The sequence below is a fragment of the Rhea pennata genome, chromosome 11, assembly GCF_028389875.1.
Source record: "Rhea pennata isolate bPtePen1 chromosome 11, bPtePen1.pri, whole genome shotgun sequence".
In the NCBI taxonomy this organism is placed as follows: domain Eukaryota; kingdom Metazoa; phylum Chordata; class Aves; order Rheiformes; family Rheidae; genus Rhea; species Rhea pennata.
In genome coordinates, this window is record NC_084673.1 from 20,139,439 (window position 1) to 20,261,334 (window position 121,896).

At 45.7% G+C, this 121,896-nt stretch overlaps 3 protein-coding genes across 3 annotated transcripts in view; 2 read left to right on the plus strand and 1 right to left on the minus strand.

The window, feature by feature from the left end:
• SERTM2 (serine rich and transmembrane domain containing 2) overlaps nt 1-1,065 on the plus strand; it is a 9,663-nt gene extending 8,598 nt beyond the window's left edge. The window contains exon 2 of the mRNA XM_062584989.1: nt 1-1,065. This exon is cut by the window's left edge and continues 2,973 nt beyond it. The gene's annotated coding sequence lies outside the window, so the exon portion shown is untranslated.
• Nucleotides 1,066-18,672: 17,607 nt separating this feature from the next.
• On the plus strand, nt 18,673-51,704 carry ALG13 (ALG13 UDP-N-acetylglucosaminyltransferase subunit). Its single transcript, XM_062585048.1, has 28 exons — nt 18,673-18,831; nt 20,143-20,305; nt 20,564-20,702; nt 21,668-21,776; nt 25,144-25,284; nt 25,366-25,449; nt 26,104-26,154; nt 26,833-26,879; nt 27,820-27,892; nt 29,696-29,777; nt 30,142-30,322; nt 31,315-31,390; nt 32,157-32,265; nt 33,503-33,567; nt 34,361-34,461; nt 35,381-35,508; nt 36,204-36,441; nt 36,606-36,719; nt 36,943-37,099; nt 39,036-39,171; nt 40,441-40,476; nt 40,594-40,649; nt 41,349-41,411; nt 41,754-41,922; nt 43,246-43,371; nt 48,579-48,619; nt 49,393-49,576; nt 50,741-51,704. Exons 1-28 carry the CDS (start codon nt 18,751-18,753, stop codon nt 51,013-51,015), a joined length of 3,225 nt encoding a protein of 1,074 aa, XP_062441032.1. The 5' UTR covers nt 18,673-18,750; the 3' UTR covers nt 51,016-51,704.
• Nucleotides 51,705-63,717: 12,013 nt separating this feature from the next.
• TRPC5 (transient receptor potential cation channel subfamily C member 5) lies at nt 63,718-117,441 on the minus strand. The gene is made up of 10 exons (XM_062584512.1): nt 117,064-117,441; nt 103,098-103,619; nt 87,067-87,403; nt 84,718-84,857; nt 80,387-80,709; nt 78,570-78,765; nt 67,292-67,498; nt 67,098-67,139; nt 65,151-65,240; nt 63,718-64,452 (listed from the first exon to the last, which is right to left on the minus strand). The coding sequence occupies exons 1-10, from the start codon at nt 117,439-117,441 to the stop codon at nt 63,718-63,720; spliced, it is 2,970 nt and encodes a 989-aa protein (XP_062440496.1).
• Nucleotides 117,442-121,896: the final 4,455 nt, after the last annotated feature.

The window sequence follows — 121,896 nt, forward strand, 5'->3', positions numbered from 1 at the left end:
ATTCATTCAGCTAATACAGACTGTTACTGAGTCAGTCGATGCCATTCATATTAAAAAAAAAAAAAAATGCAGATAAAGTTGGCTTCATTCTTTCAGCCACCAGAGATGCAGGCTAGCCCAGGCTCAGCTACTGATTTGCGTTGTACAACCTCTCTATTTTCTCTGTGGGCCATTTGAAAGTTACCACTTACTTAAATCATAAATATTCTAGCACACTAAATCTGCAAGTAAGACACATTAGTCTTCCACTAGAACTATCTATGGAAAAGCTTTATTTCCAGGAAGCTGCATGATGGATTTGAATATTGTTATAAATGATCAGACCCACCTATAGAAAATTACAGTGTCAGAATCTGAGCTGGGACCCAAATTCTGATTTCCCTGATCTCAGCTGCAAAGCCCTCAGAAGTAGGCACCAGGACTGAGCTTCTTTCCCTCACACTAAAGAATGTTAATGTCTCACAACCTTTTAGAACTCATTCAATAAATGCATTATAAACAAAAAAGCAACCATTTTAATGTAAATTATAGTTGCATTGTATTTTGGCAGATTGTGTATTTCTATATAATACTGCTGGTGAAGGCAGCCATCTCTCTAACATAAAATTGACAAGTTTTCCTTTCTAAAGTTTCATGTCTCCATTTCAAACAGAAAGTATCTTTCCTGATACATCCACAGGCCCAAAAGCACTCTGAGCACATCACTTGTCTGCACAATGTTGGAAAATTTTAAAGCCTGCATATCCCCTTCAAAAAATTAAGTATTTTTATTTTTGAAATGCTTTTCCTCCCTTCTCATTCTTATTTGTAACATCCAAGATCTGATGCCTCTGCAAAAAGATTGCCGGGAGGTGCTGATCTGGGTTTGCTGAGCAGGCTTTTAGTGGGCTTTGGCATCGTTTTGGCTACAGAGAATGGTAACTGAAACTGAGTTTGTTGGATCTTGGAGAACTGTGGGTGTCACATCCACACCCTTCCCTCCAACCAGTTTGTCTTCTTCCCACTTGTCCATCTGTTATAGAAGGTTGGGTTTTTTACAAAAATAAAGAAACCTGTTACAATCAATGGTGAGTCACTGACTGCTCTGTACTTTCCCAGAATACATTCAAGGTGTGGCTTTGAGAGACTGGCTCACATGCAGAAACACACTCAAGTGGTACTGCTGTTTTCAAGTTTACTGTGGGCCTTGGGGGGCATTTATGTAAGACCCTCATATTAAGTATTACTGGAGCCAGGGCAGTTTGCTCCCATCTTACGCATAAGAAGCAAATTAATTAGATCATCAATCCCTCCATTCCCTACCTGTGAGGGATGACAGTTTTGAAGGAGCAGAAAAGCGACTATGCTTTACTGTTCCTTGTAGGTGGAACTGTGAGGTCAGACTATATCATCAGAAAGCCAGCACTGCTCCCAAATCTCCCAGGATATTCAGTCTAAGAGATCTCAGGACTTCTCCCACACTTTCTGAGCACAGCGTGACTCCCCAAACCACATATATTCTACGGGATTTTTGCACGACTAATCTCATCCACATGACTTCCATCCATGTTGATGACTCCTGCATTAACAAGCCCCTGAGTACTCAGCAAAGAGGGTTGATATGAAAAATATGTTGACTCTCTCTGTCGGAATATATAAACATGAATGTATGTTTTCATATCCTCACAGGTCCTCAAAGGGGAAAATAACTTTGCAGACAGCAAAACTCAGCACAGCTTGAGCCCACTGAAGGAATTTTCTTGATTTTACTTGAAAAGGGGATAAAAAATGTTTGAACCTCCAAAATTATGTGAAGTCACACATCCATGTAACTGTCAACATCGATGAAGACTTACTTGTATACTTTATCCTCACTAGGAAAATAAATATATCCTTATCCTATAATCACTGATGTGTGATGACCACTGTGAAGTAAAACCCTCGTGCAGATAGGATAGCTGTAGTTTTAAAGCAGGTTAGCAGGTCAGGAAAGATGCAGACTCCTCTGTACTATTTACTGTCTACTGACAGTAAATGCTACAAGCCAGCTTATCTGCTCTAGCACATCATCGCATATTAGGTAGCAAAAACGAGCAAGATTGCTGTACGATCACAGTGTCTTCCAAAGAAGGTAGATGTCTGTGGTGTGTCTACACTTCAGCTTAATTCTGGTATGGACAAAAAGTTTGTTCATGATTGGTTTACTTGGTTTACATGTGAAGTCTTAAAATGACTTGCATGACTAAAAATTCAGATACAAACATAGCTGAATGAGAGAAAAATCTCAAATAGTACTTTCTCTGTACATGATCCATCAACTTAGTGGTTGCCATTTTGATAGAAAAATATACCCAGAAACAGTGATGTCTGCTTTGCAAATGCAGTAGGCTTAAAAAGGACTACAGAGAGTGTTAAGTAAAGAACATGCAAATACATGATTTACATACAAACGCTAAAGCTGTAAGAGAAGATTTAAGGCTCCTTCCTTGAGGATTGGGGAAGATATTATTTTCATTTACTCTTCTTAACACAGACTTCACAGTTGTTCACAGAATGGAACCGCATGTGTTACACACTCCAGTACCCCCATCCTCAGCTTTTTATAGCTCCAGCAAGCATAAGAGAAGTCTTCAGTTCCTGAAGTTCCTCATGTAGCTTAGCAGAATGAATGTGGGCCCAGATATCAAAACAGTGTGAAGAAACACAGTGATAACTCGGTTCCTAGCTCACTTGCTCTCTTGCTCTATAGGCAAATTTCCCCTCAGCCCTTTCATGAGAGAGGACAGTTAAAGTATCACCTAGGACACTTGGTACTATGCGTGAAAAATAATCCTACATTGAATTTGGTTTTGATGAATTAGATTTTTCAGAGGTACTCTGGCATTTCTTCAGCTCAAGGCAGAAAGAAGCTGTCCAGTTGTAAGCAACACTTAAGCTGTGGAAGTGAATCTGGTTCCAACAGGGAGAGCTCTGTCCAATTCATATGTAATTAAAAAATAACCCACTGCCTGTAGTCCCACCTGAATTTCATTTTTATGTAAACTTGTCACCTGGGAAACAAATAACGAATAATTCAGAACATTTTTTCCTTCCTTCCTTCTCCTCTACATTTATTAACCCATTTTCAAAGTGTAATAGACATTCACAAATCCATGGGCCCGGATGGGACGCACCCACGGGTACTGAGGGAGCTGGCGGATGTTGTTGCCAGGCCGCTCTCCATCATCTTTGAAAGGTCCTGGAGAACTGGAGAGGTGCCTGAGGACTGGAAGAAAGCCAATGTCACTCTAGTCTTCAAAAGGGCAAGAAAGAGGACCCAGGCAACTATAGGCCAGTCAGCCTCACCTCCATCCTTAGAAAGATGATGGAACAGCTCATTCTGGATGTCATCTCCAGACCTATGGAGGAAAAGAAGATGACGGATTCACCAAGGGGAAATCCTGCTTGACCAACCTGATAGCCTTCTATGATGGAATGACTGGCTGGGTAGATGAGGGCAGAGCAGTGGATGTTGTGTACCTTGGCTTCAGCAAGGCTTCTGACACTGTCTCCCATAACATCCTCCTAGACAAGCTCAGGAAGTGTAGGTTAGACGAGTGGACAGTGAGGTAAATTGAGAACTGGCTGAAAGGCAGAGCTCCGAGGGTCGTCATCAGTGGTGTGGAGTCTAGTTGGAGGCCTGTGGCTAGTGGCGTCCACCAGGGCTCAGTACTGGGTCCCATCCTGTTCAACTTCTTCATCAGTGACCTGGATGAGGGGACAGAGTGCCTCCTCAGCAAGTTTGTGGATGATACCAAGCTGGGAGGAGTGACTGACACACCTGAGGGCTGTGCTGCCATTCAGAGAGACCTGAACAGGCTGGAGAGCTGGGCAGAGAGGAACCTCATGAGGTTCAACAAGGGCAAGTGAGAGTCCTGCACCTAGGGAGAAATAACCCCAGGCACCAGTACAAGCTCGGGGCTGACCTTCTGGAGAGCAGCTCTGCAGAGAGGGACCTGGGAGTGCTGGTGGATGACAAGTTGACCAGGAGCCAGCAATGTGCCCTTGTGGCCAAGAAAGCCAATGGTCTCCTGGGCTGCATTAGGAAGAGTGTTGCCAGCAGCGTGAGGGAGGTGATCCTGCCCCTCTACTCAGCCCTGGGGAGGCCTCATCTCGAGTACTGTGCCCAGTTCTGGGCTCCCCAGGACAAGTCAGACATGGAGGTACTGGAGAGAGTCCAGCGTAGGGCTACGAGGATGATCAGAGGACTGGAGCATCTGCCCTCCGAGGAACGGCTGCGAGAGCTGGGCCTGTTTAGCCTGGGGAAGAGAAAACTGAGGGGGGATCTCATCAATGTCTATAAGTATCTGAAGGGAGGGTGTCAAGGGGATGGAGACAAACTCTTTTCAGTTGTTCCATGTGACAGGACAAGAAGCAACAGGCAGAAATTGAACCACAGGAAGTTCCGCCTGAACATGAGGGGGGAATTTCTTCACTGAGAGAGTGACAGAGCACTGGCATAGGTTGCCCAGAGAGGTTGTGGAGTCTCCTTCTCTGGAGATCTTCAAGGCCCGCCCGGATGCAACCCTGTCTAACATGCTGTAGGTGACCCTGCTTGAGCAGGGAGATTGGGCTAGATGATCTCCAGAGGTCCTTCCAACCTTACTGATTCTACAATTCTGTGACACACAAACAAAGAAATCCAGGACCAAGAGGAGGACCAAATCAGAACTCTGTTAGTGCATGCTTGGTTCTGAATTTCAAAACAGGTGCATACTTTCCCACAATAATTTACAGTCAGCTTGATGTTAACAAATGTCAAGCTAAAATTACAATAGCTTATTTATATGATGGCAAAATGACATTAATATATGATGTTACAGTTTCTAAGGGACTTGGAAGTTGAAAGATGTTGCGTACATACTGAACTATCTTGGGCAATGACAATATTAGTAAACCATCTGATTACAAGAACTGCACATTATACTAGCATCATTCTACAGAACCACTGCCTTCCCAAAGAAATAAGATGCCACTGGTAACTGGCAGTCTCAGAGCCAAAATGAACAGACATGGCAGAATCAATTGCTCTCTCACTGTCGGGGCTGGTCTTTCTGGTCTAGTGCCTGTGGCAGTTTGAATTTTAGCTACTTGGGCCACACTTGACATTTGAGTTACCACAACTAACTGCAAAAACTTTCATATGTCTCTTCTAAAGCAACAAAGCAGAGTTAGCCCAGCTGGGAATGGGATGTGTGGCTGCAGTCTGGTCATTTCTTGCTTGCCGCTTTTAGAGAACGTGACCTCTCTCACAGCAGGCAATACACTCGGGGCAACAGCCAAAGCAAATTGAGATTACTTTTTTCCAAATACAACCTATTTTGAAAAAATCTCTTTCCGCAAGCAGTTTTTTTGCAGTGAGGTCAGCTACAGCAAATGTAGCTGCATCCAGTTTGTCTCTGTGCATATGCTTCTCCTTCCACTTATGTATGCGTATCATGTCAATGACTTAAGGAAGGACATGGGAAATTAACACAAAGAAGTTATGTAAATAAAATAACATTTCCTTTAAATGTAACTTAAAGGTAAAATGAGGGGAAGCCAATCAGCTTTCACTTGTTTATTGTCATATGATCTGACTGGGGAGTTACTGAAGAACAAGGAGGACCTGTTGTGAATTACTTGGTTTTGTCTGTGTTCTGGAGACTGTCTTTATGTGAGTATAAATTCTCTCATCTGTCCCCCTCAAGGAAAGACAAACACAGCAAACAAACACCTCCTTGGCCAGGGAGCAATGAGAGCTGTTGTCTCTCAGGTGATTACACCCAGCTATACTGGGTTTTCACTTCCCCAGGTAATCATCTTTTTTTTTCTAATAGACAAATCTGTAAATAAATGCAACATGCAGTCCTCCTCTTGGGAAGGCTGTTTATTCTCCCCCATAAGTGAGTCTGAAAGATCTTTCATTCAGTGTTATAAGTACAAGAGAACCTTCTAGGGAATGAAAATAAGTTTTTGGACCCCATTTCGCGAGAAAGCTGGGGAAGACAAATTTTTGGCAATTTCAGTGTTAAACACTGCCTCTTTACTAAATATTGCAGGCTTAAAAACTCAGAATAGAACATCAGACAAAGTAAATTGATACCTAGTGACATGCATATGTGTGGTTTCTTTATCTCTGAGTGACTGTAGCCTATTCTTTATCTTTCTCATCTATAGCCATCCTCTGCAGTGCTAAAGAAGCCTTGCAGCTCTTCTCTCTGCTGCCTTCTTTGCTGTTCAACAGTCTTCTGAACAACCCTCAGCAAAGCTTTGCAACTTAATGGACTATCTCAGATTTTCAGAAATTCAGTCAAAGCTGTGCTGGAAGTTGGTCTGAAGAAGTTGGGAGAGAGGAAATCTGATTTTTTCCCCTTTTCTATCACAGGCAAACCATTCCATGACATGGCATGTTTAGTGAGAGTAACTATTATACACAAAGTTAATTGCATGCCTGAGTGATCTGTGTACCCACACTAGTTTTCAGTACCTTAGGATTTCTTAGGAGTGTAGTGGAACTCGTTTTCAGCCATTTCCTTCCCAGCCCTCTCTATCCAACTTTTTTTTTTTTTTTTTTTTTTTAGTATGTCAATAAATTTATCAACTTTCAACTTACAGTAAAACTTCTAGGTATAGAACAGGCATTATATGTAGTAAAAGCCTAGATCAACGATGGGAGAAGTTCATATAAACTCCTTCATATTCCCTCTTTGTCCCCTGGGATAGTCTTTTATCTTTTTCTGTGTCTTTTCTGTGGTAAGTGGCTGGCACATACTCTCTCTGGCTCTCTTTATCTATTGAGAAATGTATTATAATTAGACTTAAGATTTTTAGCATTTCTAGAGGGAATTATTTCTTTACAGAAGATAGGTTTTCTCCATTGTGGGATTCATACCACAATTAGACAAAATGATGGGCTAAGTCCCAGTGGAAAAAATGCACTGTAATTGGTGTTCATTTATGCTACATAAACCCATGGAGACGATGCTGATTCCTCCTATTGCGGTCACTTCTAAAGCACAGCCTTCAGTTCAAAACTGACGTATCATTATTACATAAGTACCCACAAGTATCCTCAAGACTTGATCCATCTAAAACGTCTGATTGAAACCTTTTTCCTCTGAGAAATATGAAATGCCCCGAAGAAAATTTAGTATTAGGCTGCATTTGCATTGCCTACTCTGAGAAGCAACAGACTGTGGCCAGCCAAGCCAGAGTTTGCCCCTTATTCAGGCATTCTTGAGCTGAAATCAGCAAAAAAATACTTGACATGGCACAAATCATATCTGTATGTCAAAGCAAGACACACAAAAGAATTTGTTCCCACCCTACATTGTACAGAGGCAAGACACAAAAACAGTTTGTTACAGTCAAAGAGGAGAAGTACCAACCATCAAAGACAGATGTAATTTAGTACAAGCAATATATGGCCAGAGTTTGTGGAAAATATGTAATAATAATGGAATAGTTTTATTGCATATAACGAATCATTAACAGGGACTAGTGTTACAAAGATTTAACCAAATATTTGCAACTAATTTTTAAAAGAAAAGTACCAGTTTCATAAATTTTTGGTATTACCTTGCTGTTCTCAGAAATCCAGGATGCTCACAATTAAGCTACACAGTTAAATTCACCTCAATCACAAATGTATTTGTATGGAGAAACAAAACGATACTCTGTGCATATGCAATTTTTCTAGTTAATTAGCACCTTGGGATAGGTTGTTCATAAACAGAAAACAGTAAGGGATCTTACTGCACTATATCCCAGAAGTACTTTGCACAATACCAATCTCTGAATCAACGAAGATTTCACTTGAATCCTCACCAAGTCACTGCCTCCAAAAAAGAAATTAAATTCCAGGTTCAGAGAATCCAAAGGGGATGACTCTGCCTAAAGTGACGGAAATATATGGCCCTGGAGGGAAATGGGACACTGTCTCCTTCAGAGGAGCTTTCTGTTTGATCTTAGACATGAGTGATTTCTTCAGCATCAAAGCTCATTACATTCAGAAAAATTTATTTTACTTGTTAAACTTATTTTACTATTTATGCCAGTAGTGACACCATGACAACTGTGGGCACTGCCAGGCAATTATATCCCCTCTTTTGTCATGTTCAGCACTTGCATGGATGCAAAACTTTGATAAGGGACAGAAAAGGAGCACTATCTGCTTCATAGCAAAGGTATTGGATCAAGTCCAGCAATGTCTGTTAGCGACCTGATCCTGCTGCATATCAAAGTTGCTCAGCAGCCTGTAAGCATCCTCACTCCAATTCCTGGTGGCCAACGGCCCAGGCAAAGCTCAGTGCCACTACTGAAAGGATGAGAAATGAACAGTGCTGTGAAGAATGAAGAATTTTCTCAGCCTTTGTAGGCTACCAAGCACCACAGAGAAAAGCTGACTTGTTAACTACTTTTGCTAAGATGTTGCATCTCACTTATGGATCGACTAAAGATCTCAGCCTACCCTCAGCTGTCAGTCCAATCTACGACACAGTTAAAAATGAGACAGACTGAAACCAAGTCCCTTCATTTGGACTGATTTCTTTAACTACAAGTCACTGTTTTAACATGGCAAAACAATAAGAGCAATGCTCTGCAGTGTGGCACTAACAGAAAGCATTGCTACACAAAGCCTTAAGTAAATGAACAGTCACATTTAGAATCTGAGCATTTCTGTTTTATCAGGGAAAGGGAGAAGTGATGTTACTGTAGATAGAAGTACAGGTAGCCATGCATAAGTATGCTACAAGCTGAAGCAAACAGGACTATCGCATTCAGTAATGTTTTCTCTGGGGACAACATAATGCTAAACAGTCTTGTTTTGCCATTAGTGTATCTAGCAGCAATGACTCTCCCACAGGTAGCACTGAGTTCTGTTTTAGATCTAAGTCAGTTAAATTACACCCGAGATGAATCTGGTCCAATATTTCTGAGCAACTTCTAGCAAGATTATTTATTTTGAACAGCTGAATGTTATCCTGGAATTATGATGCAAGAAATCCTGAGGGAAAATTCACCCTCACATGCTCATACCTAAGTAAGAGTTCTTATTTGTAAAGAGTACAAGCATATAAACACATAACACTTATCCAATGAATTGTAAATATGAATTGGTATTTCTGTAATGCCTCTCCCTGCACACATGCTTAAGATATTAAAAAATAAAAGTCACAGTTTTTTATCTCTATGAAATTCACTGCATAATATTAAGATTCTGGTTCACCTCCGCATAAAATATTTTTGCTATTGCTGCTGGTGAAAAAAAAGAGGCTATAAACAGGAAATGAGTAGAAACAGAGATGTTTCTGATACTGATTCTTCTCAGTCTGATTCACTGCTATACAAACAAGCACACTAAAAACTGGCAAACCAAATAGACTTTTTAAGAATCCTGACAAGTATCTACTGGCCACTTTAATCCCTAATGTCTGTAGATAATAAGCTGATAGTGATAGTACAAACAAAAGGAAGACATAAAAGAATCACGACTTTGTCACTGCCATTAGCACTTCTGATGCAGTTGCAAAGGCTTGCGAATGATGCAGTGGATCCAGTTCTTTTGAATAAGATTGGCTGGAAACAGGCAGAATCAGCACACGAAACAGTCCAATCTTCAAGAGAAGACTGAGGGGGGATCTTATCAATGTCTATAAGTATCTGAAGGGAGGGTGTCAAGGAGATGGAGACAAACTCTTTTCAGTTGTCCCATGTGACAGGACAAGAGGCAACGGGCAGAAATTGAACCACAGGAAGTTCCGCCTGAACGTGAGGGGGAATTTCTTCACTGAGAGAGTGACAGAGCCCTGGCACAGGTTGCCCAGAGAGGTTGTGGCGTCTCCTTCTCTGGAGATCTTCAAAGCCCGCCTGGATGCAACCCTGTCTAACATGCTGTAGGTGACCCTGCTTGAGCAGGGAGATTGGACTAGATGATCTCCAGAGGTCCCTTCCAGCCTTACTGATTCTACGATTCTATGATGATTCAAGGCCTTATGCAGACCTTGTTGGCTATCTCTGTTCATTTGCTGTGAAACTAATCTCATATGCTTTCAGGATTTCACTTTTGTTTTGATGGGCAGCTTGAGAATTAAAAATAGGCATTGCAAAAGTAAAGATGCTAATAAGATATGCTGAAAAGACCAAGCAAGGAGGTGCCTGCACACTTTATCCCAATTAAAATCCCTTTTTGATCCCAATCAATGCAGTGTATGTGGGCAGCCCTCTAGTGGCATGAACACTACAGATCATGCTCACTCCTCACTCACACTTTTCTGTTTTCTTTTGAAGCAGAATTACAGTTTTTTTTCCATTAATTGTAAGGTATATTCAGCTAGTCCACATTCTTCCAAAATCCATTTATTTGATCAGTGGAGTGACCTGGGTGTCACTGAGGACTTCTGAAGTGCAATTCAAAATGCCTACATAAGGTACTGCTGCCAAAAGCCAGCCATTGGAAAACAGTAGGCACACAGAGAGAGGTGAAATTAGGACTGGGCTGTAGGCAACTCCTTATTTATTTTTATGCTACATGGCTACAGGAGATATTTATACATACCTATATAGTTGGAACTGGCTGAGAAAAAAGAAAAGCTCGCTCAGAGCTCACTCCTAAAGGAATAAAGATGATGGTTTATTTGAGCATAATATTCTAATTTCCTTCAAAAATGCACACCAAAAAGAATATTTGCAACATGAAGTATATCTTAGTGCTTATAAAAATGCGTGCAGGGCCACCTCAGGATTTGATTACATGTACACTAGTGCAAGCAGCCTTCAGAGAACAAAGCTCACTGATTTCAGGGAGTCTGATCTGCCCGGATGAAAACAAATTTTTAATAAGTTTGTTTGTCAGATTATGCAGGAATATGAAATAGCAGGGCATTCACACAATGGATTGCTGTAGAGGTGTTTGCTGGCAGCTAGCAGGCAGGAATAGTGGTGTGTTTTTTTCCCAGACTGCATGGAGAGATGCCAGGCTGTTACAGGCTGGGGTTCCCTAGAGAGCAGAAGGAACTGGTTGCCAGGAGACATCAGCCATATCAAGCCTTCACGGCCATGATATCTCCCCTTGTGATAGACCTCAGATTCCCTCCTAGTCCTGCACAGATGCCTGTAGTTCAACTGTTCTTCAAATTATTTCCTTTACAATATGCCAAATGCCTTTAATACTAACTGGAAATCACTGGCTTTGGAAAATTATGTTTTATATGACGCCCATTTTCTTTCTTTAATGCAAGTATTTTATCCTTGACAGAAACCTAGCAGAAGCATCAAGTGTCAGTCAAGATCCAGTTCACCGGTCGCCATAAATCGGCTGAGCCACACTACTTACAATAAGGATTGAAACATAGTAAGTTCTATATCCTAGCATAAAGGTGACTGCCTGCTTCACGGGCAGGGCAAAGACGAGCACAACTTTATTTCCAGGAAATACTAAACCCTGAGCTTTCAAAAGTCAGGTCTCAGCGAATCATAACATTGTTTAAATATAAAACAAAACAGGAGTAATAAAAATATATATAGTTGTAGCTATGTAATAAGTATTCTTTTTGTGCTAATCTTCAGAACCCTGAGATTTCACTGAGTTGCACTCTCAATTTCCTCTCCACAAGCATAAGGGATTAAAAATCATGATCATATAATTCCAGAATCTGGAGCTTTAAGACACATCATCAAATACTGCAAAATTCAAAATGGATTCATCAGAGTTGTCAGATCATGGACTGATACAATACTCATTCTAGCTAAGCTACTGCCTCCCCTTCCATCTCAACTGTGGAAGATTGAGTCAGTGGACACCATTCTGCTTCTTCAGCATGTGCTTTCTGCTAGCCAGCCCTAAGGAAAAGGTGGTCTAACAGCCCTTCACTGCCTCCAGTTAGTCTGAGCTCCTGTCTCCAGTTAGTCTGAGCTTTTGTGTTTGTGTAGGTTATCTGACAATCCTCACTGCCAAATGACAAGTCTCCGAAGTGACAATTCAATCGATGCAGAAAAGCTATCATGAATTATTTCAAAATATACTATCTAGATTTGCCTAACAAATGTTCCTCAGTTATTTTTGCAGCCCAAGAAGCTAATATGAAGGAAAAGTAATCTATCACAGAGACAACATCACATTTAACTGAGAGAAGAAGAGGAAGTGAACTTTTTTTTAGTTCATTTTTTAAGTAGCCAGCTAAAAAGAGAAGACTATCTTTACTGATTTTGCAAATCCATAAACATGTAAAATGTACTAAAACATACTGTGCTATCAACCGAAAATGTTAATGTGGAGAGGCCTAATTGCTCTCTCATGCCTCAGGTGATCCATTACAGCACTATACTACAGGTCAATAGGAGAATCAATCTGTGCACAAAATATAAGGTAAAGGGAAGACAGAGTCATATTTTTAACTAGCCAGTCACTGGCATTTTTTTCCTTCAAAGGATATCAGACTTTCCAGGCTCACAGGTTTACTTATCTCTCCATTTGTACATATTTTTAAATGATTGCTTCATTCTTTGATACAGTTTCTGCAGCCGAGGCATTTGAGGAGTTGGCAAAGTTTTACTGTGACATTTGCAAGTTAGTCTTTAGACTTGAAGGGTAAGCTGAGGGCAGACTGTAGTTTTCAGAAACCAAGATGTGAACTGACTAGCTTATTTTCAAGCATTTTCTTACTCCTGAATAATATAATTATGGAGCTTTCAGGGCAATCTTTGGCAAGCTGAGCAGAATACGAAGAGACAGAGCTCAAAAACTGAACCATCAAAAGAAAGCCAGAAACATTCAAATAAAAAGGCTAAGGAAAAGGGAGGAAGCATACATCATTTCTCACTTAACAAAAAACAACTTGCACTCATGCCAGCTTCAGTTTCTTGCCCAGATGTTGTCATAGGAAGAAAATATCAGAATATAAATTATGTTATACACAGCACAGATGGGAACAAGCTCTTACAGAAACTTACCTTCCATTTTAGCCCTTTCCTAACCTCTGCTTCTTGGGTCTTTGACTACTTTATATTAGTCTGAGTCCCCATTTCTTGACTGTCCCTGATACCCTCCCAGTACACATAAATGCAATTCTATGCCCTGGAGTGAAACAACTGGTGCAGCAAAGAGAAAATCTCAAGCCCAAGTGAGGACTGAGCAAAGAGAGAATCTCAAGCCCATGTGAGGACTGGTTCACACAAGCTCTGCCTCACAGACTAGACCACACAGCTGCCAAGCCATGTATGTGGCTCAGCAAATGCGATCCCAGCTACCACAGCAGGAACAGGTAAGGGATAGGTGCAGTTCCTCAGCATTTAAATCAATCTAAGTCCATGGTGTTACAATCCTGCCTCCTTCTTTGGGCTAGTACTTGTGCTTGTGCAACTTAGGGAACAGATCCAGCTCCAAACAAACCACTTATTTGTCAGATCAGCTCTCTGAACTAAACCACTGTGTAGTTGTATGAGTACCTGTAGAAGTACGAGGGACATGAACAAGGCATGACATGAAGTTGTGATTACATGATCTTTAACTGCCTTGGAACTGTAGGCATCAGTTCCAAGTATCTCATCCTGCAGACATCAAAAGTCTAAATGACTGGTAGTTCTCACAGATCTGAGCATAAGCATTCATGGGCAAAATTCCATTTATGCCCTACAAAACTTCTAGATAAAATAGCAGGTACAAATTAGGATGAGACTGACTCCTATAATGGATGGCTTCCCCCTTCCTCTTCAGTTTAAAATCACCCTAGCAAACCTAATTCAATTTGCAAGTGGAATGTATCCTCCATTGTTCAGTGAAAACTCCAATGCACATTACAGTCACTACAAAAATGTGGGTATTCTGTTCTTCTGTTCTCTAGACAGCATGATGCTGGGAGTGCAAACTGCAAAGAACATTAAGTTTCAATGACACATTAAAAATACCAAACTAGAATCACACAGACCTGCTCCATACCATGTTCTTTTAATCTCAGGCCTTCCAGAGGTCCTCATGTTCCAATAACCATTTCAGTGATTTCTGAATTCTCCTCATTCTAAAAAGCAAAAGAGTACAACAGGATCCTACAGAAGTGAAATTCAGCACTCATGCAATTAAAAATCAAAAGAATCAAATGCAAAACTGCTCTTCCACAATGTGGGACATAAAGTATTTTGAGAGAGTTGTGGCTTCTATTGGCACGGGATCTTTCCTGTATTTATAATTCTTTTCTTTTTTGAGCATGTTTACAACAATCACATAGCTGTATTAACCTTTACTTCAAATGGTACTGTACTATCGTTAACATCTTCCACAAGGAGTATTAAAAGTGCTGAAATGTAAGGAGGGTCCCTGTCAATAGGCTATCACTCTTGGACTTTTTTGATCAAGTAAACTGGAGGACGGATTGCATTTTACAGGCTGGTGAGATTAGGTCTGGTTTTGCAAACTGCTGAGCACGCTAAATTCTCCTTGAAGTTGGAAGTACTGTGCTGTTTTTCAATTAGGCCTACTACACTTCGGAAGGAGAAGAGCAGCATGCTTTCCTCACTTTGAACAGTGCTTTCATAACACAGAAATTGGAACGCATCAACATAAAATTAGTCTGAAACATTTCTTAGGAGTAAGAAGTCAGCAAATTTGCTTTTATTTTTCTTGAGCAGTATGGGTTTATTGTTACCTAACATGCAGTACTCCCAACAAGCTCCATGCTTTGTTTAAATTGTGACTTCCCTAAAGCGTGAACAAGAATCAGTGAGCAGTTTTTAGAATATACCACAAACTGGACATCCTTTGGTTGGAGAAGTTAGTTTTTCTGTAAACAAACATTAATAATCAGAGCAAACCTAAATATAACAATTTAACACAGTATTATGTGGCCTGTACTACGTTTTTTTTCTTTCACCTGAGGATTAGAAAGATTAAGACTACTCAGCTTCATTTTTCTAAATACACATTTTACTCTGTTGAAGTTTGAGGGAGCAAATAATGACAGTACAATTTGTTGCTGATGCATGAAATGCTTTCTTTAAAGTGCCTTTACTTTATAGGAGCTCTAAGGTATGAGTGGATAGCTGAAAGCAAGGTCATAGCAGAGATAGTGACAAACACTGTAAACCTGTGCTAACCGCAGAATGAACGTGTAGACTTAACTCACCGTAACAGTGAGTTTATTTTGCAATTTGGGCAGAGTAATAGTGTGCATATAGTAAGTTATTGTGCCTCAGCTACAAATGAGAAGTAATCTGCTAAATTACTATAATGTAACTTAATATAAATTAATGATACAAACAGGAACATGTTCCAATACACTTAAATTCTATCCTCATTAAAAAAAATGTTTCTTTAATAACTGTCCTTATCTCTTCTCAGAAAGGTTTTTTGACATGTTGATCCTTCTGTCATACTTGAAAAACCAAGCATTCTTCCTTTCATTCCAAGATCTTTCTATATCCATCAGATGACAAGGTCCTCAGGGCACTAACTGGCCTTAATTGCCCTGACCAGCCTCACTTGGGGCCTCCACACACCCCACCCCACCCCACCCCGCAGGGCTGCATTTAAGGCCAGGCTGGGTCATTACTCTCTGCTGGGCTGTATCAGAAGTGTGCTTTTTCCTGGTCTGTTGCTTTGCATGATGACTACAAGGCTGCTGGCAGGACTTGTTTGCTGCCACTGCCCTGCTCTCCTTACCTGCCTCTGGGATTGTGCCCTGTTGGTGATGTTGTTTTCTGGACTGTGTTGTGGCTGTGCTCTGCCTGCAACTTGCCTGCCTTTAGGAAGCAGCAAGACCAGGGTGAGGTTGGTGATGGCTGCTGAGGCCTATTGGATTGCTTAGGGGCCCTGACATGGGGTTTTGCTCTATGATGTTATCTTCCCAGCATCAAATACAGCCCCTCCCCATGTCTGCTATCAGCACTACTTTAATCAAACAACAAATAAATTTAAGTGTGGTTTATTATGCTAAATGAAAGCAATAGGGGACTAATGAGCATTGTGAATGAGCCATTAGCATAGCAATCAGAGGCATCCTCAGAGTAGCTAAATTTCTTCTGCATCTTTCTTTAGACAATCAGCAGTATAAATAGATGTAACCTTGTCTATTAAATCTAATTCAGAGAATAAATATCTTTAGATTTCTTTAGACATCTTTTTAGATGTCTAAAAAGATATCTTTTTGTCAGAAAGTATGTTGCTTTATGCTTAATTAAGAATGCTTCTCATTCAGTTTGTGCAACTGGTAAAGGATTATTTTGTCCTTCAGTGGTCGATTGTATGTGTTATCAGATGTAATGTTTCATTTTGCAACTACAACACTGCAGGGCTTTCATCACAAGGGGAAACATACCTGAGATAAGAAATTTGCTGGTGACTTCATCTTTGCTGCTAATTTAATGTGGCTTAACACTGTATACCACTTTGTTCAGAAGAGACCTTCACTTCCCACTTTGGCTCCTCTCTGATTCCCTGTTCCTTAGGTCTTGGAATCACATTGTGTTGGGAGTTGATATGCTTTTGCTCAGGGGAGTGTTTTTCCTCAGTCTTTGTAAAAGGTGGTAAGACCAACCTGAAACAGTACAAGAAAGACATCCTTAAAGAGAAAGGGTGGTATGGAGTAGTGGGAATCTCACTGTATGCAGTAATGCTCAGCATGTATCTTTCAAAAGGCAAAGAGTAGGAGAAAACTATTTAAATTATGTTAAAACTAAGAATTTGCTTTTTAAAAAGTATTTTAAAATGACTCAATTCTCTGCATGCTGTTAATATATAATTATATCCCCAGAAAGCTTTGGAATAGATAAACTGCTAAATGCTACCTTACAGGTAAATAAACAGAAAAAGTAAGAACCTCACCAAGGTGATACTGCTGGTCAGTGAAAAAGTAAGGGGGAATCAGGACATTGCTCCTACCCTTGATTTCAATCTCATTTTCAAGATTTTCCCTGAGTTGCAATCAGGACAGGATGTGCATTTTCAACTCCTTTTGCAGGTTTCTTTTTTTTTAGGCACAATAATCTAATTTTTTATGCCCAAATTTCCTGGAATCAAATAACACTCAAGAGTTTCCTTCAGAGTTCATATCATTTCTGGGATTTCTCCTGAGTGAACACAGTTCACATAGCCAGAACTGTTTATACTTACAGGTCTGTAAACAAAATATAAAATGCAGAGTCAGGAAATCTGTCTCCTATCTAATCCAAACCCTGTGGTGTCAGTATAAGTGATCTCCATGCAGCAAAGCCACTTGGGCTCACTTACAGAATGGGGCATATGCAATCCGTTCCCACCTCACAGTTGCTTGGAGCTAGGCCTCTACCTCATGTACTTGCTTTACAATGCCATGACCTCTCTCCTGCTGGTGTCCCCAGGGGATCTGCTGACCAGCCACGGTGGCAATGCAGCTGGGTTGCTGGAGGAGGGTGTATCCCTCAGCGAGGCCCAGTGCTCAAAGGGATGCAGAAGCCCATCACTGGTGGGCACTACTACAGCTGCCATGCAGCACTGCTTCAGGCATCAGAGGTATGAATTGTCCATTCCTCCACCAAAACATGACTGACTACTCATATTGCCACCCTTTTGGGATATTTTGATGAGTCATGAGGCTAGTATTACAATAAACAGAATAAAATAGAATAAAGCCCCAACTGTTAGTATCAAGAGATTACCTGAGAATCTCAGCTTTTTTTTTTTTTTTTTCTTGTCCTCAGAACTACAGTGGAAATGAACAGGCCCAGACAGCAGAAAGCCAAGAGGAAGAACTCTGCAAATGCTTCCTAAGGACTCCTGACACCCTGATTTGCTGTGGCTTGGCTTGTGACTTTTATGTGTGCCAAGGCTGCAAGGAGAGAAACAGAATGGAAATGAATGGATTAAGATGGCCAGCTGAGCAAGTGTACTGCAGAAAATAAAGCAGGTTAAGTGTCAGTGGATGCCGGTGGCAGGAACTTTGGTTGTTCTGGTTTGTCCTCACTCAGCTTCCTCACCCTATGTTTTTGTCCTGTTCTAGACTGTCTGCCCTAGGTACCTTCCTCAGCTTACAGTGCATCTCAAACTGTCCCACTGGGAGCCTGCTGCTGTGTTAGTTTTCCTGGGATTTTGCAGCTCCTGTCCCAGTCCCAAACGCTCCGGGAGGTCCCAGCTCTCCAGCCGGCCAAGCAGCCTGCCATCACGGCCGTGGTTGCTGTCAGGGCTTATGCCAGCACATAGCAGTATTTGTGTTAATGCATTTCCATCTCAGAAATGTTTCCTTAGCAGGCAAAATAAACCTATCAAACTTTTCCTTGAGAGCGAGCGTCGTGGATTTGCAGCGGGAGCTCAGCATGCATGAGCTGGCAGTGTTCGGGACGGTTCAGATCCCAGAAGCCACACAGCTGCATTTGAGTTCTCCTGAGAAAGGGCATTAAAAAAAAAAAAAAAAAAAAGAGCCTGTTTCTTTTTTTGATAACGGGAGGGAGTGTAAAGAGCCGCGGTAACTTCTCCTGCCTAAAAGGCTGTCACCTCCTCAGCACGGAGGAAACCCAGGGAAGGAAACCAACCGCGACAAAGTATCCAAGGAGAAGGGACAGTAGCGAGCCGCCAGGCCGCCGCGCCCAGCACCCCCCGCCGCCGCCCGCAGGGGGCGGGGAAATGGCGGCGGGGCCGGGCGCTCCCTCAGGGCGGCGGACATTTTGTCAGCGGCGGGGCGGGGCGAGGCCGCCGCCGCGCGCCCCCCGGCGGCCGCGCCGCTCCCCCTCCCGGGCCGCACGGTGAAGGTGCCGCTCGGCCGGCGACGCGCGGCCCCGCCGCCGGCCATGAAGTCCGTGTTCGTCACGGTGGGCACCACCAGCTTCGAGGAGCTGATCGCCGCCGCCTCTGCGCCGGCCGCCGTGCGGGTGAGGCAGCGCCGCGCCCTGGCTACCCGCGCGCTGCCGGCCCGGGCCTCCACGCGCGGTGCGGCGCGCACGCGCACTGCGGGGCCGCGCCCCCGCCCGCCCCCGAGGCCGACGACCCCGGCGGGGGGGGGGGGGGGAGCGCTGTGAGGCGCGAAGCGGGATTGGGGGAGGCGGTGAGGTGCGAGGCAGGAGGGCTTGGGGGGCTGTGAGGTGAGGCAGGAAGGTTTGGGGGGCTGTGAGGTGAGGCAGGAAGGCTTGGGGGGCTGTGAGGTGCGAGGCAGGAGGGTTTGGGGGGCTGTGAGGCACAAAGCGGGATTGGGGGGCCATGATGTGCGAGGCAGAAGGATTTGGGGGGCTGTGAGGTGTGAGGCAAGAGGGTTTGGGGGGGATGTGAGGTGCGAGGCAGGAGGATTTGGAGGGCTGTGAGGTGTGAGGCAAGAGGGTTTGGGGGGGGCTGAGGTGCAAGGCAGGAGGGCCTGAGGGGCTGTGAAGTGTGAGGCAAGAAGGTTTGGGGGGGATGTGAGGTGCGAGGCAGGAGGGTTTGGGGGCTGTGAAGTGTGAGGCAGGAGGGCTTGGGGGGCTGTGAGATGTGAGGCAGGGGAGTTTGGGGGGGCTGTGAGGTGTGAGGCAGGAGGGTTGGGGGGGCTGTGAGGTGCGAGGCAGGAGGGTTTGTGGGGTCATGAGGTGTGAGGCAGGAGGGTTTGGGGGGGCTGAGAGGTGAGGCAGGAGGGTTTGGGGGGGTGGTGAGGTGCGAGGCAGGAGGGCTTGGGGGGCTGTGAGGTGCGAGGCAGGAGGGTTTGGGGGGCTGTGAGGCACAAAGCGGGATTGGGGGGCCGTGAGGTGCGAGGCAGAAGGATTTGGGGGGCTGTGAGGTGTGAGGCAAGAGGGTTTGGGGGGGGATGTGAGGTGCGAGGCAGGAGGATTTGGAGGGGATGTGAGGTGCGAGGCAGGAGGGTTTGGCGGGGGCTGTGAGGTGCAAGGCAGGAGGGCCTGGGGGGCTGTGAAGTGTGAGGCAAGAAGGTTTGGGGGGGTCTGTGAGGTGCGAGGCAGGAGGGCTTGGGGGGGCTCTGAGGTGCAAGGCAGGAGAGTTTGGGGGGCTGTGAGATGTGAGGCAGGGTGTAGGGGGTGCTCTGAGGCCGGGGTGGTATCCGTCTCCTGGCCCTGGTGGTGCTGGCAGCCTGATGCCGAGGGGTCACCTGGAGCAGAGCCAGGCTTGGGCCAGCCGAGGGCCTCGCCAAGGGCAGCCCCTCGCCAGTGCTCCCCTCTGCAGCTGCCTGCCAAGTGCTGTTGCTGCTCTCTGTCCTGCCACAGGTGTTGCAGAGCCAAGGGTACCACAAGCTGGTGCTCCAGATCGGCCATGGGGCAGAAGAGCCAGCCCCGCTGAGCACCCCAGCCTTTGAGTTGGAGACCTTCCGCTTCAAGAACTCGCTGGCTGAGGACTTGCAGAGAGCAGACCTGGTCATAAGCCATGCAGGTAGAGCACACTGAGTGCCACACAAGGCCTTTGCCAAGCCTGTTCTCATGTGCGTAGACATGAAAGAACGACGTGAGTGGGTAACATCTGTTTCTGTAAGGCTCTGTTTGGACTGTGCTAGCATTACATGTTCAGGTCCACAACTAGCATTAAATGGATTAAATGTTCAGGTTCTGGAGCATGTGTTGCAAGAGCCATTAGGATGAAATTTGACCTATCCATGCAAACACTGGTTGTGTTTTTTTGTTTCTCCTGTAGGTGCAGGTAGCTGTTTGGAGGCACTGGAAGAAGGAAAACCACTAATAGTGGTAATAAACGAAAAGCTGATGAACAACCATCAGCTTGAATTGGCAAAGCAACTCCACAGGGATGGACATGTCCTCTATTGTAATTGCAGGTATGGAGCAGTTGTGGTCATCCTGAACAAGCGGTGTTCAGTAATGACCGAGTTATGGTACTGTATTGAGAATGTAACAAGTAAATTCACATCCTTCTCTGTAAAAAAAAATCATATTCAGCGAATACTACAATTTCCTCACCTAAAGTAGTAAGGGCAGGGCAGAGATCTTAGGAGAGCTGGTTTTCAGTTTGCTTGCAAGGCAAATTTTTCCATAGTAGATAAATAATAGTTAGTGCTGTGTCTAGCAAATCTATCAAGGCTTTTGTCTGAGATTAATTTTAATGTAACTTTTTGAGGGCACATGTATTCAAATTAAAAGAAAAGCAATCTAAACCAAACAGACGTGGTTGAATTTGAATGATAGTTAACTGTTAGGTGACATCCTAGAGGCACCTAAAAACTTCTCTCTTATTCTGCCCCTCTTTCTTACCTCTTGTTCAGTTCTTTCTCAAAGCTAGAAGTAATCAACCTACACTTACCAATTCCTAAAAATGAATGCTAAGAAATAAATTGATCCCTGCAAACTTAGAAAATCAAAAAAACAGATTCCTACGTGGATTTTCCTTGTAAAGGGCACTAAAGATGACTGTATCTGTACAATAATTTTTATTATGTCAGTGCATCTCAAGTATTTAGAACAAAACGTGAGAATGGCCTTACTGATTCAAATCAGGTGGCCATATAGTTCAATAATCTGTGTGCAGTGGTCATATACAGGTATCTAGCAAAAAGTAAGAACAGTAACTTGAAGCGCATTCCGTCCTCAGCATTGCTGCCTATGAGCCAGTGATGGCTGGGCCCACTGTTTTTTGGGTCTGTTCTCCCTTTCAGTATATGTCCTTATTTTCATATCAGGGCCAAAGGATTATGTATGCATATGAATAGAAAGAAAATTGTGTGAAGAAAAAGTTCCCTCTTGGGATGAATTTCTTTTTATATTTGGTTTTGGTTTGTTTCTACAGCACTCTTGTGGAGACGCTGCAGTCAATGGACTTGTCAACTTTGAAACCCTTTCCTCATGGACAGCCAGAAAAGTTTGCTTTGTTCTTGGATAAAACTGTTGGGTTCAAATAAATAATCCAGAATAAAAATATCAGAATAAAACTTTTTTTTCTCTTGTGAGACTTTCTGTAATAAAAAATCCCAGTAACTGAAAAATCCTGTTCATATCAATTCAAAGGAAATGTCTGCCAATATCAACTGGCATTAAATTGTTTTCATTTAATTCCAGTTTAAAATCATCTGGCTTTATGCTTAAAAGGCCTCAGTGTGAAGGGGCAGGGTATGAACCCCAAGTTGGTTTTATTTTCAGCCTTACTGAACTGGGTTAGGAGTGACATGACCTATGTGAAATGAGGTAGAGAGGAAACAAATGTGGACTACTAGTTTGATTTGTTCATTTGCTAATGAAATGCATCCATTCCAGAGGAGCTGCTGATCAGACCAGCAAGATACATTGCAGCAGCATGAGGATAGAAATTTCTGACCTAAAGAGATTTCATCAATGAAATACGTGAAGTAATGTTACATTCAGCTGGAGCCCTCTGAAGGTAAATGTTACCAACTCACATGCTGACAGCATACCTAGCATCCAGCCCTATTTATATTTATAATTGTGATTGACTGATTTTTATGTAAGCTAAATCTAGATCAAATCTTCACTTTAAAGAAGGGAATCATCCTTTGCAACAAAATTGCAAAAGGAAGACTTGTCATTTTTGTTGTTCAGGTTTCAAATGATAATGCACAATATAAAAGCTCCACTTTAAGAGGTGGGGTTTTTGTAAAGTTTTCATGTTAGTGTCTGGTAGCACTGCAGCTGTGGTAAGAATGCTTTTTGCTTACTTCAGTATTGGCTTTAATCCTCGACAAGAGGCAGTGTGTGCACATACAAACAGCGCCGCTCTTAAGAATTTGTAAGTTGTCATACTGATTTTTTTTCTCCACTTAGTGAGTTACTGTGACTATGCAAAAACTGTGTGAAAGCAAACAATGCAAAAGTTAATCTTGCAGGATCAAAGGGCTGCAAAGACAATTGTTCAAAATCATGATATTTTTAATGAATGCATAATATCTGCAACAGAATTTACATTTCTAAGACATGCTTCCTGTGATTATTTTTTTTTGTTCACAAACCATTTTCTTTTACCCAAATACATTGAAAAAGGCAGATGATAATGTATTTCTCTGAAGAAACTCACTGAAAGGACATAAAAATAATAAAATTTATTCCTGGGTTTATATATATGGTTTAATCATATTTTAGAAAATAATACATGTCAGAAGCTCTTAAAATATTGCTAGCTATGTACATAGTTAGTGTATGAGAAAACCTCTGCTTCCAAATGTTAGATAGCTGCAGACACTAATCTGCTCCCAGTGATTGCTTGCAGTTAGTGACTTTGACCACTTTTGCTATTCTAGTCCTGACCCATATGTTTCTTAGAATACAGATCTCAATTTACTAATTCAGTTGCATTTGAATTTGGATCTGATGCAGGTGGAAGTGGAGACCTGCAGGTAATTCTACTAGACTGTGAAGAGAAAGGATATTGCTATAAAATTAATAAAATAGTTTTTTTTGAGAGACTTACAAGACCATGCATGAGTGCACTTCCAACAGTGAAATGTAACTTCAGCAGCCTAGCACACTCAGGGAAGTTAGAGAAACTAGGAACCCCTGTTGTTCAGGAGTCCAGCAGCTTACTTAATGAAAGCACTCGGTATTTCTAAGTTTCACTTAGATAAACAATTGTCCAACTGACTGCTCACTCTTAAATCCAACCAGTGGGATACTCATCCCACCAACTTTTCAGAAGTTAGTGAAGGATGGACTAACAGACACTCATACATTGCAATCATATGAACTGAGTGTAATTAAGAAAACAGACTTCTCTAACCTATCTAGCATTTGGTGTTCTTGTCAGCATAAGCAATTAAAGGCATTTCCTAAGATTGGAAGAATGTAGGCTGTCATCCTGCAAACCACTCCAGGTTCCTTTGTACTGATCACACTAAGCTGACTACTCTTTCCTTTCTAACACTCTTCAAAGAAAAATCTTGCCTCTGCCACAGGCAGGCAAACATATAGTAACCTGTCATTAATGATGTTTGAGGTAGGCTTTCTCTTCTGAATGCATGGACAATCTAATTTCTTGGACAGACAGATGCTTACATCAGAAAATCCTTACTGAGTTGATAATCCTAGCAAGGAGGCCAAGGAGGGAATGGCTTCTTACCAGATAGGACATACATACAGTGGTCTCCTGACCACGTTTTCCTAGTACTAGTGCAAATAAGTTGTCACTGGTCCCTGCAGCGTTGTGCAGATAAGCAGGTGCCTTCAGCCTCACCATCCACATGGCACATGGCTACCTGAGCACTGGAAATAAAATTAGAAACATGAGACAATTAAGCCCCTTTAAAGGAAAAGGTGAATGTGGTGAATTTGGGTGGGAAAAGTTGGGGTTTGCTAAAAACCTGTTGCAAAACAGTCTACCAACTGACTTGCATGATTTTGAGTAATTTATATTCCTCCAGCTCTCAAAGTAAAACAGGAGGCCTGTGGGAGAGGAGTGAGATTGACAATATAATCCATTTACATGGCATTATCCCATCATTAATTTGTTTGGACTTCCCTGAAGCGCAATACCTTGCCTAGTGATCGGAGCTCCCATGGGAAGCAGATTGTTAATTGCTGCTACCATCACTGCATTTTGAAAAACAAAGAGAACTTAACAACCTTTAGGCAGGTGATTTTGCGTGTAAAGAACGGTACGAGTGCTTAGTTGGTGCTAACTGTCCTCCCGGTAAATGCATTATTTGGTATTCTGTTGGTGCGGTTGCTTACCAGAAGCAAAGCGGCCCGCGCGCCGCGGCGCCGGGCAGCCCTCGGAGCGGCCGCCGGGTGCACGCGCAGCCTCGCTAGTCCAGCGCTGCTTCCCGGCACGTATCGTGCTGCACCGCAGTGATTTTTGCTGATCCCCAAAGTTTTCCTCAAACACTGTATTAACAGCGACTGCGCCTCTCACATCCCTGACAAAGTTTGCTAGAGCAGAATGCGTTCGAAGTTTGCCACTAGACGCTCGTCTCCTGCGGAGAGCAGGAGCCCGGGGATGTCGCAGGAAATTCTGTGTAACGCTTGGAGCGAGTTTTCCGCGGGGAGTTTTGCAGGCGGGGGCAGGCGCGTCAGGCCCCGCGGCCGGGAGCAGCGAGCTGAGCAGGGGCTGCGGGGGGGGCGGGCGGCGCTGCCCGGGTTGCAGTGCGCGCCGCGCCGCGCCGGACGGGCCGGGCCGGGCCGGGCCGGGCGGGCCGGGCGGCGCAGGTGGGAGCGGCGGGCGCGGCCCCTCATTAGCAGCAGTCGCCGGCGCCGCTGCCACGCGCCGCGCAGCGCAGCGCGCGAAGCCCCGCGCCCAGCCCCGGCCGCCGCCCGCGCAAGATGCAGAAGGGCTGGAAGAAGTACTTCGGGCAGAAGTCCCTCAGCGAGGTCACCATGGACGAGTACCTGGGCAGCCTGGGGCTGTACCGCAAGCTGACGGCCAAGGATGCCTCCTGCCTCTTCCGGGCCATCTCGGAGCAGGTGGGCGGCCGCATCCCGAGCCCTGCGGGGCGAGGCGCTGCCCCGCCGGCGCCTTCACTCCCGAAAACGCCTCTCTTCCAGCTGTTCGCGTGTCAAATCCATCACATGGAAGTCAGGAAAGCTTGTGTCTCCTTCATGAGGCAACACCAGCGTAACTTTGAATCTGTAAGTGCTGCGGGCGGGCGGCGCTCCGCGCCCCGCCGGCGCCGCGCAGGAGCGGCGGCCGAGGCTGCCCCGCCTCACCCGGGCTCCGCAGCGCCCGGAGCGGGCGCGTTGCTGGCGCCCGGGCCGGCGCGCCGTGCCGTGCCGCGCCGTGCCGTGCCGCTGCGGCGCGTACCTCGCCCTGGGAGGCCGGCGGGGCCGCGGTCGCGGTGCGGGAGGGCGGTAGGACTTTGAGGTAAAAAAGATCATCGCGAGACCGCAAAGTGCTCCAGCACGTGTTTAATCGTGTTTGTGTTGCTTTGGGCCCCCCGGGTGATCAGGGCGTAGTCACATCTATCTATTTTTTTGAGAATCGAGTGTGGAGATGCTGCGTCTGTTATTGCTGCTGTTTATTTTCAGCACTCCCTGAAACGCACCCTTTGCGCACCTGCCGCTGTCCCGGTGGGGTCCGAAGGTGTTGCCTGCGCGGGGGGCTCCCGTTCCCCCCTCCGGCCCCTGTGAAGGAGTGGTTGGGGTTAACGGAGGACAGCTGAGACGCCTGTTGTTAGCCTGTTTAACAGCCAGTGGTGTTACCTGGCGGGGGGTTTAGGTTTAGCTGTGATTGTCAGCTGGTTAAGCTTCCAAATTTTTTCTCCTCCTCCCCCCTTCTCTTTTAAGTATGTGGAAGGTTCATTTGAGAAGTACCTGGAACGCCTGGGAGATCCAAAGGTAAGGCTGGTCTAGTGCTAGTGCTCTTCTCTGAGGAGAAGAGATAAGGAAAGTAATTGGGTGACGGTTCTAATTGTTTTGTTGTCCTGGGGTCCTGTCTGCACAGAAAATACACAAATGCTCAGTATAAATAAATAGTTAAAAAAAATCAGTGGGAGTTCACGTGCAAAGGAGCCATCTATATAGGCCAAACAGTAAAGCTGAGGTCTCTCTCATGGCCCTTACTTACGATTGTAGCTTCTCTCTAAGAAGGTAAAAGAAAAATGTGTGGACTGTACCTTACAGCAAATATTATCAGGGTTTGCAATTCTTTTCTTCCTTCACTCTAAGTTATTTGAATGCTATTTCTTTAAACTTTAACTAGTAAATACAGTGAATGCAACAATATTGGAAACAAATGAAGTGTGTTTATTTAAAAAATGTACGTTTGAGAGACTCCTTTAGGAATGGCTGCTAGAAGTAGCTCCATCTTTAGCCATCAGCTTGGTAATCATGGCCATCCTCTGTTGCAGATACTTATGGAAATTCTTATGGCTCAATTCTTGATATATTCGTTTGTTTTCCTTTTAACAAAATGGTGGCTTTGGTTAGCTATCTTAATACTGCAGAGAGCTAGCATAGAGTTCCTGAGACTGAAGACAGCTCTGCGATTTCATGTAATTTCCTAATCTTGCATAGGAAAGTGCTGGCCAGCTGGAAATAAGTGCTCTATCAGTAATCTACAAGTAAGTGTCAGTTTCCCTCTTAAATTTCATTTTGTTTTGGACTGGAAAGCGTTTATGTTCTGGCCTTCTTCCCCAGATCTTTTTGTTTGTTGCAGAGGTATGCATATTCTGAAGCATGGTATAAATGCCACTCAACCAAGTTACTTTAACACCTAAGTGGGCGCCGTCACGAGCCCCTGTTCTGATACCAGTTGTGTGAATTATGGGGAGGGTCAGCTTCCAGTGATGTTTAGACTCCAGAGCTTAAGTCAGTGAAAAGATACCGAATAATGTTTCCTTCCAGTGGTTGATGGATGGAGAACGTGTAGAACAACCAGAAGCTGTGTGTTGTGGAAACACTGTGGTAGTTACAAGCATGGTTTAAATTTGCATATGAGTTTTTGAAAGCTCTAGTAGTGAGGAATACTTGGTGTGTAAACGCTGAAATTTGAGATGCAACATAAGCTTGCTGCATGTGCTGGCCGTCTTGCTAAAAGTGCTGCTTATTGCTGAACAAACAGTCTGACTCCCCAGTGGTAGAAAGAACCCTCCTTTTGCAAACTGGGTCTGTTATGGTACCAAATGAACATGTCGGACTTTTGCAAGAGTTGCTGGTTTCCTGTCCTGAGGAAATCCTCTCACAGGATGACCAAATCTCTTAAACTTACCTGTCCCACTGGCTGAGCACCCTGTCATAACTATCTGAACTAATGTAATGCATGCTTTTGTTATCTGTGACTAGACGTAACTGACTTTCTTGGATACCCCTTTCTCTAAGATGGGCGTAGTTTGCTCACCTAGCTATTGCTTTATGATAGCATTAATTTAGCAGAGAAAGTACTCTGTTTACTTTCTATAAACCAACAGTGGATTCTCCAAACAGCTCCTTTCAAACTTCTTCATAATATGGTTCTACTGAAAGTGCAGTCTTTCAAGTCTTGTTTTTCCTCTGCTTACCTAGTCGAGACTTTATTCTGTACCGGTACCCTGGAAAGCCACCCACTTATGCTACAGACAATGGCTTTGAAGACAAGGTGAGGAGAAGTGAGGCAACTTCCTACCCCTCCCCCTGACTCCTCGATTCTGCGGCCCTGCTCAGCTGTACAAGCTTGTTGCATGAGCTGTGCTCTGGTAACTCCTCCAAAGAGCCTGTATTTCTTGCGTACCTGAACGAAACTCCAAAGCTGGTTTCAGCTGTAATTTGTAATCAAATTACAGTAGCTTCCCTTTCCATGTGTGCTGTTTCCTTGCCAATTTTGTTCATTACTGGAAACAAGCTTAGTTTGGGAAGGAAGAGGAAGCTTTTAGTTGCAGAATCTTCCTACTTGGTCAGCTGTCGTGTTCCTGAAATTTTGCTGACCAAAAAAAAGTCTTTGCACCAGCAATTTAACTGATCTGACTAGTTAGAATTAAACATCTGGACTGAGTCACTGAAGAGCAAAGCAACAGATTTATCATACTGGTGAGGAGAAGGTGTTCTCCATTACCCCTAAGGCTTCTCCTTGGGAAGTCAGATGGGGTATGTAGCTTTTCTTCCTGAAGAGGAGAAATTAATGGAAATGCATTAATCTAAGAAATACTGCATTTCTGAGACGTACAAATTAATTCCAGTTAAGAATCTGAGCTATTGGAATGGTTTATTTTTACAAGAAAATTGCTGCTGGGGGGGGGGTAGGGGGAATCAAGCTTAAAGGAGAAATGCTCTGTATAACCTCCTGTTTGACCCCTCTTGTGTTTTTTCTTTCTTTTTTTCTTTTTTCTGTAAAGGTGTAGATGTGGCCGCACAGTTATGCGGATAGCTCAGGCATTGTGCCAGTGTGGTCACTGCGTTATGGATTTCAGTATGGGCTATTACACTTGCTGAAGTGGCTAGTCTGCTCTGAACACTGTGCTGCAGCAGCTGCTTTCCTATAGGCTAGTACCGCTATGTTGACTTGCTTGCCTGCCTGTGCTTATGTTGCACCTAGAATGCCCCTTTCTTTCCCAACGTAGTTTAACCTTTTTTTGAAAGGAGTATACTTTTAAAAACTATGCAGTATGGCCTAAACGTGCTTTTGTCCTAGAAGGCTTTACCACCAGAGCTCTTGTTAAGTGTTGGCAGCTGTGTATGATTAGATTGCGTGCACAGGCAGCAGCTCTTTCTGATGTTGTGTACCCTTGATGCCTTGGCATCCCACCTCCTGTGGGGTCCCTGTGAGACATCCTCACTGGCATTGCACCGACAGCTCTAGGCTGCTGAAGGGCTTCTGCCACTCAGAGCTGGCAGCAGTCATGTGCCAGTCCAGGTTTTGATGGTACATATTTAATTGGTGGGTTTACTGTACCTACCGCAAAAGGCGCATGTCACTTCAAAAAGCAGCTTTTGTGGACTGAATTGCATCACATGAGCAAGGCTTTATTGAAGGCTAGAATGGAGTCCACATATAAATGCTACTCTTCTAGTCTTGCGAGTATGGAAGTGCAAGATGTGCTTTTGATGCTTGGACAGTGTACTTCAGGGATTCTACATGTAACGCTTGTATATATTTTACCTCTTGAACAAACATTGGTTTCAGAGTTAAACTGGGAACAAACTATTGTTTCATCTTTAATACAGCATGACATATAAGTCAACATTATTCATTTGTATAAAAGACAATTATTTCTGAACGTTAACTAGGATTCAATTTTAAGCTAGTCTTACAGTTTCTTTATATTTATATAGATAATATTATCTTCTTGAACTTGGTGTTGGCTGTAGAATGGAAGAGAAACGTAGTCTTGAGTTAGGATATCAAATAGAAAATGTTAGATTTTTTACGTCATTCCATCCTAAAGCCTTTTTTTTATTTTCCCAGATTTTACTGTGTTGTTCCGGCAACGGCCATTATGACTCTGTGTATACAAAACAATTCCAGGCAAATGCTGCTATTTGCCAGGGTAATCTTGAAACTCATTTTTCTGTGAAAGAGAACTATGTCTTTTCATATGTTTCTAGGCAGTGTTCTGTTTTTTGGCGGGAGGGGAGTGGGAGGGAAAGACATAGAAGCTCATTTATGATACGCTTCTATATACATATAATCATTTAACTGTCTGTGAAGTGGGGTGTAGGACCAAATGACCTTCAGAGGTTTCTTTCAACTTAAGTTATTCTATGATTCTCTCCATAATTGAATTTAATATAACTAGTGCCTTGTAACAGTATGTACTGTCTGAAGATATGCTTACACTTCAAATTGCAGCTGTTCTTGTGCGTCTGGTATTATGTTAATTTGTTTTGAGCCTTGTGTTGATTTTTGTCCAGCTGTGTTGTATGAGATCCTGTACAAAGATGTGTTTGCCATGGATGAGGAAGAATTAAGGTCTGCAGTTGAGATGTTTCGAAGTGGGTCTAAGAAGAACAGAAACAGTGGCTCTGTAGGAAGTGAGGATGCAAACTTCGATTGTCTTCCTGAAAAAGTATCAAAAAATTCAACAGAAAAGAGGTAGTATTTGGGGAAGTAATGTGATAAAGGGGAAGCAAAAGAATTAAAACTCTTGCAAAGGACAGCAATTCAGCAGGCTGGTTTCTCAGTGTTTCTTTGAGTGCCTATGGGGTGCTAGTGACTTAACAACAAAAAGATCTCATGACATAAATGCAAAGCTGAAGTGTATTGAGGAGGAGACAGCGTGCTTTCCCTGGAGCTGGAAGGTGTCATGTAACAGAGCATCCTCTGCTGCTGGCTATGCTGCAGTTGCTTGTGGCTCTGTGGAATGACAACTTATTTGTAAATAAACCTGTTCCGTATGTGATCACAATTCCCCTTTAGCCAGGAACTGATAACTCTTCTAAGCCTCTCTAGCCCTGTAGAGGCAATAGTGCTCTCTGAAAATGAGCTCTGTTTCTTTTCTTTGTTCATTTCTAACAGAATTGTATTCCAAATAGACAATTAAATGGTGGCATTATTCATAAAGCTACTGTGTAACCAGTGTCTGTTGGATCACTGGGGGTCGTGCAAGTGAGTGGGCAGAACATACCTATGAAAACCCTTGTATCCTGTGTTGAACAAGTCACCAAAGGGCTCGAGGGGTGGCTTTGACCATTACTGAACACCTGTAGATGATGATGGTTTGATAGGGAACTCCTGGGCTCAGAGCATGGTGCTTTGTGGCTGTCTTCTAGGGCAAGAGTTCAGGCACTGTTGGTGGGATTTTGTTGATTGATTCTAATGGAACACAGTGGCTGTTGTTAAGAGGGGTGGGTGTTGGAAGAGGGTTTTGTGGGTTTTCTATGTGTTTGTTTTTTTTCTTTTCCTCTTGAAACTAGAACAAGAGTTGCCAGCCTGCACTGTATTACAATAATGGCTAGTGTGAAAGGCAAAATCTGCCACTTGATGGCACCGTGGTGCTTTTATTTGATTGTGTGAACATTTGGTTGATCTTGATCCTGGTTGGAAATTATGCATTATCTTTTGTAATCTTATTTTGAATTGCTTAGAGTGGAAGACTGGGAAGGCAATGATATTGACAACCCATCTGAGGATAAATTCAAGCAAGGCACTGAGGAAGCAAAGGTTCGGCAGTTAAGGGGAAAAATTCCACATGCTGCCATCCCCCCCCCCCCCCAAACCTTCTCCCTGATCGTATGATGTTATGCTAGTTGAGGGTTAAATCCCCATTTCCACTATAAAAGTTACTACCTGGGGAGGGGGTGGCTTATATGTTTTTCTTCTGTCGTCTGCTTTTTTTTCTGTTTTTGTTTTTTGGTTTTGCCCTTGTATTTGTCCTAAACTGGATAATCCTATGTCCTTTCCAAAGTTCTCTTGTGGTGGTGTGTTTTTTTTCTTTTTTTTTCCCCTCCTAGCTTTTCTCCAAAGGTGGAACTTAGCAAGCATTTCCTGATGTGTTCTTCATAGTTTAACTGATTCACTTTCATTTTGAACACAGTATAAATTAATTTACTGGAATTGTTTTCAAAAACTCTTCAGAAAACTCTTTGAAGGCATACTAAGTAGCTGAAATTTCCTCTGACTGCAAGACCACAGCTTCATTGGTCTTAGCTGGCTTTCTTTTGATGCTCCTTGAGTAAAGAGCATGCCAAGTGTTACTCTTCAGCTCATTTATAACCTTTTTGCTGCCTATTTCTTCAGTTTCTGAGCTGAAGAATCTGTATGTGCATTCATATTCTTGGGCTTTATTCTTAAAGCAAATATAGAGTAAGTGGAAAAAGTTGAGAACATAGTGTGTGCACATCTTAAGATCTGCAGGTGCTGGTAGAATAGACTTCCGAACACCTTACGTGCACTTGTTAACTTTAGTCCCTTTTAACTCCACTTTTAGCCTCCAGAAAATCCATCAAAGATGCCTTTTCCATATAAAGTGCTAAAAGCTCTGGACCCTGAGATCTATCGAAATGTAGAGTTTGATGTTTGGCTGGACAGCAGAAAAGGTATATTTTAATTTAAAAACCAAACTTTCTATATTGCACTCATTGTTAGCCTTATGGATCTATGAGGTCTTTGGCACATTTCAGCTTAATTGAAATGCGAAGGGTAGTGGTTAACCAAACGGATAGTTGTACATCATCTTGCCAGGAGCTGGTTGTGTGGGTGGGTTTTTTTTGGTGGTGGTGGTGGTGTTTTTTTTTTCGGGGGGGGTTGATTTCAAAGTACCAAATACACTGCTTCTGATTCTGAATGATAGCTTAAAACACTGACCTCTGACACTCAATAAATGTGGTATAGAAGATAACAGGATTTGAAGCAGGATACAGAACAGAATTTTGCTTTACATTGCTTTCATATTGGGAATCATTCAAGTCTGAGGGGGGTTTTACAGTTTTTGGTAGCAGCATCTGTGCAAGGACTCCCGCTTTCTATGTTGATTTTGACTTCAGAGTTGTATTATAAGGAAGGCATCAAGTTAAGCATTGAGATGTGCCAAATAAGTTGTCTCTCTCTTCCAGCTCCTTTGGGCTTGAACGTTATGGAGAAGATTTTTATAGTCTTCATAGCTTGGGTTAGGTAGCTACATTTCTGCATATCTTGTGTGGCTGATCTTCAGAGGAAGATACTACCAAGAAATACGAGTTTTGGGGTCAGACATCTCTCAAACACCCCAAATCCTCCGAGTACTGAGGTTGAGTGCTTTATAACTGCATAAGTAATAATAAGAGCCTTTGACATTCTTGGAACAGAGTATAGTAACTAATTATCTGTGTGGAATACTGATGTGCAGAAGTTCTGGGCAAGGAATGAAAAAAAGCGTGTTGAAAGCTAGCAGCAAGGGGGATGTTAGGGGATGTCAGGTTTTTTTGGGCAGCATCTCATTTCTACCAAGAGCCATCAGGGCTTTGGCACAAAAGATGACCAGCATTCTTAATGCCTTTCAGGATTGACTCTGCTATCTTGAAGGACACTGTAGGATTAAAATAATACTTGATGCAATATCTAGATATTACTAATCGCCTGTAGCTTAGTCTGGTTATGATTTATGTTAGAAGTACAGCTTTAGTTACTCTATCACTGTGGGGAATGTTCAGTTATGCACAGGGAAATAATTAGCTAATTTGACCTATGGCTAGTAGTTGGGTATGGTCATGAAATCATGAAGTGCTTGTAGGTATACATGAAGAAAGAACAGTAGTTTAAAGACTTTTTTCTTTTTTACTTTTTTTTTTCTTTTAGAGCTTCAAAAAACTGAATACATGGTGTTTGCTGGGCGACAGTACTACTTAGGAGACAAGTGTCAGGTTAGTACTTGAAGCAAATTTGTTTATGATAACTTATTAAAATGGCTTTGAATAGAGTATAGTAAGTCACAAAATCATCTAACTTCATAGAATTTATTTTTTCTCATTCCCTTCCTTGTACCTATTAATCTGAATTTTTAGTTAAATTTTGTTCCAAAATCTAGGCTTAAGCATTGGGTATTATGATGAAAAAGCTGCTTTCAAGTTTGTTGTAAACTAGTGATACATATTCTGCCAGTGTAGAAGTTCCAGACTAAGAACTCAGTATACAGGGCATGAGTTTGAGGTGGTTATGTATTAGGTTTCCACTGGGGGTCACGAGCAAGTTGGCCAGTCTTCTCTCTACTCAACACCATAGCAGATATTTCTGTAAACAAAAAAGGAAGGGGGTGGGGGGGGGAGGAGGGACAAGATAGGGCCAGGAGATGCTGAAAGGGAGGTCAGCTCTCTTCATATTCCTACGTTGTATAGGGCAAGGACTTTTTTTCTTCTTTATCACTTTGAAGTAGTACTGATGACTCATTCAGTGACTTGTTTCTGGCTGAGTAGACCTTTTCCCTCCAATTTTCTGTTTTATCTTCTGTTCTGCTGAAATTCTAAAATAACGGTCTTCCCTGGTAGTTATCTGCTTGGCACAGGCTATAAAAAATAAGTTAAAGGTTGGAATCTGTCTTGTTACCATGTCTTCACTCACAAGTTTCTTTGCAATGTCTCCTTTTCCTTTGTCCCTCAGGTTAGTGTAGTGTGTTTGTGTGGTGTGTTTTTTAAAGAATTTCCTTTGTTTTCCCTTCAGGTACGTCTGGACCCTGGAGGTAAGTATTACAATGCTCATATCCAGGAAGTTGGACAGGATGGCAACACGGTGACTGTGTTCATTGAAGAGCTGGCAGAAAAGTAAGCAATTTAGTGACAACTTAAGTGTTTCATGTTTGCTGAGCTCTTTTCTGTTGAGTCTCTGTATGCTTGGATCTGACAGGTGCATAAAGTTAGAATTATTAGTTAAGTTAGAATTATTATTTAAGAAAAGAGAATCCAGACTTTCAAATATAAAGTGAGGCTGCTGGAAGGAGATGTGTTTCCTTGCTGGCTATCACTGTCCACTGAAGATGTTGCAGGAAAATTATTCTCTTGGATTTCTAATGACCAAAGTCAGTACTGTGATGACTGATGAGAAGCCTTGCTCTTCTGTTTCTTCTCTCAAATGCAAAAAAGTGATCTTTGCTGCTTGGACTGAGTTCATGGATAGCAAATTATTCTGGTACTGGTTTTGCTGGGGATTTTACATTATAGCCAAAAAATGAATATTTGGCACCCCTTCAGAAAACAAATCTCACCGCTTTCTCTACCTTGCTGTTTAAAGTATTCCCCCCTCCCTCAAATCTAAAATTAGGTTTGTCTATATACTGTGTTCAGCTGTACCTCTGAAAGCATGCAAATGTGAAGAAATTCAACCCAGCAGGCTGATAGGGTTTTGTTGAGATTAAATCCTACCTTGTTTTTTTAATATACAAATAACAGTAAGGTGCTGGATATCAGAGAAATAGGATAAGACAGCAGGGAGCTTGTGGAAATTATAGAGATAAACTTGTACTCCCTCCCCCTATCTTTGAAGAATCTTAAAAGGTTGACTTGCATATTGGAGCTGAAATTGTTAAATAATATATTTTAAATGCAGAATGTATGGAACAGCTTTGAAATCTAGGTGTCTCATATTTAAAGAGAGAGACTTCCAATGTTGCTTGTGCTTATGTTGCTGTGAAGTTAGGCATGGTGTATTCTTGCAGCACTGCTAATGTCAGTATTTTTCATTTAGGCATACAGTTCCATTGGCAAACTTAAAACCAGTGACACAAGTGGCACCTGTCCTTGCTTGGAATGTGGTTCCTAGCCGTAAAGGCGGAAGCTATCAGAAAATAATGGGTGGATACTTCTCAGGAATAGGTTTGTACTTGGCTTCGTTCCCCTCCCCCCCCCATCCCCTGCCCCTCCTCCCTTCTGAGGGAGAGAAGACCAATTTTAATAGGAGCAATCTTTGGATATGGAAAGTGACTTACCTTAACTTGTGATGTGCAGCTTGCCATTTCAGGGGTTCTATGTAATGTGATCCTTCAGAGAAGGATGACTTTACCTTTGCAAAATAGCAAGTCCATTGAAAATGCATAGTAGGATTAGTATTGCTTGAAACTACCAAGAAGTTCAGCATTTAAGAACCATATATGAAGGCTGAGTCCATGTGCCAAAGAATTTGTCTGAGTTGACCTTAGGGATATATGGAAGTGTGAAGGCCTCTGTTGTAGAGTAGATACAGACTCCATTTATTTGATATGGAAAATGGTTTTGTAATAATAAAAACCTTTCTGAAAAGATCTTAATACCAAGAGTAGCAGTTTTATCAGCTGAAACTGGGAGAGTATTTACCTATGTGAGATGCTATTTTTTGTTCGTGTTTTTAGAATGCCTGTTTTAGCTTTCAAACTAATGGTATGCAGTTTGCATAGTTCAGGTATTTGCGGGGGGAGAGAGGGGTATCATGTCCCAATACTGACTCTTTTTCAAATACAGAACATAACTCCAGAGTAAGTTGTTTTAAGATATTTGTGTAAGCCTGTCTCTTCTGTCCTCAATTGAAACTGTAGAAATGGATATGAAAACACGGAAAAGACTGCTTAAGAAAGTCCGTGGAAAAGAAGTTTTTATGACTGTGGCTTATAGTAGAGGTCAGCCGGTTCTTCCACCCCGACTGCAGCACAGTGTTCCTTCGGGGCGCTCTTCTCCAGTTCACTGCTCGCAGGGTGCTGGAAGCGTGACACCTTACGAACCCTATCATCCTCAGAATCCTCCTCAGAGACATGGCCGTGGATTTGGGATGCCAAGGTATGAAGCCTTGAAAACCTATTGGAGATCACCATTTGTTCTCTATTCATTCTTGTTACAGACTAGTTGGGACAGAGTTTGTGCTATTTAGTAGATAAAACTACAAGCGAGTTCCATCTGAGAGGCACTTCCTGGTAATTGCACCTTTTACCCTTTAAACTTAGGGGATCTGCCCGATTTATAAACAGGCACAACATGGTTGGCCCTCAAATAGCATTCTACCCCAGTCCAGGAAAGAGATGCTGTCAGAGCTATGACAATTTCTCCTACAGGTCCCGGTAAGTGAACATAAACCTCTTTACAAAACATTGCTCTAAAAAGGTTGGGGGGTGGGAGGTTGATGGGAGAAGGATGTGGAGGACTGAGTTGGCTATTAATGGCGTGATAATGGGAATGTTATGAATCTCCAAAAATGACAGTTAAAACTTAGCAGCAAAACCAAAGTGAAACTCGAGATATTGTGATTTTTTTTTAAAAAAACTGCTTTTCTCCTTTTTAAAGTTCATACAGCCGTAGTCGCCGTCAGATGCAGTGTGTGAATAAGGAATGTCAATATGGGTTTGTACCAGAGAATGGAGAAGAGCCTCAAGGATCAGAAGAAACGATAACTTTCTATGAAATTGAAGAAGGGGGTGAAACTGCTTTTCCTACTTTACCAGTAAGTAATGAACAAGAGATTTGTTTAAAAACTTCAAAAAGAAAAAGAAAAGGCTGTACGAATGCACAACACTTCACCTAAGTATGCCGCATCTCTGCTTTCTGGCATGAGTTTTAGCAATCAACATGTTTTGGAGAAGTGAAGACTGAAATGAGCTTAGAGCATGGAAAACCTGCTTAAAATCTCAAATTTTCTAAGTGTTGCATGCTCCTCAAGCAGCAGTTATTTTATTTTCTATTTAGTATATTTTGATACAGGTAGGATCACTTTTGTTCTTTCTATTGCAGTTTGATAACAAGAGACTAGGAAAAAAAATCTCTTTCTCTTTTGGATGTCTGTCTTGGTCTAAACGTTGTGAGAGTAAACTCTTCACTTACTTGCCACACTAATTTGATTTGTGTAAGAAGATTCAGAAGCTGTATAGTGATAGTCTGGATTGTTCTTACAAATTCATAGCTGTGGTATCTTGGACTAAATCTAGACTTGCTTTAAAAGAGTCTTGATAGCAAGTCTGTAGATGAAGCAGCACAGGGTATTCTTAAACTTTAAAAGCAATTGTCTATTCATTTATTTTAATTAAATCTTAGTCCAATCTGCTGCAGATAATTGGTTGATGTTTAGCTATCTGAATAGGAAAGCAGCTCCTATAAAAACTGGTATGTTTGAGACTTCCTTGTTGAACCAAAGCAGTGAAACTCACAATTGCAGACTTAAGTAAATAATGAGAGAGAATCTGCTCAGGGTTATTTCAACAGCTGCTTTTTGATCCTGCCTCCTGTGCCAGATCTGTGGTCTTCGTGATTTCATTCAAGAATGTCAAGTAATAAGTATCCTGCATATTTTAAAAGATATGAGATCAGTATAGCTTAGTAGCTTTTCATCCCCATTGCTGGACTAAATAGCTGTAGCTGCTACTAAGTAATTTCTTATGCTTGTTCAACATCAGATGTCAATGCCAAAGCCTTTTCTCTCTTTCTTGTCTTGTTTAGTAAAGGAATTTAACATTTCTTGGGGAAAGATGCATCTCAGAAAATTCTGCCATTCTGCTAGAGGCCTGGTGGGAGAATCTTCTGACTCATAACCTCTACTTCAACCTTGGGAATCTTACAGGCCTCTCTATGTACTTTATTGATTTCATAGCCATCGTGTCCTCTGAGGAGAATTTTGAGGGCCAAAATTTGTGATGGCTTTAGCCATTAATGAATTTACTGGGCATCTCATAATCCTGAGTTCTTGCTTCTTCAGAGAGCTTTAGATTTTTGTATCACAGTGTAGCTAAGGACCAACTCTTTCATGCAAATACAAAGAGCACGTTTAGAGTTACAAGTGTCTCATGGGAGCTTCTCTTTAGAGGAGTCAGGCTTGTGTGCATGAGTCTAGTTAGTGCAGATAGTGTGATCTGTGCTGATCAACCTCTTTGTCAACCTCTTTGGTTTCTCTAATTGTGGCTAAAGATGATCTCTTCCTCTGAGAATTGGAGTGTTTGGATGAACTGCTATGTTGCTGGTTTGGTGGAAATGCTCCAGGATGAAGAATGTGTGAGAATATGTTGGAGGCAGAGAATCTTGGCAAGCTGTCTGTGGTCTACTCCCCTTTTTCTAGCTTCATTTTAACCTGAAACAAAGCTGACTAAACTGTGGAGTGGAGCAACTTGAATGTGAATGTGTCACATGGGACAGTGATAGGTATTCAAAGATAAATTAGCCTATGTGTGCTGGGCGGGACAAAAGGTAGAGGAAAGAACCATTTCCACAGCTATTTTACTGTATGAAGGATGCATAGGAACAGCTCACAAATTGCAATTGCAGTAAGCATTGGTTGTGGCCTTGTTCTGCCAGTCTGTCCCAAGAAGATGGGAAGCTCCTCTGTGTGCATGTTGAGTGGGGAAAGGCACGTGCTATTCTTAAATGTGTGCTATTGATTTTTTGCTTTTCAGAGCCAGGGTAACCCTGCTCCCATTGTCCACAGTCCAGCAGGGTTCTGGGTAGCAAGGAGAGGCCCCAACTCTGTTCCAGCTAACAAGCAGACCCTGAATTCCTCAGAGGAGGAAGTGGAAGAAACAAGTGAGAATGGTAAGTCCTGAAAGGATGAATGGGAGGACAGGAAAGACTGGTTCAAAGATTTGCAGTGTGCTTCTGATTGTTGCTTAGTTCTCCTGAAGATCCATTTATTGTACGATTTGAACATGTGTGTGAGCATGTTGTTTTTACATTCCTGGCAGGAATGTGTCACTGTTTTCACTTAAGCTTGCTAGACTATTACTCTCTTAATTGCGTAGGTCTGTAGTAAATTTGCTGCTTAAATGCATGGTGCAGACTGCATTTGGTGATGACAACCTCAAAACTTGGTGGAATAACTGAATGAGCAAACCTTTACTGTCTTTTCTGCACAATTTAGATGATAGTGTCTCTTAACATACTATTTTTTTTTAGCTTTAAAGTATACTAGGTCAAACTCTGTGCTATGCTATGGTGTGACTGTTTTAAGTTATAGGAACTTTTTTGAGTTTCATTTATTTTTTAGAAGCGGCTGAGGTAGCCGGGGCACTTAGTTTTGTGTATCAAGCTTGAAAACCAGGCGTTTTGGAGAGTACCAGTAGCTCTTTTCTTATGTCTTAGTCCTACAAAATCAGTACCTGCAATTTACAGTGGAGAAGACTAAAGATAGAAACTCTCAGATTTCATCATCTTGGTTCTGCTATAATGCTTACCTCTGAACAATTAGAGCAGTTTAGTGCGTTATGTTGTGCTGTTTGTTTGAAGGACTTCCTTCCTGTCCCTCTTCAGAAGACTAAGTTTCTACAACCTCTTTTTCTGTTCAGAATGTCATCTTTATCCTATGTTCCAAGACAGTAATTATTCTCTAGATTTTAAATGAAACTGAAAACATTTTGGGGGGAGGGGGCAGAACATTTTTTTTCAAAGCTAACATAAAAATTAAAGCTAATGTCTAATATTTTAGCTCTGTTTTAAAGTCTGTAACCAGAGAACTACATTGATGTATAGTTAAATTGGAATTTTAACTAAGCTTGTCTTGGTATCTACAGGTGGAGGTAGTGACTTGGGATTTCACAGTTCGTATATTGTTAGCAGAGGGAGCTGACAGTGTTGTTTCAAACCTTTTAAGAAAAGTAGTAACAAATTCCTGTTTTGGCATTGTGTGGTGGGTGTTTATTTTTCTGGTGAAGGTAGTTCACTTCATACTAGCTTATCACTGAAGTGTTGTTATGGTTGCTTCAGCTTTAAACTTCTTCCTCTCCCCCCACTCCTCCTCCTTTCCCCCCCCCCCCCCAAAAGCAAACAAACAAACAACATTTTGAAGCTTCCTATTCTCTCTTCTAGGGAAATTCCATGAAGAATATCTCTATGCACCTTCAGGTGAGTAAAACTCGGTCTCTTCTGACGCAGCGTGTGATGATTGCAGTGCAATCATTACAATCTTAAAAGTTTCTGAAAGATTAGTTTTAATGCCACTTCTTTGCCCATGCCCTCCAGATCCAGACTGTGAAACTGCAACAGTATTTAGTTCAGCAGAACCTACAGCAAACTTGGTAAGATTTAGTCATGGTCTGTTTGGATTAGGAATCCCTGAAGTACTTGGCATTCTTCATTTAAAAACTATCCTTGGAAGCAGGCTTAGTGTAGGAGGTCAGAGACCTTTTTCAGAAGAAAGCATTGATTAGTTTCATTTGTCTCCCTCTTATTTTTCTCTTAAATGGCAAATATTTTTTGTCTTGAAGTTTGCAAGTACAGTCTGAATTGTACTAGGTATGTGCTTCCTCTTTCTGGAGAGCAAGGTAGAAAATGATTAATGTATTTGAGTCCTGTTTACTTTTCTTCCTTTCCTGCTCCAAATAGCTTTTACTTTTATTATGCTATGCTGAAAATCCCATTCCAGTTAGTTTTACTCCTCTACAGTGGAACTAGATAGATCTCATCTTTGATAGAACCAGCTTTGAATATTTTTGTTACCTAAAACTGGATCAGGGGCTACTACTTCTCCCTTCTTCACTCACCTGCTTGTCTACAGTGGGTATGAAAACTAGTCTTACGCATGTCAGAATGAAACTGGTTTTATTCCAGTTGGAGAAGATCCTCTATTTTCTGATATTTATATTTGTGTGTGTGTGTGTTTATGTAGAGATATGTATACACACACCCATAATTACATGCATCAGAAGCTTAAGAATCTTCTAATCTTGTGAATTCTGCCTCTTAAATGAATCATACTTTGCTTGGAATCCCTTCAGGAAGAAGGGACAGTGTCTGTCTCACCTCAAGATGGAGTTGCTTCCTACAGCTATCCCCAGAAGGTAATATAGCTATACTTTATTGTGGTAGCCCTGTGGAGAGGTGGCAGCTGCTCTTGATAACTCAGAGTTCTGCCCTCTTGTAGCAAAACAAACAAAAAACTGTAAATACAAGCAAAATAGGGTGGGAAGATGCATTGCAGGTGTTTGCAACTCTAAGCTGGTATTTTCAGGTAGGGATTTTTCAAGCCAATTTTTAGGGAACTTGGATAGCTAGATGCATTTTGAATGTCCTACTTGTAATGTGAACTGAAAATCTGGAAATAACACAGTTCAAAACCTGTATGGCCTTTGTCAAAGCTAGTGTTTAGAGTTGATGTGTTGATGCTCTGGCTCTCTTCACAGGTGATAGTGAATTCTGCAGTAATCTCAACCTCCTCCTGTGTTAATGCTGCTCCAGCTACAGTCTTCTCCTCAAATTCTGCTGCTTCGACTCAAGCTAGTGTCACAACTGTTCCCCCGCAAACAGCAGTTCAACCAGTCCTGATATCCCCCCCTTCTATAGGGAGGCCAGGTAGGGTATAGATACTAAGGCAAGAGATCAAATATTTAGGCGTCTAGTTACTGTACTCTCCTTCTGTTCTTCCCTTGTTCTGCCATCCAAAACAAATATTGAAACATTTCTAGAGAAGATCATTTGCTTCAACTTAAAATGACAATTCATTTGTTGAAACTTCACTGCTGGCTCCTTGTTTTCATGTTCTGAAGGGAATAATTGCCTGTGTGTTTGCATGCAATTGTAGGTCTCTGCTTTGAGTGCAGTTCCTCTACCACCACCTCTAGCTGTCAAAGCAGTTTCACTGAAGGGCTTCTTTAGGAGAAGAGTAGAAGTTCATTGTCACTTTCTTCTGTTTTCAACAGTTTGTTCTATGCTTGCATTGACAGATTGGTGCAAGTCCTGAGGCTTTAATATCCCTTACAAAAATGTCATTGGCTGTGACAGTTCAGGTCCATGCAACTTGACTTTTCTGGGCTGTGTTTAGTTCTTATCCGTTGTTACTGCTAGGGGAAGATCAAGTGCACAATGTGACACTGACACTGAATTTACCTGAAGTGCACGCTCTCCTTTTGTTTTTGTAAAATGGGATTTTCTAATGTGCTGTTTGTGGGCAGTCTGCTTTCGTAAGGAAATTGCTTTCCATTCCTATAAAGAATTTTTCATGTAGTCTTCAGCTCTTTATTTACTATCTCTTTTTTTTTTTTTTTTTTTTTTTTTTTTTCAAAAAAAAAAACATCGTTTTGCTCAATTTTGTCTCTTTCACCATTGTCTGTGTTCTTGGTTTGGGGTTTTTTCCATTTGGGCTGGTATTTCTGCATGATAGTTCAGTTAGCACACTTCTCTGCAAGCTCTCCACTTGCTGATGCCTTTACAAATAATCTGCTGGTGTTTTTAGCAGTCTGGGCCAACTAATGAATATCGAAGTTTATCTAAAATCTTCTGTGTGACTGCTCTTGAACCTTCCCCTATTTTTGTGATATTTTGATGGCTTAGTGATTAGTCTGTTCCCTGTTCTAGGACAGATGATTATGTAAGAAATGCCTGAACTGTGTCCTAGTATGAAGAATTGATTAAAGAGACAGATGTTTATTCTTAACTGGAATATGGAACTTTTGAATAGACATAGAGTTAAGGCTTGTGAGATTGGAGCCTTCCCATCTCATTTACAATTTCTTAGGAAGTGCAAGGGAAGTGGTAAGTAAAGACTAGTTCGGGTTTAAAAACTACGTTTAGAAGCACTGAGATGACCAGAAAGAAGTGCATGCTTAACTGTGTAGCTTAGCATCTTGCTTATTTAAAATGTCATTGCAAGTTTGACTTGACTTCTGTTTCCTTCAGTAGCAGTTCCTTCAGTGCCATTCCCAGTTTATTCAGCTCCTCTTCCTCCAGTCAGTGAGGTGGGAGAAGCTGGTGCCATTCCTCCGCCTTACTCTTGTGATCCCAGTGGCAGTGATCTACCACGAGGTAATGAAGGTGTATTTTATGCTTTTACTAATGCTGCTCTTTGGCATTGTTCTGATCTGTTTTCTATGGAAACTTTGCAGAATACTTGTAGTGAGATGAAATAGTTCTCCGCAGCTCACGGAGCTAGAAGGAATATTGCCGATGCTTATGGCAAAAATGTTTTTAATTCCTAGTTCTGAATAGGAAGTTCAAATCAGATTCAAACATGATTACTGCAGCTTTAGAAAGTATCCTAAATTAACAGAAATTATTAAGGGAGAAGGTTGTTAGCCAGTATCTTATTGGCTGTGGTTGGAATAATATTCTGATAATTGGTAAATGTTGCATGTCTTAGCAAAGTCATACTGTTGTATAATTTGGTGAGATACTGTGCCGCTGTCCCGTGTGGCTCTGCAATGTCATTCTTCCTCATCAGAAAATGATGATTAGAATTTAGGGTCTTTCTTGTTCCTCAGGTAGACAGCATGCTCATGTACTGTCATAAATTATGATAGCTTCTCTTACAATAGTCTTTAGCTATCAAGCAATGAGTATGAGAAGAGCTGCATAGCACCTACCAGCAAAGCAGTTCTGAATCAGTTTTCAGCTTTATCTAGCTGCTGAACTTGGGCTTATTTTCTAAAGTAGCAACTCGTTTAAGTTGCTGTTACTGATTAAGAATACCTGCATACCATGCAAGTTGTATCAAACAGCTGAGTTCAGTAAACAGTGCGACATGTTTTATTTACCTCTGGGTTATTAATTTTGTGGCTACCGAGACACAATCAAGGTCTGCAATTCAGGAGAGCTTTGCTTAATAACCCAAGAATCAAGCGGTCTGCTGTTGGTAGCACTGGCTAGGTGCCTCCCCTGGCAGAATGCCTTTCAGCCACAGGAATAACAGTACTGCTTATTATGCTGTTATACCTTGCTTTTCTCTGGGTAGGAATGTAGCAGAGACCTGAGCATCACCTTCACATTGCTGCACTAATCTCAGAAAGCAGATAAAATTGATTTGTGATGCAGTGTCTTGCCTTTGCTGATAAAGGATTACTTGGCTGTATAGTTCTGTACAGCTGCTCTCTTTTTCCCTGTCCATGTTGTTTGACAGCACATTGGCTCAAACTGCAGGAAGGGTTAAAAACTGTGAAAGGCTGTAAAAGCAAACTTGATTACTCAACTGGCTTGTCCTCTGATAGCAACATTCAGCTTGTCCTAATGTGTAGTGTCCAGGCTGGGGCAGAAATGGTCTGGATATGAGTTATAGTTTAGTTAGGGCTGCAGCTGTACCTGTGCTGCCACTATAGGAAGTAGAACAGCTCCTGCTATTTCTGCCTTGTCTGGCTGACTGGTAGGGATCTCAAAGTGGGGCTATTTCTGGTGATAGTGAGGCCAAGGTAGAGGTGGGCTATAGTCTGCTCTAAAGAACAGTAATGCAAAGCTAGCTGGCTGCTTGCATGCTTCCTGCCCTCACAGTGAGTGTATCTCTGCATGTGGTTTGAAGTATGTGTGCTTTTTTTACCTGCCTCCTTCCCATGTGGGTATGTTGAATGTCTGTGCATCACAGCTAGCTTACTCTTAAGTCTTCTACAGGTACAGCAGATATTTTATCAAAGGCTTATTACACTGAATTCAAGTTTCTGTATCTCCTGTTCTTTCACACTGTTGCTGGTGTAGAGAAGAGCTTTTAATTTAGAGGTGAGTGAGGAAAAGAACTGTGTGTTTGTGTGTAGGGTCTGTGAGAGACACTTGTTTTCTTGTTTTTTGTTTTTTTTTTTTTTTTTTTTTTCGTACTGTTTCAAAAGATACACTCACTGTAATTGCCTGAATTAATTTCCTGCCTCCCCCTGCCCCACCATGCATTTCAGGTGTCTGGCATTTTCTTTCAACTTCAGAATATAAAGTTGTTTTTGTTTTACTATTATTTGGGGGTGTATTACTTGTAACACAAAACACTTTGGTAACACAAATTTGTTTTCATGCTTGATTCAGCATCTGTCCCTGGCTGGGACTTTCCTAGAGAGATAATTTCAAATAGTGGTAGTTGCTCTTGATTACCTGCAGGTAGCTGCATCTGGTAAGCTGCAGAGCAGCTTTAGGCCAGAAAGAAATTGATTGTTGCATTCACAATGCAATGTGCTTGTTTTGCCAGACGTTGACTTGGAGAAAAGCAGGACATGCAGTGTTGTGGCATGGCTGCTCCAAGCTCTGCTCTCTCAAGTATTGCTAATGTGTTCTTCAGTAACTCTATTGCGTTTTTTTTTTTTTTTTTTAGAGGTGCTCTCAATTCCCGTTTTCATTAATTTTGAATATTCTATTTCCTACTTTCCTACTGCAGTACGATCACTCTAGATGATTCTAAGCACACACTGAATTTTCTTCAACTTCAGTTTAATGCTCTTAACTGGGGCTTTTGGCACTTGGGAGAATTGGGTGCTAAGTGCACTGACGAGAATCTGGAGTGGATGTGGATTAATACACTCTTCTGTCCCTGTCTACAGCTCTTTTTGCTGAGTCTTTCCACCTAATATCTGCCATGTCCTTCATGGACAAACTTTTGGAATTTTAAGGTTGATAGTTAACAAGAAATTGCACATAGCATTTATGTTGTCACTGTGCTGCAGTGGAATCTACACAGCCATGAAACTAAAATCCAAGATCGTTAGTATAGTGGATGATAAGCCTTTTGCTATACTTGACCTGTAGTTCTGTGTCCTTCTCTGTTAAGAGGCGCCTGCAGGACTGATGTTTGACCTGGTTTAGTTTGGGTGCCTGACCTGTGAAGAGACTGAGGTAATAGACTAGGGAGGAAAACGAGCCCGGTGCCTTTGTATCTCCTTGTACATCTACATCTGTCCTAATTTTCAGGCTGTCTTGGGTCTCTTTCAATGGAGTCTGGGCTTGTGGAATATGTTTGTGATACCTTAGGTATCTGACCCTCATCTGCTTCTTTGTATTTGAAGAAGCTGTTGATAAGACTTTGATAAACTGTTGCAGAGACTGCTCCTTCTCTGCAGTAGCATTGGGGTTGATCAGAGCCTTTCATCAGCACAGTAAAAATCTTGTCAAGAACTTTGTCTTCATACATTACAAAATAAGGTTTTATTGGTAGCTAACAAGTGCTTTTTATTTTTGTGTCAGGGTGGCTAACTTTATTTACTCTTGCTTCATAAGGTAGTCATGTTTTACTGAGGATCATCCTGATTTCTAGACATGTAAAAGAAGAATATAAACAAAAACTGGTCTCCTGCTGTGCTTCTCTTCCAGCATTCCACAGACATCAGTATTTCCAGTATCAGCTTGTCACTTCAGTCTCCCAGCTCCTCCTTTGTACTGTTATCTCTGCTAGGAAGCAGCTGTTTCATTCAGCTCATATGCTTGCTTTGCATAGGTTTGCATAAATAATTGAAGAATAAAAGCAAATTTTAAAAAGCTTGCTCCAAATGTAGATGCTAGATATGTAAAAGCTGACGTTTTTTGTGAGTCTTCAGGCTACTTTTAATATTTTACTGACTAGGGTCAATATCACAACCAAAGCACCACCACTTTCAGGAGTAAGCTAACAGCTGTTCAGCATGAGGAAGGAGCTATGCGTAATCACTAATATAACTAAGTGGATTGTTGCCCCGATCAAATATGTTGGGCAGTAAAAGAGCTGAAGATTAGCAACAGAGGAAACTAATCCTCATTAACTGTAGGATTGGGGTTTGCATTCCCTTTGCTGTGCCCCTCTGCAGCAGTGTGGGACCCACAGCACATAGAAGCATAGGGCTGGGAAAGTGCATGTGTGTGTTAGCAGACGGGCAGGGAAGCAGTATGGAGCCAAGGCCCTGACTGGGGGCAGCTGGTAAGTGGTAGGGAGCTGGAGTATATGGTAAGTCTGGAGGCGTTGCGAAGTTGAAGCCCTTGGTGGCTCGCTCATCTTGAGTTGTCTCCCTGTTATGCTGCTCTGCTTTTTGAGCTCCCATCAGTACTAATCAAATGACTAATCTGCTTTTTTGTGTGTGTGCAAATGTATTGCTCCCATGCACCCAGTGGAATGGGTGACTTGCTCTCCTTCCTAAGCCTTTTGAAACAAATACTTTTTTTGAGACTGAGAAATCAGCTATTTTTTCCCCTCATGTACATTTCTAGAACTGCATTGTAGAATGAAAAATAGGCCTCTCTCCCTCTCATTTTAAAATTTTTGAACTGCTTAACTGTTTTGGACACTTGAAAATCTACTTCCAAGTTTAAAACTATATTCTTGCTAAGTGTTTTTAAAGTCCTTCCACACTTCTGGGATTGCTCCTCAGAGTCGCATATTTGCCTGGGGGCAAATTATTCAAGTCATGGATAACAAGTAAAAGACTACCTGCAACAAGGTCAGAAACTGGGTACCCTTTGATCCTTGCGAGGAAGGAACGTTCCCTTATTATACCAAATCAGAATATGGGGGAATCAAAATTATATATATATATAAATATACAGATCTTGGTATTGTTAAATATGTTGTCCCAGTTGATGTTTCTCTGTATGGTTATTGTTTAACAAAGTGCTGAAGCTGGAGACAGTGGCTGCAGAGTTGGACTTAACAGAGGGCAGAAGCTGTATGAAGCTGGAGTCTCCATAGAATTGGGTTATTTTCTCACGTGCTAACCCAGCATGGTTATTTTCAGTATATATGCAGTGTGTACACAGTATGTATATATTGTGGATGAATTACCACTGGCTTATGAGGAGGCATCTCCTACTTTGTCTGCGTGCTTCCACTCTCATGTCTCTAGTGAAAAATAACAGGAGTGCTTTAAGCAGTCAACTTCATTTAGGGACTTCGCGTCAAATTTTTACTGGGTGTCAAATTCCTTTTTCCTCTGAAAACCCAGCCTTGATAGGAAGTCAGTGTTGCTAATCAAAGTCCTGATATACTGTGGAAACTTATAACACTGTCTATTGTCAGTTGACTAATCAAGATGAATAAGGTAGAATCAAAGGTAACGTAAACACTGAAGTTTGGTTAAAAGTTAGTCAGATGCACAAAAATCTTACTGGATTAATTTACCTAGAAAGATGCACTGTTTTTAAAACTGGTGATACTCCAGAAACATTTTTAACCCTCAGCATATTCAAGAAAAACTAAATATTTTTATTTGCTAAAGTGTCTTAAAGCAATGTTCTTAATGTGTGTGAATTTGTTGCTTCTCATTTTACTCTTCTACTCTTTTTAATATAATGTCCTTTAATTTCAGATACAAAGGTTTTGCAGTATTATTTTAATCTGGGGTTGCAAGTAAGTGCTTTTAAATGACTACAGTAAATTGCCTGTGAAAACTGCTGCTTCTCTTGACAGATGTACTGATGTATTTGAGACTTGCTAGTGTGCTAAATATGCATCTTATGCACTTGACTGCTAATACATATAGGCTTTCTTGGAGGAGATTAAAGTATAGCTCAGGAAGTGAAGTTCTAACTGAAGTCGTGAAGCACATTAGCGCATCTAGTTGTTTCACTTCAATTTTTGCAGAGGGTGGTGGGTAAATATTGTTCCCCCTATGAAGATAAAGGGAGGAATGTGAGCAAGTCTTAATAAAATTTGTGTATGTATGCATCAAAGACCACTTAAATGCATGGTTCAAGTGCTCTAGGACTTGTGCTTACCAGTCTGAACACGGCTGTACTGCTTACTGTTCTGGGAATCATTGCTCTACTTAATAGTTTCTGGTACAGAAGGCAATGTTAGTGCTGCTGCTCAGGGAAGTAAAAAGGGTGACAGCTCCTTCAACTGAGGAAACAAAAGTCTTTATGACAAAGTTGATAGAGGGAAATTTGATTCTCTGTAAAGATGTGTAACAAGGAACTACAGTGTAGAACTGAAACCAAAATAAGTGGCTATCTGTGGGTATTGCAGTATCTTTTCTAGCGGTTTGCTTTTTGGGGAGAGAAAAGGATTGTCTTAAAATAATAGAATGAAAAATACACTTCTAGATCTGAAAAGTTAGTAATTTGGAGGAGGAATGGAGACTATGTGGTTGTGCCCATGATATTTTTCCCCTCTTTCCAAAGTATTATCATCAGAGCTATTGGCATTCCATGGTTTATGTACAGCCAGTGCCACCACCATCACCTGTGGAAGCTTATCCGGCATATGCTGAGCCTGCTCCAGTCCTGGATCAGTCAGTACCTCAGCTCTACACTGATGCTGGGCGGACTGAAGTCCATCAAGTTCCTCTGGAAACACCTGCAAATGGTTAGTATTTGAATGTAAGACCAGATGCATGAGGTATGAGAAGCTAGAGAAGGATTTTTAGACTGACTGCTCCATAGCAGCCTGCTAGCACCTTTGTTATCCAGTAGGAAGCATGAGGTTAGGAGAACATACAGCATAAGCACTGTAATAGGTTATTGCAGTTCCTTTGCTATCTTTAGTACTACTCAAGGTTATGTCAGCATTGCCATTGTAGTCACTAATGTCAAGGGATTTGCAAAGTCATAGAGGAAAGTGTAATCTTTTCTAGCTCTAGACTTGGTACACTAATTCGGAAAAACTGTGTTGATGTATGTCTGTTCATTGATAAGCAAATAATCAAGGTATCAAAACAGAATGCATGTATTTAAAATGAAGAAAGGAGACAGTCAAGTTCTGGCAAGCTCTGAGCACTGGTGCTTTCACTCCATAGTGTTGTGTGCGTGGTAGCTGTTGTTTTTGTTGTTTGTTTGCAAACCTGGTTTTCAGGCTCTGAATGCTGAGTTGTTACATTCAAAGTAGCCCTTATTGTTAGCTATGTCTTTTACTGTGAATAAAATTTATAGTAAAACTTAGCTTAGCCTAGCAGCTTTGTAACAGGCTTGTAGATATATTTCGCAGTAAATAGGATTGCATTAAATGAGGAAAAAAGTCAAAAAGGTCAGATGCCTGGCTCGTTAAAATCTGTGAAACATAGCAAATAGTCGGTGTTGGAAAGGAGCACATGATGATAAAACCTACTGCTCAGGGGCATACAGGCTTAATGTTCTGATAATACTTTAGCCAGGTCAGCTGAAGTGTGTTTTTGCACAGATCAGTGTTACATAGTCAAAGGTTAAATAGGGAAAGAATATATCATCTATTTTACCTGAGTCCTCCTTGAAAAAGTTGTCTCTTTAATACAGGATGTTATTTTGAAATTCTTGAACAGGGTTTTGTGGAGATGAGTAAGTTGCCTTCTAGTTTTAATTCAGGACCTGAGATGACCCTCCTCTCCCCGTTAGGAGGGATGTTCATGGGCACAGAACTGTTGTCATGTAAATGGATTTTCCCTTTTGCTATCAGTCTAACACTGTTCATGGCAATAAAGAGCTGCATAAAAATAGTTACAAAGCTTAAAATATGGCAATTTTGTCTAGGATGTATTTCGTTTTGCTTTTTTTTAAGGTCACTTTCAAAATGCAGAGCCTCCGCCCCCATCCCACGGAACAGTGTATTATCCAGTGGTGTCGGATCCCTTCAGCCAGCCATCTCTCCCGGGCTTTGACTCTTGCATTTCTTTAGTACCTACATATCACTATATTAGTTCCTGGCATCCAGTAAATCCATCCTATGGAAATTCTCCCCGAATTCCTAATGCTGTAAGTTCTGGACCATTGCACCAAGTCAGTTACATTGCCTCACCTAACCCTGCACCACACTATGTACCTCAAGGAATGTAAATCCGAGAGATGTAAGCTCACTCTTGCACTTGGTTTCTCTTGTTTCTTTTTTTTTTTGTCAACTATATGTTAATATTGTTTCATAACTGTTATCCTGCCCTGGTGGGCTGGGTACTGATTGATTAAAGTGTATTCAAATTTCATGTTTCTCTTCTGGTTTATGCTAGTGATACTCAACTTGACAAGGTGGTGTTGTAGTGGGTTGCATAGGAAAGCATAGTGGAAGACTATACATAACTGTAGTGCTGGGAACACAGCTTGTATTTCACTATGTAAAATACATATGTATTAAACACATACTGTCACTAAAGGAAGCTTGCATCAAGTACCCCCTTGTGAGGAGTTACACCAGAACACTTGGTCGCATGGTTCTTGTTTAAGTACTAAAACAGACTGCTGTTGCAACTAAGAATAAAAACTGGATGCAGGGTCATTGGAGGACAAAAAAAATAGTGTTTAAAATAGGTTGGCTTTCCCAGATTTCACCAAACAAAATTTTATTTGCTGCTAGTGATCACATACTTGTAATAGCTGTGTTTTCTCTGTTTAATTTCACTCTGCATTGGCTTTACATCTCTTTAACCTTCAAGAATACTATTTTGATCTGTTCTGCTGTACATTACTGTATATTTGTAAGATTTGGTTTGTTAAAGGTGTTGCACAAATGGTGATAGTCTTGGTGTTAAATTTGCACTGACAGCACAAAATAAAAGCATCTAACCCATTGTAATGAGTGATCACTTATCTTTGACAGGGTAGCTTCCTTAGAATACTTCCTCAGACTACTTACTTAGAATAAGTAGTCTGAGAACTAGGTTGAAGAAATGAGCTGTGTCATATGAGATAAGGCTGTTCATGTTCCAACTTGCCATTTTGCGGAAAGTCGGAGAAGAAAGATGGGAGCAGCTGTCAACGTGGGAAACAAGTGCAGTAGAAAACTGTTTTTGTTAGAGCTGCAGTCCCTGTGAGTTGTTTCGATAAGCTTAAGAAAACATGAGTGGTCTGTGCACGTGAACTTTTGATTCTTTTAAATGACTGTCCTCGATGGGAACTCCACTGTATGGACAAAATCTTCAAGCAGTTGGTGCCCGCACATGTGACTTCAGCATTGGGGTCCTTGTGCTGGTTTCTGAAAGCTAGGGCTGCTCAGTCTTGCAGGGAATTTGGATCCCATCAAATTCAACATGCTAAGTATAGGTAATAAATGCCATTTACATAAGAGAACCAGTAGCTTCAGAAAAAACGCACATTTGCATGTTTGTTTAAACTTTGCAGTCCCATGCTGCTGTGCAGTTGCTGTTCTTTTTCTTTCTTTCCTTTATGGCTAAATAGTCATGAAGAGGAGACTCCCTGCCCAGAAATAGGAGAGGGGAAAAGCAGAGTTCCTTTATGTCTTCTAAGTAAACATGGGAGCAAAAAGGTAATAGGGAAAAGTGACTCCTTATAGTTTTAAATTCATGCAGAGCTTTTGGTGCTGACCATATTTCTTCAAATTTGAAGAACTCTCCCTCCAATTCCCCCCTTCTTATTCCTCCCTCGGGAGGGTGGTGTATCCGTACTACGTGATACTTGATGGGAATGGTCCGTGTTGCAACCTCTTTTATCTGTACCACCTGATACTTGGTGAGAATAGTCTAGTGCTGTAACTTTATAGTGCCTAGAACAATACCGCTGTGTTAAGCGGGATACAAATAAGTAACTAACAAGGTCTTGGAAATCTGTGAGAAAGAACAGCGGTTGGTCACATATAGCTAGTTGGTCACCACGAGAAGCAGTCAACATGAAGGTCAGAAGCTGAAGAGTAGTGAAAGAGCGACCCCCAAAGTCAAATGTGGCCCCTGAAATAAGACTGCACACGTGCGCAGTATCACAGCCTGGCTATGCAACCGGGGCAGAGTTGGGCTAGGCTCCCGCACTTCCTGGCCCCAGGTGCCGGGAGGAATCATAAATGCCGGAGTTTTCCGAAGGAGGGGGAGGCTGCTACTCAACAGAGGACCACGTTGCCTCCTCGGGGACGCCCGAAAAGATTGTGCCTGCCGATTCTCTCTCTCACCGTGCAGACGATCGGGACAAGCATTGGGGTGGTCCTTCTGGAGATTACCATCGGGTCGGTCTGTTTGTAAGTATCTGCTAATAAACTACTTGCTACTGAAGAGCGTGTGTGTGTGCGCGCGTGCGAGTTTGTGCTGGCTTGCCAAACTGCATGTTTGGCCCCAGGAATCTAACTAGAACAGGTGGTGATGTAATTCTCCAGTGGCTGGGAAGCTTGCAAGTTTGGCTTTTGGTTTGTCTCCTCAACTCTTAATTGCTGCGCATTTAACTTGGCAGTCTGGTTATGGCCCTTCAAGAGGGAAGAGCCAGGTGAAAAGTCAAAGCAGGAAGAAAATTGACCCCTGAGCAGCTAATTTGATTATGGGCTTATGAGCACGCAGGCCCCTTGGGTTAAATATATATTTTAATATATATAAAATCTACCAAATACTCGAAAGTAGATAAGACCTTGGCCTTTGTATTTCTGCTTCTTTGACAGGTCTGCGCAAGCGAAGGCTGCCCTTCCTCAGGAAAGGGAGAAGAATACCACGGGATCTCTTTCTTCTCCCTTCTCTGAAAAAGCTCTGAGTAGATTAACCCGCAAGTCAGGTGCTGTTCTGGTTCCTTTGTGCTTCTTGATCTGTTCCACCTGGAAATACGTAAAAGCGGTCTGTGGCGGAGTCGTCAGCCGTTTCCCCCTCGCCGCCGCGCCGCGCCGTGCCGGGGAGGAAGCCTCCGCGGGCAGCGACACCGCGCCGCGAGGCAGCTCGCCCTTTCCTACGCGGAGGGACGCGTGGCTAAGAGCCGGTGTGCTCTCTTCTGGCGCTGGCCTGTCTCCCGGAGTCAGCCTTTGCTCTTCCCGTTAGAGACGCTGTGACCGGGCCTGGAGTCGAGCTCTGCGCGTCTTTCCGCTTGCGGTAGCTGGATTCCTCGCCGTGGCCGTGGGTTGCTCCGCGCGTTCGGGGCGCTGCGATACGTATCCGTTACAGCAAACAACTCCACGCGGTGCGCGCGAAAATTGCTCTAGCTTACACACACAAAGCCTACCTCTACTGTGACTTGATGCATGTATTTTTGCCAGGGCTGTTTTGGCTCAAAAGTAACTTTTTGAACTAGTTAGCGGTGGGACTGTCTGGAAGAGTTAGCCCTGTGCCCAGCACCCAGTCTGGGGGGAGGTTGAGCCACAAAATGTGACTTGACTTTATTGATTAGCTTTTATTTAGTTGAATAAATGGCTGACTTCTTGCCTCAGAGTCCTCAGTAGCTTAAGGAATGGTGGTTTTGTATTAAAATAATTCAGACTAATACAAAAACTGAAGGGACTGCTGGAGTCTGCCTTTAATTCTGCTTTTCAGAGCTGTCTTGGGATATGTCAGTGGCTCTGTATTGCTTATTAAAAGGGCTGTCACAAAGTACTGCCCTGCTGAAGAGAGAGCTAAAGCGTGAAGTAAATTAGCTATTTTCTGATCTATAGATTTCTAGGCCTGGCTCCAGCATCTTTGTACTAATAATGTTCCTAGTTTTGCGGTTATACGTTCCAGTGGCTGATGCAGCGAAACAGTTGCCTTTCCAGAGGCTGCAAGATAATTCTAATAAAACTTGCCAAACTTGCTCATTTTTTTGAGGGGGGGAGGGGTCTGTGTTCTGTTTTTTTGCTGTGGGTACCAAGATGTGGCCTCAGGTTATGGGGCAGGGCAGTGTCAGTGCGGTGACTGTCCAGACCTACTCGGTCCTCTGTTGCCATCTGATGCAAGCTCCGGGTTTTGGTGCTCGGCAGAACTGCAGGGTCAGTCTGCTAAGTGGGATACAGGTTTGCAGCCTGAAGTGTGATTTGCCTTTGAACAGGAGGATGGAAAAAATACACTAGCAGAGATTGCTGTTGGGGACAACTATTTTCTTTTAGATTTAACCCCCTCCCCTTCCAGTGCTCCTGTAAGTATGTGCTCGTCATGCTTGTCTCTTGCTTTTCTGCGTTGTGCTTTTAATATACGAAAGGCAGGGGCCCAAAGTAAGTTAGCAAGTGAAGGCTGTGCAGGAAAGATGCATAGGCTGGACGTGCCAGAGCACTCTTTAGATGCAAGCTTTTCTGATTTCTTAGACGTACTAAGCAGCTCGGGAGCCAAGCCTGCCTTCTCCACGAGTGCCGGGTGAAACGAGGGCTGTCAGCAGTGGTCCTCAGGTTCTGCGGTGTGGAAGGCTGGTTTTTTGCATGCCATCCTCCCCTAGACTGCTGAAAATGCCTCTGCCTTTGGAAGGAGCGGGTTTTGGTCCGACTGCGTTTGCCAGCAGGTCGCCGGCAGCCGGGATGCGCTTGCTCCGCGCGCAGTTGTGCAGTGTCACGCGGCATTGCTGGGTCCGCGCCTCCGGCTCTGTGGCAGGTCTGTCTCGGGCCCAGCACAGCTGCGACTGCTGCCTCGGGGCTCGTCTCCTGCTCCCCCCCACCAGCCTGCAGCGTTTTCCTATAGCTAGAAAATAACCTTGGTCCTGGTTCAATCCGCGTAGGTTAACATCCGTAGTGTTGCTCGCAGCAGTGCACTGGAGGCACAAGTCTCTTTCTGAAGTCTTTTGAATTGTAAAATTCATCCATTATGAAAGATAATTATTATAAATACTGTAGAGAAAAATGCTACCAATTGTGCCTGCCAGCAGCATTAGCCTGCAGGGCTGTCATTCCCTCTCCCTCCCGCGCTGCCTTTTTTTCCCCTTGGTTGCGCAGGAGCACCACGCTGAGTCCTACAGTAAGTTGCTTTTCTAGCTCTGTTTCGTTTTACTCTCAGCTTCCTCTTCTCTCTGCAGTGCTCCTGGATATCTTATTTATAAAATTATCCTGTCAAATACAGCATTATGCGTGGAAGATGTTCAAAACATAAATCCAGACCCATACTTCTAAGTAATTGCTTCTTGCATAATGGAGAAAGATAAAACTCTTGGATCAGGACTTTATAGCTTTGAAATAATGGCAGAGTTTAGAATTGCGCAGGGCAGGCCTGTGTCTCAGGACTCAGGCGCAGGATCGGATCGCTGTTGCTTACCGGATTTTGCAGGCGGTAGAGCCGAGGCGAGTACGCGGCAGCTGAGCCCGGCCGCGGGCGAGGAGCGCGCACGCAGACAGCTGCTGCAGGTCGGTCCTCTCCGAACGGTGGTGCCTGCAGGCACAGGCACGCGCCTCCAGATCCTGATGGTTCCGTGTCTGCGTGTGCTGGACTCCGTGCCTGGCGATATTCGCATCCTGGATGCTAAATCTTGCCTTCGCCGGAGCCAGTGAAAGCTTTGCCAGCAGGTTTACCCCAAGGCAAGAGCTGTTGTTTCTCCTGTTAAAGCTGTTGTCATAGCTATGGCAACCGCTTGACTTAGTAGCGTTGGAGAAAATGTCCTTTTTTTGAGGAGGTGAAATATCCTATAATGATGAAAATTAATAAACCATCTAACTCCCTCTACCCTCCTCTTCATCTTTCCTGTTCTCTGTTGCCTATTTGCATTTTCCATTCAAATCTGAGCGTGGTTTCTGACTTCTTTAAACTAGTATTTCTCTATTCTTGTCCTAATTAAAAGCTGAAACTTCACTTTTGTGATGATTATATGAATGTGTGACTTTTTTTTTTCCCCCTTGCGTTACTTTCCAGGGAGTGCAATTAAGAGGAGATGCAATGCACTGCAAAACCTTTCCCCGCTTGCTCGCCTCCCTCCGCAGTCGACCACGGCGTTTTCTGCTGTAGCTCGCGCCGCAGTGATGGCTGAGGGGGCTTAGGGCATTTTCAGGTGCTGTTTGGTTCCCATTTCTGGAATAGAAATCACCACTGGGGAGTCAGGGGATCTTAACTTTGAGCTCCTAGGCTTTCTAGTGTGAGCAGAGATTGTGCAAGTACAGCTCTAGAATGGTCGTTTCTTTAAGTCTGTCTTAAAAACGTCAGCTTTCTCTCGTTAGTTGGTTGAAACCCCGTCGGTGTCCTTGGGTTTTGCTCCGGCTCTTGGCGTGGACTGCGTTTCTCTCGGTGGGTCTGCGCCGCCTCCGTTGCACGCGGGTCTCCTGCCCGGGAAAGGGATGTTGCCCTCGTTCAGCTTCCCGGGAGGCTTGACCAGGAGCCTGCAGCAGCTGGTGGAAATACGGGATATAACGCAGGGGATTTTTTTTGTACAGCCTGGTGGTGGTCAACTCTTGCACGTAAAGCATTGCACTTGCTCAGATGTGTGTGGCTGGCTCGATTGCAGGTAAGCAGGATTGTGCCATCTCTTTTTCATATAAATACCAGCGAAAGTCGGTGTAGAACTGGGGCCCTTGAGCGCACCCATGACAGCTAACAGCCCGCGAGGCGGCTGTGCTGAACATCCTAGGAGCCGATAAAACGTCAGACCCGTTGCTGTTCGTAAATGTTTATTATCAATAGGCAGCTGGAAATGTTACATCTGAAAAGGTAGAAACACCTTGAATTTCCATAGGCTTACATTTTTGGGAAAAAAAAATTAAATGCTTTTTTCAGTTTACAGTTAAGCTAAAAATACACATAAAATAAATAATTTTATTATATACATTTCATTTTTACACGTTATATGTGGGAATGACATGGTGTCTGCAGTATGGGCAGAAAAGATGAAGTAGAAAAGTACATAAAACTTAAGCATTTGTTTTTGCTTTTTTGCCTTCTCGCCCCCCCAGTCCCCTGCCCCTAGGGGCGGCCGTCGCTGCTCAGTGGGCAAATGCTCGAGTCCTTGCTCTGCCTCTACGTGAGCAAAGTTCTCACAACATCTCATAGCTCTTCTGCCTGGAAAAGGCCGTGACGGTTTTGACCAAAATCAAAGAAAAAGGAAAGAAGCCTCAGCTTTTTTATCCCATGAAGTAAAACGTCATTTTAAACTATGCTCAGATGTGAAGCCATTTCTGTGACAGCTTTTTTTTTTATGGAGATTTAATTTGATATTAAAACTTATTTGCTTAAAAAGAGAAAAAAAACCTGTTTGTAGAGTGCGCCTGGTTCTCAGGGCTCGCGGTGTAGAAAATAGGTACTTCAGCGGGCGCTGCGCGCTCCGCTTCTCGGGGACCCCCAGCCCTCCGCTTCCCCACCCGCCTTACTAACGCGGTCGGCGGGTTTTAAATAAAACCCCGCGATACCCAAGGAGCGGCTGGACCCCCGAGCGCCGCTTGCTCGAGAGCAGCTCCGCGCGGGCAGCAGGCCCCGAGCACGCCGGCCCCGAGGCACGCGGCTGCTTCTGGCTTAGGCGCAGCTCCTCGTACGGGGACGTTTGAAACGGGGAAGGCTCCCCGGGAGAAGCGACGTAAGCCGCGCGGCCGGCGTAGCGCTGCCCGGGCGAGCGCGTAGGGAGAGGTGTCTCCGGCGCAGACGGGGCCGCGGCGCCGCTCTGGCTTCCCCAGAACCTGTGGGTGGTTCAGCTGGGTCGGATGTTTGGTTTAGGACTGGTCTTGGTCTGTTTTGCGCGCCTCGGAAGAAGCGGACGGTGTTTCCCCGAAGCGTAAAGCGCTGCCGAGGAATCAGAAGATGGAGCAGGAAATGCTGCTCCTGCCTTTTGAACTGAAAAAAACCCTTTCTCTTCTTGAAAGAGTCATTCTTGGCCACCAGCTTACTCCAGCGCATTAGTTGTTCTGGTGTGGTGGGTTTATGGGAATAAAATATAAATGACTTGCTTGCACAAAATTAATGGTCTGAAATGAGGAAAGTAGTAGCGTGAAAATTAAATTACATTATGTTACAAAGGCTAAGGAAATATATTAATGTGCCCTCCACCGTCTCAAAAAAAAAAAAAAAAAAAAAAAGGAGAAAAAAAGAAACCTACTACTAGAGGAATGATTTTTATAGCAGTTAGCAAATGTGTTACTTGAAACCTAACAACTACGGGTTATTCCGGCAATGTTTTATTACAGAGGCTGCACCAGTGAGTCCCGCCGGCGCCGTCGGCGTTGCTGTCGGGCGGCCGGCAGGCAGGGACGCGGCCCCGGGGCGCCCCGGCCCCCCAGAACTGCTCCGCGGGGGCCGCGCTGCGGCGGCAGCCGCCGCTGGCTCGAGCGGCTGCTGCCTCTGGCTGCTGCTGCTGCTCCGCGTTTCCCCTCCCCGCTGCGCCTTGCGCTGGCGCCGTTCGAACGCGCAGCCCGACGTCGATCCGGGCGCGAGGTCGCAGCGCAGCCCGGCGGCGATCCCCGCGTTTGGAGACGGGCCCCCGGGCCGCCGGGCGCCTTCGCGGGCGGAGGTCCGCGCGACGGCCGTGCGGGGCTACGGCAGCGCTCGGCCCCGAAGCGTGACCCCGAGCGGCTCTCCTCCCGGGTAGCTCCGCTACGCTTTTCCTTGGGAGCTCGTCCTTGGCGAAGGGAAGGAGACGAGGGGACGCGGAGCGCTTTTCCTAGCCCTGCCCCGAGCCCGCGTGTCCGTGCCGGGCTGCGGGTCGAGAAGTCTGGTGCAGAGCCCAATTTTCATCTCTTCAAAAGGTAAAATTTTATATCTATACATGAATATATTCATTTAAATAGTCTTGATATTTACAGAGGCTGATTCTGCTAGAAATTGTTGCATGTACCATTAGAAAAGGAGGATGAAACACAAATGCGGTGAAGTAACGTTAAGGGCGAGACGTGGACCCACAAAAGCAAGGGTATTCAGCGTTTAGGCTGAACCTGCTCGCCCTCCGCTGCGGAAGTCCCCAAACTCCCCTCTGCGCAAACCAGGCTAGTTTTCTACGTGGAAAACTATCGTAATGTTCCTACAGTTAAATCCTAACCTGAATTAGTTGTAGGAAAATAAAAGGACATACTACTGCTAGTAATATTACGTATTTAGTGTATATAGCGCCTTTAATCTGAAGATCTGAAAGTGCTTGTAAATAACGAACTAACCCCCCTGCGAGGTAGGAAAGTATTATTGTCCCTATTTTACAGATGGGGAAACTGGGGCATTAGAGAGGCTAAGTGACTTGCCCAAGGTCACAGTGGGTCGGTGGCAGAGCTGGGAACAGGCCCCAGGAACGCTGTTTTCTAACCCCACGCTCTAACCACTATGCGTGCTTCCTTTGTAGGGTCCACACATACATCAAGTACTTGAATATTTACAAATATCGTTATCCAAATACTCTGCAGACATGTCACTTAATTTCTTGTTTCTGGAACAGCTCCTTTAATCCGTAACCTGCATACAAACAGCTCGGTGTGCGCGATGTCCTGTGCCTGGATGTCGCTTGCTAGCTTCCGATCAGCGATCCCGTTTAGCGTGCTGCTCTAAAAAGCCAGGTGAAACTGGAAGGTGGGACTTGAAGTGCAAGAAACCTAAGGAAAGGACGAGTGGTCAAGAGCTGTGTTATTCCTAATTCCATATTCCTTGCGTATGCTTAGGGAGCGTTACTGGAACGCGCAGCGTGAAGGCCGGGCACGCGGGAACTGCGTCCCGAAGCAGAGCCAGGAGAAGGTTAACGCCTCGCCGGGGTGCTCGGGGCGCCCCGCCGGCGCGCCGCCGCGAGGGAGCCCGCTCGCCTCTCCAAAGGGAGGGAAAGTGTTCACCAGAACATGCTTTCCCTTTCATCAACTGAGAACAGAAAAATGCTAGTGAAATCCCAAAGGCTGCCTGCAAGCGAATTTAAAACAAAATAAAAATTTGCCAGTTTTGGCTGAAAAAAATGTTTTTGACAAGATACTTCAACTTCCCTCCCCTGAAGTTCCTGTTTAAGAGTACTAGTAATAACGCTAATTCATCAGCTATTGTAATGCCTGTTGCTACCGAAGGGGCTGTATAGCTGCGATCAAACAGAATTTGTCTTTTGGGGTTCAAGTTTGACAGTTTTGTGAACTCCGAGCTATATTTACATATTAATCATTTAGTCCAATCAAATATTTGTGTTAAACTGAAAAGTCAGCTCAAACAAGCTCTTAGCTGGGAGCTAGGAAATATCTGAGTCATGAAACAAATCCCGTGGGAGACCCAGCCCAGCGGCCGTGGGAAGCCGTCTCACGCTCAGCGTCACCGAGACGTTTGGCACGGCGTCGTGCGGCGGTTCCCGCCCCTGCCCTCGCTGCGCGCAGCAGGAGAGCGTCGCTCTGCGCCGCCCCGGGTCCGTCGGACAGGCTGGGCGCTGCGGCAGGCAATTAACTGCCTTGCGCCTCTGCTCTTTGGAGCTCTTAATGCAGCGCAGCCTTCGAGCGAGACGCCATAATCGTAGTCGGGAGCGCGATGCTTGCAGTCCCGGGAAATTTAAAAGCCTCTCTCCTGTCAAAGGACACGAACCTTGATTGTATCCTAGTCTTGAACTCGGCTGATGTCACCTGCATAACCATCCTTGAGTTGTTTTCATTCCCACACGTTAGATGGGAAATGCCATAAGGGTTTGCTGGCCCTATTTCAAGCTCATAAGCTGCAGTGTGGTTAGGTGAAGCATAAAATGGGTCAAGCCCTTCCCTCCATGCCCACTAGCAGCTCTTGCTAATGCTCCTATTTCCAGGAATGGGCTCAGTCACTTTGGTTTGTTAAACTTCGGGCTTCTCCTGCGGCTGCTTTGCGAACTGCCTTCGGTCGGCTCTGACTGCAGCTCTGCCGCCAGCGTCAGGCTGCCCCTCACCCTGGCGTCTCCCACGGCTCCTTACGTAGTGCCCGTGGCAGTTTGCTCAATCTTTCTTGCAGGAAGGGGAGTTGCAATTTTCAAAAACCACTCTACTTCCACAGTTAGCGTGAAAGCCTGAAATTTGCTGATACAAAAATGCTTCTCGCTCTGCCTTAACTAGCACATTCAGAGAATTAAATATTTAAGACTGTACTGCGTGCTAGCAAGCAAGTCTGCTTGCTTGCAAGTGGGGAGTAGTGGTACGTTTTTGAGTCCCCGCTACTAGCTGCTCGTTCTTCCCAGCGCCGCAGCGGGCCTGGAGCGCAGCCGTCGGCTTCAGGGCTGCTCTCGGAGCTTCCCAAGCCGAGCTGCTGCTTCCACTGCTCCGCAGAAGGGCGAGCTGCAACGGGCTCAGGTAGGACCAAAGGGAAAACCCAGCAAGGTGTTTTCCCTCAACAGCACAGTCAGAGTTTAAACCTCTGGCGAAGTATTCCCGCGGCAGGCACCCAGGCCCCTCTCCCACGCGGGACCGCCGGGGCGCGCGCGGGTCCCTCCTCCCGCCCGCCCGCCCTGCTCCTGCCCCTCCAGTAAACCTGATGCCCGCCAGCGGTACGTGGCGGGGTCCAACCGTCACTGTTGCTTCTGCAAATGCAATTCACAACCTGGTTCAGAGAAGAGCCGATTTAGGGCAAGCGCCCTTGCGCTCGACTCCCACGCACGCCACCTCTCCTAGGGATGGAGCCTTAAACACGCGAGCGGGGAGCGGGGAGCGGGGCTTCACCTTAAGGGAATGCCATTTCCGAGCGCTCGGTCACTTTGCTTCCTCCAGGGAAGCAGCTGACTAGTGACTGCTCTGACGTGGGTATTAAATGCCAAACACTTATGTGTCATAGCAACAACAGAGAAGAAAGCTGAATTACCAGGTTGGTTAAAAAAAAACATTGATTCAACCATTTTGTCCTAAGGAACTTCAAGGAGGGGAGAAGACAACCCCATCAGGTCAAATGCAGTGGCATCGTTATGTCTGCACTAGGCCTAGCACAACTGGGAGAAAAAAAATAACACTCTGCTGCTGAACTCCTTTTTGTTGCAGCAGAGAAAAGGAACTGCAGAGGCTTTCCGGGCCACCAAACACCGTCTGAGCTGCTCTGGCTTAGGCCGCTTTTCAGAAACGCAGTTCATGAATCTGAGCAATATACTCCCCCTCTCTGAGCTCGACACGCACCAGGAGAACAGTTTTCTGCCCGAAGCGTGACAAGAGAGGCAGCAAAAAGCGAACGCAGCAGTGGGAACGAGACGAGGCACCTCAGACGCCGTAGGGGTCCGCGTGTGCCGGTCTGTGTGCCGGCGCTGGGCTTCGGTTGAGCCCCGTGGGTGGAGGGGAACCGCGCTGAGGGCTGGGTCCGGGCTCGCCCAGGCAGACCCGGCAGCAGGGCTGGGTGCTTCCACTGCCGGGCTAACGGGGAGGTAAGTCTGCTTCCTACACGAGGGAATTAGGTTAATGGGAATTAGGTAAACCAGCAGATTGTAACAGGTTCTAGCTGAGTGACAGGAGGCGTCTCTTATTCACTAAGAATTTACAACATGAATATAGTATGCAACCTGAAAAAATACACGTAACTGAATGAATTGGAGGCTGTATTGCTTAAGGAAAAATAAAAAGCCAGTTATAACCTGAAATCCTTTCTAAGAGGATCTTCTCAGCCTTCTGATAAGCCGCTGCTCCCCAGCTCGTCCTGCCACTGAGGAAGTTGAGCACTACGCACAGGAGATCGCTCGCGTGGATAATGGTGGTGTAACACAGCGATGGGGGAACGATGGTAAAAGCACTGGAGAAATTCTTCACTCCACCACCACCGTGTCCAAGTTTTGCAGGGTTCGAAGACTATGGCTGTGTCAGAAGGGAGCCCTGTTGGTTTACAGTGACTTTATAAATGGCGAAACCTTTAGTTCGGTATTTGGGAGTATAAACGAATTAAAAAAAATGCAGATGGCTATAAAATAGGCTAACGTAACTATAGACTTTTATGTTTTTTCCCCTCCCCCTGTGGACAGAAAGGAAATCTCAATGCTGAATCAGGTGATAGCAAAACATTACAAATAACAAGCTAAGTTTTCTAGCAGGTGTTAGACAGCTTTACTTTATAACCGCGTTGTAACGTGATCTTCCTGCCCATCTTTCCACTTGTTCATAAACAAGTCACAAGCCTCTCCCCATGAATCAAATACATCTTCTGATGAGTCTAAAAGTTTGGAATTAGAGGAACAAATACTGGAAGCACAGTGAAGGGAACCGGTACAAACCACAGGGCACTCCCTGCTCTGGCCCGTGAGTCTCGTGTTCCCGCTGTAGTCCACCTCATTGAGGTTAATTTCGCTTTTGGAACAATTCTCTTCTCTCTCTTTATCGATCTGAGAGTATTTAATGTCTTGCCACATGTAGTGTGGCTGAATAATTCCATCTGAAATAGTGTACATGGGCTCTGAGTCTGGTTCAGGTACGTGTCCGTTCATCTTGGAGAACAGCAGACCCAGCCTCTTAAAGGACTCCTTCTTGGAGCTGGAGAGTCTCTGAACTCTGTTTCCGTTTCGGACAAAGGAGCGCTTACTGATTCCGTTGCTTTTTGGCTTCTCATCCACCATATCAATCCCCGACATAGTTTTAATTAGAGCAGATACATTGAAATCTTTTTTTTTGTTGGCTACATTGAAAGACACGCTCTTGCCTTTGGGTTTTTCTCCAGCACCATCCTCATTCGTATCATCCTTTTGGGACACCTCTGTGCTGCTGGTAGAATAACTTCTCCTCTGGGGCTTCCTGTTCCCCAAGAGGTCAAGAACTTCATAGCGAAAACTTGAGATGTCTTGTTTTAATTCCTAGGGCAAGAGGAAAGATGAGTTACACACAGAAGCTTTCTCTGCATCATGAAAGAATGATCATATTCCCTTGGGCAAACTGTTCAGAGCTATCTAAATGGCTGATACCAAATCACACTTACAAGAATACCACATAAATCTTTCGTTATTCAGTTATTGGGGGGGGGGGGGAGAGTATTGGTAGTTCTAAGAATTGGAGAACCTCACAAGATCTTTGTCTCCAAACACTGTAGGGCCAGCCTTCTTGACCAAGATCCCTCCCAAGAAGAAGAAAAGGAAAGGTTCAACGAGGGCATTTATAGAAGTGGTGAAACACTGTTGAAAGTTAAGTTTTTTAACTTTTTAACTTTGTTGACAAATGGTAGTGTTTGTATCCACAGAGCCGGACATATTCTTTGGCCCTGCCTGGGTCAAATTAGGAATGTGATGTTGACTCAAATCAGGTACTTCATTTTTACTGTTTTCCAAAGCTTCTGTCTACATAAGGTATTACACATTGAAATTTACTGAAGTGATCGTATGAGAAGACACCTCAATAAGGAATATTCTTTGCTCAGAAAAGGAAGAAATGCATGTCACATGTAGTCCCAGCTCTAGCAATAGTCATTCTTTCCACAGTGAGTCTCAGATTTCACCAAGCTCTGCAGGTGGCCACCTGAATTAATGTGATAAGTGCTTACTAAGGAATAACAAGTTACCTTGAAATTTTCTTCAGTTAAACCTTCATTGGTTTTGGAAGTTCTTATCATAGCTGCAACATACCTTTTCACAAGATTTCTGATCACTTCCTGGAATATGAAACAATACAGGTGATTCAGCTGCTGCTTCACAACAAAACTTTGATCTTATTATCACCTCACCGGGTTCTTACTAACAGTGGCTGTCCTGACTCTGCTGGCTGGAAAAATCATTCACCCTTACAAACACGGCACCTTCTTTCCAACAGACAAACCTTTAGAAAGGGCTATATATCTTTCGTCTTGAATGCTCAGATTTTAAATACAGCAGGTCAGTGTTTTGTACTGTGTTTTGTATATGAGAAGTCTGTAAGATTTTTTTTCCCATGTTCTTAAATGTCCTCAAGCCATTTAAACTCCTCTAAGCCAGCTTTTACTCTCAGCTGCTGAAAGTTTCTAAGATTACGGGCTCAGGTGGATAGCCTATATCTCCTGATGTGCTAAGCTTGCCATTTGAAGATTGTTTATCAAATATTTGAAAGCCAAGGGTGGCGTATCAGCACCAAACGGCATCGGGATCAACCACATCTCCACGAGGTGAGGCGCATCCTTGGGAAGCCACGTCTGGCAGCCGCGAGCCCTCCGAGGACTGGGAGGCCTCTAAAGGCAAGCTCTGCCCCGCAAGAGGTTAGAGGCTCCTCGCAAAGCTGCGGCAGCGCCCGAGGCAGTGCTGTGAGTACCGAATCATGCCTGCAGTGACTTTTCTAAGGGCTCTCGCTCCTCTCTGTTACCGGGGCTGTTTGTCCAGTCCCAATTTCTGGTAGGACGAAATCCAGGTTGTGCAGCAGGTGGCCGTTTTCCTCTGCATTTGTATCCCCCCTTGCTGTCCTTGAGTAAACCAACTGGTACTTAGGCCTTATACATACACACATGTATACCTTTTTTAAGATATATTATATACATATGTGTGCGTGTATGTATCCATGCAACCTGACATACATGGCAGTTGATCTCTGTCTCCAGAAAAGACTACTCGAGACCTTCATTTTCCCCATTCCATAGGTAGCGCTGGCAGGTCTAACCAATAAGCGTTAAGATACTGTCCACACCAAAGTTTTGCTGTGATGTTTTTAGAAGAGTAACACCTTCCCCAGGCACACCTGCAAACCCCCCCCCCGCTGCGACCAGCGAACAGCACTGCAAAGTCCAAAAGCACCAAGTGCCTGTCGTCAAAGTGACTAATTATGGTAAACATCAACTCTTGTTACACGTATTCTTTAGAAAACAGAAATTGTCTTAAATAATAAGATGAATTACTGATTGTTTTTGGCAGTATAGCCTTATATACAAAATAATAATCTGGAGATTTTTGGTTTCCCCCCAGAATGCTGGCATAATGCATCACATGAATTCAAGTGCTGCAGCTAGGAGCTTTTAACACAGACTCATCCTTTTGTAAGTTGAATTTAATGAAAACTTGATGATGGGCAGGCTGAGAATAAACAGAAACAGCAAAATTCAGCACAGGAACAATTCCTCTTTCCTGAGCCTTCCAAATGGAAGAAAATCCCAAGCACTGTTTGAGCTGGGCTTAGGGAAGAGAAAAAGAAAAAAAGAAAGAAAAAAAAAAAAAAAAGATAAGGGAAACAATTCATGAGTGTGTCTAAGAATGCTGCAGATCAGGTTTATGCAGGATAGCATGACAACCCGGTCCCTGGGAAGCCAATGGGGATGTTGCATCTTCAGCAGCGAGAATGAGGATACCGAGGAAGTTTCCCACGGTTTCAGAGGAGGTGCGAGACCAGGCTGGTTTGCTGAACCATCCCACCTCTAACGATGAAATGTTTTAATCCACAAAAAGAAAAACCTGCGCTTAATCAAAAATACATTCTAGAAGAAAGCAAGAAGTGAGGTATTAGAAAAGAAGCAAGAAGAAACAGCAAATAAAGACCGTGCTGGAGAGTTTACCTGGTAATGTTGATTCTGAATCAGGTTGTCAGCGTGCCGTTCCTGGAATTAAAAAGGCACACGTATGTTACCCATTTCATCCTGCCTTTCGAGCTCCCAAGGGCTCCTGGCGAGTTACGATCCAGCAGCATCCTTCAAATAACAGCAGAGCAAGCACCCTCAAAAACAACGCGTAAAGACACGCGGCTGCTTACTGTGAACGTTTTGAGGTTTTCGTGCCTCTTCTGTTCGCTCGTGGAGTCGTTGCCTGGGCACAGCCGGTTGTGAATCCACTTGCAGAGGTACCAGACTGACTTGGGACTCGGGATGATGTTAAAAGGAGGGGGCAGAGTGGCACCTTCATCAAAATAACTCATCCAGAGCTTCGTCCGGGCAAACTTCCATTCGATGTCCGCGTGGTCCTAGGAGAGGAGGAAAGAGCATCAGCAGCTTCAGCAGGCTCTACTGGCACAAAGGCCGGCAGCGGCGGAGACGACGCGAGAGCGAGAGAGGATTTCTCCCGCCGCAGGCAAAGCGGTGTCGTCTCTTCCACCTCCCTCTTTGGGGTGACTTAAAAAGTCGGTGTGAAACATAGCTGAGTGTAAAAACACCGACCGCTGAGAGATGCGGTGACAGCGATATGCAGCAACAAGAAATTCACCTGCGCAAGCCCAGCTTCATCATTTAGAGTTTGTGCTTACGAGTTCACCAATAAAAGCAGCAAGAAAACACATTTTTTATTTTACTTTTTGTTATTATTTCTGTTTTCACAGACCATTTGTTCCACCTGCCCAAATCCAATGAATCTCAGTTTCTTCACCAGAAAAAGGTCCTTCATATATATATTTTTTTTAATGGCATCTAGTGATTCACCCTTTATCGACTCAGCCACAACAGAAACGATACCGTGTGCTGTATTTTAAACCTGGTGTCTGCATTATCCTTACACAAGACTGGAGATGTTTTCCCGATTCTTCCGCTTACGTTACCACGGCAGGAGCTTGCTGTGGCCCATGTCCACGCCAAGAGGAGAGGGTGCTCTGCCGAGGTGGGGAAGCCATCAGCACCACTTTACGATCGCCCTTGTAGGCACGAGGCCCAAACTGTCACCAGCAAAGGAAGACCGCAACTGTGCGAGACACTGACAGCAGCATTCCCCAAACCAAGATGTTTGCAATCTAGCCCGTGGAATCAAAATCAGGGCAAAGACATCTCCTGGGAGCCCGGATTCGAAGAGATGCTGCAGCTATTCAAAATGGATTTCACGCTGTGCACTGGTGTTAAAAAATGTCACTGTTTCTTATGGTCTGCAGGAATGAGGATGTTGGACAGAAAAGGAAGAAATATTGTTTGAATCTTTCAAGCCAAGCAGTGCTGAACACCACTTACAGTACTACGTGAAATTAAAACGGGGTATTGTTACCGTTAATGGATGGGTATTGTTACCATTGCGGAGTTCAGTGCTAAGCTGACGGCTCTGACATTTCAGCTGCTTAGCATTTATGCTAAGAGATTAAACCAAAAACGTGATTATGTACGCTAAGTAACAGTGCAAGGTAAGAGAAAACGCAAAGGGATCTGGACTAGGCTGGAATGAGCAGAGCAGAGCTGCCGGCACCCGGGAGGCTCTAACCGCGGTGATCGGGGCGGCTGGAGAGTTCAGGATGAGGCCGTAGCTGCGAGAGGGTACCGAAGACTGTTGCTTTGGATAGAGAGGAGGGACTTTTAAGTCCTATGTCAATGCAGAAGTAGATGTACATGTCCTGCCGAGCAGTCAGGAGGGGAAGGTTAGTTTGGAGAAGATTATAAATCCACTCATCACCTTCTACAAATGTCCACCCTAGCTGCCAGGAGCGAGCGTGGGGTGGCATCAGGTGTAGTGACTTGGCCATGATTGCCTTGGCCCGCTATAACAGGGGCACGTCCCGGTGGGGAAGGTCTTGGAGCAGTGGCTGCTGCATGCTGCTCGTAGAGAGGGATGAGGCAAAACTGCAGCTTAGGGACTGCAAGTTAATGTTTAGGAAAGCAAAGAAGAAAAGGGCTGAACATCTGGATTGCATGAAGTGCTTTCTTTTTTTTCCTCTTTGTTTCAAAATTAGGTTAAGGGCTTGTGGGCTTGGTAGAGGCTGACTGCAGATACGGGGCAGTGCTGTGGGACTCGGTGGGGGGTTCCGATCGGGGAGGTTTTGCGGGTGCTTTAACGATCCCTCCTAACCTAACCGCATCGCTGCGTGAGGCTGCGGAACGCTGGCTTCAAGCTCCCTTGTGTTTCTTCCAGCGCAGGCTCAGTCAAGCAAGTGCAATGCAGCCTCTTTGAAGACAGACCCTCTGCACAGAGCTCAGGATACCTTCTCTCTCCCTCGCTCCTGCTGCAAGTTCTCTGGGGTTCACCAACTCAACCCCGCTGCTACACACCTGGATGTTTTGCGACCTTGAGCAAATCAGATGAGACTTCCTGGCAGCAGTTCTGGGTTGGAAATGCCCTGAAAACAGACATTTCAGTTTTCCTGAGAATGTTTTTGTGTTCCAGGAAGCCAGTCCAAACCTGCTTTGCACTGAAGCTCAGGCCTAGGTCGGCCAGTCCCTTGCTCGATTCGGGCCTGGCCACCACGTCCTCCACGGAGCTGTGGGGTGGGGAGACAAAGCCCCTTCTTCCTAGAAGGCGCAGTGCTGTTCATGGTGTGCTAGATGATAGCTTTTTTATAACACTTACAGAAAAAAGCAGCTCCACCAGCTTTGCAAGTGTGACCTTGTTGCTTTAGTAATTTAAATCCGAGCTTGGATTTTGCTGTCTGCTCTTTGAGCTCCTGTTGCTCTTGCCCTTGCTCTCGTCACTGTTTTCTTTCAAGCATTGCTCATCGTTTCAGCTACAAAACACTCTTGTTCCAAGAGGACTAAGCCCTCAAGTTCAAAGAACACCTGAACTCAAAGAAACCAGCGCTCAGCTTCTCTGCGAGAAAAAGCCTGCATCAGTTAGCACCACAACGCGAACGTGTCGCGCTGGCCACATAATCCTTTTGCAGATCTCTGCCATGTGAAGTGGGAATTAATCCCCCATAAAGATTTCCCTGGGGGACTGCTGAAGCCATCTTACTGGAGCAGTTGTAAGGATTTTCTCATTCAGTCAAAGTGAGGTATTCACAGATGTGCCAGATTTAAAATAGTTACCTGCTACACTAATTATCCAGGATAACTCAAGCATTAATCTCTATCTTTTTCTCTGTGTAGAAAATCTGTTGTTTACAGTTTGTGAAATGCTTTTTATCAAGACTCCCTTCCCCATCTCCTTCCTGGGCCGTACGGTTTCGATCGTACTTTGCCGAATGACGGCCGGCTTCTGCGCTGGCGATGACCCAGCTCCCGTGCGCCGTCACTGGGGGGCTCTTATTGCTCTGCTCTGATGGCCGCCCCTGCCGCAGGATGGGGGTCCTCAAGCTGCTCGTGCATCTAGCGTCTCAGCTCCCTGTCCAGCAAGGCGAGCGGTTACCGAAGCGTCTCCGTGCTACCTGGGTGCGAAGGGCTTCTGCCCCTTGCCCCCGCACGCGGGAGCAGCACGTTCCTCGCGCGCCGAGGCTGGAACCACGCTGCCGGCTGCGGCTGCGCCCCGCGGGCCGGGCTGCCCGGGCGGCCGAGCGCCCCGCCGCGGGGCAGAGCCAGCGCGGGCCGGCCTCCCCTGTGCACCCGGGCCGGTGGGGCTGCTCTGCGCTCCCTCCCCGCGGGGCCCCACGGGCCGCCCGGGACTCGGAGGAGGCGGCGCTCGCCGGGGAGGGTGCTCCGGGGTGCGCCTGGCTGCACCCCGCAGGGCACGGGGGCTCGCTCCGCGCGGGCACCGGCACCCCCGAAGCGCCTTCCTGCGGTGTAGCCAGCTGAGCTGCTCCGCGTGGGAGAAGGCCACCGAACTCTTCGTGCGCCTCTCTGTTGCTCTTCGCAGAATAAATCAAGAGCAGGCAACAGCAGGGAAAATATATATTAGCGTGGCTTTCAAGCAGACTAATGCAAAAAATAAAGCCTTGTGTATTTTGAGCAGAGAGCACTGCAGAAAGAGGGCCGAGAGAAAGTTAATCTTCGTGAGACGACACAGACAACCTTTCTGCAGATGGAAAGGTGTGAGCGTGGTAATATGCGCTGGACAGACTGGTAAGGGCATCAGCAGAGCTTGGCCTGCCCAAAGAAGCAAGCAGCAAAGTGCAAACAGGCTCTCTGAGGTAAACAAATGATGCTGAATATTTTTCAAAGCAGAACACTTCATACAAAGAGAAAACGTCTATGGGAAAAGCCAGGGAGCTACAGAGACAATGAACGCATGGGAAACGCGGCTGCAGCTGACAGCAGATGGCTGCGCTTTCGGAGACTGGGAGGACGTACGTATTGACGGGTGAGAGCTTAATGGGATCAATCTCAAAAGCAATACAAGCAAGATGACTAACAGAGGCCAATCTAGCATTAGAAAAAGCAACTGGAAGAGGCAGGGAGCGAGGAGATGAGAGTACCGCCCAGCAGAAAGCGCCGGCCTGCTCGGTGCGATGCAGGGAGGGCCCTGGGCGGCGAGCAGGGGCGCCACGGAGCACCGGCCCGCGCGAAGCCCCCCGAGCCCCAAAGCTCTCCAGAGCGAAGCGCCCGTGCGAGCAGGCCCGCGGGAAGGCGCCGGGCACGCAGGCGACTTGCAAGCGTCAGGGGGATCCGGGCCGTGGTAGGATTCATACAGAACACGTGGTAACGAAGCAAGTCAGGAAGAGATTTCTTCATTCTGCAGCGACCAAGCTCCGTCGCTTCAAGCAGATCAAGGTATCGGCCGGTTCAGCGTCAGCAGGACCTGCACCACGGTGACCTGCACCTCTCCCCATGGAGAGACCCCAGAAGGAAGCAGGTGAAGCACAAGGGGACAGGTAAGAGCGCAGGTCACTACTGACGACGTACCGGCTCGAGGCACCGCAGTGAACGCGACGCAAAAGCAGCAGCACGGAAGCGCCCAGGAAGCAGGTGGTGCCGCGTTGTGCCGACGCACAGCCAAACGCAAGCAGCATCTGAGCCCGCTGGTCACTCTGGCCATCGCCTAGAAAAGGAGGCATCAAACTGCAGCCAAAGCAAAAGCCGCGCATGCAGGCTGGGGGCAGCGCGTGCAGCTGGCTGCTGAAGCTGCAGAGCATCGTGCCAGCTCCAGCACAGGAGGAAGCTTGGTAGATCCACATTGGTAGAAATGAAAATTACTTGAAATTGCTGCAATTTAAAAAGAAAAAAAACCCCACGATCCATCTTCAGCATTGTCACAGGGACTCCTGCATTAGGGTTACCACATCTTCTGCCAAGGACTCACCATATAAATCTAATTGCATTTCATTAGTAGCTACCTGCTCTCCTCATGCGGATGTTATTCCCTGGCAAGGTAACTGTCAGACTGCTCCTTTTTCATGGGTACCAAATACAGAAGGTTATTGAAAGTTCTCGTGGGAACTTTCTCCCTTTGCGCTTGCGGTATGCACGGACCTGCGCAGGACCTGTTAAGCAGCAGCAGGGCGCGCTGGCCATCATCGCCCTCCGGAAAATGGACGGGTCCATTCTGCCCGGCTTCCCCAGCTCCAGGGAATGAGTTTGTTTGTACTTGGAAAATGCATGCTCTAGCATAATCACTATTTATATCTTCCATGTGCGAAATATACTTGGTAATTAAAATCTTTATAATAGCTCACAGGGCATTATATTCTGCAAAGTATTTTGATTATATGTATCAATTACCTTTCGTCTCCCACCAGCACAATGGATAGAAATAACAGCAGCTAATGAGAAGGCCAGGGAATATTATTTTTGAGAAAACACAGAGAACTGTGAATTGTGCTGTTTTTAGAGCAATTAAATTACTTGGGCTGACACTTTCTCTTTTTTCCCCCTCTCTCTGCCCTCTCTCTGCCCTCTCCATTTCTTTTCTCCTATTTCAGCAAAGTTCAGTTGATATTTCAATAGTCAAATAAATCAGAGCAGTATGAAGGCGATGTAGACAAACAGTTCTCTAAAAAAACGCAGCGGGAAGAAACAATACAAAAGATGTCGCTAAGGCTTTGTCCCTCCAGCTCTCCATTACCTCTCTGGCTGATTAGAGACTCTTCTTCAAGCTGAAAGACAGACAGCTAGCCATAACTGTGCTGATAGTCCTAACTACCTGCAGTACATCAGAACAGAGTAATTCACACAAACGCACAGAAAACCGGTGGGCTGGGAAGGGATGTCTACCCCAAGTGCTTGGTGCTGATGACTGTGCCAGCACCACTGCAAAAATGAACTTGGAACAGCCGCATTTCTCCTCGCACTGTTTCCAAAATATTATCTTTGATCTTTTCCTACATAGCAGGTCAACTTGGGATTTGAGCTTTCCAGGGAAGAAGAAGAATTTTGTTGGAGCCTGGTGGGAGCTGGATGCAAAGGGGAATCAGATACTTTTCTCATACCTCTCTCTTCATTTTTTTCCAAAAGAAACTAGTCCCAAGAAGCAAAGTCCCAGTTTGGATTTGCACGTGAAAGGCACGGGATCACTCAAATCCCTAACTGAATCTTGAGCTGTGCACACAGCACTGATTTAAGGGCAGAAGCCACAATTTCTTGTGTAGCCTCTGGGAGCAGAGTCTGCCGTTGAGGAGCTGGGGGATGCGCTGGGTACAGCACGACTCCCCGAGCGCAGTAACGTAGATGACGCTCTACAGCACAGCAGGCTATGAGCCACCTTCCAGTTTAACTGGATGGACTTCTGTTCCCTGATCAATTAGCACCAACTTATGTGCTAGACTGAAACACATCGAAAAGGAAATCTGTGAAGCTCTGTAATCAAAAAGTCGTGTTTCAGAGGATTCCTAATATAGCTATTCCCATTGCTCAGCCTCAGGTGAGAGTTCTTCCCCCAAAACATCCCTTTTATTTTTTGATTCCTTTTTCATAGATAATATTTTTCCTTTATCTTCCGCTTTTTTTCTTCTGCCTTTTTTACAAAAGTCCCCTTCGTGCAGAAGCATAAGATAATGCTAATTGAGCTTGTCAGGTCTAAATAAAAGATGGGATAATGCAGCGGGCTGCAGCCAATGTGGTTCCATCTGGATGCTTCAACTTCTATCATGTAGCAAGAGCAAACCTTGCTGTGCGGCTCCGCATGCAATGGGCAGAGAATCATTGACCTGTCAGGCAGGGCGCTGCTGTGCTAACCGCGCCGACGAGAACGGGACCGCTGCTGTAGATGCAGCAAATTCCCTATGATGTCTTCAGTCAACCAGGGGCCTCTGTAAACTGCAAGCTCATCTTGATTTTTACCTAAACGTACCCGGTTCCACCCCAGAGCGGTTTGGCCACTGAGGCAGCTGCAAGGATTAACCTTCTGGTCCCACCGCCGATACCTGTGTTGGCAGCGTCTGTAGGACCAGGCCCCCGGGCAGACCGTGAACTTTGTCCAGCCCAAGGGCAGAAGGAGCCCGACGCGGCGCACCAAGCCGGAGCATGCAGAGCCGTTGCCTCCAGAGGCTCTGCAAACGCCCGATGAGTGTTAACAGCTTGGTTCGAGTCCGTGCTCCTCCTTCCCCCCCCAGCGTACGCTCCGCAGGGAACGTCGCAGGGAGCTGCCTGAGCTTGGACACGAGTCCAGGGCTCGGAGCTGGCGCTGCCTCCGCGGAGGCCGCCCCGCGCGGGGGCCGTGCGGCTTTGCGTCTCCAGCTGCCTTCGGGGTGCTGTGAAATTCTGCCGTAGCAGAAGCGCCGGGGAATAACCGTGCAGCTTGGGCGAGCAAAGGAGGCGCCAGCTTTGCTTTCCTCTGTGCCGGCGGGTCGTGGATCGCGGTGGGGCCGGGGCCTCTGCTGCTGTTGTGAGCGAAACTGGGTAGCAACCGCTGCCGGGCTGGCGAGGGAGGTCAGCTGGGGCGCAGAACGAGGGGCACTTCTAGTTCTTTGCAGATCGGGAAAAGTTTGATACTATTTCCTGTGGGAAGTCCCCTGTCATGTTGGAAACAATGTACTAGGCAGCTGAAAAATCTTTATATTCCTTGGTGCTTTAATTTTTAAGCTCCCTATTCTGCAAAAATTAAGAAAGTTCATGCACAACATCCCTAAATTTGAAGGCAACATTTCCTGAAAGCGTTAATTTATTTTTAGCTGCCTATACCAACTGTTCCTATTTACTATACATATGGTTTTCTGTTACACAGAACATTTCCCCCCCAAATGTGCTAATCCACACTCTATTTCATTGCGTCATTTAAAACCAAGCTCCCATTTTGGTGTCCAGTGTCCTATTTTCTGTAATCTGAACACTGGCAGCTCCATGGCCGTTGGGTCACGCACTCCGCTCTCGGAGATGGGCCTGAAAGCATTAAACACGTCAACATCATTTGCACTTGCAGCTGCCGGAGATGAACCAGCCTTGAAAGAGCAGAACCGGCAGCCAGCAGGAGGAACAACGTAACAAAATCGTTCGTAACTGCATACACACTGCTAGCGTGGCAGCCTTATTGCTGCAGCGGGGCAGGCACGCCGCCGGTGACACGCGGGCATCCGTCACCCTTCCACGCACACGCGTCAGGGGTGGCGTGCTCAGACCTACGTCGGTGCGCTGCTGTCCCCGCGGCGCTCGGCTGCTTTGCTTTTTGCTAAAACAGCCACGGTTTATTTAACAGTTGCAAGTGCTTACATCTCTCCTTAATATTTCAGCGGGATGCACCGGTCTGTGCCGCTGACTCTGGCCCACGTGGAGCCCCGATTTCAAGACGAAAGCCCCAAGGTTTTCCTTCTGCAGAGGGGTCCTAGCTCCCGCATCCTGTGGCTCTTACCTCCCTCTGCTGCTGGCCGAGCGGAGTTGGGAGTGCTCAGACAGTCCCAGGGACCAACTCAACCCTGCAAGGCTTCCCGGAACGCCACAGCTGTGTCCGTAAGCAACGTGCTTCTGGAAAATGCATGCTATGCCCCGCAACCTGCCCCTGCTCCAGAGCACTCCGGGAAGACACGCGGGCTGGGGTATCGGTAACGCCTGCTACCACGTTGCTTTGGGAGAAATACAGCCTGGCAGAAGGACTCCCTCCCTTTAGATGCAGCTGAGGGGCAATGCAATGAGAAACAGCCCGTCGCGCAGCGCGTCCTCGTCGCCGCTTGGGCCGAGCGCTCGGATCCTCGCAGACGGATGCAGCCCGCCACGTATGGACACTTGATCACGCCTTTGGGTTTCGTTTGCTTTCACAGTGAAATACAGCGTCTCCCACGATCCAGTTGTGATAATGGCTTGGCAAAAGTGAAAAGCGCAGGCTGTATGAAAAAATCAATATCAAAATTGCTTCAGGATACTCCTGGAAAGTACACTTCCTGAAGTCTGAAATAGCTTAGTCAAAAAAAGTCAAAATGCTTGCCGTTGTGAGAGCCCAGAGTCCCTTAACGCTGCGTGGAAGTCTCCTCTCTGCCTGCCTCGCTCTTGCTGTGGCCTCTGCGGAGCCACGGTGGCTGCGTGCCGTGCGCCCACCAGACCTAGGAGCCCTAAGCCCTGCTTGGGAGACAAGGCAGCAGCCTGGGGCGAGCAGCCTCGGCTCTGCTTCCTCCGGCTTCGCGGCAGCAGGACGCCGAGATCTGAGATAGCGGAGAAAAGCTAACCTGCAGGATGGCTGCTGCTACGGCTGTGCCGTGCCTGTCCTGCAGAACGGAGAGGAGAGATGCTGTCTGCGCTGCAGCGGCGCTGCGGCTCATTAACAAGTGGAATTAATTACGACGTCCTGATCATGCTGCTGCAGGCAGATCGACAAGCGAAGATGCGCTCTCCTCCCTGGGGTTCAGCTCATTTTGTTTCTCTGCGGAGTCCTGCACGCGGCAGCAGGTTTCCTCCAGATGTATTTCGGAAGAGGACCTCCACGCCATGCTGAGCCTTCTTGGCCCTTTACCCCCCTCCCTCGCTGGACATTGGCGTTCAGCATATGTCCAGCGTAACACAAATATCAAGAGGAAGAAACGCCCCGTTTAGCAGCCAACCTACTGAGGATCAGAAAGGAGTAGGAGAAATTACAGTATCCAAAGGTAGGGGAAAGAAGCCCCACAGCTGTAAAGCTCACTGTTTATTAATGAGTTATTTTCTTCAGGGAAGAGATTAATTGATGCCTGTCCTTGGAAGACGCGCGCAGAAAGCTGATCGCTGGGAGAGTGCCAGGAGCATGCAGAAACATTAGTTTCAGAAAACAAGCTGTGTGCACGGCACGGCACGGCCTGGAGGTGACCAATTCTTGCCTCCCCAAGAAATGCGGCTGCCCTCAGTAGGAATCGTTATGCGATAGCTTAAGCGACAGCGAAATATCCCCTTGCATTCCCAGGGTGCTAAGTCGAAGCAGGGGCCTCCTGCTGCGCCATGCTTCGTTACGGCCCGGTTATCCAGTGCGCTCAGCCCTGTACCTCCGACTTGGCACAGGCAGCTCCTGCTGGGAGAACGTGCTGTTCCCAGCTGCTCTGCACCCACGGGCGTCCCCACTGGTGACTTCCCGCTCCGGATGGCTCAGCGGGAACAACTCACAAAGGGGCTCTCTAAGCCCCGGGGACTGTTTCTGATTTGCCTTTGCATCACTGGAATTGTTCGGGGAAGGGGGACGAGGGGTTTGTAGCCCAGCGAGCAGCAGGGCCCTTCGTTCTTACGGCAGTCTTGGCTCTGGGCTTGGGGCGGTGACAAGCCTGTATGAGGACAATAAAGCCACGGCATAGGAGAAAACAGCCAAAGAGATTAACTTGGTTGCCTGCCCTTGGGTCCAGCGTCCTCGAACACGAAGGGTGGCCCCAGCAGACAGCAAGTGCTTGAGGCATTGACACAGGCCGGCGGAACAGCGACGCCTTTGTGATAAGCTGTTTGCCTGCCTGCGAGCAAGGTCACTGGCCTGGTTTTTCTCGTCATTTTTACCACGGTAAAGATCAGAGGCTCCCAAGTCTCACTGATTCAATTGCGTATGTGCTCTGTTTGACTAGATAACCTAATCTGGGAGCCACTGGAACCAGCAGACGATCAACAGCAACAGCAGGACTGTTCAAGCAGACAGACTCTGCTCTCCAGCCCGGAAAGGAGTTTACCCGGGCATCTCCCCGGAGGTTTCGCTAGGCAGCTGGGAATGGAAGCGGTCGGCGAGCTGGTGCAGGTCCCTTTTTCCCCGTTTTATCTCTGCCTTGCTCTCCACGGCTGCCCAAGGCGGGTGGGCAGTCTCTGCTCCGCCTGTGTTCCCGAGGGGCCAGGTGGGGAGGCAGACAACACTCCCAGCTCCCGACTCTGCTCACAGAGGATCTAACACCCATCGCCTCGCTACGGCAGTGCCTGTGGGGCAAGGCGGCAGGTTGGAGAGGGCCCGCTGGTTTACCAAAGTGCCGCGTGTCCCGCGCAGGAGCTGCTCGGCGCTCGGGGAGGACCGACCTGTGCCCCGGCTGCCCTGAAGCCCAGGAGATGCGCGTGCTACAAGCCAACAAGTGGAGGCACATGGAAGAAAAGAAAGCACGAAGAGGGAGAAGGAGGTGAACTTACGGCAATGAGCTGGTAGGAGTTGTTCATCATGGCTATGAGCATGTTCAGCAGCACGACCAGGGAGATGACGTTGTAGGTGCCAAACATCGTGGCCCCAACAAATTCTGTGAACTCATGTCTGGCTTTCACGTTGGTGACGTAGAGGTTCAGCAGGCCGAACACAGACCAGAAGAGTGACTGCAAGGTCTCAAAGAGTCTGCAAAAAACAGATTTCTATTAGGCTACCTGACTCTGGGAAACAGAAAATGCTTAACAACGTGCAGAGCCCTGGAGGCGTTGAGGTCGGGTGTCCTCCCACGTAAGGGCTGTTGGTGGCACTGGAAGCACTCCAGCCCTGGGAGCACTCAAGTGGGAGAACGAAGTATGCTGCCTCTAATTATTGTGATATTGCTATTATATAGGGATATAATCTCTCCTATTTAAACAGTGTCTTCATCATTAGCAGCCCTGCTGTCCTCTCAAAAAGAGGACATTAATATGCCTGCTTAAGAGGTTCCATTTTGGCCTGGGGTCAGCAGATACTTTCAAATGCTCCTATTAGGAAAACCAATAAAAATAAACTCCGCAGCTCTGCCGCAGGCGGTAGCTGCTCTCCTGGCGCGTACGCCGCACGTGCCCCCGCTTCTCAGGGCGTTCAGTTTCCTTAGGATTTCCTTAGGACGCGGCCGCGCCACGCGCTTCTGGGGCTCGCGGCAGCCGGAGCAGAGCCGAGCCCGCAGCCGTTGCCTCCGGTTTTCCGCAGCGCAGCGCAGCGCAGCGCAGCTCCGTCCACCTCCTCCGGCCGCAGACGGGGAGCCGGGCAGAGAGTCGGCCGGGGCGGCGGCGCGGGGCGCCCGGCCCGCGGCTCCCGCGAGGCTCCGCTCGGCCCCGGCGGCTCAGCCACCGCCTCCAGCCCTCGCGGAGGACGGCGGCGAGGTAACGCGGGGCGCAAGGACGAGTTTCATTTAACTTGGCGCCGAGGGCGGGCGCCGGCCTGGCTCGCTCGGCCGCAGGGCGCAGGCCCTGTCCTGGACCGCGCTTTATTTACTCTCCCCCCTCTGCGCTTTTAAGTATTGTGCGAGCGGCAAGAGCAGTTCGAGGGGGGCTGATCAGTAAAATTATCCCCACTACCAGTAATTAAAGCAAGTGCATTAGGAAGGCCGCTCGTGTTATTCTGCAGCATGTGCTATCTCTTTCAGCCCTGCCAGCTGTCACCGCAGCAATTTCCATGCCAACGTCTCCGTGAAGGACCGGCACTGCCAGCGAAATGGATTTTGCTGTGATTTTGGTCTCACCCCAATGCAGGGGATTCAGAGACGCCTTCAACATCACGTATATATAAAATTTATGTTTGTGTATATGTAAAAGGCGGGGATGCTGGTGCTGCGCCAGCACGTTGTTTTTTGTTAGCGCTTTTTGCCCGTTTATCCCTTGTCTCCCAGGCTTTGCTTAGCTTCTGCCTTCTCCCCCCGACTCCGACAAAGCCGGTATTTTGGCGAGGGAATACCTGCTTTCCGAACTACGCTGGAACCACGCCATCGGCCGCCCTGCGCCGTCGGTCGCCCCGCGCCGTCGGCTGCCCCCGCGCCGCCGGCCGCCCCATGCCGTCGGCTGCCCCCGCGCCGTCGGCCGCCCCGCGCCGTCAGCTGCCCCCGCGCCGCCGGCCGCCCCATGCCGTCGGCTGCCCCCACGCCATCGGCCGCCCCGCGCCGTCGGCTGCCCCCGCGCCGTCGGCCGCCCCGCGCCGTCGGCTGCCCCCGCACCGCCGGCCGCCCGCCTCGCCCCCGCCGCCCCGCGGCCCAGCGAGCCGTACGACCGGAGAGGGAAGGAGGCCTTACGTGGAGAAGGCGTTGTTCTGCTTCTCGCATCGGATCCCCTTGCAGTTGTTGGGTTCCTCCGAGGCACTGGTCTCGTAATAAAAATAAAGCTGGTTCAGTCCATTGGCAAAAGCCAGAAGCACCAGACAGTAGATAAAAAGGAATTTGAGGATGTCTAGCAGCATGCGTCCCAGAGAGATCTGCAAGGGTCCCAGGTGTGAATTTGCTGTAAACAGGGATATGAGACGCAAGGAACTTAAAATGTTGGATATTGCAAAGAGGGCTTCTGCAATGAGTGTCGGGTGCCACATTTCCCATTCCTCCCTCGGACGAGAACCGTTATACTGAAAGAAATAACAAGGGTATAAAAGTGAATTATGTTGTAATCACGTTGAGATAGCTTGAAAAGTCACACTTGCTGAAACTACTGCTCTGTCCACACATGCTGGCTCGGTACTGATGAGCAAAGACCTGCTGCTCAACCCTGCCTCTCGGCACCAGACCAGCGCTCAGGAGTCGGGCTTGAAGCTCAGTTAACACGGGCTCAGATTCAGCTTTAATGAAGCCTTCTTATGAACTCCCTTGCAAGATATTGTCCCCTTGATAGTTTTGTGGGACCAGTTTTGCTCTAGGCTTTTTTGGTATCTTGGCTGTACCTAGCCTGAATCTAGAAAAGAGGCTTCCACCCCTTCCCCCCCCCCCCCAAATTTAAACCCCATGTTAATTGGACCTGGTAATTCAGGTCCACAGGTTCATATAAAATCCCTTTCTCTCTTAACATGTAACATGGTTCTGACTCTTTAGCAGGTTCAGGGCATTTTTTTTTATTATTCCTCCTAAACATTCCTGCACATTCAACATGATGTGTGGGCAGAAGGCAAGGGAGGGTTGAGGGAGGGCAGAGGGGAAGCAATGAGCCATGGGACGTATGGAGTGGATGCTCTCCTTCCTTAGTAATCTCAAAAAAGGGCCAACAGCCCAGAACCAAAATCCTTTCTTCATATTAATTTTCTTATTAGTTAATTTGTCACGGCAATTTTAGGAAAGCTGCTAAAGCAGAGGTCGTAATTACAGCTGAAACACTGGCTACATTTGAGTGCATCAATTATAAAATTAACTCAGTTTGTAATGTAACTGTAACAGCAGGGGCATTAGGTGACCCACGCGCAGCCTGGCGCAAATAGGTAACACAGCAGAGCTGGTCGTAGATACATGACCGCCCCGGGCCTAACGCTGGCACGGCAGAATGGAATCAGACTTTTTAACGCTGAGGAATTATTTGCCCCCTTATCAGCTGCCTCTTTTCATTCAGCAACTATAAAAGGGCAAAAATGTACTTACAAAATATAGTCAATATTGTAGCCAGAGTGTTTAGGGCCTTTAAAATCATATTTATACCTTTTAAAAGGAAAGGTGTAATATCGCACTGGTCTGACAGATGAGTTTGTAAGGCCTTTCCACTTAAATCTGAAGCTCCAGTGAACATAGTTCACATTTTTTCCAGCGACAGAGCTAAAAGCACGCTGATGTTTCAAACAGTATGAAGGAGCTCAGATATGATACAAAGGCATTTCAGCATGACCTCGGATTGCTTCTGACATTTCCAAACTGCTCTTTATTTTACGAACGACAGGGACTGACTTTCTTCATTTCATCTGAAGATGGCTCTTAAAACGTTTACACGCAGGCAGACGTTTTTAGCTCTTTGCCAACGCCTGGGGCGGGTAGTGGCCGGCTGTGATTCGAAAGCCTCCCCTGCCTGCAGAGCCAACTTGCACCGCTGCTCTCGGTCCCCTTCTGCGTGCCGGCCGGCCACCAGCCCGCTGGCTCTCTACCAGGGTTCAGCACTGATGGGCAGGTGAAGGAATAGGAAAAGGTCATCTTCAACTCACGTATATTTTTAAAGCAACTCCTTAGGGTCATGATTGTATATCCCTGCTCGGAGCGTAATAGTCACTTCCGAGTCGTGCAGCTTAGCAGACAAGGGCACAAATAGGGGATTTCAGAGGTATCTAATGAGAACCACTGGGTACCTGGGACAGCTGAAAAGGTTGGAGTTGTTTGGGTTAGACATCAGAAGATGAAGATGGAACAAAGCGGAGACACATAAAGAACAGTACAAATAAGCTAAGCCAAGCAGTCACATCTATGCTTCCTCATTACAGGATAATTCAGTGCAGCAAATGAAAACTGATTAAGGAAGTATTTTTACGCTATAATTAGCCTGTAGATTTAATTGGTACTGGACAACATTGATGCCAGGTTTTGGAAATTGGTCAAATTGGGGAAAAGAAAAAATAAAAGGTCTCCATGTAAAAAACAAGGATGGAAAACATTAGTGTCAATATGCAATTTATTTTTCTGATTTTTGGCAGAAAGCTAAATGTCCATGCAATCCTTTGAAGTTCCAAGAAGTGTTAGGAGAGAGCGTACTGGCACATATACCAGCCTTTTCCAGCCCTGGGCTGTTCTATAAATAACAAAAACCTTTACAAGTCATGTTGCAAAGGATTTTGAAACCGTTATCAGGGCTATAAATCCTTGTGCTTCAGAGCATACAGCAACCTCTGAGTGACGCAGGTGAGAAGGAAACGTCTGTGGGCACGCGGGTTCAGACTGGTCCTGCGGGAGATTTTAGGCACCTCTCCAAATTGCCTGACACTTAGACACTTAGGTCAGGACCAGAGCTGAGATTAGCCAGGTTTAATCTACGCGGGTCTCATCCATACTCAAACAGGTATATTCCTATTAGGCTGCTTGTGTGTGCTGGCATAGCAGCCTTTGCAGTTTACATATAGGGTGCTGTGGTTCATACAAGGTATACACACAAAGCTGTATTTTGTTTGTATGTGTGGTTTGTCTGTGAGTTTATATTTCAGCATGTGACCACATAAATCTGTGGAGGCATAGCTCTTTTAGTAATTCATGTGTGTGTGTGTGAGAGAGAGAAAGAGATTGTTAACATTTTACGATTTGTTCATGAATCTTACAATTTCCAGTGTTTTTCGTATTGCTCACAGTTCAAAACCCAACCTTTCAAGCATCTAATTTCCTTGCTAGCTCTGAATGCTGGGAAAAAAAAAGATGTAATCTGTTCCTGCTTTGATGCTGCTACAGAGCTGCCTGTCCAGGGAGTAGCAACTATCTTCAAGCTGTTCCCTTTGAAGAACACGAACTCAGCCTTATGCAACCCTCTGGATTTTAAGAAGGCCCCGCAGCAGGGCTGCTTGCTAGGGGGGTTATACAAGAGCCTTCCCAGTGTGAGCCAACGAGCTCGGGAAGCTGGACTAGGGAGCTTTGGGGAACTGCTCATCCTGGGCAAAAAGCAGCGATACCTTTCTGCCAGGGCAAAGCCAATGAGGCAGCACAGCAGAACTAGGAAGCGCCTTTGTGGTTCAGGAGCAGAGTCAGGTTCCTTGACTTACATCAGTGTAACTCCCCTGACTGCAGTGAAGTTCCTCCTGATTCATACCAAGGAAAGAAGGAGGCTGGTCCTCAAAGCCACCCATGCGCCCGCGGTTGCTACTGAAGCCACAGGGAGCTACTGCCCAAGGAGGTCTGCAGGAGGCCCTTTACGTGTTGTCTCTGTCTTCCAAAAAGAGAGACAGAAAGCAAGGGCTTCAGGCAATCTGGCTTCCAAAGCTGCACATGCATCAACGCAGAGCAGCAGACGCGTATCAATTTCTAAATGTGCTTTAGAGGATGAACTTTGATGCGGATGCTCGCCGTAAACGGAACAGTGCAGTAAAGGATCTACAACACAGTTTTAAAGATCCAGCTTCCTCCTTTGTCATTTCCATGCCTACGCTTTAAAACGATACATTTTCAAGAGGAGAAGCCAACTCCGGTATTTCAGAAGGAAACCTCCTACCAGCAGCCTCCTGATAAGTAATCTACAGACCTATAAGGGCTCACAGACTCCTATGATAAATCTTGGCTGTAGAAGTTTTCGGAAAACCTTATTCCTTTTTTCTTTATTGTTTTATATAAAAACCATGTTTTCAGTGGATTTAGCAATGTTGAAAGAGGCCCACTGACATCAGGGAAAACAAAACGCATCCTTGTCAACCGAGTAGCTCCAGCATAGACAGCGAGTGGGGGAACTTCTACCCACCGCCAGAAAACTTTGGTCTTAACTCAAACAGCCCAAAAGCTTCAATCTTAACCAAGCAGTAAGGATGAGAAGGAAGATCATCCTCCAAACAAATTCATAAGTTTTCCAAGTGAATTTTCAAAACTGGGCTGCTTGAAAGGCAGCTATTCTCTTTGATCTTTAATTTTGATTTTGACGCTTTCTGTCCTGCAGGTCCCACAAACTACAGTTCCCACAGACATGTCCCAGGTTACTGTACCTTGACATAGGCAACGATTTTAAGGGAGATTGTTGCAAGATAGAGGGAGTTCATTGCAAAATCCATCAGATTCCACCAGTCATGCACATACTCATTGAATCCTCCATCCCACATTTCCTTGATTTCTCCCCAAATAAATCCTGTAGAAAGAAAGAGAGTTAACTGGCATGAGGAGATATTATTTGCCATTAAAGCAAATATGATTAAAAATTATTTTAAAAATTTATAAATTAACAGCCTCATCCATCCTGTCTCCTACAAAGTAGGGGAATGGTGATTATGAGGCATTTTACAACAAATTCAATCTAAAGAGATAAGAAACATTAAGTGTGAAAAGAAAAAAAAAAAAAGAGTACCCCTCAAGGTGCGGAGTCGGCAGTCACCCAGACTGCTGTCTACACCCAACAGCAGGATACCACAGTAGTCACTAAAACTGAACTGCAGCTTGCAACTCATTTTTAGGACTTGAAATTTCGATCTGAGGAGCAGACAGCGCTGAAATAAACTGCTGCAAACACGGGAATAGCCATCTGAGCTCCTCACTGGCCAGGCAGCAGGGCAGCGGTCAGGCAAACATACTGTCAAGGCCGAAAAGGTAATTTTATTACAGCTCCCTCCAAATCTTTGCATGCACGCAAAAACATAAAATAAATCAATGGAAAGGATCCTGTTGAAGAACTCGTATACTGTATTTATGGTGAGTTATCATTGCCGGTTACTATAGTTACAGCAATGCTGTGTGTGCCTGTTCTCTCTCTCCTTTTAGAGCAGAAGATATTTTACAAATAATAACCTTTAATCTGCTGAAACTGTTCTAATGTCTCCATTTAATAAACAGTCCCACAATATCCCTATTTATCCAAAACAAAAGAACTCAAAAAGAAAAGTAGACAACTGTGAAAGGCTATTTTGAAAGGGCATTTTCCTTTATAGACTATCATCCTTTCATCTGCACACCAGTTTCACTGAAATGCCCACCTTTTCCTTCAATTTAAACCGTGAAGTTAAGGATGAAGTGAAGAGACCACGTAAGCTCAGAAAAGTCCTTTAACCTTCTCAGATTGTTCTAAAGTTTCTACGAACAGAGGTATTTCAATGCCATAAATTAGTTCAGTAAGATAACGAGGCTTGGGTTACCATTTATAAATTGTGGTGGAGCTATGAAAGGAGCAAAATGCCCTGGGTCACGATGAGAAGCAATTTGTGAACATGTCTACAGCTCTGTTTTCTTCCCTGTTTTTCCTCAGCGTTGCTGGTTTTGGCACCGTGAGCTGCTAGGGCTGTTGACCACAGGACCCAGCCTAGGCCAGAGGCAACACCGAAGGAGGAACTGGGGCCCAGCATCGTCAGGAGCTGGTGAGCACGGGGCAAGGCAGAAGTGACCCACGGGAAGCATTGAGGAGCCATCTCTAGCAGGAGAGCTAGAAAGGTGTGGAAACCACCACCCTCAGAAAGGCCTCCCAGTAACACCCGGCTCACAGTGATACTACATTTTAACTGCAGAGCAAGGGAGATGTGAACCAAATTAGAGGAGCGATTGTGCCTCCAGCGAGGTTTTCAGCTGCTGTTGTGTCCGAGCTGAGTTTGAAAGCGCAAATACATCTCGCTCATCAAAAACGCGTCAAGGTGTGCTGCCCCGCTCTTCTCCCTCAGTGGGTCCATCCACCTTCGCCCATCCCGTCTCACTGCCTCATCTGTACGCCCTACCTTCAGGGAACACCGACCCCTCCTTTGCCTCACAGTTGTGGTTGCCCTGGAATTAAGAGCCTCCCACTTGGCATCTTGATATTAAACACTCCCTCCTGCTTCTGCTCCTATTAGAGAGCTCGACGCCGATTTGGGCAGTGTTCACCAGCACAGAGGCCGAAGGCAGAGCGAGATTTCTCCTCCTTTTCCTGTTGTCCCGTGGGCTGTTCAGGAGGTGCCTGGTACCTGCACGCTGGCCCCAGGGCAAGGAGAAGGCAGAGTGCCCCGGCTTTGCCTCCTGCCACGTGCCAGCCGGCAGAGCTCGGCCAGCATTAGACGTGACCCCGTTTGTTACCAGCACAGCCCCGAAGCGAATTCCCACACCCGTGCTTCACACAGAGCGTGGGGGAAGCCGAGAGAGCTGTGACTGCTGCGGTTTACTCAGGTCACGTCTAAAGGCACGTCAGATGGCACCACGCGCATCAGAACAGCCCCGGGCCAGCAGGAGCTGCTGTTGCAGAAGGAGCCCAGCTGTTTTATGAAGTTGGCTGCCAAGTCTCTTCACGGGCTGATGCTGCTGAGAGTAGCAGCGAGCCCCCACACGGTTACTGTGGGTGCGAGTCAGGCAACTGCGGCCCAGGCATTTCGGTGTTTGGAACTTACCCAGAACCCAGGGCAGGATCATCCACTCCACGATGGTGGGAGGTGGTCCCTGCATGTGAAGGTCGGTCCTGACAATGTGCTGCGATGCCAGCAGGAGCATGAAGAGGAAGGTTAGGTAAGAGCCGGTGTGGCAGATAAACTTTATAAATGGCTTTTTAATGAACAGTCCCAGCCTGCTCTTGGGTGCAATCAGGTATGCCACGGATAGCACAGGAAATAGCAGTCCGATGGTGACACAGGTCAAGAGTTTTACTACCCAGTGTTTCCGCCTCCATCCTGGAAAGCCATCATACCAAAGAGTTGCTAGTAGCTGCTGGCAGTTTGGCTGAGCAACAAACTGAGGAGGAAGAAAAGAGAAAGATTAGCTCGAAAGGGCTTTTCGCGGCCTTGGCCGAGAGTGACGCTAGTGGCCCGGAGTCGCGTGGCTGGCGTCCCCGCTTGCCTCCCGCTGGACGTGTCAGCTGTGTGCTCAGGGCGGGATGGCAAGCCTGTCGACTAGTTCTTTCTTTTTACAGGTGAAAATCCTGTTTCAGAGAAACAGGAGCTAACATGCACCTGATGCAAACTACAACTGCAGGTGCAAGGCAGAGCGCGCGTGTCCGCAGACCTTGCGGGGTTCTCGGCTCCAAGCCACCTTTCCTTACCTTTCCTGCAATCAGCCTTCCACGTGCCAACGAGAACCAAGCACATGCAAAAACGCTACACGGGACAAAATCTGAGCAGAGAGAAGCACGTGAATAGCGTAAGAGGCCCTTCGTATTTAACCCGTAGCCCGACTAGACCCACCGTCGCTCTGCGTGGCGAGGGTGCACCGTCTCCTGTGCACCAGCAGCAGACGGCATTTTTGGCAGGTCACAACCTGCAGCATTACTCTGATAAATATGATAAATAGGATTTAAGATTTCGTCCACGAGGTCTTTCCTGTTCAAAGCACGCTCTGTAGAACAGTCACTCTCCGCACACAAAGCCTGGTGCAAGAATGATGCTACTAAAATCCCTACGAGCATCGTCCATTCCTAAGCTATTCTTCTCCAGAAGATTTGTTTTCAGAACGTTTCAAGTTTTGACCCTTTCAACCCAACCACTCTCAGCATTTTTCAGCTGTGACTAGAAGACCAGGCAGGAGGGAAACTCAGAATTAAAGCTCAGAGCGTGTGCCGGCGTGTATGCATGTGTGTCAGAGGCACGGAGAGAGAACATCTCCAGCAGCGCGTGGGGCGGCGCACATGATTTTGGGGGAGAACAGCATATGGGTGTGTGGGCTGGGCTGGGCATGAGGCAGCACACAGTAATGTGAAGTTCAGCCAGGTGACATCTGTCGGGAAGCAGGACGGCACATTTGTAAACAGGGCTCGCAAATCAGAGATTTAGCAGAGGCAAAAGAGAAACCTTTCATCACTGGACCAAAAATGACACTTGAAAGTTTACTTTCACTCCACAAAAAGCCAGCATCGTGATGGTGGTTTATTGCATTTCAGTGACTCCATACCAGAAATGCTCAAGCTGCAACTACTTTAGACGTTTTTAATACCTAACAGCCCTTGGATTTTCAAGTTTAAGCCAGGATATTTCTGACTTTTGCCAGAAGACTTTACGTTCTTGATTACATCTGGAAAGCCCCGTAGTCTTCAGCACTTTTCAGAAGAAACATGCTTTTTACAGACCCTATTCCCACTGCCAATTAGCAAAGCCTGCAAGATCAAGACATAATTGCTGTTCTTTTTGTATTTAATTTCTAACCGATCTTAATGAAGTTATCCTTCTGACCTACTGAATTCAGATTTTTCACTGGGCTCTACAAGTTTAAGGAAAAAAACTCAACAGTTGTTCTCAGGGTGCATATTATACCTATATTGCTGAAGCTAAACCAGAAAAACTGTCCTAACACAGATACAGTTATCAACAAAAATAATCCTGTAACAATATAACCACATTTATGGCAGGATATGGCTATATCAGAAAGAACTCTGCTCCTAACTGACACGATAGTACCAGGAGCATTCTTCATAGGGAACAGACCTCAAAGAGATACTGTAAATCAGACTCAAAGTGGTGAGTAACCTGAAGATGACTGTACTGTTTATTATGCTTGGGCTTGTCTATATTTAAAAGGGTTTGCTGGGAGCAATGTACTGCTAACGCCCTCCTCTTCCCCCTCTGGGAAGCCAGATTTTATCAGGCAAAGCATTCTGCCACCGCTATAATTTCAGCTAGCTCCTTGGAAGGAGCAGGCCATGGTGGCAGAGATTGGCTTCTGAACACAAGAGCACCCAAGTTTTGTCATCCCAGATTGGTATAATTTTTCTACCCCAGCAGAAGCTCTGAAGTCAACACTATTATATTTAGTGTAGACATGGCCTGGGCTAGTAATGAATCAGCCCTCACAGGTACATTTATGAGACGGGTGCAAGGCTCTTCTCATCATGCCTCACATATTTGTACCTAGAACTTACTTTCTAGGTCTTAGTCACCAGGAGATCAGACTTGATGTGACAGAGATCATTTCTTAATAAAGGCTTTTGCACACAGCCATTTCTTTTAAATATTTATCCATTGCCAAGACTGCCCAGTATTATTTTGCATGCGCAAGGACTTTTTGCGCACAGTTGTCAGAGAGCTCTCTACAAGCAGAGCACTATCACAGCTATATTCAAAATGACCAAGGTCATGTGGAAGGGAAAAATGCTTTGCTCAGTATCAGACACTCAAAGGCAACAGCCGAACTTGTCGATGTGGTCTCCTGCACGTTTTAGCCCTACTCTGTGAGGCAGTGGTGGCATCTTAAGCCCCCATTCTGATGACAAGTGGCACTTGGAGACACTTCTCCAGAGCCCCTGCAGTACCTGAAGACATAACCTGGGAAGAACTCCTGGAACAGCGTTCAGAGAGGGAAAAAAAATCAAATAATAAAGACGATCTCTTCCTCTTTTTCTGCAGCTTTTATATCTTTGCCTGATTCTTTCTGAAAATGTGGGATTTTTTTGTGAACAATGTTGCAGAAAGCAAATTAACACATGATGGAAGTCAGACAAGGTCTGACAAAGTCATTCATTTCTGTATGTATTTTTAGATTTTATGAATGTATTTTACATGCTGTAACAGGGTACCTGGATCAAAATTAGATCATTTTTGGACTAAGTAGGTTGAATAGATGGACTGATCAAAATGAGCATTGAAAATAAAATTTCCAAGAGAAGTAGCAGGCATTTATGAAGCTGGACGTGTATGTGCTATTACTACAATAAACTTGACTGCTGCTTCTAGCATACAAGTGGTAGACTGCTCCAGAGGATACCAGAAAAGAAAATCAGAAGTATATTTGATTTCAAATCGACTTACACATGCTTGCCACAGCAACTGGGCAATAGTTCTTATGACGACTATCTACAGAAAACAGCAAAGGCTTGTGGCCCGCAACTACCAGAAAAATATTGCTGTAAAATGCCAAATCTGGGGACGGTGATGAAAGAAACAATTCTATAGAAGCTGGAAAAAAAAAAAGCATTGATTCATATTTGGTTCATTGGTTTTTAATCTATGAGTTTAGAAGAGTCAACAAGTTACGTTTAAAAGCTAGCAGATATGGAGTACATTACGTTTTTTCATTTAAGATCTCAAACAGCAGCTGCGACCGCATGTGTTCTGCAGTAATTTACATGGTAATAGATACTGCTGTTTCTCTGAGATCAGGTACAACTTCTTTTTTGAGGGGGGAAATTATAAACATATTTTCTCTTTATCATATATGATAGAAAGCTTTAAGGAGAGAATAAATCTGTTTTCCCCTTGACTCAAAGTCAGAGTCACTTGAGAAATCAAGTGACTATATGTTCCTTTGGTTGCTGTGCAACTTGCAGGCATCTTAAAAGTGCCTCCTCTCTGCTTAATAGCTCATTTCTAAAATCCGCTTTCCCTGTTGCATCTGATGTTCGTTCTTCAAATGGAGAGAAATTCGCACATCATGAAAGAGCAGCTTTCATGATCAGCTTGGCAAAGAGGCATGGAAACTGACTGAAAAGCTGCTAGATTTTCCAATCAAGCCTATTCCAACCTCATTAAAAATGGTCTGAAAGCAATTTAAGCACACGGAGGGGAAAAAAAATCGTTAATGCCACAAACCGTCAAACAGTCTCTTCATTTAAGCTAAGTCAAAGCACTTACCAGTGTAGGGTTTACTAACCCAAATTAGTGTCACTTATTAATCAAAGATTCAAAATCAGTAAATACTATCTTAAGCTGAGATCTCAAGTCGTGCCAGGATCACGACTGGCTGAAGTGCAGAATTCCCTGTCCACAAAAACACCGACGCTCCAAATTTGAATGAAAAACCACTCCGTGCACTGCTCAGAGAAACAACTGGTTTCAGTATCATCTCTGTGATAACTCAGAATCACGTTTGGCCATATGGAAATCAGCTGTTTCCCTGATTACTGCTGTGAATGCCAAGCTCATCTTTGTTTCTAGGCACTGTTACCAATTTTCATTGACTTAACCATTGAGCACTCAACCCGTTGAAGAGAGTCGAGGGTTCACACTGTTAAATAAACACATATACAATATAAAAACATGAAAAAACTCAGCTTTAGCCCTTTTAGTCTGTAATAATAACATGGAATTTTTGTTCCTTCATCTGTACATTGAAACCGCTTTACAAAGTTAAGGAAATAGTCTTATTTCTGCTTTGCAAATATAAAAAACTGAGATCCAGAAAGGCAAGTTGACTTCTCCAGTACTACTTACACCAAGGCAATACCACAAACCTGCCTTTCCTGAGTATAAGTTCAATTTTCTTGTAACTGGAATCCCAAAGACATTTTTAGTTTTTTTCTCATGCTTTTTCATTTGCTCTAGTTAGAAATAGTGCATGTGAATATCACACTCTTTCTTCATTTCACATGAACATACTGTATGTGACAGGATTTGTTATCAGCTGAATTTTCTACATGGTGAGAATGAGAGGTCTTGATAATTTAAAAAACTGTATGTTGCTCTGGTTTTGTAGACAGTTCAGAATCAATGGCAGATGTACTGTACCAGACACTCTCTGTCTATTTGTTTGAAAAGATGAACAGATGACTTGCAAACTGTGTATTTCTCCAATATATAACAGACAGCGTATCAAACATGATTTTCAAGGATTCCTGTGTTACAAGAGTCTCCAGTCTCCATTACAGCTGGCAACATGAGACGTCATCCCACAGACATGATGGAGAATGTTCTGACAGCTGCGCTAATGAAATGTTTCTAAAACATAGCATTTACGCTCAATTCAGCTAATACATGAGACAAAGATTCAATGCCATGAAGCCCGTGGTAGTGCTGGCCTAGCGTTTTCTAGGATTGCCCCACCTGTTGAAAAAGCTATGGATGTTTTTCCAGGGGAGGAAACCCAAAGGGCCAGCTCATCTCCATTAGTCTCTTGAGCAGAATCCGTCTGAAGATGCAGCTCATTTAATTTAAGATGCATCTCAGCGTACTTCCCTGTGAGGACACCACCACTATGTCACTGGTGGGCAAGCTGCTTGGTCTCCTGGCTTCTGAAAATGGGGATAAGTATCTTTATCTTTCCAGCAAGTGAGATCAGCAACTACAGTCATGGCTGGGAAGCATTTTGAGGGTAGAAACTATGGCTGTACAAACTCTTTCATGTCCTTTCTTTCTCCTTTTTCCTTGCCAGGGTCTTTTGAATAACAGTTGGCTTGCAGCTTGACTGGGCTGTGAGGGAACTTCACTCTCAGGGTTCATCATACTCCCTCTCACCTGTTCCTCTACTAAGAGAAAGTTTTTAAGAGGAAGCAGCAGCTGCTGGATGGAATGTCTTTTTTCTTAATATCTAATCTTTATTGATATTTTAATATCACCTAAATTATACTTCCCAGCATTCGAATGCTTTCTGCATGCTATGTCATTAGTATAAATATCAAACACAAAAATTAAATTCCACCCCCCTCCCCTTATCTGTGGGGAAATCCCTTATCTCTCACAGTCATAAGTAATTTAGGATCAGACACAGATGGGCTGAGATGTGAATGCCTCCGGGAGCAACTGAAATAGCTCCCTGATAGACATCACAGGGGCTGAGCACAGTATCTCTGCGCCGTTACTCTGATTAGCGCCATGGCTGCAAACAGCCTCTGCTGCGCGGCGTTTCTTGGAGTCCTCTGCCGATCTCTTGCTGTGGTTAGTGATAGTAAACGCTCTTCAGAGATGAATAAGCACTAATTTGTAACTGCGGTGCCCCGTGCTAATAGGCAGGACTGAATTCTTGTACCGCTCAGCTGCATCAGATCCCAAGGAACTTACCGCTGAGAGCCAAATCTGCCACGGGATCCAAAAAATGAACCTTGCTTTCCTTCCTTTCCCTCGCTTTGGTAGGTCAGGCCTCGCCGACAGCAGCTAACCTAACCAGGGCATCTGAATAGCAGCAAGGCCACGATGTTTGGGGGTATCATTACACACCGCTGCCTTTTACAGCTCGAGTTTTTGCTTTGAAAAGGCAGATCCGCACACAAACCGGGCTAGATCTCGCTGTCTGTGTGGCAGGCAAGTAACCGTGCCGTGCCTGACGCAGTGGCATACGTACATTTTAGTCAACGCCGTAGAGAACAGAGCTTTCTTGTGAATCCAGCCCCATCATCAAAAACGTGGGATAAATGTCGCTGCCGTTCTCCGTTCAATAAAAACTCCTGCCACGAGAATGTGACCATCACGCCCTGCCGGGGAATGCCGTGGGACCTCTCCCTGGCAGTCATCAGGTTCAACGGAGAAGTCCCTGAAGAGATGTCTCCTCCCCGTGCCGGTGGCCACGCAGGCAGGCAGCGGCAGGTCTCGCCCTCGCCTCGTCCCAGCGCCCCGGCAGGGATGGTGGCCTGTCCGGACACAGACGTACAAACCCCACGCTCCCTATCGCCGGCTCTGCGTACGGCCGTTCCTGTCTGAATTTTCGGAATCATCTGGCCAGAATTTCTTTCTCCCCGTGAAGATAGATGAGACTCGCACACTGCTACCACAGGCTTGGGTTTATCGATCACTGCCATGTCGTTACATCTAAACCCACAAATCCTAACCCACCGCCCAACACGGCGCAACACGGGGCACAGTGTCGACATCCCAGGGATCCCAGTGAAGGCGGTCCGCCTTACTCCAGCGGGGTACTCACGATCAGGAACTGGCATGCCAAGACCTGAACTTTTCAAACCCATTTTTTTCCTGTACTCCCAAATCGTGCGGATGTGCCCGCTCAGAGCCAAGTAGCACAACACGCCCTCAGTACAACAGACAAACCGTCAGCCTCCCTTTGGTAGCCATGGACGAGAGCTCTTGACGAAGAAAGGAAATGCTACTGCTGGGTAAGTTTGATTGCTCTTAAAGGAAATTCCACTGGGAAATACTCAAAGAGCTACATTTCTGAACTAGCCCAGGACAGAGAGAAACTTCCTGCAGCCTAATTTGATGTCTGCTACAGAGAGCCAGTTAGCCACATGCCAACAGATCTCCCTGTGCACACGAAATATCGGTCTCCTCAAGTTTGCAGTGCTGCTGACAGTGAGATGAGTAAGAAAATCCTTTTCTGTAGCACCTTTCTTTTTTAAGTTCAACCTTGTTAATGCCTGCAAAGTTATTTACATTCTGCTGCTCGAGTGCAGGCTGAGGAGGGTAAACACCTAATGATTGTTCATCCTGTTAATTAAATACTTTCTGCAACAGGAAGAAAAAGGAAGAAATGAAACAAAGAAGTTGGAGGGCTGGGCGTATAACTTGGGGAAAAGAGATTCCAACCTAGCATTTTTCCTCAGGCACTTCCAAGAAATAATCTTATTATTTTTTAAGGAAAATACAGGACGCATATCCTGTCAGAAACACAACTGCTTCTCACATGTATGTTACAATCAACAGCAAAGCACTGATGCAAAGCCAAATGGCAGTTGTTCCTGCCATTAAGAAGATCATGAGCAGAGCCAGAATAGTTCTTCAGGAACACCAAGCATTACCCAAGCTGCTCAATCCCTGTGATGATGAATAAAACAAACTCCGGATCCTTCACAGACAAACATATGGACTCAAATTATATAGAACTTTGTCTAATCTGCTCTTAAAATATTTTAGGTTGTGATGACACATGAATCTTAACTAAAGGTCTCCTATGCTTAGCACATCGCTTGATGGTAGCACACATGAATTCAGTTTAAGCAGCAAGGACTGGATAGTCACCAGTGATGTGAACATTGGGGAGACTGAATAACCTCTAAAATCCTGGTATAGTTCCACTAAAATTCATAGCTTTCATGAATTTATGTCAGATTGGTTATTAAGTATTCAGAGAAGTCCTACATATTTCCGGACAAAACTAGAAGCTTGCAAATCCTGGGTGTCCACCCACAGGAGAAGCAATTAACAAAGTATTCAAGCTGATAATTAAATCCATCTCTACTCAGAAAGTGTTTAAACATGTTTTTAGCTATAGGTATGTATTTCTAGCCCACGGACGCCAGCGGGATTTAAGCGCAGGCATCGATTCTGTGTCGGATAAAGGCAAGCTGCTGCCCTGGGCTTCCGGGGGCCAACCCGAGCGAGCAGACACCCGGGTCCTGCGCCGGACCCGGATCCCCCAGCGGACGAAGGCAACAACTGTTAGCATTTATTTTAGCAGACAGCAGACTACAGCTGATAAACAATTCCTGCAGGAATTACTTCGGCAAACGTGCCAGGACGATTCTATTACGAAGATGAAACAGGCACAGCTTCATTTTCCAAAGGCAGCTCGACGCAGCGCAAGCGAGGGCTGAATACGAGCGCTACAGCTGCGAGAGGCGGCCAGTTAATTCTGATTTCCAAAAGCTGAACACGAGGCACCAGACACATTCTGCAGAAGCGCTGAGCAAAACATACAGGCTAAAAGCTGTTTAGAGACCAATCTCGTAGACCCTTCTACATCCTCTCGCAGCCAGCCCTGCAAGTGTTACAGGCCTTGCCAATGAGTCCTGGCAGCTCTCACGGGCGTTAGCTCAGGCGCAGAAGATATTGACTTTTAAGTAGAAGGCTGGGTTTAGCCTCCCCAGTGAATTTCTAACATTTACCTTAAATAAGTGATAACTAAAGCAAACAAAAGAATTTTAAAAGTCACTCACAAATAGTTTAAATACATGTCTACTTTGCCCTATTAGTGTTAATGAAAAGTTCAAAAATATTTTTCATTTGCTTCCTTTTTAACTTCAGAAACGTGCACGCCGAGACTCTTCCGGTTTGGGCTCGTGTTTCTGTCCTGCCTTCTCCCAAAGGGGCAGACGCTCTCCATTACCCAGGGAAGCACAGACCACCGCGCTACGAAGTCCTCGCGCATCCCCGGGATCCTCTGAAGGCAGCGGCGTGATCTCACTCTGGTACGGTGAGGGGAACCTACTCTTTGCTGAGGGACGTTTACTCAGCCCGGCAGGGAGTGTAGAGAGAGGAGAAGACAGGAGCCGCCGTCACCGCTTTTAATGCCGCCGTGCCCAGGATCTCCGTTCGGGAGGATTACAATTAAACAGCCTGTTCATCGCACTTCTCTCGGCGGGGAGAAAGCCGAGGTGTCCGTGTCCGCAGTCACGACAGGTCCAAAGGCCTTATCGGGATGACGACAGATCTGACACATATTTAGCAGGCGGAAGTGGAATCTCAGTTCTGTGGTCCATGGAGTCTCGTAACGCACTCCCTTAAGGGACAGAAGAAAAACGGAAATCCACGGGAAGCAAACACGTAGTAATTACGCTTTCTATATCCAAAAGAGAGAATCCAGAGAAATATTTTTTCCAGAGAGTTTATTATTTTGGGGTATTGCTCAAAACAAAGTATGGAGTAATATGATACACTCTTCAATAGGGATATAAAGTTGGCTCTGAAAGGCAGTCTAGACCTTCAGACAAGATAAAGCTGAACGCTCTGCTTCTAAGATATACAAGTATCCCTTCTCCTTTCCAGTTTCTGCCATCTACAGAAAGCTAATCAATCATGTCCTGTACTTAACTTTGTCTTCCAAAGCCTTTTCTGTTGCTAGCAAGAAGACTGATGGCATACATGAAGCTCAGGGAATTGACAAACCCACTAAATCATTCCTGACTGTTCTTCAAACAGTGGCAGTCCCTTTAGCTTTCAACATACTTCCTCATCGTCCAAGAGATCATTTGGCTCAGAAGCACAAGGCACCAAAAACGGCTTGAAGAATAATGATCCATGCATTTACTGCCTAATACGCATTACAGTAATTCAAGCAGAGTCCTTGTCTTTGACTGACACACCAGCCTTCTTCCGTGTTTTCTAATTTGCACACGGTAAGACTAGTCAGAGACGATTCTGCCGACTGTCTTCTGCACTCCCGCAGGATGTGGCTACCCTGCTCGCCGTCGTCAGGTTGGAACAGTCTGCTGTTACATGAATAACACATGAAATAGCATTGTTTCCTCAAACGAGGACACAAGCCCACTTTGGCAAACTGATGAGCCACCAGCCCTCTGAGTATTAATTCTTCTCCTTCCAAGTTTGGGGAGGGGTCCTAATTTCTGCCATGCAGTGCAGCTGTAGGGGTTAAATTTCCATGCTAGTTTCCAAAACTGAATGAAAAACCTGGCAGCTTCACAAACACATGCAGTATGGGCTCCAACATACGCATGCTCCTCTCACCCCACCACCGATCAGCAGGAACGACTGACTGTCAGGGTGCGCGAGTGTCCCTGTCCCACCCTGAGCCCTGCTGCTGAGACTGTCCAGGACAGCTCAGTCAGTGCCCCATGCAGGGAAGATCTTGCAATGTGGTCATCTGCCAGCCAGGAGTGAGTCTGAGAAAAAAGCAGCTTCATTTAGCGTTGGCCACTGTTCACGTCAGATGGTAACTTTGCCACGTACAGCAATGAAGGAACGCTGACGGGAAACGAAAGGTGACACGTGGACACTCAGCGCTTCTGAAATCTCTATACCTAGGTTCAGCTTTGGGGTTCAGCTCAGGGGTCTATCTGAAAGTGGTGTAAACACACCATCCTCCCCACGTAATACTCTGAGGGATACAGACGGTCCCAGTCACAAGCTCACAAGGACAGGAAAAAAAAAAACCCACAGGGAACAGGTCCTCCTTCCCCTGTCCAGTCCTACTACAGAACTGCTCATTATAGGATAAGAGTTCATTCTAGAAAACTGAAAGTAAGAGCCTATTTATCAACCCTGGGAGCGCTGCAGGCTCACCAAAAAGCCAGCCTTTTATTGCACCTTTAAAGAGCACAATAAAAATATTCAGTCCTGTATCGTTATACCTCCAGGCTGTGCAGCAAGAAAACGGACCAACCCATGGGAGAATAACTTAGCACTGGCTGCAAGCAAAGAAAGATCGGTGGCTGTCCGTCGAGAAACCCAAATGGCTCTCGAGGCAGGTAAACAAGGTGCCGCGGACGAGCCTTGATTTTCACAGGCCTCGCACTCCATTTCTCAGGCATCTCTGACATTTTTAAAAGCTCTTTTTCGTGCACTGACTGACCTGCCCTCGGAAATTCGCCCGGCTTGCGCACACTCTCAGGAGGACGATGCTGCGCTTCTCACGGCAGTCACGCAGCTGACGGAGTCAAGACAGCCGAAAAAGATGAGGCACGGCAGAAATTCATTCACTCCAGTGCCGTATCTTGGGAGGTGCTTGTCTTTGTAAACGCCTCGGAAAAATCGAGGCAAAACTTCTGAAGCTGCGTTCTCAGGAGGAAATAGCAGAGCGCACTGGTTTCCGATTAGAAAAGCAAGCGATCCGGCCCCGCTCCTTCCCTGCCACTGGTTTAGCACACGGCGAGCACGAGAGACCCAGGTCAAGCTTCCCTTCGAGCGGGAACGGCGCACAGTCCTTCGAGCTAACTCAGCGCAAGCGCTAGCAATCTAGCCATCGCGAACGCAGGCTCTTCCCCGAGTGCCGCTACTTGATTTGCCGCTACATTATGGTTACCTTACAACATTTTGGCAATGCAAGAAAAAAATCTTAAAGGACAGCAATTATATTTGCATTCAGCTTATGCTCTGACTTTAATATGGGGCCGGACACACAACTGTGCTTCACGTGGCTGTGAAGATCCCACGAGATGACTTCTCCCCATCTTTTCTTACAAATCCAAACAAATTAACAAATGCAGAGCTAATCTGATGCAGAACAGCATGTTCTTCCTCACGGAATAGTGACGGCTGAGCCCCAGCAGCTGAGCTGTGCCTTTTTGTATAGTCTTCAGCACCTTTCTCCTTCCAAAATTAGCTATGAATAAAAGAATTGGAAAAGCAGCATGAAGGCCAATGCCGTATCCTACCAAGGCTTTCCGGGAAGCCTACTTGTCCCTCGGAATATGAGCTTCAGTGATCTGAAGATCGTTTCTTTTGAAAGCGGACCTGGAGAAGGCCGACACATCTCTGCTGGATCTAACTCGTGTTTCACAGCGTACTGAAGTCGCCTTCACTTGTCTCCAGGATTTTATGAACGCCACGCAAACACAGATCCCAGCTACTTAAATCCTTCGTATCCTCTGAGCAGACGGACCTGCTGGCAGAGGGGACCAGAGGGGACCAGCTCCTCCCAAGCAGGCTGCGTTCCGGGCTGCAGGCGGGCCCACGAAGCCGCGTTCACCCGAGCCGCGAGCAGGGGTCCCGCGCTGCGAGCAGGGCGCCGTGCTCCCGGCGGGCTGACTGCTCACTGCTTACTACAACTGCATGCACAAGAGCAGATTTTTCTGCTGTTCGTAGGCACCAAAAATGCAGCTAATTCAGCAGTGGGGTTTCAAAATGCCTCAGCAAGGTAAGTGTCTAATCTCCAACATGATTTAGGCACTTAACCTGATTATACTTTGTTTAAAATCTTATTGCCTACTTACCTGCGTATTAGCAGCCTAACTAGCTTTGAAAACCCTTCCGCCGGGTTCAGCCTGGAACAAGAACTGTCCATGGGTGTCTAGCTTTTCCCATTAGGATTTTTTTCAGTCCTGTATGATGTTCACTGTTGGACATCCATCAACCTACACTAGGGATCTGAATGCTGTTACTTACCTAGAGCTGCAGCAAAACAGCTCCTACTCCACAGCGCAGGAGTGCAATGGAAAAACAAAAGGGCAAAAAAAGGCAGGCTGGGTTTATCTGAAATGCCTTAGAGAAATAAACACTCAGTGCTGTGTCTGGTGAAGAGTACTCTTATTCCCAGTCCACTTACACTGGTATAAATCAAGAGTAACTCAAAAGATCTGCTCCCTACCCAAGAGAGATGGTACAGCATGTCCATCCAAAGGCAAAGATCTCGTTACCGATTCCCTCTTAACGATTCCTTTAGAAAGAATCTTGAAGTTGAACATATCTGCCTGATTAAGCTGAAATGGAATCAATTCATTTCGGAGGGATATTTTTGAGGCTTATTTCATGCAAAAAGAAAAAGCCGCAGGTCATTTTCTTTAGCAATTTGTCTAAAATCAATGTGAGATTATGTGTTCTTTACGATGACTATAGAAACAGCCAAGTAAGGTAACAATATATAGCCCCAGAAAATAGCTATGGTCCACTGTGGGTTTAAGTCTCAAGCTACTGGAGATTTGACTTGTGAGTTTATCAACGTTAAGATATAAAAAGCCATCTCACCCAATCCAATCCCATCCAATGTTAAAATACAAAATGCTTCAATAAAACAAGATGATCTACTTTTACAATGCCTGCTGCTTTCCTCTGCAGAAGTGTCTTTTATAAAAGCAAACTTGTTAAACTCGTTCTCATTTTCCTTCTTGTCCCCCACAAAAATTCTCCCCGTCTCATATTTTTCAATCATGATTAAAAATCATTTCTCAGTGTCTCCCACCAAATGCTCCTACTCATTTTTTCAGGAGCTGGTGATGATGTTTGTTTCTTGCTTGGCATTTTGTTTTGGATCAATTTTCAGAAAACTACTGCGATACGTTGTTGCCTGCAAACAGCATGCTGTCAGTATTCACCAGGAACCTGCGAATAACCAGGTAGGACGAGGCGGTTCCGTACTGTTGGTTTCTCGAACTCATTCACTCTGTCCCCACCAGCTTTCCACCTGGAAGCAGCATTGACTTTATCTGGCAGCACATAGCTTGTGCTCATTTGCTATGATTTATACACTGGAACTGTCATGAATGTATCACAAAAAATGGAATTTGTCCATATATTTGGAATTCAGTCAAATATAACAAAAAAAAAAAGAAAAGAGATGGAAACTGTCAAGCAACCAAACAGAAAGAGTCAAGATATGAAAGAGCTTCGGTACTATTCACCACTGCATCTCAAACACAGCGAACTCCTTCGACTTACGGTCTCTTACCACGAACACAAGACAAGGGGCAGTTGCAGATCCGTGCCGGAGCGTCACACTGAACCCAAACCATGACAAGATGGGGAAATCAGCAGTGCTCCGCACACGGCAACGCCAGCAGTGTCCTCCGGCACTGACGGGCGAACGCCGATGTGGTGTCTGCCGTTACGAGGCCAGGAAAACAAAGTGACGAAGGGTTTCTAGTTTCTTGGATTCGAGGAGCACTCGAACTGATCTACTGTATCACACTCTCTGGACTAATTCTTCACTACTTGTATGTGTCCCTAACGATGTTATGGTATTAGCTGACCCTGCCAGCAGCAGTGAAAAATATAAACTGACAGGGCGGCCAGCGAGCCTTGCTGACGCTCTCCTGGAGAAGCCCCGTGAGACAGCACAAGGCGAGCACGGGCCAGATCCCAGCAAGCTTAAGGCTTCAGCTCCAGCTTGCTGCATCAGGGTTGGTGTGCAGGAGGCACAACAGACCGGAGGGAAGAAAGGAAAATCTGCATCTTGCTCTTCTTGACTGTTTCCATGAAGTGACAGGAGCAGCCTGCATGGGAGGTGGAATTTATCATATCAGGCTCTTCTCATCTGGGTCAATGCATAAAGCAAAGGCTCAAACGTAGGGAGGGCAATGAAAAGAGAATCATTTGGCCGGCTTTTCTGCCATTCCTGTCACCCTCTGGACACAGAAATATGTCACAGACATTGAAATTCAGTTCCTCCACCAATCAAGCTAAACTCTTCTGTAAGATAACCCAGGAGCGTCACTGGCCAGCAACAATTAATACATAATCTACTAAATTCTGTTCAAATTTGGAAAGATAAAGAAAATCCACAGCCAACTAATGAAACTATTGTCAGCATTCTCCTTGGGTTCAAGGCCTAATTGCAGCAACTAGCTAATCTCTGGATTTGTGGGGCTTTTGAAAGGCTCTCTGTTCTTCAGCTGAAGTATTTCTTTCCTTTCTGCTACTACTGGCAAAAGTTTGAACCTTTGGGAGTTGTTTCTGGGTTCCTAAAACCTGGGTAAATGAAAGAGCAAGAGCAAGTCTCAGCTGTGAAGAAGTATTTGCACTTCCGAGGTGCACTATATGGTCCACTTCCTAGAATCTCATGGGCATTTTTGCCTAACAAAACCGCCGTTAGCATGGAGAATGGGACACTGAGAGTGCCCTTGATCTCTCCTGCTTGTGCTACTCTAGTTTCTGTGGCCCTTGTGAGCTTGTGCTGAGCAGATCCTAGGAAGTGTTTGGTGGCTGGAGGAAGTGAAGAGCATATTAAATTATTTCTGGCAGTCAAGAATGGCATGAGCCAGACAATCCCTTCTAGGCCTGAATATTGGCAGCTACTGGGAAGAGCTTTTGGAGCTAATAAACATGGAAATCTCTGAAGGCTTTTCTTTGTACAGGGATGGGTTATATCGAAAGGCAATTCAAAAATCTTTGAAACATATAGTTAGTGCTGTACAAGCCATAACCCACTGCAGCATGTCCCAGATGTCCTCAATTGTCACAAAACTCAAGCTGTCATCGAGATGCATGGAACCTCCTGGTTTGTGGTTAACTATTTGCACATAGTTCTCCACCCCATCCTAAGTCAGCCCTGCTGGCTCTCAACTAGTAACCCTGTCTCCGTATAAAGAAGCCCATGGAGACTAGAGAAGTGAATCATTTTACCCAGCACATGCAGCCTTCACACACCTTCGCATTCAGATGACTCTTACCTCTTTCTGGTGATACTTTATTGCTACCTTTAGCTTTGCCAAATCATGACATTTTTGGGGATCCAGCTCTTCGCTTTGATCATCTCTGTGATTAAGAATGATCTCCAATTCTCGGGAACTCCGTGCTTGATCCAAAAGGTCCTTAGCAAAACGCTTGCACTGCTGGGAAAGCTCTTCATATTCAGCCTTGAACTCATTTTCCACTTTGCTAAGCTCCTTCAGCTCCCAGCCCAACCGAAAAGCCGTCAAGATGGGGTCCTCACTCGATAAGGCAATCAATGAAGGGCTGGCTAAGGCTTTGTAGATGTTCAGCCTCGACCTGGAATGCCTCAGGCTGTCCACCTCCGAACTGGAAACACATTCCACACAGTTGCATCTGATCTGGTGTGGGCGTGGAATTGTCACCCGTCTTTGGACAAGGAGTTTGATGATTTCATAGTTGTTGGTGTGAGCCGCCAGCATTATTGGGGTGATATCTGGAGTGAATTCTGAAAACTGGGTGTCCATCATCAGGGTTGGAACCTATACACAAGGAATAAATCAGAGTAATATCTCATTTGGGAGAGCAGGAAAAAAAAGTTCTTCCTTCCTACATGTACAGTGATGTTCTAACGAAACTAGTTTTTATAACACCCTCTGTTCCTTAAATCCTATTGAATCCATGCACAGACGCACTTCTATTCTGGCAAAACCACCTTCCTCCAAATCACGCCTGACTATCTTCACAGCAGGAATTTGTGGCCCTTCAGTTTACAGTTTGATGTAAAAGTCAGTCACCAGTCCATGTGAATGCTTTACACATGAAGCTGCTCTGAAATGCGTATTTGTTCACATACTGAAAGCTGGACTTCTGTGAGAAAAGAGGAAAACAAAAGGCCAAGGGAAGCAAGTAAAAAGAGAGGAAAATCTAGAAAAAAAGTGAAAACTGAATAGATTTCAGTAATTATCATTATTTGCACTGTTTATTTGCATTAGTGGCCCAAAGACCTACTCAGAGTAGCACTTATACAAGCCAAACCAAAACACCGGTCTGTAGTTGAGCAGAGCTCTTCCTCACCTTTTCCCTACTGTTTGTATTTGAAGTTACTTTTCAGTGGAAAGATACATTGCATAACTGCCCTCAGAACAGATTTGTTTTTATTTTAAAGATTTTGGAAAAAAAAATAAATGTAAAATTAATGAGCCATAGTCTACTACAAATAAGCCACTACAGGGTGTGCATTATTCAGCTACAGTTGCACTTCTCAAAAGATGAGCTTAATGCACACCCTGTTGCGTCTTATTACTATATGCAGAGTGCAAAATTAGACCGAAATGCTCTTACATCCCAAGCACGCAGTGTGCTTCCATTCGCAGCACAGGCGGCTCTCTTTGTTGTGTGCTAATCACTACCCGAGCACACTGTACTTCGTGTGCCCACCGCTCCTGCCCTGGCAGCTGACAGCCTGCTGTTCGAGGGGTGATTGCTGGTTTTGGAGAACAGTAGACCCGCTCCCCCTTGCAAATGTCAAAGACATCACACAGAAACTGTTGTCAAAGAGTTCAAATGACAGGAAACATTACTCAGACCATAAAAATCCTCAAGGAAAGCAATGGCAAAATAGCATGGAGTAACCAGCTGGAAGTCCTTCCGTAGGATATAGCTAAAAGTGGTTGTGAGACGCTGAACCTTGCACCGCTGGCTCTGACCTCCCTGGGAGATAAGCGACTCTACAGCGCTGAAGACGCCTGGGCTACAGCTGAGCGCTAAAGCCCTGCGTAATCCAGCCGCCGCAGCAGGCCGGGGCTCTGCCACCCCCCGCGATGCTCCCCCAGAGGCGGGCAGCCCAGTGCGCCACGGGGACGCTTCCTGCAGAAGGGGGCTCACTGGGGGGTGGAGGCATTTTGGGAAATGCTGCAAGCCTGCTACCCTGGACGCAGCAGATGAGGAGTTAAACGTCCAGCTGCCCGCAGCCGCACAGGTGCGAAGGGGTTTGGCTAACAAGGCTGGTCCCTGCAGAGGCCCTTAGGAGGGAGCCTACAAATATGGCTCGCGGGGCGGAAAACAGAGAATTGCGGTGAGGCTCTGCCATGGTGAGGCTCTGCCGCGGAGGGCTTAGGTAAATATTTTTTAAGATCTCGAGTAGTAAACACCTGAAAGCAGCTCTCTTTGTAAGGTCTCTGACCTTCTTCCTTTGCTTAGCTGGTTTAGGTAGTTTGCTAAACGTCAGGAGAAAGGCGCAGGTTCGTCTTTTCCATCCCCTAGAAGCTCGCTCTTGAGCTCTGGCGCTTGTGTATCTGCGTTTGTCTTTCTTCTCCTCCCTTTACAGTCAGCTGCTGGCTGCTGTATCCAGAGCCTCTGCCTCAAAGGAAGAACACCTTCCCCCTCTATCACTCCCATTACTGTCAGGTTTAATCTTGTTTTTCTGTACCGAAGTTATTGTACCCAGAGCTGTAAAAAGGATTTTCAGCTTTACACAGATGAAGCATTCGTGCTGCTCAGAATGTGAAACGGGCACTTGCAGACAGAAGTAGTAATGTGATGGGTGGGCACGGGGCTAACCTTATCTCCTACTATCCTCCTCCTCTGGAGGCTTTCTGCGTCTGGACCTAGGGCTCTCAAAATGCTTGTCCCAAGGCTTGGGATCAAATTAGGGGTATCTGCCAAGTGATCTCCCAGTTCTTGTTCTGGCTCACATCTCAAGCCCTCACCCCAGAACTGGAGCTCAGCCTCCTTAGGGATCGAGCCCTGCGGAAGACAGGTTTTCTCGGGCAGCTTACGGCACTTCGATTTGCAGGCTAAGAAGGGAAATGGTGGCACAGAAAAATATAGGAGTGTTCTCCAAGGTCTGGGCGCAGACCAGCCTAAAGCCTCAAATCACAGGAACTGCAGCTTATCTCTGATTACAGCCGAGCTGCAAAACAAACCAGGGAAAGCAGGGAACAGAGGCAGAGCAAGCGAGGGCTGCTGGTGCCCCTCTCTTTGGATCTTTCGGGATCAGCTACGACTGGTTGATCCAAAGACAACGCATCGGCTAAAAATTGTGTTTTGTGATGATTGTTTTAAGCGTCGTCTCGCACGGTGCTTTGATAAGCTGCATCTTAATCAACAAGCCCTCTCGTTTTAAGGACGGGGCCCTCCAGGGAAAGGCTTTGCTCTCGGGCTGTAGTCTACGTATCGTCAGCGGAGGTGCTGCAGATATTTACAGTGCTGCATCGTAATTGCCGATGTTCTTCCTGCGCTGCTCTGACAGGTTGAGTTTGTGTTTAGATCAGCTTTTTCTATCTCTTGGGTTAAATTATTGTGTTGGAAGCAGAAGAGGAATAAATTGTTTTACCCCAAGGGCTCTGCAAAGCTCTCCCAAGGTTATTTTCATTAAGTGACCTGAATAACAAATTCTTTTCCATTAACCTCATCACCTGATGCACGCTGCTAAGCCGAGTCCTTCAGCACCTCGCTGTCAGGACTTGTATCGGGGCATGTGCCTCATCTGCATTTTATCTTAGTAATATTCTCTTAACAGCACCATTAACAACAAGCGATCGACTGCTTGTTATCATCTTTCTTGCATTAATCCTCATAAAGCGAGGCTGCTTACCACTGTGCCATCAACTCTTTCCCAAATGATGCAGCAGTGAGTGAAAAATCCCCTTATTTAAAAAGGGAGAGAAACGAGCTATGCTCCTTATAGGAGAAGAAAATGGAGGCTAAGCTCACGTGAGAGCACTGTTCAGAACAGCTGAGCTCTCCTCTGACCGTTTCTTTCAACTGTCCAGTGAGAAAATCAGAGTTTCCTTTGCACCTCTGGGAAGCCCCTGGATAGGGAGAGCAGGAGCAGGACCCTCTGCTTCCATCAGTAGCTAGCACAGTGTGGTCAGAGCAGTACAGCAGAAGAACTGCGCTGAAGACCTGATGGCCATGCTATAGGCTTTCGGGGGGGGGGGGGGTTACTCAAGTCTGGTGTAAGAGCGCTCCTGGAGCGTGTCGTCCGGTTTAGCGTCACCAAAATGCAGTTCAAGTGCTCTGAGTCTGCTCCGTGGTGTGAGCCGAAGCACAGTAAACGGGGAGGACAGGGAGATCCTTCCAAAACCACCTTTCTGGTCCAAACGAAAACACTACTATACTGCATCTTTTGCCTTTTATGGACTGTGGGAGCTAAGTTAATACCCAGGTTTAAACACTGAAGGATTTCAAAGCAAGCTACAGCGTTTATACAGCACCTAGCACGTAACTAGGCAGACAGAGAAGGACAGCGAAGTGAAAGCTGTCCTTCCGGAGCACTGAGATTTGCTAGTCAAAATCCCGAGCTCCACCGCAGGGGAGAACCTGGCTCTGCCTATTGACTGCTTGGGGATGGTTTTCTGTTCCTCTCTCGGTGTCTTCCTCTCCCTCAGTCCTCCCTCTCGCGACGGGTTACCCCACCCGACAAGTCTGCCTTCGCGTTCAGCGCTCTCACCGGTGTCCGCTCTGACTGCGGCGCGCGTGGGAGCTGCCTGCTCCGATAACCCGACAGCACGCCAGGCCCGGCGCGCAAACAGGCTCTCCGGAAAGCAAAGCCGAGCCTAAGCATGAAGCCTTACTTTTACTCATCTCCAGTTAAAAGCTTCTTGGGTCAGAGGCTTGTCTAGCATTGAGGACACTGGCACGTTTTCCTGAAAATAGCTAGTAATACTTCTACCTGCTACAGATTCAACTGCCACGTGTTCAGGCCATCTCCATGCCCTAAACTAGCATCTCATTTGGACCAGTATAAATTGTAAATATGGCTATGTATTTAACGGTTTTTTCAACTTGGGTGACTTTTTGATTCAACTACATATCAAAAAAGAAAGATTTTCTAACTGCCAAAACATGTTCTACTCAACAGAAGACCCATGCAGCTTCACGGAGGACTTCAGACACAGGCAGTACTTACAGAATGGAAGACTGAGCAATTCTTTGAAAAACGCATTTCCTACTTCTAATTCCTTTCTGTGCATGTAGCCCTATGGGGGACGCGCACATGCCACCCCCAAGAATAGGGGTAAAAGGCAGGGCCAATTTTTATCACTCTAAAAAGAGGACTCTGCACTGTATCAATGTAGTGTGAGGCTTGGTGGTCAGAAGGTGCTTTAGCAGGGACTGCGATTTTGTTCAGAAACACAGTCCTGCGGCACTTCTACATGCAGCTCTATAAATAGAGAGATGGAGTCGGTGTTGCTAGACTGCAGATCAGCCATGTTAACATCAAAATGGTCTTGAAATAATACATATTGTGACTTGAACGGCCAGCTGGATCCTGCTCCCTGCCTAAACCCTGTAATCAACATTTTTTTTCATTGACAGAACCCATTAGGCATTTGTTTCCGTATGTGGCATTTTGGAAAAATGTTTCATGCTTATAGAGTTTTAAGTATTAATTTTAGGTGATGCAGTGGGGCTGATTTCAAAACCTGAATATCTTTATCAGACATGCCCTGGGAGACAGCTTGTATCACTGAGAGTGGCAATATCAATATTAACAGAGGTTGATTTTCACTGAAGAGCAATTAATTGAATGAAATTACACTGTTTGGTTAATAAAATATAATGAACAATGCAAACTGATTGGTAACAAAAATGTAATGTTCTGTAATGGCCTTTTTATTGGTTATGCAAAGTCTTTAGCTGCAGCATAAAGCACACTTGGCTATAGACAGAGTTTTGGGCAAGCTCTACTGTTGTTATTGAAGCAATTCTGGTGATTTCACCAATAGAGCTATCCCAGCTGAAGAAAAGGCTCCTTCTGGTCTAAAATCTGCTCAGTGACTTGTATACCCATAAAGCCAAAGCCTCTGCCCCTCAGGCTGACACTGCCAAACTGAGAACTTAAACTGCTACCTTTTCAGCACCCTGTAGCAAGCCAAATGCTGATACTCAGTAACTGGAGAATACATTTTAACACTGAAATATCTATCTTTGAATAAAACATGGCATGATACAGTGCATTATTACTGAAATAATGCAAAAAATAAGATGATTCATGATCCTTACGTAACCACGCTTTTTCTTCTCTCAAGCCAATAAGCAAAAGCAAAACAGGTATTAATCCAGATATATCTGCTCTAGATACTTCTAGTTTTAATTTGGCTGCTTATCCATGTGTTTAAAAATGGAGGCAGGCCCAAGGGATTGGTTACGCAGAGCTTAACTGAAACCTAGTGCATCTGACAGTGGCAGAGGAAATGTATCAGAGCTTGTTGTGCTCAGCCATGTGTTTAGGAAACACAGCACGGCCAGCAAAGATTGTCAAAAGATGTTACCGTTTATGGCTCATGCTACCTAACAGCTTCTCTTTTGTAGGGGATTAAAAAAGAGAAGCCTTTAGAAGGAAAGAATTTTGCAAATGTGAGTTTAAACAGCCTATGGCAACTCCTTGCAGATGGAGCACTCTCTCCCCTAAGCCACCCTCCCTCTCCAAAGCAGGTGGAGGCAGTAAGATGAGGCAGTTCATGACTGCACAAGGCAGTCAGTGTGGAGTTTCTTCTCCAGATCCCAGGAGGATGCTGTCACAGAGTTGGACAGCTTGGGTTTGAGACAGCTTCTGCTTTGCCCTGAAATCCTGTGGCTTGCTGCATCCCAGAAGAAGGACTGAATCCAGTGGGAAGAGAGGTTCTCATCCTCGGTAGAGTCCATGGGAAAGGGGCCCATCCTTGGTTGACACCAGCGGGAAAGGGGCGCCCATCCTTGATAGAGCCCATGGGGAAGGGGCTCTCGCCCGTGGCTGAATCCAGCGGGAAGGGGGCTCCCATCCCACGAGGGTGCTCTGCCTCGTTTAGAGGAGCAAGCCCAGTGCTGTGCCATGAGCAATTCCTCCCTCTCCCGGTTATGACTTCTCACCTGGATCGGGACGGCTGAGAAGCCTACTGCGCCCACAATTTACGTACTGGGTCGTATGATCTCTGTGATACAACCGACTATCAAATGAATCTTGGTTTTACCCCATGTTTACGTAGCCTGGGGCTAGCTGAATAATGACACCTGCCCAACTAAGGCAAATTGCTGCTAGAGCAAAATTGTGGCATAACTGAAACTAGAACCTGGCCTTGGCCACTTGCACAGGTTTCCTAGCTATTTGCCGGATCTAACTGTTTCCTGAGAGCTTCCCACACCAGTTCAGGTGCAAGTCTAGTACTGCTGGCACAAGATTAAATTGAATTCTTTCCTGAAGTCCAGATCAGCAGGCTATTAAACTATAAAACACCGTTTATTCATTTTTCACTTTTCTTCACTACCATTTTAAGAGCTACTCAGTGACAGGAACAGCTATTTTAGGTGTCAATAAAGACTAAACCCTGACAATTTTTAAGTTAGGAAACTGTTTTTTAAGGAGCTTACCTACTCTAGTCCTGTTAATTTCTTGAATACACTAAGGGCTTTGGGAATTCCACTGTACCTTACATGTTTTTTCCTTTTACAGATAAGCTTTCCCCTACCCCAAAAGTGCTGGGATAAAGACAACCCAGGACTGCTTGGAAATCTGCAGCCATTATAAGGCACCGCCTGGAAAGTCATCTTATAATCGCTATCTTTTTTTCAAGCATTTTTCCAGGATTTATTCTGGGAGGGAGGAGTTGCCTGTCCAGCTTTTTAATTACTTCATTTTATTTGAGCTACGTATTTTCTATTCTGACTTAGTGGTTACGAGGACACGACGTGCCAATCTGATCTAATAACCGTACTATCTATAGCCTTTTATGTCATCATCTTTGTACGCAAAATGTCCCTCTTTCCTGTAATTCATTACCGTGCGCGGATGAGAGATGTCTCGTTAAGCTTAGGTGAGGTAGTATGTTGCTAGCCAGGTCTGGGTGACGTTGGGTCGCAGGCTGTGCTTTTGGCATGGTTTTATACTAACCAGCACGACCCTGTGGTGCCTGACCCCGGAGTGGCAGCAAAAACACGGCAACCCGGAGAGGCGACAAGGTCTTAGAAAAGAATACAATCGGGGTGGTCGCGATCTTCCCTTATTACCACGTAGGCAGTGACTTCGGTATTTCCAGTGATAAGGGGTTTGCACACCTAGCTAAGGGCATCCCGCGTGCGCTGCGGGGACTGGGTCTAACTCATCGTCTGCTGCACGAGGAGGGTTTTAAGTGCAGCACGTGAGGCCTCTTCTCACTGCCGTGGACTAAGCAGTACCAGCGCGTGCAACCCCGAGCCCCTCGGAGGCTCGAGCGGGTTTTCCTCCACGGCAGCGCGCAGACCCCGGACGTACGTGGTTCCCCCTCGGAGCAACGTGGGGAAGGGCAGAGGGTGACCGGAGCGCTCCCGCCGCGGCGCGGGGGCAAGGAGCTGCGGGCCTGGCGCTCTGCTTTGCAAAGGCAAGGCCAGCCGTGCTCAGAACGAGCGCGCTCCTGCCGAGCCATCCTGCGGGTACGCGTCCTTCGGGGGGCCCAGAGCCGTGTTTCAGGGCAGCTTCTGATTTGTTGCGTTTGATTTGGTCGGGCGTCCGGCCGCGGGCACGGCCACCCGCGGGCCCTCGCGCCGGTGACGCTCGCTAGCGCGACTAGGTGACCCGCTGCCCGAGCTCCTGCCTTCGCCTCGCATCTCCTTCTCGCAGGCTGAAGATCATTTGGGGAGGAAGGCGGGAGGGAAGAGATTCCCAGTCAGATCTAATCATCAGCTGAAGTGGTCTTTGATTTCTCTGTTGTTTAGTTTAATTAGATGGAATTCATTTCGAAGGCAGCCGCAGTGTCGGAGGCGCATTAACCATAGCTGTGAATTATTACTGCATCAATAAAAATAATGAAGCGCTTGGATGCTGGCAGAGCCATTAGGCTTTGGAGCAGTAACAACTCGTTTTCTGTTTTCAGACACAATCTTCTTTCCTTATTTTGCCTTTCAAATATCTTTGTATCGCGAGCAGTTTTTCTCTGCTGCTTCTATGCTGCAGAACCTGCCCTGGCTCTGAGTGTGCCTGGCCAGGTTCAGTGCTCCCTCTTCACTGTGGATCTCATGTATTAATGTAGAAACAGCCGTTCTGAGTCATAGGAAAGGGCCAGCTAGCTGCACTGTGTCTTCCCGAGGAGCCGGTTACTCTCTCTGTGACGGTGCTCAATAGCAAGGACTGAGGAAGAAGGCAAGAACAGGTCATGCCTATGCATTCCCTTGATAGGGATGCCCAGGTTTCAGCAGCCCAGCGCTTGAATTAGCTGAACTGCTTTTTAAACTCATGGAAGAACACAAATACTGCTCAGATGCAGTGGCTAAGACTGCAGAAGTGCTACGTAGACCCACTTACACTTGGGGCTTGCTCTGATCCCTGTGTCTTCTGCCTTTGCAGTGCTCCACGCTTGTTGACAAAGGTCTCGGCTGCAACGTCCAGGAACGGGCAGAGCCTTTAACCGGACCTCTACTACCACGGGGTAAGCAAGCATCTTGTTTGCCCAGCCTGTACTTGAAGACCCTCCCCACACCCACCCTCAGTTCACGGTGCAGGAGTTGGTGCCACGAGGCTCAGCAGTTCTAGCTGAAGCCTCCCCAAGTCCCTCCTTTGCCTCTGACCTTAAGTATTCTCAGGGAAACACCACACCTTGCGCTGAGCGAGGAGGGATAACATTTCTCACAGCCCCCAAACCAGTAAGCAGACCAGTCCTTTGCTCCCGTCACCGTGCCCCTCTGTGCAGCTTGCCTGCAGGTGACACAGATCCGTAATAAGTGCTTCTGTCAGGGCATCAGGAATATCAACAACTTCTCCAACTCTTCTCTAGTTGTCTGTAGAATTCAATTTTTATGGCATGAGCTACCTGACACTTGAGCTGCTTCCTTTGACTTATAAAGCTCTGTCAATGCCTGCCTGTGTCTGACAATGTTAGCAATGAGCTTGCAGCCCCAGTAAGTATCTGCAAGCTTGCAGAAATCATGGTGTGCTGGAAAAAGAGCCAAACTTTGCACTGGACTCGGCATACAGGACAAAGAAACCCTACGTGACCCTACATAGGAAAATGAAACTAAACACTCTGAATCAAAGAAGTTTTCGGATCTGGGCAAAAATAAAACAGTTTAATGCACCATAGCATTTCTGGTTCACAAAAGATTGTCTCAAGGCCACTGATCTATGACATTTACACAGAGATTAAGGAAGATTTTCACTCATCAGCTCATCTGAAAAAGAATTTTTTGAGGTCAAATGTTAAATTAGCAAATACTATAAAGTTTAGCAACCTTCCTCCAGCAGGTGCCTAAGGATTACCAACTAACTAAGATTCAAAACTTGCCTTTGCTTTCTCTAGGCTCCTCCTCACAACCATATTCCTCAAGGGCTTATTTCTGTAAAGACCCTTCTTTTGGAAGACATATGCATTGGTATCTGTTGATATCTCATTGACTCATAAGGCCTTTGGACAGAGGAAATAAATAATAAATTTAATCACAGTTACAAATACTGAGATTCCTTTTCTTTTTTTCCTCATTATTGAGGAATTGCACTTGTAGTCCCATCTGTGAACCAGATTAATCTGGAGCCATCTGCAATGAGCAAATTGCTAATTTTGGCAGATACCAGAGGGATGCTCGTATCATCCTTATGTAAACATTTGCCATCAACTCTGATTGCGAACAAAACAGCTACCCATAAAGGTGCTTATGGGTAGCCCGTGAACATGTAGTAATTTAGGTAACTGATTAAAGCTTCTTAAAGAATGGGAGTAGGGTTCAGTAGTCAGCGTACACTGTGCATGTTGCTTTGGAAATGCATCCACTGTAACAAGGCAAAAAATGATGCGAGATCTGTGCAAGCTGAGAGCATTGCCCTGGGCACCGTGACGTGTGCTTAGCGCAGAAGCTGGGCGGCTTTGCAGAAACAACCCAAGAGGCAGTCACAGAAGCTCCCCTGAATGTTCACTGACCCTTGCCTGAAGTCAACGGAAAGATCTGTACTGATGTCAGAAGAATCCAACATTTTCAGAAACACAACTGTTACTAATGATGACATAAAATTAAAGATTCAAATAGAGTGGACGATGTGAATTTTCCAGCTTCCTCGCTGTCCCTAAAAGCAAACAATATCTATCAGAGCACCTGATCTGGCTCCTCTTTATTCCCTGGGGGACATAACATTCACTGACCACGAATTTCCACTGGAAAATCAGCACTTGCTGATTTTGAGCTCCGCCGGGAGCTCTCGGGAGATGGGTATGGGGCGACCAGGATGCACAGCTCAGCGGCCGGGTGAGCCACACCGCGTCAGCTTGGGGCTCACCCGGCCGCTGGTCTTTTTATTCCTTGCTCTTCCTTATTTTGTGGGTACCTTTGGTGCTGTAACCCTACGAGAGACAGATACAGTGCCACCTGGGCCGTTGTCACTGTCGCTCAGGGTTGCATTCGAGGATTAGGATGTGCCGATGAGCAAAGACACACGCCGAGGAAGCGGATTGCGCTCAACGATGCCACTCGGCTGCTTTCGAGGACGCGGATGCAAAGGCACCACCAAACACAGCTGAAGGAAACAGCTGCAAAAAGAGCAGCTCTTCGTGCCCGGCAGCCGGAGCAGCGAGACTTCGGCATGGTGGAGACCCGCCCCGAGCGTCGCGGAGAGCCAGGCAGCCCCCGGCGGAACAGCGCTGAGCCCAGGAGCTGCCTCGGCACAGGCTTGTGCGGCGGACTCGAACGCCGCGTACGGTTCCCAAACAGGTTATTCGGCACCTTGTCCATAAATGCTATAACACTAAATTACAAACTTCTCATCCAGGCAGACACTCTTCCATGAGGTGCAAACTTTGGTTCCTACTCAGCCGACAAAGCAGGGGTTTTGTATGCTTTAGGACCTATGAGTAACTCTGATTAGGACAAAGTTGTGCTAATCTGATTTATTAAGTGCTTTCTGTGAAAGCAATTAGGTGTGGGATTCCCAAAAGACTTCCTGAGAAAGGGCCCAGCAAGGAAATTACTGAACGTGCCTGGAGATAGCTCTAGAATTAGCATCAGAGATTTGCGGCCAGAAACCCCTCCTGTATTAACTTTGTGATCTGACAAGCTGAGCTGCGTGTCCCAACTTTGCTTAACTAAGCATTCCTTTTCTTAACGCAATAACGCCGTACATGGAATAAATATTAATTACCATCGCCACAAGGGCAACCAGTGGAACCGCAGAAGCGAGAGTGCCAGCCCACAGCCCTCAGCGGGCAAACCCTTCGGCGCTGTACGGGGGAGCCCGAGCCACTGCCGGGGAGATCAGCAATCCTAGCGTGGATATAGGGTCTTGCACCAAGCCAGCACCGACCTGAAACCTACTGATGAAATCTGGCCCTGTAACAAACCTTGTAAAAAAAGCTGGAGCTGGCACTGCCTCTTTCCCCCCTGCACACATGTTCACGTTATGAACTCTGCAGCAGGCATAAACACAGCGACGGGAAGATAGCTATGCACTGGCATACTGATGAAGAAGAACGAAACAGCCCTCCTATGAAATATAGCACTAAGGTAAAGATGGTGGAGCTCAGCTTCAGCTGCAATAAATCAGCCTTATTTAACGGACTTCTGGCTCTGTCCTGGTAAGCCAGCAAGGCTGTGAATTAGAGCAGACGCAGGGTTTGGAATCCACGAGATTTTAGAGAAATCCGTACTGAAAACCATCATTTGCTTTTCTTGACAATTCAGACAGAGTTTGCCATTAGCCTTCAGCACCTCCTGGCAGTTCCTCATGCTACTTAGGAACACTTTCAGTAAAGTGATCTCCTACCCTTGCTGTCATTCTGGAGTGTAGGATGATTAAACTTTCCAGAAGACCAAGAAAAGAAAAGTTCATTCTCCATGAATGACCTGCACTTTGCTACTTGTCTTTTGCCACACTAAAACTTAGTGCTTACATTTCAGTTTTTAGCTCTGACACTAGAGATTCTGCACATCCCTAGTGAGTAAATTAGGGGCTATAATCGCATTTCTGTGGCACGCACAATACTGCTGTTTCTAAACACAGAGCTGAAAACTCCTGAATGTTGTCAGGGTTGACCTGGAGCGTTTCCTCGCTGTTTGCTTCGACTACAAAACATTGCTACTGAAAAGCTGCATACTAAGGGCCTACCTATTGAAAGAGTTTTCTTCTACGGTTGACTGGCATTACTCCTTTCCTTCTTTCTACACTGAGGAACGTGTCCACATAGACTTCAAAACAGGGCCTTAGCAATAGGGATCATCGAGGTTTTGGATATTGCTTTCTAAGCAGGGAACAGAAAAATTGTCAGTGGTCAGTAATGTGTATAAACCATTCCTGCTACTGGCCACATTGCTTGCAAATAAAAAAAAAGGAAAAAAAAATAGTTAGGGAGCATGTGTTACATGATGCTTGAAAAGACAGGATTCGGACTCTGATTTTGCACAAAAATCCTCACCTACTCCTCCAACCTACTGATGGCCTCGTAGCTAAGGATCCTTCGTGCCCATCGCAGGAGCTGTCCGTGGCTCAGATATACAGCGCTTAGCTCACGCAGTTACATCATGTGCTCCTGCCTCGGCCCCTCTGAGCTGGAGCTCTCCAGAGATGGAGGCCAAGATGATATGTCTGTACTATGGCTACGTACTGGAACTTAGCAGACTGCTTGTTTGCTTACGATTATTTATAAGCTTGTGTGTTTTCAGGATTTACTTCTGAAAAGCAATTCTACCTATTAAAAACAGCATGGCTATAGTTCACATTTATAGAGCGTACCGTAATTCCAGACAGCCCCAAACTCCTTTACAAAGCACGCATCTGTAAATCTATCTATAAATCAGGAAGCCCACAAATACTGTAAGACATGGAAAATGCCCGAAGTATTTAAGTCAGGAGGCACATGTTTGCTCAGACTGGAAAGTTAATGTCCAAACTGGACTGCCCACGCTTACTCCGGGCATTCAGGGCAAGGGACCTGCGTCAAGGACTCTGTTTTACGACCCTTGCACAGCACCTCCTCTGTGCAGTGAGCCATTTCCAGCGCGGGACTTTTCTTAGGATAGTGACTTAAAACTGAACGGGAACATGCGACTAACCTGTTTTTCACCACTTGGCTTCCTGTAATTCAGCAGCAGCTCCACAGCCCCCACCACCTCTTTCCGTATTGCATATAGCAGAGCGTCTCCCACGTACACGCTGTGGTTCAAGAGTAACTCCATGATCTCCAGATTCTCATTCTCTATGGCTATTAAAAGGGCACTGCGACCAAGAGGATCCATACAGTTAATGTTGATGTTGTAGTAGATCTCTGCCTCTTGCAAGGCATGTTTCACGCTGGCATAGTCCCCCTTCTCCACAGCGCTGAGGTAGGCCTTCTCCTCCACCGAGAGCTCTGCCTCCGCTCGCACGATCTGCAGCGGGATCCGATCTCTGTACGGCGAATAATTTACCTTTTTGTAGTATAGCTGGGCCATTGTTCATAGTGACTGGGCAACCTAGCGCGGAAGAGGAAGCACACGTAAGTGACAGAACGGGCAAGCAACCCCGGCCAGCTCCTCGTGGTGAAGAAGCCTCCAGAGGTTCATTGCAGTAAAAGCTTTCGGTTCCTCTTTAAGGGGTTTCATTCTCAACGCGACGACGGCACCGCTCCCCGACCAACCCCACACTGGAAGGCTAGCTGAGAAAGCAGGTGGTTACACTACTGCTCGGGGGAAGCACGCGGGGACACCGGGAATACTTTTAAATCTGACATCAACGTGAGGCTACTGATGTATCTGCCGAGAAGCACAACCTTGTTTCGGGCTAATCTATCCACGTGTGCAAATAGGAGGATTTCTCACCTCTGCTTTTTTTCCCCTGAATGTTTCCTTTTTTTTTTCCCACCCCGTTTCTTTATAACTGTTGAGCCAGATCCTCAGCATCTCTGAACTGTCAGTGATGGCAGCTGTTGAATTACACCCTCCTGCTTACAGTTACAAGGTTTGTTTTCAATATTTTTGCTCCCTTCTTCTTTGCTCCTGTCTCTTAAAATAGGTTTTCATTTTCCTGTAACGTTTATTCTTTGACTAGGCCACAGTTTTATTTTAAAGCTTGCATGTTTTTACGACATTTTCTCACTTTTCTCATCTATAAATAGGACCTGAAGACAAGCTGATGCAGAAGGGCACCACTCTAGCTTTCCAGAGGCTGTGGTATTGCTTACAGTCTAAGGAAGGAGACAGAAATGCTGCCCTGCAACAAGTGTAGCAGCCTGAATGAACTGCTGCTTCCTCCCACGGCCCAAAGAGCCTAGCAGGTGCCTGCAGTCATCGAAAACACGGCCTGGAAAGGTATTTGCACCCAAGGATAAAAGGACCTATGGTTATCCAGCTCTGTTTGGCACCAGGAACCCACCACGTCAGGATACCGGCGGCTCTAGGTAATCGGATCACTTATTCCATCTCTTTGCCCAAAGCTCGATGGTCTCCTGCAGCAAACGAGGGTTGTCCCAGTTTCGTCCTCTATCCAGGGGGAGGAGGCAGTTTTGATAAAGAGCTAATGAGAAGGCAGCTCCGGCGGCTGAGGCGCTGCCCGGGGTGCCGCGGGCTCGCCGGCTCCGTCCCCCGCCCGCCGCGAGGCCGCCGTGCGCGGCGCGACCCGCTTGCGTTTTGCCTGCAGCTCCAGTGTATCGGGCCCCGTGCGCCGGCCGGGGGAGGATCTGAGTCCCAGCCCAGCTGACACCGCAAAATTAGTGGGTGGTTGTAGGATACAGCAAAGTTACAGCTGCAAATTTCCTGGGAAGCCAGAGATCTGTAACAACGAATTTGGCATATCGAAAAATGTGCTCTTTTAGCATCCTGGTTTGCCAGAAGTACAAGGAAAGTTCGGTTTGTTACACTTTAGAAATTACAGCACATATGTTTTGGTCTAAAGACATACAAAGGCGTTAGAGGCAAAATGACCTCTGATCTGCATACGCAACATCATAAATATAGCGGCTTATTTTCTTGACTTTTAAACTGGCAGCTTATGGGGGGTTTTGTTGAATCTATCGGCTGTGGGATCTGTGCGCTGAAGGAATGTGATTTAATCAGGCAAATCAATGTGCTAGGATGACTGCTAGCACATAAAGCAGCTAAGTCATCTCCCAGTTTGGTCCCTTAATGCCCTTCCTAAAGAAATGTTATGCCAGCAAAGCTTTTAAAAATGAAGAACAATCTTGGGTGACTTCGGAGCTTGAAGTCCCTTAACAAATGATATATACAACTGACTGCTCTGACTTTCCAAATGACTAAGGATCACAACTCATCCTTGAGATTTCATTTTTGACAAGGCTGTCCCTGCAGGGTCTGGGCAATTCCCACCGAAACACCAACAAGGCACAGAGGGAGCAGAACAACAGGGACCAGAACGATCTCTGGGGACGTGAGGATAAGCCCAAAGGACACGGGAAACTTCGTTTTCCTGTGACACTCAGGCTCCCAGAAGCAGGGAACACCGACGGGCAGGTCGAGGGGCAGAGGAAAAGCAGCCACGGTGTGGAGGTCCCCAGGGACCTTGCTGTCGGCTCTGGAAAAACCTGCAGGACTCTGGTGACAAATGCAGCTACTGAAGTGGAGCTGGGTATTTTTCGCCTCTCTTCAGTTTAATTGAATGTTTTGTAGGTGGTGAGTAATGTTTGCAATGAGTTATAACAAATGTCACCTTATGAAACATCATGCCAGAATTGGATCCTTTTCCTTTCCAACAGTTTTGTAGAAAGAAAAGAAAGCTACAGATATCTTAACTCCTCAGTGAGATCCCATCTCTCAGTACAACTCCAGTACAAAAGCCAATTTCCTTAATACTTCAAGTATATATGAAGCTTCAATAAAACCCAACAGGAAAGACTCATCAAATGAATGATTTGCCCTGAATTCTTCACTATCATGTGCATAGCCTAAGACAAAGTGTCAACAGGGTTTGGAAATTATAGCGTGCATGTCAAAGCTAATATATTTCTGCCTGGGTTACATGGAAGATTTCAGCAAAACATTAGCTGCTGAGCAGCCGCGTGGCCTGAGATCCAGCATGATTACAGACGGGCCTTCCAAATCTGATGTCTTTCTCTTCCAAAGCCTGAGAGCAGAGCATCAGCCGAACACGTGCATTTGCTCAGAAATGGAACAAGTGATTCCAAATATCCCTGCTCCCTAGCAGTCACTTCCCAAACCACCAGTCGTCTAGAAGCAGCATCTCCTGCTAAAAAAAACAGTCCATGCGAGTAGGTCTCGGGCCTCTTGTTATTTCAGCACGATACTGTTCCCCTCTTAATACTTAATAAATGAAAACAGTATTGATGAAGTCTAGATAAGAAAAGGGGCAAGCACCTTCTGGGGGCCTAAAGAGAACCAACGATGAAGTACCATGTAAAGGTAGCAAAAATAAATAATCAGGTAGCCCTGAAGGGTGAGACGCCGTCAAAGCTTTGATAGGTGAGTTTGCTGGGCCTGCACGTTGCCTGCTTTTGCACGGGACTCTTGGGATGGACCTGTTACATCAGCAGGGGAGCTGGTATTGCTCGGGCAGAGGGCTGAAAAAAATGGCTTTGCCTGAAAACTAAGAAGTTACTTCACACATGTTACTGTCTGCTGAAACAGGCTTTGCAGATCCCGCGCTCTCCTCAACATCCCGGCAAGCCCCCCGCCCCGAGTCACTGCTCCATACCAAACGCTATCGACATTCATCACACCGATATGCCCCAGGTGAACCAGAGATCGCTTTTTCGCCACCATACGAAACGGGATGGGGCGATGGAAACGGTGGGAGCCAGCACCACGTCCTCAGAGTCACAGGGTCCTTTATAAAATAAGCTCGTCCCGCTTTTATTTGCTTTTATTGCCATGTGACATTTCTTGAAGCTGATTAAGGGGTAGAAAAGCACCGCCGCTCCTGACCGGTGAGCCCCCCACGTCAGAGGAGCAGCAGAGACCTGTAGGAACACTGGATTTAGATACAGGAGCCCATCGCTCCCAGCTGATGTGAGCATCCGACCATCTGCTGAACACAAGCTCGAACCCCAGATCTTGACTACCGGATCAACGCACGAGAGCCACCTTGCCCACCTGACGGGCCTCAGCGTGAGCAGCCAGCTCGCACCACACGTTAGAGCAGTTAACAAAACAGCCCATCTGCCGAGCTGCAAACAGAGCGGATGGTTGTTCCCTCCTACTGGAGACTCGCTCTGACACATGTTGGCAAAACTGTGTGTGTGGCTTTAAATGTCACCTCATCTTCTCTCTCAGATCTGCAGAAGGATTTTTCTGCTGGAAAGCCTGCTTGTGTTTTCTAGCTACAGCAGCTAGTCCAATAGAAGAGAAGATCTTTTGCAATGTATCTTACTTCACTGCTTCTCTCCATCCTTCCAAGGCTATTCCTTCTTTCTAGTGTTTCAGGGAGAGTATATTCCTCATTTTGCGCTTTTAACCTGGCCCCTCAGAGCTCCTGAAACCATGGACCATAACCGCTAAGATGATCTGACTCTTTCGTCATGCTCAGCGGCTGTGCACTCAGTAATACTGATCTTTTTAAAAAGGTTATAAACCTGAGTTATGAAATAGTCCAGAAGGGCCACTTAGGTAAATAACATTACATTTAGTTAATGGACCAACTGAATCTGTGATTGGATCCCTCCCTTAAGTGCTCTAGATCTTATTTACTAACAAAGCCCAACTGAGCTTATATCTCCTATAGTTTGAGGAAATAAAACTTATTTTATAACATTCTGCAATTCCTTTTCTTCTGCAAAGACACTTTCTTCTTCCGGAAATTTGATTTTCCATAGAGTTCAGAGGGAACTGGATTGCAACCTTAGGTCTCACTGCTTCTCATGAAGTCTCTGTATCACCCTCACCACCTTTCTGGTCAGAAGCAGAAATTTTTCCTGACACTGTTAGAAACAAAAAGAGCCA

What these genes read in the sequence shown, in the direction of transcription:
- ALG13 (XM_062585048.1), top strand. Translation starts at nt 18,751, where the DNA reads ATGAAGTCCGTGTTCGTCACGGTGGGCACCACCAGCTTCGAGGAGCTG. An exon ending in TTGGCTGGACAGCAGAAAAG is followed by an intron (nt 32,266 to 33,502) that starts GTATATTTTAAT and finishes TTTTTCTTTTAG; the next exon opens with AGCTTCAAAAAACTGAATAC. An exon ending in ATTGAAGAGCTGGCAGAAAA is followed by an intron (nt 34,462 to 35,380) that starts GTAAGCAATTTA and finishes TTTTTCATTTAG; the next exon opens with GCATACAGTTCCATTGGCAA.
- TRPC5 (XM_062584512.1), bottom strand. Translation starts at nt 117,441, where the DNA reads ATGGCCCAGCTATACTACAAAAAGGTAAATTATTCGCCGTACAGAGAT. An exon ending in CAGAACAACGCCTTCTCCAC is followed by an intron (nt 78,766 to 80,386) that starts GTAAGGCCTCCT and finishes TGTTTTTTGCAG; the next exon opens with ACTCTTTGAGACCTTGCAGT. An exon ending in AAAACCTCAAAACGTTCACA is followed by an intron (nt 67,140 to 67,291) that starts GTAAGCAGCCGC and finishes TTTTAATTCCAG; the next exon opens with GAACGGCACGCTGACAACCT.